Source organism: Pongo abelii, chromosome 13 (assembly GCF_028885655.2).
Source record: "Pongo abelii isolate AG06213 chromosome 13, NHGRI_mPonAbe1-v2.0_pri, whole genome shotgun sequence".
NCBI lineage: Eukaryota > Metazoa > Chordata > Mammalia > Primates > Hominidae > Pongo > Pongo abelii.
This window is the reverse complement of record NC_071998.2, coordinates 18,931,221-19,075,399: the sequence shown is the minus strand read 5'-3', so window position 1 is coordinate 19,075,399 and position 144,179 is coordinate 18,931,221. Positions and strand designations below refer to the sequence as shown.

Genomic DNA, 144,179 nt, shown 5'->3' with positions numbered 1-144,179 from the left:
GGTGAAAAAGATATGCAGGCTTGGAAGCCAATAAAACTATGACCAGGTGAGCATTAATGGCCGCATGAACACGGCCCGCTGAGCCCTGAGCATCAACAATGCCAGAATGGATGATGAGGCAAAGGCTGGCACTGCCATTCTCCCCTTGGTGTGCCATCACTGAACTTCTGAAACACATGAATGCTCTCTGCGGACCTCATGTCGGGTGCCTGGGGCTTCCTGCACTGTGCTTCCCACCTGCCTAGATTCTCAAAAATGTCCAGTCACCATGACCATCTCCCAGATTCCCACCGCACAGGTTCCCATCACATCACTCCAGACTCCTTAGACTCCTCCAAGAATCCCTGAGCATTGCTGTGTAACCTGAGTACCTGCCCAGGTTATTTCAGTCAATGGCTGGAACTTCCATGCTCAGTCCAACCCTACCATGATTTCTCTAGTGTTTTGTGCTGCCCTGGTTCCTGCAGGGACCCTGGTTGGCATCTGCGCAAGTTGGTTTTGTGTTGTCTCCTGGTTGGCTGCAGGTACATAGTTCTGGAGTTGGGATTATCTGGGTCTGGAAGGGCTGCGCCATCCTGGCCTGCATCTGAGTTCTGCTCTGTGGGGGATAACTACATTTTGTCCCAATATGCAGACTGAGTACCTGGGAGCCTAGACAAGGAACTGCTAGGAATTTTGTTTTTGCACAACATGTAACATGGACGGATTAAAGGCTTCAAGAAGAAATTAATCGGTAAGTGAATAGACAGCTGCACTAGAGGCAAGGCACTGTCCTGGAAGCTGCAGGGACCTTGCAGTGGAGCTGTGGTCCATTGCCTTCAAGTGCTCATGAGCTAGATGAGCAGCTGAGCCCTAAATGGGAAAAGCCAAATAACAACATGCCAGATAAACAGTAATAAGATTCTAAAGAGTGATGCTGTAGTGAGGAGCAATAAGCCCTCTACCAGCTGGATTTAACTTCAGATTTATGAATAACTGGTTTATTTGTAGGAGTAAACTTTCACAATGTGGCTGATGAATGACGGGGCTGGTTGGTGTGTTTATAGTGCCAGTTTTGTCAGTGTGGAAGTCCCTGATTTATTAGCGTTTTGTATAAAATCTGGAACACATTTCCCCAGTGAAAGGATGTAATAAATAGTTGTTAAGCATCAGAAACCTGCTTAATCCAACATATATCTGAAATACAGTAAATTTTCTACTTTATAGCCAGGAATTGAGGATGGTGAATCACAAATCACTTAGCGGCGGTCTTAGTTCCTGGAATAGAATACTTCCTCTGTCATATTCCCTGTCTTGGAACCACCTTCTCTCTTTCCCACCAAAAGAGAGATGTTCTTTTCTCTTCTCTCCCATATGTAGGCAGAAACAAGATGTCTTTCTTCTTGATTTTTCCCCACTAGCCAAAGTTTAAGCAGGAGTTTCTGCTCTTCTCCCCTGCCTGACATGCAAAAGAATCCATTGGACAGGTGGGGAAAGGCCAGGGCTTGGAATGGGGATTTTTGAGGGAGCTCATGGGAAGGTTGGGAGTGGAGGAATAGGGCTCACTTCAACATGGTAGGGTCAAAAAGATTGAAGGTGAAGAAGAAGAAAACGGGTGTATGATGAGTGAGGAAGCAGCCTCACAGGGCCCAACTTGAGATGAAAATAACCGAAAGAGATGTGGGCTGGAGTGATCTACGTTCATTCAACTACATTTCTGCAGGGATGTGCACAAGCACAGACACTGCACTACTGCAAGAGGGCTAACTCCAGGGCGGCGACTCCAAGTCATTCTCATTTACAGCAAAAATGATATCATGGGACAGTAGAATCCAAGCTCAGTTTTCCCTCTGTTTCTTTGGATTTACAGCCACAATTTTCCCTGGGATCAAATAGTCTTCTCAATGCCTGTCTAGAATCTGACTGTCCAGCAGTGTCCATCTTTGTGTGTAGCTTTGCACTCCCAAACACAGACAAAACCATAAATGTAGCCCACAGAAGGAGTCGTCCTGCTCCCCACCCACCCCTGCCCCGACATGTGTCTTAGCTTTTGGTGGTGGTATTTAAAAGTTAGCTATTTTCTCTGACTTGATATAGGCTGTATTTTATATCAAACTGGACAAACTTATTTGCCAGTGGATATATCACCTTCTCTACTCCCAATTTTCATGTGGGTTGCTTTGTATTTCACTACTTTTTGTTAACTTTTCTTACAACCCAGCTCCTTTCCCAATATTTACTAACCACTTAAATTTATTTTTTCCTGTGTCAGTGAGTCTGATAGGATCTAGGGCAAGGACACTCAATGCTGTCAATGATCTCTCCTGAGCTCTAGGAAAAGGTGAGCTGAGAGATTTTTTTTTTTTTTTTTTTTTGAGATGGAGTCTCACTCTGTCACCCAGGTTGGAGTGCAGTGGTGCGATCTTGGCTCACTGCAAGCTCCGCCTCCTGGGTTCACACCATTCTCCTACCTCAGCCTCCCGAGTAGCTGGGACTACAGGCGCCTGCCACCACGGCCGGCTAATTTTTTGTATTTTTTAGTAGAGACGGGGTTTCACTTTGTCCAGGATGGTCTCGATCTCCTGACCTTGTGATCCGCCCACCTCGGCCTCCCAAAGTGTGGGATTACAGGCATGAGCCACTGCGCCTGGCCTAGAGATGTTATCCTTAGGGAGAACTTAGCTCAAGCTGGTGCTGTGCATGTGGTGAAAGATGGCCCTGCTCCCAAGAGGTGCAGACTGAGATGGGGTGTGGGGCAGAGGCCAGGACAGACAGTGGTTCTCTTGCACCAGGGGACTTTCCACTTAGCCTAACAACTACCTTCTTCCAAAGCATCAAGCAATTGAGATTTTGCCTGCCCTCCCTCCCTCCCTCCATTCAAACAAACATGTATTGAGTAACAGAAGCAAAACATAGAATTGAAAAAATATATACAGCGTTTTGTTGGAAAATAAAATACCAGTTTTCTCCTTGAAATGTCAGGTAATCAAGAACTGTCTATAGATTAAACATTAATATAGCCAGTTCTCAAGAAAGGAAAAACCTGGGAATATGTTGAAAGTATTTCTCATGGAGGAGTTTGTCAATTTCCCAAGCAGATTGGCCAAAGATTACAGAAAATATACAGAGATGGCAGTGAAAGTAATATGTGAGAAAAATCTCCACTGGTAAACTGTAATTAGACATGGAATCATGAACGACTTTATATTTCTGAGGCATATATGGGACACTTCTTCTTGGCAAAAGCCGTCCTGCCCCTCAGTATTTCTAATAACAGTAGATAAAATGAAGTCTTTCCAAGACACATTGGCACTTCTGCATGGCTGGCATGATTGAACTGCAGAATCCATTTGTCACCTATGTGCTAACCATTTAGCTTCTTTTTTTATGGGAACTCAACTCAGTATCTGCCCATGTTTCCAGCCCTTATTGATCACTCTGGTTCAAAGAACGGGTCTTAATGGAAGATTCTATAGGAAAAAAATAGATAGTGAAACTCCACCTGACAGACCATCAATAAATCTTCCTTTAGATTAAGCTGAAAGCCAGCTGAAATAAGCCTTTTCAAAATCTTGCATTTTAAGAATAAGATCTTGGATTTTATTTTCGATGATCGTTGTAAAGGTAAGAGAAATGAAAAGTGAATGAATAAAAGAAGGAAAAGGAAGCAAGTTAAAGAGCAATTTTGAACAGTGAAGATTTTTTCCCCCAATTATTTTGTATAGGAAACTGTGAAGCACATATAAAAATCCACAGGAAGTTGGAAAGATTTTTTATTACTAGCCTTGAGGCAATTCACATGCTTTTTGCAAAGCTGTTATAAACTGACAAATATACAGATGGATGATATTGTAACACACACCTAGAGTGAAAATGGAGTGCAGAACAAAATGATCCACATCAGAAGGGAAAGAAGTTAATCAGAGAGGCTGAACATCTGCAAGACTTTTGAACAGCATCAGCTCTGATAAGAAATCAAGCCCTGACTTTTACATTAACATTCCTGAGGCTGATAGAATCTTTTCTCTATTACCTATCTGTTATGATTCTAGCCTTCATATCAGCACTGCTGAGTGATATTTAAGGCAAGCAGTATAGGTTCTATTGCTTCACTGATGACAATTTAAATGAATCTTCCTTAAATTTAACAAAATGCTAAATTATATTACTTGTTTTTTCATTTAACATGAGATCAATGATCAAGAAACAGAAACAAACGAAATGTCCATCTACAGAATAATGGACAAAGAAAATGTAGTCTATATGTACGTTACATTTAATGATATTAAACTCATGGATTCATATTTCCTTAGAATTCAAAATAATCTCCAGGAATTCCTTCCGACCAGTACAGTTCCATTTTGTTCATGTCAGAACTCAAATTGTTATTATGATTATTACTATTATTTCTGCATCCGGAATTCACACTAGAAACACTCAAATAATTGTAAGGTGACATTTTTTTCTAAAAGCCTCTCTGCACCTTTTCGGTTTAGCATACATGGCGGGAGTTAGCTTTGGGCCTGTCCTTGGGAGTATCCTCCCTCAATCCCCTCTGCCCGTGAATTCCTGCCCACTGATCCCGTGGCTTTGTTGAGGGTCTTGAAGGCCGAGCGCATGTGATAAGCTGGGCAGAGGCCCTAGAGAGAGCAATGAGTCACAGAGGTGGACGGAGCCAGCTCTGCTCCATGCTGCATGAGGGGCTTTGGCAAGTTGCATCATTTGTCTGAGTTTAGTTCTTTCATGTTTAAAATGGCAATAATGAAACTAAGTTTGCATAGTAGTTGTGAGAGATAAATTACATATTAGCAGCTCATTACTTTATACTACAATAAGGATGGTTTAGTTATGAGCATAAGAGTCAGCTGTGCTCAAGGTGGGCACTTCATCCAACTGAAGTGGAAACTTCATCAAGCTCCCAAGGGGACTGAGTCACATCTGGGATAATGTCTCTCTACAAAGGGAAGGGGTGAGCAGTGGCCATAGCTGGATCTTAAGTTTCAGACCTCACTTTAGCCAGTAATTATAAAATCATGTCATGTATTTAACTGTCTTTAGTCTCGGTTTCTGCATATTTCAAATGGTGCTGACCATGGCTGCCTTCTCTATTTTAAGACACTGTTATGAGGGAACAATGATCAGAAGTAAGTATTTTAATAAGTTAAAAGCCTTACTATGCATACAATGTTGTTATTATCAGTGTTCATAAATCATTTTGCAAATACTTAGTATTAGAGAAATGGATTTCTCTGTGTACCCTTTCCCTTACATTCCATCTAGTTGGAATGATCTCTTCTGTGCTCCTGTCCTACCTATGGCTGTTTCCATTCAAAATGTCTGGTCTTGTGTTTTCATTACTCGAGTATGATATGCCCAATAGAGTGTAAGCTTTGTGGGGTCAGGCAGCATACCTTGTTTACTCAACATCATTCCATCACTTCAGTGCCCAGAACAATAACTCATTCACAGTAAGTCTGGATTGAATGAGTGACAGTGGTTTTTCTAATAATGGTTACCATTTCTGAACAACTCATATACATGTCAATTACATTTATAAAAATGATGTGATGAATAGAATCATAGGGTGTTTGGGATAGTGGAGACCTTGCATATCATTGCATTTCTCACCACCGTTGCATAGGTGAAGTGCAAAGAGCCAGTAAGAAGAAATGGATCTCTGAGTGTCACATGGCTGGGAAATGACAAAGTAGGAGTTGAATTCAGATTACATCACTGTATTTCCAGTGTTATTTTCTCACCGAGAGCTCACAAAAATGCTTATAATTTTGCTAATATAATGTTAGATATTAATCAAGTACTTCTAAAAGTGAGAGCAAAATATGAAAACTATAGCAAAAATTCTTACATCTAACAAGGGAAAGGTTGTAATTTTAAAAAGTATGTCATCGATATAATAAAATGACTATTGTGGCCATGGGTATTTACTCAATTGTCTGGATTGACTCAAGTTTAATGATATCATGAATCTCTGAAAATGTTTAAAGATTGAGCTAATCTTCATTTTGAAACTGATGGCACCTACAGACATGTGGCTATTTTTATTAACAGTGTTGGCTGGGTGCCATGGCTCATGTATGTAATCCCAGCACTTTGGGAGGCCGAGGCTGGCAGATAGCCTGAGATCAAGAGTTCAAGACCAGCCTGGCCAACATGGTGAAACCCCAATCTCTACTAAACATACAAAAATTAGCCGGGTGTGGTGGTGGGCGCCTGTGGTCCCAGCTACTTGGGACGCTGAGGCAGGAGAATTGCTTGAACCCAGGAGGCAGCCAAGATTGCGCCACTGCACTCCAGCCTGAGTGACAGAGCGAGACTCTGTCTTAAAAACAAAAAACAAGAAACAGTGTCTTTCACAGAGCAGACATTTTTAATTTTAATTAAGTCCAACTTACCCATTTTTTAATTCATGGCCTGTGCTTTTGGTATTGTATCTAAGAACTCAAAGCTAACCCCAAGGACACTCAGATGTTCTCCAATTGTTTTTCTAGCTTTGTAGTTTTGTGTTTTACTTTAAGGTACATAATCCATTTTGAGTTAATTTTTGTGAAATTTTCCTTCCTGTTTATTTATTTGAATTTGATAAAATATCAAAATCAGCAGGGTAATGCTGACCTCATAGAATGAGTTAGGGAGTATTCCCTCTGCTTCTATTTTTGGGAAGAGATTGTAGAGAATTGGTATACGTTCTTCCTTAAATGTATTGTAGAATTCACCAGTGGCAAAATCTAGTCCTAGTTCTTTCTCTTTTCGTACGCCATTATTAGTTATTAATTCAATTTCTTAACATATATAGACCTATTCAGAGTATCTATTTCTAGTGTGTGAGTCTTGGTAGTTTGTATTTTTAAGGAACTCAGCCATTTTACCTAAGTTAACACATTTATGGGTATAGAGTTTTTGATAATATATATATTTAATATTTGGTCAGAAGTGGTAAGTCTTTCATTTCTGATGTTAGTAATTTGTGTCTTCTTTTTTCTTCGCTATCTTAGTGAGAGGTTTTATCAATTTTCTTTTTCTTTTCAAAGAACTAACTTTTGGTTTCACTGATCTTTATTATTATTTTATTATTACTATTTTTGAGACAGAGTCTCACTCTGTTGCCCAAGCTGGAGTGCAGTGGCACAATCTAGGCTCACTGCAACCTCCGCCTCCCAGGTTCAAGTGATTCTCCTGCCTCAGCCTCCCAAGTAGCTGAGATTACAGGCACACGCCACCATGGCCAGCTAATTTTTGTATTTTTAGTAGAGACAGGGTTTCACTATGTTGGCCAGGCTGGTCTTGAATGTGTGACCTCGTGATCCACCCACCTCGGCCTCACAAAGTGCTGGGATTACAGGCATGAGCCACCACACCCGACCTGATCTTTATTATTTTTCTGCTTTTTATTGATTTCGGCTCTAATTTTTATTATTTTCATTGTCCTGGTTGCTTCAGGCTTAAATTACTCTTCCTTCTCTAGTCCCTATAGTAGATGCTTAGATTAAGAAAAATGTTTTGGATCTTTCTTCTTTTCTGAACTATGCATTCAATGTATAATTTTTTTCTCTAAAAACTGCTTTTACTGGATCTCACAAATTGTGATAAGTTGTATATTTTCATTTATTCAAAATATTTTTTAATTTCTCTTGAGATTTCTTCTTTGACCTTTGTGTTATTTAGAAGTGTGCTATTTAATCGCCAAATATTTGAGGATTCCAGCTCTTTTTCTGTTATTGATTTCTAGTTTAATTTCATCATGGCCTGAGAAAATGCTTTGTATGATTTCTGGCCTCTTAAACTTGTTGAGGTCTATTTTATAGACAATGGTCTTGGTGAATGTCCCATGTAAACTTGAAAAGATTGTGTATTTTGCTGTTATTGAAGAGATTATTTTATAAATGTCAATTGGGTCAAATTTATTGATAATATTATTCAGGTCAACTATATTCTTATTGATTTTCTGTCTGCTGCATCTATCATTACGGAATGATGGGTGTTGAAAGCTTTAACTCTAATAGTGGACTTGCCTGTTTCTTCTTGCAGTTCTATCATGCTTTGACATATGTATTTTGTACTTTGTTGTGACGTGCATACATATTAAGTATTGTTATGCCTTCTTAGAGAATTGAATCATTTATCATTTTGCAATGTTCATCTTTAAACCTGATAATTTTCCTTTCTCTAAAGACTGCTTTGTCTGAAATTAGTACAGCTACTCCAGTTGTCTTTTGGTTAGTGTTATCATTGTATATCTTTCTCCACCTCTTTATTTTTACTTTACCTTAATATTTCACTTCCACTCTTCTCTTACTCCCATATTTCTGACCAGAAGTTCACTGTAATTGTTATCCTTGTACTTCTGTGAGTCAGGTGTTTTTCCTCTGGCATCTTTCAATATTTTCTCTTTGTTTTGGTTTTCTGAAGTTTGAACATGATATACCTAGGCATAGGTTTTTTTTTTTTTTTTTTTTTTAATCCTGCTTGGTATTCTCTAAGCTTCCCAGATCTGTGATTTGGTGTCTGTCGTTAATTTTGGAAAATGTTCTCTCTTTTTTCTCTGTTATTTTAATTATGCTAGGTTATACCATTTGGAATCTTCTCACGGTTGTTAAATATTATTTTCTGTTTGTGTTTTTCATTCTTTTCGTCTCTTCATTTTAGTTTGGTGAGTTTTTATTGACATGTCTTCAAGATTTCTGATCTATCCTTGGCCACATCTAGTCTATTGATGAGCCCATCAAAGGCAGCTTCACTTCTATTAGTGGTTATTTTATTTCTATAATTTCCTTTTAATTGTTTCTTAGATCTTCCATCTCTATGATTACATTACCCATCTTTTCTTGCATGTTGTCTACTTTTATCATCAGAGCCTATTATTTTAAATTCCCTGTCTAATAATTCCAAAACCTGTGTCATATCTAAGTCTGCTTCTGATGCTTGCTTTGTCTCTTCAGACTGTTTTTTCTTAACTTCTAGTAGCCCTATAATTTTTTGTTGAAAGCCACATTTGATATATCGGACAAAAGGAACCAAAGGAAAGAGGCCTGTAGTGTGAGGTTTTCTATTAATCTGGCTGAGAGCCTGCTGAGTTTAGTGCCTGCTATAGCTGTAGCTGAGGCTTCAGATTTCTCTGGTGTCCTTGTTTTTCTCTCCTATTGTCTTTAGTTTTTCCTAAGAATTGTGCTTTGTGGTCTTTTCAGCTGTTATCCACTATTATTGTAATGGAGTCCTGTTGATTAATAATAAGGTGTAGGGGAGAGAAAGTGAGGGAAAGTGTTTATAATCTGAGGATCAAATCTTAGTTTTATGTAACTCCTGACCGTGGATGTGATCTTCACAAGTTTTTTGTGTCCCCCACTCCAACCCCTCACCCTTGATGAGACAGGAAAGCTAAAGGGGGCTCAAGTGGGGGAAAGGCCCTTCTCCCTAGGTGAGATAAGGCTCTGGTGACATCTTTTCTCCTGGAGACTAGGCCTTTGTTATGGAAAATGCTCTGGACATATTTCAAAGCCACTACTTTTTCCCTCCCACTGACAGAGGCAGGAAGTGATGTTTCTTTGCTTTTTACTGTGAGAACCTGGTGGGGTTTCTGGAGGTAAAGCCCACAGAGGCAGTGAGGTCGTCTCAGTGTTGTAGCCTTCAGGGTTTTCTCCCCCACGCTCTGGTCCACAGTCAGCCAGCAGCAATTCATCACAATTACCGTTTTAGTATTCCTGCTAGTTTATGGCTCCAGTAGCCTCTGCTCCCGGGAAGCTGATCTCAGCTGTGATTTTGTCTGTCTGTCCAGATTCTGGGGTTATGGTCACTCTCTGTGACCTCAATTCTCTGATGAGTCCAAGAAAAGTAATTAATTTCTATTTTTTTCAGCTTTTTTCTTACTGTAAGGGCAGTAGTGACAACTTTTAAATTCCTTACATGTTGCAACTAAAACCAGAAGTCTCACTTTTTAAAAAAGGCTATATTGCTGGCAATTAATTGTAACACCTTCAAAAAAAACAAGTGTGCCATTTTATTTGGCCATGGACCCACTGCCATTAAAAACCAACATATTAGATAAGTAACTAGTTCTGACTGATATAATTTAATCCCCTTTTAGGAGCTTGCAGATTCTCTGCAGACACAGACCCATCTGAGAGATTCAATTCAATTTGCACATCTATTAGGCTGTTTCAAGCAACAAGAATTCTGAAGCTGCCAAAACCCCAATTTCAATCTCCCCACTGGACCTGCTTGGCATCTTTTCGTGGTGAGCCGTACACTGATGTGCTGTTTGGCAGACACTGTGCAAACAGCTGCCTGGCTGTCTCCAGAGAGGGGCTGGGCGGGGCTGGGGCCTTCATTCCAATGTGCTTCAGCCACAGAGCTGTCGGCCCTCTTGCCTAATGAAATAGTAACTAGCCCTTGCCCTGTCTCAGAATCTAACATTACCTGCTTCTAATATAGAAAGATGTGATCTTTTAAAATTGTTGTTGCTGTTTTTGGTCTATTTTATTTTTGAAAATACTGTTTCCATATATGAAGCCCTTGTCAAGTTCACTTTAGCTAATTGTCATTTTGATGTACGAAATTTGAAGACTTTCTGTCATTTAAGACAGAGCAGGGATCCCTCTTAGGGGTCTGCTGGGTCCCCCAAGCATGGAAATGAAGGAAAGTCTTGAGTTCCTTCAAGGGAAAGTTGAGGCACCCAGCTAGTCCTGAGGAGTAGATGAGGAACTTGGTAAGCAAGAAAGTAATAATGGCTTCGAACAATACCCAAGGAAGTTACAGCTACAAAATGTTTGGTCCCTTACAGAAACTAAGGAAAACATCTTAATCTGTGTCCCTGAGTTGTTTTTCAGAAACCTGGATCCCCACCAAATGAAAAAGGCCATCCATGGCTCTTGGACCTCAGATAAGATGGAACTGGGGACTGAACTCTGACTCTTCTTTGTTATAAATTTTTTCCCGAGGGGCCTGGTGGCCAGAGCTAACATTCTTTTCTACTGACCCCAGAGTTTTAGACAAAGCGTCACCTGTTAACCATCCACAGAGGAGAACATCTTTGGATCCACTTATGACCTGTGGCCCTCCCACCACCTGCTTGACAATGTCTTGGCTTTTGGGGTCCAAACCAATGTAGAGACTCCATGTATTGATTTACGACTTCGTCTGTAACTTCTGCCTCCCCGTCTTTAAAAGCTCTTATTTTAAGCCATTGGGGAGTTCAGTTCTTAAACATGACCTGCCCAATTCTCCTTGCTTGGCCCCTGCAATAAATGCCTCACTTTCACTTTTTAAAAAAATTTATTTATTTTTATTATTATTTATGTATTTATGTATTTATTTTTTTGAGACGGAGTCTGGCTCTGTCGCCCAGGCTGGAGTGCAGTGGTGCGATCTCGGCTCACTGCAAGCTCTGCCTCCCGGGTTCACGCCATTCTCCTTCCTTTCTCAGCCTCCCGAGTAGCTGGGAATACAGGCGCCCACCACCAAGTCCAGCTAATTTTTTTGTCTTTTTAGTAGATATGGGGTTTCACTGTATTAACCAGGATGGTCTCGATCTCCTGATGTTGTGATCTGGCTGTCTCGGCCTCCCGAAGTGCTGGGATTACAGGCATGAGCCACCGCACCCGGCCCTTTTTTTTTTTTTTTGAGATGGAGTCTTGCTCTGTAGCCAGGCTGGAGTGCAGTGGTGTGATCTCAGCTCACTGCAACCTCTGCCTCCCAGGTCCAAGTGATTCTCTTGCCTCAGCCTCCTGAGTAGCTGGGATTGCAGGCACCCGGCTAATTTTTGTATTTTTAGTGGAGGTGGGGTTTCACTATGTTGGCCTGGCTGGTCTCGAACTCCTGACATTGTGATCCGCCCACCTCGGCCTCCTAAAATGCTGGGATTATAGGCGTGAGCCGCCGTGCCCGGCCTAGCATACTTTATAAACTAGTCCCCAGACATTTCTAAATTACACGTAGTTACTTGAACAACATGTCCAGATTCTGCAGATACAGACGTTGTCTGAATCTGAGGTTCCTCATCTGCAAAAGGAAGACCCAGAGTAGGTGATTTTTCAGACATTTGCCAACGTGAAAATTTTCTAGTTAAAATTTTTTTTCATCACCATGCATGTGGAGAGGTAGGAGGTGTACTGAGATGGGGCGAAAACAAGTCAGCTAAGAATCACTGAAAACCATACTGGGTTCCCAGTGAAATATGGTTTGTTTCTGTGTCCCCGCCCAAATCTCATGCCGAATTGTAATCCCCACGTGTCAGAGGAGGGGCCTGGTGGGAGGTGATTGGGACATAGAGGCAGATTTCCCCCTTGCTGTTCTTGTGACAGTGAGTGAGTTCTCATGAGATCTGATGGTTTAAAAGTGTGGCACTTCCCCACCTTGCTCTCTCTCTCCTGCCACCATGTGAAGAAGGTCCTTGCTTGCTGTTCACCTTCCACCATGATGGTAAGTTTTCAGAGGCCTCCCTGCCACTCTTCTTGTTAAGCCCATGGAACTGTGAGTCAATTAAACCTCTTTTCTTCATCATTATCCGGTCTCAGGCAGTTCTTTATAGCAGTGTGTAAATGGACTAATACACAGTGGGTTGGAGGTCTTGTATGCTGCCAGACCCCACTTGGTGTCCACCTAGGAGTAATCTAGGAGTGCAGGGGAGGCCATGCCCCCTGGGGGAAGGTTTAGCTTGTGGGAGAGACAAACTGCTGGATGTGTTCTCTTTCTTTCCATCTCCTCACTGACTTCCGAGACTGGGCTTATTGGCATCTCAGGAAAAGGCCCCACACAGTCAAGAATCTGTTGGTTGCATTTTGGCGTGGGCAGCTCAGTATCGCCTCCTCCTTATGTGAATCTCCCTTCTTTCCACCTCACTGCCCTTGCCCCTAGCTTTTGCAGCCTGGATTGCACATTGTTACAAAAGAGTACCAATAAGCCTGTTCTTTAAGCTCTGCTTTCTGAGAAACCCTGGTTAAGACACTCTGTGAAACACTTTTTCTTATTGGATTCATAGTATATAAAAAGAGAAATGTTCTTAGAATCATTTTTGGAAATGCTGCTTCCTATAATGCTTTGAGTAGTTGATCTTCAACACTCCTTGGGCACCATTGGAGTTATTAGCTTAGAATGTTTGGAATATATCTTCATCCTTTCCTAATACAAAACTCCTGTGGGCAGCTAGAATGAATAGTTCCAAATGCATTCTAATCTGTTTCTCCCCCTCTCATTTCACACTACGTTAATTCAGGTCAGGATCCTCTCCTGGAGGAGAAGATATAAATTCTGACAGACTCTAAATAAAAGGGGGAGAAACCTTAGCTACAGAGGCTATCTGCTAGCAGGGCAAGAATGATAAACACAGGAGTAGCTGGAGAGTTTTCAGCTATTTTTTGTTTCACAACTAAATTTTCACAAAGTGGTTCAGGTTATAATTTTTCAATTTTGCCTCGCAGCTGTAAGACAGTCAAAGTGCAGAGTGGAGGTGTGGTGATGACAATTATGGAAATTGACAGACAGCCGGCCGGGCGCCGGGCTCACGCATGTAATCCCAGCAGTTTGGGAGGCTGAGGTGGGCGGATCATGAGGCCAGGAGATCAAGACCATCTTAGCTAACACGGTGAAACCCCGTCTCTACTAAAAATAAAAAAAAATTAGCCAGGTTTGGTGGCGGGCGTCTGTAGTCCCAGCTACTTGGGAGGCTGAGGCAGGAGAATGGCGTGAATCCGGGAGGCAGAGCTTGCATTGAGCCGAGATCGCGCCACTGCACTCCAGCCTGGGTGACAGAGTGAGACCCCGTCTCAAAAAAAAAAAAAAAAAAAAGGAAAAAAAAGAAATTGACAGACAGCCTGACCTTTTTCTCACTGTGAGGAAAATGAGATAAGATTTTGTATTACGCAGATTAGAAAAGCGGTGGTGAGTACTTCTACCTCCTTTGGTCAGTCACTACTATTTTCATGCCATTCAGGTAAAACAGAGTATTACTGAAACATTTAAAAATAAAAATTAATCCAGCATTTTAAAAGCACAATTAATCCTTGAGCTGTCCCTAGGCCCATGGAAATAAAAAACCGGTGGACGATTGGTTGGGCATCATCAGAGTGCACCTAATTCACTGGGAATTAGGTTGCAGACCCTGGAGGAGGAAGTAATAAGATGGTAGTTTTTGTTTGAGTTGGAAAAGATCTTGGTATATTCAAAGAAGGAATACACTTGTTATTGAAACATATGTAAGATGAAATCATGAGACCCAATAGATATTGTTTTAGTTTCTCTGATATTTCCAATGAAACATACAATTTTATAACTCAGGTGTCACATACTGCAAAACTCTGTCTAAAACCTCAGACTCAAGAGCATTGAAGAAATTGCTGCTTATTTAGAAAGATGAAAGGAAAATTGTCATGTTAAAGATATTAAATTAGAGTTTCTTATTCAATGAACAGCTATTTAGGCACTCACATTATGTCTGGTACTGGTCTAGAGAGAGGGTTTCTCTGCCGCAGGAGTATTTACACTTTGGGCTGCTCGGTACTGTGTTGTGGGGGGCTGTCCTGTTCCTAGGAGTTCTGCAGCATTCTTGGCCTCAACTAACTACGGGCCAGTAGCAACCTCCACCTCCAGGTGGGCAACAAAAAAAATCTCCAGACACTGCCAAATGCTCCCAGGGGGAAAATGCCCCTGGTTGAAAACCAATGGGCTAGGTGCAGTGCAGGATGCAGGATAATAATAACACTTGGAGACCGGGCATGGTGGCTCACACGTGTAATCCCAGCACTTTGGGAGGCTGAGGCGGGAGGATCACCAGGTCAGATCGAGACCATGCTGGCTACCATGGTGAAACCCATCTCTACTAAAAATGCAAAAAATTAGTAGCCGGGTGTGGGGGTGGGCACCTGTAGTCCCAGCTACTCGGGAGGCTGAGGCAGGAGAATGGCGTGAACCAGGGAGGCCGAGCTTGCAGTGAGCTGAGATCGCGGCACTGCACTCCAGCCTGGGCGACAGAGCAAGACTCGTCTCAAAAAAACAAACAAACAAAACACTTGGAGGCTGCCCTCCAGGCCAGTCTTATTGAGCAGAGACGATTAAGGGAAAGAAAAACAAAGACAAGGACAAATCATCTAGCATAGTATGTAAACTGCAAAACGTGTAGAGGTCAACTTTTAAACATCTTGTGGGTATGATGCTGTGGCTTAGAATTCCTTTTCTGCTCTTATTCACTCAGCAAACTTTTATCCAGTGCCTCCCATGTGACAGGTGCTGTTTTAGGTTTTGGTGATACCTTAGAGAACCAGACAAAGTTGCTGCCCTCATGGAGCTCATATTCTCTTTGGGGAGCTAAACAAGACAAGTTAGGACAATCCATAGATGTAGATACATAGTATAATGCCAGACTGTGGTAAGTGCTGTGAGGGAAGTTGAAGCTGGTAGTGAGATGGAGAGTAGCTGTTGACGATGGGTGTCAGAGAAGATTTCTCAGAAGAACTAGTATTTCAGAGGATGACTGAAGAAGTTATCCTCCTCTTCTCTCTGAGAAAAACCCATGCACTCCCACGTGAACCTCTTCAAGCGGGCTCTCGTGTTGCTCTGGCACAGCCCTCTTGTGCTTTCAGTGCTCCCTTGATTTCTGACATAACAAGGTAACTGTTCACCGACTACTTCTATTGCCCAAACCTGGAATTAACCATTTCCTCAAGGACTGGCATTATTATTATTAATGCGGTATAACTTACACAGGGTATAAGAAAGTACACTAATCTTACATGTACAATTCAGTGAACTTTTACATACTTGTACAGCATGCAACCACTTCTCATATAAAGATGTAGAACATTTCTAGCACCTAGAAAGTTCCCCAGGGGCCCATTGCATGTATTACCTCCTCCCCCATGCTGTATGCAGTGCTAATTACAATACTCTCCAGATCTGTGTTATTTTTCTCAACGTTATGCCTGTGAGAGTCATTCATATTCTTGTGAATGGCAGTGATCCATTATTTTTCATTGCTATATAGTATTCCATTCAAGTTTTGATTTGGGTTGTTTGCAGTTTTGGGCTCCTGTGAATAAAACTACTATAACAATTTTTAAACTGAGTTTACTGTCATAATGATGACATCAAGCCAATTGGGGTTTCCCTACTGGAATTAACTAATAACTCATAATTATTTCCTTAACTTTGTAGTTAAATGTTTAATTTCCTTAGCTTTGTATCTAAATGTTTAATTTCCTCAATGTTTCTCACTTTCTCTTAGGCTGGGCAAACTACATGCATTTTGCCTGCATAGAAAAAGATTACTTCTCTTCCAAATAACCTTGTTCAACCTACAAAAGCTTGCCGTTTTATTCATCAGTGAGAGGCAGTTAGTCAAGATTCTAGCTGCCATTTGTGACTCATCCACACCTGTGAAGTGAGTAGATAAGTGACATTACAATATAAATAAATTCAGACATCAAGGAAGGCAAATCGTGATTATTCCTCTAATAGAAAGTGACTCAAGGGTGCGTAGGAACATCTGGGACATTGATGTTCATTTCATGTGACTGTTAGAAGAGTGCCTCTATTCTGAGAATGTGACCCTGGTGTGGTGAAGTTTTCTGTGGAGCCTTTTGAAATTTACAGTCAGTGACGTGGAAGGTCCATCGAGGAGGAGTCTGACAAATGCTGTGCCAGTCGAGGTTCAGCACCATAGGTGCAGCCCAGGCGGAATACGGTGCTGGAGCTTTGAGTACAAGCTGAAACACCGCACACCACCTCCTCTCCCTACCATTCAGAACACTCTTTACAAAACTAAAAACCTGCCAAAAATAAAACAAAGAGAAATATAAATGCAAATATATTAAAAGGAATATTTCCCAGCTTCTGGAAAGAAAGCCAATGATCTCTCTTATAGGTGACATGGGATAGAGGATCCCACTCCAGATTCCCCCAGGTGCTCCATGAGACAGCACATACTCTGGTTTCCCATCATCTCAGCTCTGGGGCCTTAAGGCCTCCCCCTTACCTCTCCTCTGAGTTCCTGTGGAATCCACATTCCAGAGGTGGTCACCCCACAGCCTGGGGCCTCCCCAGGGAGCTCTCATTTGGGACTGCCCCAGCTCTGATGTGTCAGGAGAGGCATTTGCCTTTAGCCATTTAGTTCATTTGGGGGCATTTTCCTATAGGCTCCCTGTGTTCTCAGTTCTACATTCAAATCATTCTGGGTCTTTTGGTCCTTGTGATAAAACATGAAACAGCAGAAATAAACGTTTAACTATTAAAACACAGAGACCAATTCATTATTGTTGTGGAAGTACATGATGCTATATTAAAAACAATTTTGGAAATATAACTTATTTTACCTTCATTCCTACACTGTTCACTGGTCCACTGTCTTCCACAGGCCTCCACAAATGTCCCCTCCAGGAATATTCCATGGACCAGAGGCCCATTTTGGGTGAAGGGTGGTGAAACTCTTCCAACATAACTCCCAGGGCCCTTTTATTCTGGAGGGCAGAGGCAGGCCTTGCAGGACAAAGCAAGATGGTGAAGATTCCAGAACTTTTGTGTAGATAATTTAAGTTTTTTCAAATAATATAACTTTAAAGATCAGAAATCCAAGAGAATTAACTAATGAAAACCTCTATCCAGCAATAAGTTTGGTAAAGTGACTAGAAACAAGTTTGCACAAAAAATAAGAACTTGCATACCTGTATCAATAAAATCTTTATTTATTTATTTTTTATTTTTTGCAACAGAGTCTCGCTGTGTCCCCCAGGCTGCAGTGCAGTGGTGCAATCAAGGTTCACTGCAACCTCTGCCTCCCATGTTGAAGCAATTCTCCCTGCCTCAGCCTCCCGAGTAGCTGGAGTTACAGGTGCTCGCCAGCACGCCCTGCTAATTTTTGTATTTTTAGTAAAGACAGGGTTTTGCCATGTTGGCCAGGCTGGTCTCAAACTCCTGACCTCATGATCTGCCTGCCTCGGCCTCCCAAAGTGCTGGGATTACAGACGTGAGCCACCATGCCCGGCCTAAAATCTTAACTAAAAGATATAATGGAAACATAGATAACATAAATAATATTGCCAAAAAATACAAACAGGATTGGTAATCATGAAGACTATGTTAGACTAACACGAGACAGTGAAAAGTAAATGAAGCTTTGAATAATAGAGTAGGCATTCTGTATCTTTGATGGAAAAACTAAACATGGCAAAGACTGAATTTTTTTTTTTTTTTTGAGACATAGTCTTGCTCTGTCACCCAGGCTGGAGTGCAGTGGTGTGATTTCTGCTCATTGTAACCTCTGCCTCCTGGGCTCAAGCAGTTATCCTACCTCAACCTCCCAAGTAGCTGGGATCACAGGCATGCACCAACAAGCCTGGCTAATTTTTGTATTTTTAGTAGAGTCGAAGTTTCACCATGTTGGGTGAAGTTCAAGGCTGGTCTTGAACTTCTGACCTCAGGTGATCTGCCCACCTCAGCCTCCCAAAGTGATGGGATTACAGGTGTGCACCACCGTGCCTGGCCAGACTGAATTTCTTTAAAAAATAATGTGTAATTTAATTTTGATTCCAATAATAATTTCAATTGGACTTTATGTTTTTTTACTACTTAAAAAAATTGACTTGAAAATATCCTACCAGGTAAACAGCAAGCATAAATTGCACAGATAAGTTTGGAGGAAAAGTTTCCTGCAATTAAAATGTTATTGTTAAAATGGTATGATAAGGAACAAGGATAGATAGATAATTTATTAAAACAAGATAGAGAGTTTTAAAACAGACTAGGTAGGATATTTGATAAAAGAAGCTTCATGTATCAATGAGGGGAGAAGTGTATTATTCAGTGCAGCATTTCAGATATTGGCCTTTTAGAAAAAAATAAAATTTCTCACTGAGTCAGGCATATCAATAATAATATTCTCATCTTCAAAATGAAAGGGTTAAGAGATCTCCAAGGATTTCTTATTCTGTTAGTCTCTGAACTAAAAATTGTAAGAAGTAAGAGTTATGAATAGAGTAGGAAGAGAAAAATCAGTCAGAAGAGAGAAAAAAGCTGAAGTTCCAGCAAATGTGCACATACACACACACACACACAGAAACCCTGCAGGTGAAAGTGGATTTATCCATGCAGAAAGGGATGGAAAAAGCCAAATGAAATGGGCATTCAATGTGCTTGCCAAATGCCAAATTAGGGTAACATGTGGTTTATAAAGAGTAAACTCGAGCATTCAGCTTCCTTTTCTTTTCTTCTTGGTCCAATCTCTTTAGTTCTTCAAAGTCTCACCTTATGTTGCTACCTCGGTATAGAAAATGAGGGGTGGAGGAGAAAGATTGGACATAATTCAGATACTTTCAGTTCGTTTTTGGTGGGTATAAATATAAAATGCTTATTTTGTTGCATATCAAGCTGCTATTTAAGGCTTAAGGACAAAAAAAAGTCAAAATACTGAAAGTTGAAGAAATGGTGTTCAATTTCCTTGGAATCGGGGGCTCAAGCATTTCATCTTAGAGAATCTAGTTATTCACTCTGAATGAAAAAATGTTGATGCAGTTGAAATCACTTTATGCAGTGAAATGCAAATTATGAGTGAACAAATTATAGCCTGCTGCTTTTGTCTGGTTTTGGACTATACCTAGCACCATGCATAATTTGTAGAAAAGTGTCTGTATGGAGAAACCAGGGAAAACCATTTAGTCGTGTGCAAATCAGTTTCCCCAGAGGAAGGCAGTGAAAAGGAGAACACTGTTATCTCCTCACTAGCTTAATGCTGTTCCTGATGAAAATCACCTGAGGCCACATAAGAAACATGGTGTAGTAATTATGTGCACTCAAATAGCTTCCCATTGGAAAGAAATAATCCACACTGGTAACTGAATCAAGCAAAACAGGCATAAAATTAAGCAGATTCATTTTATTTCAACTGTAAATTTCAGCAACAGGGGAAGAAAGTGGATACTAGAATAAGTTAGAAGCAGCAATTGGTGGTTCTGAAGCATCAGGTAATTCGACTCAGGGTGACTATTCTGTCCATTTTTAATTTTTAATTTTTATGGGTAAATAGTCCATATGTTTATGGGGTACATGTGATGATTTGATACAGGCACACTATTAAGATAATTGGGGTAGTAATTATCTCAACCATTAATCATTTCTTTGTGGCAGGAATATTCCAATTCTACTCTTTTAGTTATATAAAAATATACACTAAATTATTGTTGACTATAGTCACCCTATTGCGCTATCACATACTAGATATTTTTTATTCTATCTCATTATGTTTTCCTACCCATTAACCAGCCCTACTTTTCCCTCTACTCCCTGTTACCCTTCTCAGCCTCTGGTAACCATCATTCTACTGTATATCTCCATGAGTTCAATTGCTTTAATTTTTAGCACCCACATATGGGTGAAACATTGCAAAATTTGTCTTTCTGTGCCTAGCTTATTTCACTTAACTTAATGTCCTCCAGTTCCATCCATGCTGTTGCAAATGACAGGATTTCATGTTTTTATGGATGAATAATATTTCCTTCTGTATATGCACCACACCTTAAAGAATTCATTTATCTGTAGTTAGACACGTAGGTTGATTCCAAATCTTGGCTATTGTGAACAGTGCTTCAATAAACGTGGGAGTGCAGATATCTCTTCAATATACTGATTCTTTTCTTTGGGGTATATACCTAACAGTGGGATCATATGGTGGTTCTATTTGTAGTTTTTTGAGAAAATTCCATACTTTTCTCCAAAGTGGCTGTACTAATTTACATTCCCACCAATAGTCCCAGCTATTCGGGAGGCTGAGGCAGGAGAATGGTGGGAACCCAGGAGGCAGAGCTTGCAGTGAGCTGAAATCACACCACTGCATTCCAGCCTGGGCGACAGAGCAAGACTCTGTCTCAAAAAAAAATGAGTTCACTGTAGATGTATGGGTTAATTTCTGATTCTCCATTCTGTTCCATTGGTCTATATGTCTTTCTTTTAGGCCAGTATCATGCTGTTTTGGTTACTATAGCTCTGTAGTATAATTTGAAGTCAGGTAATTTGATTCCTCCAGTTTTCTTCTTTTTGTTCAGGATGGCTTTGGCTATTCTGGGTCTTTTGTGGTTCCACGCAAATATTAGAATCATTTTTTTCTATTTCTGTGAAGAATGTTGTTGGTATTTTGATAGCCATTACATTGAATCTGTAGATTGCTTTGGGCAGTATGGATGTAACAATATTGATTCTTCCAACCCATAAACATAAAATATCTTTCCATTTCTTTGTGTACTCCTCAATTTCCTTCATCAGTGTTTTACAGTTTTTATTATAGAGATCTTTTACTTCTTTGGTTAAGTTTATTTCTATGTATTTTATTTTATTTGTAGCAATTATAAATTGGGTCACATTCTTGATTTCTTTTACAGATTGTTTGCTGTTGGCATATAGAAATGCTAAAGTTTTTTGTATACTGATTTTGTATCCTGCAACTTTACTGAATTTGTTAATCAGCTCTATATAATTTTTTGGTGGAGTCCTTAGGTTTTTCTAAATTATAAGATTATATCATCTGTGAACAAGAATAATTTGACTTTTCCTGTCCCAATCTGGATGCCGTTTATTTCTTTCTCTTGTCTAATTGTTCTATCTAGGACTTCCAGTGCTATGATGAATAACAGTAGTGAAAGTGGGCATCCTTGTCTTCTTCCAGATCTTAGAGGAAAAGCTTTCAGTTTTTTCCCATTCAGAATGTTACTAGCTGTAAGACTGTTGTATATGGCTTTATTATGTTTACATACATTCCTTCTTTACCAATCTTTTTGGGAGTATTTTTTATCATGAAGGGTGTAGATTTTTATTGAATTTTTTTTCAGAATTATTTGAAATTATCATATGGTTTTTGTTGATATGATGTATCATTCTGTTGATATGTTGTATCACACTGATTGATTTGCATATGGTGAACCATCCTTACATTCCTGGAATAAATTTCATTTGGTCATATTAAATTATTTTTTAAATTGTTGTTGAATTTGATTTACTAGTGTTTTGTTGAGGATTTTTGCATCAACATTAATCAGAGATATTGGCCTGTAGTTTTCATTTTCTGTTGTGTATTTGTCTGGCTTTGGCATAAAGGTAATACTGGCCTTGTAGAATGAGTTTGGAAGTATTCCCTCCTCTTCAACTTTTTGGAATAGTTTGAGTAGGATTGGTATTAGTTCTTCTTTAAATGTCTGGTAAAATTCAGCAGTAAAACTATCATCAGGTTCCAGGCTTTTCTTTTTTCATTTTAATCCATTTGCTGCTGCCAGAAAATTTAATTTCATTTTTAGTTAGTAGGCCACTGAGTAGTTTAGTGTGTAGACTTCATGTTTCCATGGTTCTTTAGTTTGTTTAATTGACTCAAAGTGGTAACCAATAAAAGTTTCCAAATTTAAAACCTTTCTTTTGTAAATGGATTTCTATGAAACTTGTAAGTACAAAATCTCAGAAAGATACAATTAAATTATACTACATGATATCTACATGTCACAGAATCATGATCAGAAGTTTTCACTCCTGCTCCCAAATAAAATGTTGGCCTGATTAGATATTTTCAAGTAAAATACTTGGCTGTTCTTGAATCTGTAAGAACATGAGTCTTTTAAATTACAGCATCTGAACAAAAAATTCAGGGAAAAACAAATAAATAGGCCCTTGACTATGGCCTGCCAGAATCCAGTTTGGAGATAAAAAGGACTTAATTTGGAGGCACAGATAACATTGTGCTATTAATTTCCTAGACTACTTGCCTAACTTTGATTTGTCTCATCCAAGAAATGACTGAGAAGGGAAAGTGTATAGTATTATCTAGTCTTTTGTTTAACTTTCACCTGTTTCTTCATGGAATTAAATGATAAAAGAGAAACAAAAATAGGTTCTTAAATTAAGCATCAAAACTAAAGACAGATATTTAAGACACATTTTAATGATTAATTGTGAAATCACCCTTCAAAAGATGGAAAAGAAATTTTGAAACAATTCTTGGCTTGGTCAGGAGGACAATTCATGTCTTCAGTTAAAACTATGATAATAGTGTTGTTACCAAAATGGTGGAATAGGGAGCCCTAGGCCTTGTTCCCCAATAGAGACAGCAACTTAACAACAATATATGGAACAAATTACCTTTTTTAGAACTCTAGAAACAACTTATGTTGCAGCACCCCAGGTAAATCCAAAGCCAAGAAGAGCTGTATTGAAGTGGATAAGAAAGTGTATTATATTTACTTGTGATACCCCCTTCACCTAGTGTGCACAGCACAGTATGCTCAAGAGAGAACTTGGAATATCAGAAACACACAGTGGGGAGGCAAGACGTAAAGAAGTAGAGTTTTTGCATGTGATTGAAGTTGTTACCAGTTTAAAATATATTGTTGAAACTTTAAGAAGTTTTGTGTGATCCCCATGGTAACCACAAAGAGAACAGCTTATGAATGTACACAAAAGAAAATGTGATCCTTTCAGTAACCACAAAGAAAATAGCTAATGAAAATACACAAAAGAAAATGAAAAAGAAATCAAGGCATATACTACCAAAAAGAAAATCAATGAAACAAAAAGGAAGGATGCCAGAGAGAAAGAGGTATAAAATAGCTACAAGGCATACAAAAACACAATGAATAAAATGTCAATAGCAGCTCTTCCATATTAGTAATATCTTCCATGTAAATAGACTAGTTTCCCCAATAAAAAGACAGGTTGGCTGAATGGATTAAAAAATTCTAGTATATGCTGTCTACAAGAGACTCACTTTAAATCTAAGAAGACATATAAGGTGACAGTAAAAGAATAGAAAAGATACTCCCTGCAAATTGTAACAAAAAGAGAGTATAGATGGCTACATTTATACCAGAAAAAAAATAGTCATTAAGTAAAAAATATCACAAGGTACAAAGAACAATATATAATAACCTGGTCCATTTACCAGGAAAATATAATAATTATAAATATATACACACCTAACGTCAGTGTTCTCAAATACGTGAAGCAGACATTGACAGGATTCAAGGGAGAAATAAACAGCATACAATAGTAGTAGGATTCAATACTCCGCTTTCAATAATGGGTAGAACAGCCAGCAGAAGATCAATAATGAGACAGAGGACATGAATAACATCATAGACCAAATGGACCAAACACACATCCATACAACATTTCACCCAACAATGGCAGAATACATATTCTTCTCAAGCACAGTTGGAACATTCTGCAAGAAAGACCACATATTAGACCATAAAACAAGTCTTAACAGTTTTAAGCAGATTGAAATAATATCAAGTATTTTTCCCAGTACAATAGAATGAAACTAGAAATCAATAGCAGAAGAAAAACTGGAAAATTCATGAATATGCAGAATTTAATCAACACACTCTTAAATAACCAATGAATCAAAGAAGGAATCACAAGGAAAATTGCAAAATAATTTGTAAAAAGGAAACAAAAATACAACACACTAAAACTTACAGAAGCAGCAAAAGCAATACTAAGAGAGAATTTTATAGTGGAATATGCCATTAAAAAAAGAAAGGTCTCTGGGCAGGGCGCAGTGTCTCATGCCTGTAATCGCACCACTTTGGGAGGCTGAGGTGGGCGGATCACAAGTTCAGGAGATTGAGACCATCCTGGCTAACACGGTGAAACCCCATCTGTACTAAAAATACAAAATATTAGCTCGGCATGGTGGCGGGTGCCTGGAGTTCCAACTACAGGAGGCTGAGGCAGGAGTATGGTGTGAACCTGGGAGGCAGAGCTTGCAGTGAGCTGAGATGGTGCCACTGCACTCCAGCCTGGGCAACAGAGCAAGACTCCGTCTCAAAAAAAAGAAAAAGAAAGGTCTCAAATCAACAAGTTAATTTTATACACAAAGGAACCAGTAAAAGAAGAACAAACTAAATCCAAAGTTAGCAGAAGGAAGAACATAAAGATTAGAGTAGGAATAAATGGAATAAAGAATAAATTTTACAAAAGTTAGATTTAAAAAATATCAACAAAATTGAAAATCCTTTAGCTAGATTAAGAAAAAGAGAGAATACTCAAATAACTAAAATCAGAAATGAATGCCTCATTCATTTTTTATCAGATATTATAACTGATACCACAGAAATAGAAAGGATTATAAGGGACTACTAAGAACAATTATAAGCCAATGAGCAACGAGGTAGGCAAACTAGAAGAAATGGGTGAATTCCTGGTAAGATACAACTTACCAAGATGGAATCATGAAGAAATAAAGAAATCCGAACAGATGTATAACTAGTAAGGAGAATAAATCAGTATTCAAAAATCTCCCAAAAAAAATGGACCAGACCCATATGATTTCACTGGGGAATCTACCAAACATTTAAAGAAAAATTAATAATTATCCTTAACCTCTTCCAAAAAAATCTCAGAGAGAAAACACTTCTAAACTTATTTTATAAGGGCAACATTACCCTGATACCAAACCTAGACAAAGATACAAGAAAACTATACATCATTATACTTGATGAATATTAATGAAAAATCCTCAACAAAATATTTGCAAACTGAATTTAACAGTACATTCAAAGAACTATATATTGTGACCAGGTTTTATTCCTCCTAATGCAAGGACAGTTCAATATATGAAAATCAGTGTAATACATTGCATTACCAGAATAACAGACAAAAAGCACACAATCATCTTAATTGATTCAGAAAAAGCATGTGACAAAATTGAACACCCTTTCATGACAAAATTACTCAAGAAACTAAGAATAGAAGAAAATTACCTCAACATAATAAATGTTATGTGTGGGTTTGAATAAGTATGTATGTATATGTATAGGTAGACACATATATGTTATGTAAATATAATATGTGTGCACACATACAGGGCTAACACCATACGCAATGATGAAAATCTGAAAACTTTCCCTAAGATCAAGAACAAGGCGGGGTGGTTCCAAGATGGCTGAATAGGAAGAGCTCCAGTCTAAGCTCCCAGCATAAGTGACACAGAAGATGGGAGATTTCTGCATTTCCAACTGAGGTACTGGCTTCATCTCACTGGGGGGGCAGGACAGTGGGTGCAGGACAGTGGGTGCAGCCCACTGAACATGAGCCAAAGCAGGGCAAGGCATTGCCTCACCTGGGAAGCGCAAGGGGTCAGGGAATTCCCTTTCCTAGCCAAGGGAAGCGGTGACAGACGACACCCAGAAAATCGGGTCACTCCCACCCTAATACTGCACTTTTCCAATGGTCTTAGCAAACAGCACACCAGGAGATTATATCCCGTGCCTGGCTCGGAGGGTCCCATGCCCACGGAGCCTCGCTTATTGCTAGCACAGCAGTCTGAAATTGAACTGCAAGGCAGCAGTGAGGCTGGGGGAGGGGCACCCGCCATTGCTGAGGCTTGAGTAGGTAAACAAAGTGGCTTGGAAGCTCGAACTGGGTGGAGCCCATCACAGCTCAAGGAGGCCTGCCTGCCTCTGTAGACTCCACCTCTGGGGACAGGGCATAGCCAAACAAAAGGCAGCAGAAACCTCTGTAGACTTAAATGTCCCTGTCTGACAGCTTTGAAGAGAGTAGTGGTTCTCCCAGCACGGAGTTTGAGATCTGAGAACGGACAGACTGCCTCCTCAAGTGGGTCCCTGACCCCTGAGTAGCCTAACTGGGTGGCACCATCCAGTAGGGGCAGACTGACACCTCACATGGCCAGGTACCCCGTTGAGACAAAGCTTCCAGAGGAGCGATCAGGCAGCAACATTTGCTGTTCAGCAATATTCGCTGTTCTGCAGCCTCCGCTGCTGATACCCAGGCAAACGGGCTGGAGTGGAACTCCAGCAAACTCCAACAGACCTGCAGCTGAGGGTCCTGACTCTTAGAAGGAAAACTAACAAACAGAAAGGACATCCACACCAAAACCCCATCTGTACGTCACCATCATCAAAGACCAAAGGTAGATAAAACCACAAAGATGGGGAAAAAACAGAGCAGAAAAGCTGAAAATTCTAAAAATCAGAGTGCCTCTCCCCCTCCAAAGGAACACAGCTCCTCGCCAGCAATGGAACAAAGCTGGACAGACAATGACTTTGACAAGAGAAGAAAGCTTCAGACAATCAAACTTCTCTGAGCTAAAGGAGGAAGTTCGAGCCCATCGCAAAGAAGCTAAAAACCTTGAAAACAGATTAGACGAATGGCTAACTAGAATAACCAGTGTAGAGAAGTCCTTAAATGACCTGATAGAGCTGAAAACTGTGGCACAAGAACTATGTGACAAACGCACAAGCTTCAGTAGCCAATTCGATCAGTGGTTGAAGATCAGATGAATGAAATGAAGTGAGAAGAGAAGTTATCTTCTCACTTTAGAGAAAAAAAGAGTAAAAAGAAATGAACAAAGCCTCCAAGAAATATGGGACTGTGTGAAAAGACCAAATCTATGTCTGATTGGTGTACCTGAAAGTGACAGGGAGAATGGAATCCAGTTGGAAAACACTTGCAGGATATTATCCAGGAGAACTTTCCCAAACTAGCAAGGCAGGCCAACATTCAAATTCAGGAAATACAGAGAATGCCACAAAGATACTCCTTGAGAAGAGCAACTCCAAGATACATAATTGTCAGATTCATCAAAGTTGAAATGAAGGAAAAAATTTTAAGGGCAGCCAGAGAGAAAGGTCAGGTTACCCACAAAGGGAAGCCCATCAGACTAACAGAGGATCTCTCAGCAGAAACTCTACAAGCCAGAAGAGAGTGGGGGCCAATATTCAACATTCTTAAAGAAAAGAATTTTCAACCCAGAATTTCATATCCAGCCAAACTAAGCTTCATAAGTGAAGGAGAAATAAAATGCTTTACAGACAAGCAAATGCTGAGAGATTTTTGTCACTACCAGGCCTGCCCTACAAGAGCTCTTGAAAGAAGCACTAAACATGGAAAGGAACAACCAGTACAAGCCACTGCAAAAATATGCCAGATTGTAAAGGCTATCGATGCTAGGAAGAAACTGCATCAACTAATGAACAAAACAACCAGCTAACATCATAATGACAGGATCAAATTCACACATAACAATATTAACATTAAATGTAAATGGGCTGAATGCTCCAATTAAAAGACACAGAGTGGCAAATTGGATAAAGAGTCAAGACCCATCAGTGTGCTGTATTCAGGAGACCCATCTCATGTGCAGAGACACACATAGGCTCAAAATAAAGGGATGGAGGAAGATCTACCAAGAAAATGGAAAACTAAAAAAGGCAGGGGTTGTGATCCTAGTCTCTGATAAAACAGACTTTAAACCAACAAAGATCAGAAGACACAAAGAAGGCCATTACATAATGGTAAAGGGACCAATTCAACAAGAAGAGCTAACTATCCTAAATATATATGCACCCAACACAAGAACACCCAGATTCATAAAGCAAGTCCTTAGAGACCTACAAAGAGACTTAGACTCCCACACAATAATAATGGGAGACATTAACACCCCACTGTCAACATTAGACAGATCAATGAGAGAGAAAGTTAACAAGGATATCCAGGAATTGAATGCAGCTCTGCACCAAGCAGACTAATAGACATCTACAGAACTCTCTACCCCAAATCAACAGAATATACACTCTTCTCAGCACCACATCACACTTATTCCAAAATTGACCACATAGCTGGAAGTAAAGCACTCCTCAGCAAATGTAAAATAACAGAAATTATAACAAACGGTCTCTCAGACCACAGTGCAATCAAACTAGAACTCAGGATTAAGAAACTCACTCAAAACCACTCAACTACGTGGAAAATGAAGAACCTGCTCCTGAATGACTACTGGGTACATAATGAAATGAAGGCAGAAATAAACATGTTCTTTGAAACCAACGAGAACAAAGACACAACATACCAGAATCTCTGGGACACATTTAAAGTAGTGTGCAGAGGGAAATGTATAGCACTAAATGCCCACAAGAGAAAACAGAAAAGATCTAAAATTGGCACTCTAACACCACAATTAAAAGAACTAGAGAAGCAAGAGCAAACACATTCAAAAGCTAGCAGAAGGCAAGAAATAACTAAGATCAGAGCAGAACTGAAGGAGATAGAGACACAAAAAACCCTTCAAAAAATCAATGAATCCAGTAGCTGGTTTTTCGAAATGATCCACAAAATTGATAGACTGCTAGCAAGGCTAATAAAGAAGAAAAGAGAGAAGCATTAGACACAATAAAAAATGATAAAGGGGATATCACCACCGATCCCACAGAAATACAATCTACCATCAGAGAATACTATAAACACCTCTATGCAAATAAACTAGAAAATCTAGAAGAAATGGATAAATTCCTGGACACATACACCCTCACAAGACTAAACCAGGAAGAAGTTGAATCCCTGAATAGACCAATAACAGGCTCTGAAATTGAGGCAATAATTAATATCCTACCAACCAAAAAATGTCCAGGACCAGATGGATTCACAGCAGAATTCTACCAGAGGGTACAAGGAGGAGCTGGTACCATTCCTTCTGAAACTATTCCAATCAATAGAAAAAGAGGGAATCCTTCCTAACTCATTTTATGAGGCCAGCATCATCCTGATAACAAAGCCTGGCAGAGACACAACAACAAAAAAAGAGCATTTTAGACCAATATCCCTGATGAACATTGATGCAGAAATCTTCAATAAAATACTGACAAACCGAACCCAGCAGCACATCAAAAAGCTTATCCACCATGATCAAGCGGGCTTCATCCCTGGGATGCAAGGCTAGTTCAACATATGCAAATTAATAAATGTAATCTAGCATATAAACAGAACCAAAGACCAAAAAACACATGATTATCTCAATAGATGCAGAAAAGGCCTTTGACAAAATTCAACAGCCCTTCATGCTAAAAACTCTCAATAAATTAGGTATTGATGGGATGTATCTCAAAATAGTAAGAGCTATTTATGACAAACACACAGCCAATATCATACTGAATGGGCAAAAACTGGAAGCATTCCCTTTGAAAACTGGCTCAAGACAGGGATGCCCTCTCTCACCACTCCTATTCAACATAGCGTTGGAAGTTCTGGCCAGGGTAATCAGGCAGGAGAAAGAAATAAAGGGTATTCAATTAGGAAAAGAGGAAGTCAAATTGTCCCTGTTTGCAGATGACATGATTGTATATTTAGAAAACCCCATCATCTCAGCCCAAAATCTCCTTAAGCTGATAAGCAACTTCAGCAAAGTCTCAGGATACAAAATCAATGTGCAAAAATCACAAGCATTCTTATACACCAATAACAGACAGGGAACCAAATCATGAGTGAACTCCCATTCACAATTGCTTCCAAAGAGAATAAAATACTAGGAATCCAACTTACAAGAGATGTGAAGGACCTCTTCAAGGAGAACTACAAACCACTGCTCAACGAAATAAAAGAGGACACAAACAAATGGAAGAACATTCCATGCTCATGGATAGGAAGAATCAATATCATGAAAATGGCCATACTGCCCAAGGTAATTTATAGATTCAATGTCATCCCCATCAAGCTACCAATGACTTTCTTCACAGAATTCAAAAAAACGACTTTAAAGTTCAAAGGAACCAAAAAAGGGCCCACATTGCCAAGACAATCCTAAGGCAAAAGAACAAAGCTGGAGGCAACACGCTACCTGACTTCAAACTATACTACAAGGCTATAGTAACCAAAACAGCATGATACTGTTACCGAAACAGAGATATAGACCAATGGACGAGAAGAGAGCCCTCAGAAATAATACTACACATCTACAACCATCTGATCTTTGACAAACCTGACAAAAACAAGAAATGGGGAAAGGATTCCCTATTTAACAAATAGTGCTGGGAAAACTGGCTAGCCATATGTAGAAAGCTGAAACTGGATCCCTTCCTTACACTTTATACAAAAATTAATTCAAGATGGATTAAAGACTTAAATGTTAGACCTAAAACCATAAAAACCCTAGGAGAAAACCTAGGCAATACCATTCAGGACATAGGCATGGGCAAAGACTTCGTGTCTAAAACATCAAAAGCAATGGCAACAAAAGCCAAAACTGACAAATAGGATCTAATTAAACTAAAGAGCTTCTGCACAGCAAAAGAAACTACCATGAGAGTGAACAGGCAACCTACAGAATGGGAGAAAATTTTTGCAATCTACTCATCTGACAAAGGGCTAATATCCAGAATCTACAAAGAACTCAAATAAATTTACAAGAAAAAAACAAACAACCCCATCAAAAAGTGGGCAAAGGATATGAACAGACACTTCTCAAAAGAAGACATTTATGCAGCCAACAGACACATGAAAAAATGCTCATCATCACTGGCCATCAGAGAAATGCAAATCAAAACCACAATGAGATACCATGGCACACCAGTTACAATGGCGATCATTAAAAAGTCAGAAAACAACAGGTGCTTGAGAGGATGTGGAGAAATAGGAACACTTTTACACTGTTGGTGGGACTGTAAACTAGATCAACCATTGTGGAAGACAGTGTGGCAATTCCTCAAGGATCTAGAACTAGAAATACCATTTGACCCAGCCATCCCATTACTGGGTATATACCCAAAGGATTATAAATCATGCTGCTATAAAGACACATGCACACGTATGTTTATTGTGGCACTATTCACAATAGCAAAGACTTGGAACCAACCAAAATGTCAATCAACGATAGACTGGATTAAGAAAATGTGGCACATATACACCATGGAATACTATGCGGCCATAAAAAAGGATGAGTTCATGTCCTTTGTGGGGACATGGATGAAGCTGGAAACCATCATTCTCAGCAAACTATCGCAAGGACAAAAAACCAAACACTGCATGTTCTCACTCACAGGTGGGAATTGAACAATGAGAACACTTGGACACAGGAGGGGGAATATCACACACCGGGGCCTGTTGTGGGGTGGGGGGAGGGGGGAGGGATAGCATTAGGAGATATACCTAATGCTAAATGACGAGTTAATGGGTGCAGCACACCAACATGGCACATGTATACATATGTATCAAACTTGCATTTTGTGCACATGTACTCTAGAACTTAAAGTATAATAATAATAATAAAAAGAATAAGGCAGGAATGTCCATACTGACCACTTCTTTTTTTTTTTTTTCCTTTTTTTGAGACGGAGTCTCGCTCTGTTCCCCAGGCTGGAGTGCAGGGGCACGATCTCGGCTCACTGCAAGCTCCACCTCCTGGGTTCAGCCATTCTCCTGCCTCAGCCTCCTGAGTAGCTGGGACTACAGGCGCCCGCCACCACGCCCGGCTAATTTTTTTTTTTGTCTTTTTTTAGTAGAGACGGAGTTTCACCATGTTAGCCAGAATGGTCTCGATCTCCTTACCTCATGATCCACCTGCCTCAGCCTCCCAAAGTGCTGGGATTACAGGCGTGAACCACCACGCCTGGCCCATACTGACCACTTCTATTCAACATAGTAGTGACAGTCTTAGCCTGGGAAATTAGATACGAGAAAGAAATAACAGGTATCCAAAATGGAAAACAAGAAGTAAAATGATCTCTGTTTACAGATGACATAATCTTATGTGTAGAAAGCACTAAAAACTGTTAGAACTAATAAATTCAACAAAATTTTATCATCCAAAGTGAACAAAAAGTAATTGCATATTTATACACTAACAGTCAGTAATCAAAAAACGCATTTAAGAAAACAATCCCATCAAGAACTTATAACAGCATAAACAATAGTAACAAGAAGAATAAGATACTTTGGAATAAACTTAACCAAGGATGGGAAAACCTTGCACACTGGAAGCTACGAAACAGGCTGGGTGCAGTGGCTTACACCTATAATCCCAGTACTTTGGGAGGCCAAGGTGGGTGGATTGCTTGAGTCCAGGAGTTCAAGACCAAGTTGGGCAGCATGGCAAAACGCTCTCTCTACTAAAAATACAAAAAATAGCCAGGCATGGTGGCACGTGCCTGTAGTCCCAGCTACTCAGGAGGCTGAGGTGGGAGAATCACCTGAGCTCAGGAGGTTGAGGCTGCAGTGAGCCGAGATCATGCCACTGCACTCCAGCCTGGGCAAACAGAGTGAGACCCTGTCTCAACAAAACAAAACAAAACACAGCAAAACACAAAAAACCTACAAGACATTGCTGAAAGAAATTAAAGAAGATGTAAATAAATAGAAAGACATACTGTACTCATGAACTGAAAGACTTAGTGTTAAGATATCCATGTATCCAAAGTGATTTACTGATTCAATGCAATTCTTATCAAAATGCAAATGACATTTTTGCAGAAATGGAATAAAACCATTCTATAATTTACATAGAATCTCAAGGGACCCTGCATAGCCAAAACAATCTTAAAAAAGAAGAATGAAGTTACAGTGTTCACACTTTTGATTTTAAAAATATTTTGAAGCTAGAGTAATTAAAGACAGTGTAACACTGGCATAAAGACACATATATAGACCAATGAAACAGAACAGGAAGTTCAGAATTAAACTCTCACATATATGATCTTCAACAAGGGTACCAAGACAAAACAATGGGGAAAGGACAGTCTCTTCAATAACTGGTGTTGTAAACACTAGATATCCACATGCAAAAGAATGAAGTTGAAACTTAACCTTATATCATATATAAAAATTAACTTAAAATTATTTAAAGACCTAGACATGAGACCTACAACTATAAAATGCCTAGGAGAAAAGTGTAAGAAAAGCTTCATGACACTGAATTTGGTAATGATTTCTTGAATATGATACCAAAAGAATAGGAAACAAAAGAAAAAGGTAGACAAATAGGACTACACCAAACTTAAAAATTTTTGCACATCAAAGAAGCAGTGACAAAGCAACCTGTGAAATGAGAGAAAATATTTGCAAATTATATCTAAAAGGGGTTAATATCCAGAATACTTGTCTATAGAGAACCACTACAAATCAACAACAAAAGACAATCTGTTAAAAAAATGGGCCAAGAACTTGAATAGACATTCCTCACAAGAAGAAGTACAAACATAAAAAAACATGTTCAGTGCCTTTAATCAAATTAAAACTACAATGAGTGATCTCCTGCCCATTAGGATGGTTACTACAAAAAAACAGCAAACAAAAAATATTGGAAGGAGGAGGAGAAACTGGAACCCTTGTGCACTGTTGGTAGGAATGAAAAAATGGTGCAGCTGCTATGGAAAAATGATCTGAGGTTCCCCAAATAATTAAAAATAGAACTACTATATGATCCAGGAATCTCACTTCTGGATATGTATGCAAAAGAACTAAAATAATTATGTCAAAGAGTTATCTGCATACCCGTGTTAATTGCAGCATTATTCACAAAAACCAAGAGTTGGAAGCAACCCAAATGTCTATTAAAAGATGAATAAAGAAAATGCGGACTATACATACAATGGAATGCTATTTGACCTTAACAAAGAAGAAAATTCTGTCACATGCTACGACATGAATGAACCTTGAGAATATTGTACTAAGTGAAATAAGCCAATCACAAAAAGACAAGTATTGTATGATTACATTTATATGCGGTTTCAAAAATAGACAAACTCACAGAAACAGAAACTAAAATGGTGATTGCCAGAGACTGGGGACATGGAGAAATGGGGAGATGTTGTTCAACTGGTTTAGTTTCAGGTTTGCAAGATTAAAAAGTTCTGGGAATTTGTTACACAACAATGTGCATACAGTGAACACTACTAAACTGTGCACTTAAAAAGTGGTTGAAATGGTAAATTTTATATGTGTTTTAAAATATATATATTTTTTAATTTTTAATATTTTTAAAATTTTTTTGAGACAGTCTCACTCTGTTGCCTGGGCTGGAGTGCAGTGGTGCGATCTCGGCTCACTGCAAGCTCTGCTGCCTGGGTTCACGCCATTCTCCTGCCTCAGCCTCCCGAGTAGCTGGGACTACAGGTGCCTGCCACCACGCCCAGCTAATTTTTTGTAGTTTTTAGTAGAGATGGGGTTTTTCACCGTGTTAGCCAGGCTGGTCTCGAACTCCTGACCTCAGGTGATCCGCCCACCTCGGCCTCCCAAAGTGCTGGGATTACCGCGTGAGCCACCACGCCTGGCCTGTATGTGTTTTTAAAATCACAATGAGAAATTAAAAAATAAATGAAAATAAGAAATGCTTAGCATATAAGAAAGTGAAGCATCGAAGCCCACGAAGATACAGTGAGTTTGCTTACTCCCAGCTTGTCTGGCACGGTCCAGATCTTACTGCCGATAGTCCTGCACCCTGAGTATAACCTCAGTCCCAGGCACACCACATGTTCGGACATTCTATATGAAAACCAGAGCATTTAAAGAAATGGTGTAAACAGAATAAAGGTATTTTGTTGAAAATAAAGTATAATGCTATCCTTACTTGGGAATCCCATTGCCTTTAAAGTGAAGCATATTACTGGGATGTAAACCTGTATTTTTCTCTCTTGGCTCTTTAACAGATTCTCCAGATCTGTCTTATTTATATTTCCTCCAAAATACTTTTGTGATTTCTATCTTTTCTTCTTTCTGAGCCACACTTCAGCTTCATTCCTTATGCACAGGAGAGCCTGTTCTTGGTTTCTTTTCTTCCAGGTTCTGACTTTTAATCTGCCCAAATTGTAACTGGGGCATTTATTGACAAAGAGAAATTTGAACATGTAACAGCCTTTTATTTTCTTCTAATTTTTAAGTGGTTTCTAATTAGGTAATTTCCTGAAAATTAAAGTTCTTAAAGTCTCTGATTTATTAGTTCATCATTCTTAAATTTTTAAGTTTTCTATCATTGTCTAGTAGAGTATGTCCAGTTGATAGGATATCTAAGGACATATTATCTCTCCATCAATTTATTTCTGTATTACACATACTTTCTCTCCATTCTCTTCTTCAGACCTTCTGCACCACCTCCCCCCAAAAGTTGTAACAAATAAAAATGTCTCCAGACATTGCTGAATGTCCCGAGGCGGCAAAATTTCCCTTGGTTGAGTACAGCTGATAGAAATAATGGCCAAATTTCAAGATTTTTTCCAAAGTGGTCTTCATATTCAATTCCCAAACGTGTACTTAACATTGTTCCTTCTGAAAAGAGTACTTTCCCCATTTTCTCTACCTGGAGAGAACTTCAGGAAGCTGAGACCGGCCAGACCACAGAGCTTGACCCAGGTTCCAAGACTGATGAATACCACGAGCAGAACAGTTAGGATAACCTCTTGTTTGGTTCATCCTTGTGACAACATAATTGGCCCTCTTAGGCATCAATTTTGGTGTCATCAGATTTGTGCAGTTTCCGGGACAGCCGACCTGGCCATGCTTCCTCCCGTATTGTGAACCGTCTCCTTTTGTTGCGGCTTTGAGGTCTGGTTAGGTGGTTATTATGGGCTTGCCGAATCCACTGCATCTTCGCCTCAACCCACTCTCCAACCCTCCTACCCCCACTAAGATTTCAAGTTCCTTAGGGAGGTAGATCTTTTTTTTTTTTTTTTTTTTTTGAGACAGAGTCTCCCTCTGGAGTGAGTGCAGTGGCGCGATCTTGGCTCACAGCAAGCTCCGCCTCCGGGTTCACGCCATTCTCCTGCCTCAGCCTCCGGAGTAGCTGGGACTACAGGCGCTCACCACCACGCCTGGCTAATTTTTTTTTTTGTATTTTTTTTTTTTTTTTTTTTGTAGAGATGGAGTTTCACCGTGTTAGCCACCATAGTCTCGATCTGTCAGGAGGTATATATTACTCTACTGTATTAATTGCTGATAATGTCTTCCATGGAGTAGGAACTGAATAAATACTTTTCAAATTGTAAAAAAGAAAGAGGGAATACCTCACCAACGTGTTAGAACGAATCAGAGTACCTTGTGGTCTGCCTTTCACACTTAACACTGTCTCTCAATCAGTAACACCACTAGTCACACTGACCTCAGGGACAGACTTGAGGTTCCAGAATGTGTTAGTGTGGATTAGTGTTATTTTACCGAGTGGTCCGTACTCTGTAGACTTTGGGGAACCCAGTCAAGTAAACCCCAGGTAAGCAGATTATTCCTAAGTGGGATAAGGAAGCATTGTCTAGGTCCCTGATTGTTATGGGCTTTGAATTTACCGGTGATCCTTCCGAGTCTTCAATGTATTTCTCAGCAAATATGAATAAAATGTATTGAATTTTACTCTCTCTTTGTACTGGTAATCTCTTCCTGAGAAGTAGTAAGGAAAGTTTTTGATATTCAAGGGCTCTTTCTTTCTCTTTGTGTCCATAGTTCCAGCCATGCGAGATTTCTGTGAAGGATTTAAACAAGAGAAAAAAAAAGAAGTAAGCAGCCTGCAAAGAAATGTTTAGAAAATTCCAAGTGGGTGAAGCTTGCGGGATTTGATGAGGTATCAAGAGCTCTGCAAAATGAATTCTTATACAACTTTTGGTATATGTTTTATAATTTCAAAATCAAAATGGGGTCAAAAAGTTTTTAAAGCATAATTTAAAAAAAATACCCTTGCTTAGGTGATAATGGAATATAAGTGAGCCTGGGGATGATGACATAGGCATCCTTGATTGCTCAGGCTATGGGAATAGCGGGTGATACTTGAAGTTTCCTTTTTTTACTGCTGTCTTCCAAATAAATTTTCTGTGCTTAGTAATTACTTGTTGAACAGTCAACCTGCAAATTTTACCATGAAACAACAGGATAGAGCAAAATAATGAGAACTGTAACAAATTTCATGTATTTTTATGGTTTTGTTGTGATAAATTTCACTAATCTAGCTCATGAAGAGCATTTCCTTTAAAAATTCACTTACCTGCATGATGTTCAGCCTGTAGCAACAATAGAGGGCATCTTTCATTTCCCTTATTCGAAATTAAACACCATAGCTTGCAGGTGTTTTTACTGTGATGTGAATACCATTAGGAAAAAGTTGCAACTATTATGCTTCTTAGAATTGTTTCACAAATGAGACCTTATTGGAACTATTGACCAAATATTAATGGATGACTGTATGTTTGATTTTTGTATTAAGGCAGATTTTACCAATCAAAAACACTGTTCTAGAGCCTAGAAATTATGATACTGATAAACTCTGAGTATTTTTGTTTTATTGAATAAAGCGAGCAAAATAAATTTTAGAAAAATGAAAGTGACAAACAGACAACTGTTATTATGCAAATCATTCATTTCTGGAGTAACATTAATTGCTTCTAGGATTATGAAAGAATAGGCTATTACCAAGTATGACTGATAAAACCTGAGTTTTTCTAACAGCCTAGGTAAATGGACAGAATACTAATAATAGATAACTCTTGAGCCCAAAGTAAACTATTAAAGATGTTAAGGCATAAAATATCCCACTTTAAAATTCTGCTTGTTAGAGTCAATATTTCCTACTTAAGGGTGTGCAATAGAGCTCCTCTCTCCTGAGGCTGGTAACTCTAAGCCACCTCCCATATCAAGATGTCTGTTGTATCTCACATGCCAGTTTGCATGTGAGGGTGATTTGCTTGTCTTGCTAACTTTGTTTTAGTTTTATTTTAGGTGACATCAAGACCATTCTATCATTGGGGTTACACATTTTTCATGTGCAAATTGGAAAGCACGATGAGATATCTCTCTTGCCTGTCATTATGATTTTTTTAAAAGTGAAAAATAGGCTGGGCGCTGTGGCTCACACCTGTAATCCCAGCACTTTGGGAGGCCGAGGCGGGCGGATCATGAGATCAGGAGATCAAGACCATCCTGGCTAACACGGTGAAACCCCGTCTCTACTAAAAAATACAAAAAATTAGCCAGGCGTGGTGGCAGCCGCCTGCAGTCCCAGCTACTCGGGAGGCTGAGGCAGGAGAATGGCATGAACCCAGAGGCGGAGCTTGCAGTGAGCCGAGATCGCGCCACTGCACTCCAGCCTGGGCGACAGAGCGAGACTCCATATCAAAAAAAAAAAAAAAGTGAAAAATAAAAATCCCGGTTTCTGGGGAATCAATCACTCATATAGTGCTGTTGTTAATATAAATATCTAAATCTTCACAGAGGAACAGAGGACAATATGACAATAAGCAGTACATTTTCAAGTGTCTTTTATACCCATTGAAAATTTGGTAGAAATTAGATATCTAGGAATTTCCCCTAACAGAGTAAATATACAGGCCCTGTGCGGTGGCTCACGCCTGTAATCCCAGCACTTTGGGAGACCGAGGCAGGCAGATCACGAGGTGAGGAGATCAAGACCATTCTGGCTAACATGGTGAAACCCCGTCTGTACTAAAAATACAAAAACAAAATTAGACGGGCGTGGTGGCAGGCGCCTGTAGTCCCAGCTACTCAGGAGACTGAGGCAGGAGAATGGCGTGAACTCGGGAGACAGAGCTTGCTGTGAGCCGAGATCGCGCCACTGCACTCCAGCCTGGGCGACAGAGCAAGACTACGTCTCAAAAAAGAAAAGAAAGTAAATATACAGAAATACCTGGCTATAAAACTGTCACAGCTTATTTATAATAACCTCAAACTGGAAGCAATCTAAATGTCCATCAAAAGGGGACTAGAATAATACTCAACCCTAAACAGAATATTGTGGAATATTTAATGACATGGGATGACTTCTATTTTAAGAACAAAACAGGCTGGCTCTGTGACTCAGGCTTATAATCCCAGCACTTTGGGAGGCTGAAGCAGGCGGATCATGAGGTCAGGAGATCGAGACCATCCTGGCTAACATGGTGAAACCCCGTCTCTACTAAAAATACAAAAATCAGCTGGGTGTGGTGGCCGGCGCCTGTAATCCCAGCTACTCGGGAGGCTGAGACAGGAGAATGGCGTGAACTTGGGAGGCGGAGCTTGCAGTGAGCCGAGATAGCGCCACTGCACTCCAGCTTGGGCGACAGAGCGAGACTCCGTCTCAAAAAAAAAAAAAAAAAAAAAAAAAAAGAACGAAACAAAAGATATCAAGTCCTTAGTCATTATAAAAATGATGCTTAATCATCTTCTTGGATCTTGCAGATGAATTGGTGAATAGTTTTGTGACAGACCTTTGGTTCAAGATCCATTCAAGGATATAAGACAATTGCATTGAATGGTTGAATAGGGAGATTTCTCAGGAGAATGTTGTTGGGTGCGGTTGAATATTTACTCTCCCACATCCCTGCCTGGCAGCAGGGCCTGTAAGGAGACTATTCTGTGAGCTTGTATCATCTCCCTGGATTCTAGGAGCAAATTAAGAAGCAAATGTCGGACCGCTGCCTGTGAAAACCACAGGTCCAAGACACTGAGAGGAACCAGGAACCACGGTAAGAAGAGAGGAAAGAGGTGTGGGTGCCTACACTTTTCATCATTTGCATGACAAGGGGGTCCCATGAGTCAAGTACAGTCTAGGAGGTAATTGAGGTGGAGCTGTGCTGAAGGGACCCTGACCAAGAGTTGAGGGGCACCAGCGGAGAGGCTGTGGGTTGTACCTCCAGGGGCAGATGCTGGAAGTGGTGCCTGAAAGGAGTCAGCAGGGAGAGTCACATTGCTTGTATCTTGAGACATAACTGGGTGTGCAAAATGGGAAATCACTATCGATCTCTCAATAGGAATCTTTCAGGGATCGAGCCGGTTGTGAACATTCTGTAACATCAGATTAAATAGGGCTTTTTCTGTTCTTCTTCTCTCTTTCATGCCTTTCTTCCCCCAGATAGACATACTCAGTGAGCTTCCTTCCCAGTTTGAAGCAGGTCTGAGGTGGGGAAGTAGAGAAAATCAAAGTTTTGACTATTGCATGGAAGTGGACATCCTAATTATTGAAATAATACTGTTGTGGCCACGGCTGATGTTTAGCTGACATGTACTGGTGTGGTTGCACTGGTTATTAAAATATTAAAATACTTTAATATTGGTTAGTAAACAGTCCTCATCCCAGGCCCCTTGAGGGCCTCCCCTTGGCTCTGGAAACCCTGTGGGCACTGCTATTCCTCCTTCCCACCCCCTCCACACACTTCCTATCCCTGGAGACCAGTGTCCCCGGAGGTGAGGCTGATGCTCCAGTGGGCTGTACCCAATGTCTCTGGTTTCGCAGCCCGGCTTCCTGGGATTGTCCTCATGTGATCCTTATGGGAACAGCAACTTCCTCAATTGTCACCTCTTTTAAATTTCACCCAAGAGAAATTATGAACTGGCTCAAGTTTTATACAAAGGACTCCCCCAAAATCGGCCTCAAAAGCACTTTTGTTAGGACATTTTTGAGAAAAAAATATATGATGCTTTATAACCATTTCTAGGGGATGGTAACATGGCTAACTTTTAAACTTTTATTTATTAGTTTTTTTTTTTAGACGGAATCTCGCTCTGTTGCCCAGGCTGGAGTGCAGTGGTGTGACCTCGGCTCACTGCAAGCTCTGCGGTTTACACCATTCTCCTGCCTCAGTCTCCCAAGTAGCTGGGACTACAGGTGCCTGCCATCACGCCCATCTAATTTTGGTTTTGTATTTTTAGTAGAGACGGGGTTTCACTGTGTTAGCCAGGATGGTCTCGATCTCCTGACCTCGTGATCCACCCGCCTCTGCCTCCCAAAGTGCTGGGATTACAGGCATGAGCCACCAAGCCTGGCCCTGACCAGTATTTCTTAAGTTTCATAAAAAAAATATATATATAGAGTACTCTTTTGACTATTACTGTTTTGAATGAGAGGAATAAAATAATACATGCAAATAAATGGGATTTTGTATTTTTCCTTCACATACCTTGACCTACGTTTAAAATGTAAGCCTCTCACCCTCCCGACAACTCCATATCCCCACCCCCTGCTCTGTGTGGTCAGAGTTGGTGCATCCCAGTGCCTTGAATAGGGTCTGACACATTTGCTGTTGGAATCACTTGAAACATTTCACTTAGCCAGGAACATAGTAAAGTATAAATGATGCTGAGGTATATCTCCCCAAGGAGGAGGACACAGAGCAAGTTCTCTGTGGGAGCAGGAGGAGGGACTGGCCCTGTGTACCCACTGCCTCCCCACGGCTTCCTCAACTTTTGTTTGATTTTTCCTCAATCAGGAACATGACATCACATTCATCCAGACCTTGAACCCATCTTATTATGTTTATTCCTAGGTATTTTCTTGTTTTTCTGACATTGCAAATAGAATCTTTTTCCTTATTTCAATTTTCTGGTTGATTATTTCCATCATAAAGGAAAGTTGCTCTGTAAAATTTACCTGTTTCTAGCCACGCGATAAAATTTTCTTATTAGTTTCAATGGTGACTGTATATACACACACACACACACACACACACAGACATATATATATATATATACTTTAAGTTCTGAGATACGTATGCAGAACGTGCAGGTTTGTTACATAGGTATACACGTGCCATGGTGGTTTGCTGCACCCATCACCCCATCATCAACATTAGGTATTTCTCCTAATGCTATCCCTCCCCTAGCCCCCCACCCCCACTGACAGGCCCTAGTGTGTGATGTTGCCCTCCCTGTGTCCATGTGTTCTCATTGTTCAACTCCCACTTAATGACTGAGAACATGGGGTGTTTCATTTTCTGTTCCTGTGTAAGTTTGCTGAGAATGATGGTTTCTAGCTTCATCCATGTCCCTGCAAAGGATGTGAACTCATCCTTTTTTATGACTGCATAGTATTCCATGGTGTATATATACCACATTTTCTTTATCCAGTCTGTCACTGATGGGCATTTGGGTTGGTTCCAAGTCTTTGCTATTGTGAACAGTGCTGCAATAAACATACATTTCCATATGTCTTTATAGTAAAATGATTTATAATCCTTTGGGTATATACCCAGTAATGGGATGGCTGGGTCAAATGGTATTTCTGCTTCTGGATCCTTGAGGAATCGCTACACTGTCTTCCACAATGGTTGAACTAATTCACACTTCTACCAACAGTGTAAAAGCATCCCTATTTTTCCACATCCTCTCCAGCATCTCTTGTTTCCTGACTTTTTAATGATTGCCATTCTAGCTGGCAATCTCATTATGGTTTTGGTATCTCATTGTGGTTTTGATTCACATTTCTCTAATGACCAGTGATGATGAGCTTTTTTTCATATGTTTTTTGGCCACATAAATGTCTTCTTTTGAGAAGTGTCTGTTCATATCCTTTGCCCACTTTTTGATGGGGTTGTTTGTTTTTTTACTTGTAAATTTGTTTAAGTTCCTTGTAGATTCTGGATATTAGCCCTTTGTCAGAAGGATAGATTGCAAAAATTTTCTCCCATTCTGTAGGTTGCCTGTTCAGTCTGATGACAGTTTCTTTTGCTCTGCAGAAGCTCTTTAGTTTAATTAAATCCCATTTGTCAATTTTGGCTTTTGTTGCCATTGCTTTTGGTGTTTTAGTCATGAAGTCTTTGCTCATGCCTATGTTGTGAATGGTATTGCCTAGGTTTTCTTCTAGGGTTTTTAGGGTTTTATGTCTTACATTTAAGTCTTTAATCCATCTTGAGTTAATTTTTGTAGAAGGTGTAAGGAAGGGGTCCAGTTTTGGTTTTCTGCATATGGCTAGCCAGTTTTCCCAACACCATTTATTAAATAGGGAATCCTTTCCCCATTGCTTGTTTTTGTCCAGTTTGTCAAAGATCAGATGGTTATAGATGTGTGACATTATTTCTGACTCTTCTGTTCTGTTCCATTGGTCTATATATCCATTTTGGTACCAGTAAATGGTGACTTTTTTTAAAAAGCAAACTCTTTTGAATTTTTTATGTTTATAATAAAGCAAATAATTTTGTCTTGCTTTTATAAAAAAATTGAGGTAAAATTCACATAACATAAAGTTAACCATTTTACAGTGAACTATTCGGTGGCACTGAGCATATTTACAATGTTATAGAAGTACCACCTCTGTTTAGTTTCAAAATATTTTCATCACTACAAAATAAAACCATGTAAGCAGTCAAATCCCACCTGTCCTCTCGTTCTGTCTCTGTCAACCACCAATCTGTTTTATGGGTTTACCTGTCCCGGATATTTCATATAAATGAAATTATACAATAACCCTGTATAATTTTTTGTGGGCCTGACTTCTTTCATTTAGCATAATGTTTTTGAGGTTCATTCATGTTATAACATTTATCAGTACTCCACTTCTTTTTATGGTTGCATAATATTCCACTATATGTGTATATCATAATTTGTTTATACATTCCTCTGTTGACGGACATCTGGGTTGTTTCCAACTTTTGGCTATTTTGAAGAGAGCTCTTTTGAAGATGTATGTACATGTATTTGTTTGAGAACTTGTTTTCATTTCTTTGGGGTATATACCTAGGAGTGAAATTGCTGGGTCATATAGTAATTCTGTGTTCAACTTTTTGACCACTGCCAAACTGCTTTCCACAAACATCATCATCACTAGCCATGTATGATTTACTCCACATCTTCATCAACACTTGGTGTTTAATTTTTTTTTTTAATTATAGCCATCCTGGTAGCGAAGTGGTATCTCATCGTGGTTTTGATTTGTATTGCTCTAATAACTAATAGTATTGAACATCTTTTCATGTGCTTCTTGGCCATTTGTAGGTCTTCTTTGCAGAAATACCTATATAATTTCTTTGACCATTTTATTTTAATTGGGTTGTTTGTCTTTCTATTGTTGAGTAGTTAAAGTTCTTTATATAGACACATCATTTAGAGATTTGCAATTTTTTTCTCCCATTCTGTAGGTTATTTTTAAACTTTCTTAATAATATCATTTGGTGTACAAAAGTTTTAAATTTTGATGGAGCCCAATTTATATATTTCTTAATTTGTTGTTCATGCTTTTCGGGTCATGTCTAAGAACATGTATGTACCTAATCTGTATCTGAGAACCTAATCTCAGATTCAAGATCAGGAAGATTTAAGCATAGGTTTTCTTCTAAGAGTTTTGTAGATTTAGCTCTTGCATTTAGGTCTTTGATACATTTTGAGTCAGTTTTTCTATATGGTATGAAATAAGGGTTCACCTTCATTCTTTTGCACATGGCTATTTGGTTGTCCAAGCACTATCTGTTGAAGAGACTATTCTTTCCCCATTGAATGGTCTTTGCACCCTGTCAAAAATTAATCACCACAAATGCATGGGCTTATTTCTGGAATCACAATTCTATTTTTCTCATCTATATGTTTATCCATAAGGATAAACAGGGCCACACTGTTTTGATTATTGTTAACTTTGTAATAAGTTTTGAAATTGGAAAGTGTGAGTCCTACAACTTTACTCTTCTTTTTCAATAATACTGTCTTAGCTGTTCGAGATCTTTTGCAATTCCTTACATATTTGATAATTAGCTTTTCCATTTCTGCAAAAAGACTATTCAAATTTTGACATAGATTGTATTGAAACTAGATCTGTTTAAGTATTGCCACTGTGGCAATATCAAGTCTTCCAATCCATGAACACAAGGCATATTTCCATTTATTTAGGTATTCTTTAATTTCTTTCAGCAATGGTTTGTAGTTTTCATTGTGTAATACTTTCACTTCCTTGATAACATTTAATTTGAGGTGTTTTTTTTTTTACCATTTTTATGCTATTATAAATGGAATTGTCTTAATTTAGTTTTTAAATTATTCACTGCACCTTTCTAAGAACACATGTGATTTTTGTGTTCAGCTTGTACCTTTGCTGAATTTGTTTATCAGCTGTAGTAGTGGTTTCTCTGGGATTTTCTATATCTAGGGTTATCAGTGAATAGAGATCTTTCGATGCTTCTTATTTATTTTTCATTTCTGATTTCTCTGGCTAGAACTTCCAGTACAATGTTAAATGAAAGTGGTAAAAGGGGTCCTCCTTGTTTTGTTCCTGATCTTAGGAGAAAGTTTTAGTCTTTAACCAGTGAATATGATTTTGACTATGGGTTTTTCATAAATGCCCTTATTTTATGTTAAGGAATTCCCCTTCAATTTGTAATTTTATATGAGGATTTTTTTTTCTTTTGAGACAAAGTCTAGCTTTGTCACCCAGGCTGGAGTGCAATGGCTCGATCTTGGCTTACTGCAACCTCCACGTCTCGGATTCAAGTGATTCTTCTGTCTCAGCCTCCTGAGTAGCTGGGACTACAGGCACCTGCCACCACGCCCGGCTAATTTTTTTTTTTTTTTTTTCATAGAGAGGGGGTTTCACCATGTTGACCAGCCTGGTCTCAGGAGGTCTAGAACCCCTGACCTCGTGATCCACCCACCTCAGGCTCCCAAAGTGCTGGGATTACAGGTGTGAGCCACTACGCCTGGCCTGAGGATTTTTATCATGAAAGTGTGGCAGATTTTGTTGAATGCATTTTCTGCAGTTGAGATGATCCTGAATTTCTCCTCGCCCCCACACACCTATATCCTATTAATGTCATATAATACATTGAGTTTCTAATGTTGGACCATCCTTGCTTTCCTGGGCTGAATTCCACTTAGATATGGTATAAAATCCTTTTAATATGCTGTTGGATTTCATTTGCTAGCATTTTGTTGTGGATTTTTGCATCTTTATTCATAAGGGATATTGGTCTGTAGCTTTCTTTTCTTAGAATATCTTTGCCTGGTTTTCATATCAGGGTAATGCTGTCCTTATAGAATAAGTTAGAAAGTGTTCCCTCCTCTTCAACTTTTTTGGAAAAGCTTGAGAAGGATAGATATTAATTGTTTTTCAATTTGTATTTTTATTTCAATAGTTTTGGAGGTACGGGTAGTTTTTGCTTACATGGATAAATTCTTTAGTGGTAATTTCTGAGATTTTGGTGTACCTGTCACCTGAGCAGTGTACACTGTACCCAACATGTGGTCTTTTATCACTTATGCCTCTCCCACTCTTCCCCTCTGAGTCCCCAAAGTCCATTATATAATTCTTATTCATTTGCATCCTCATATCTTAACTCCCACTTATAAGGGAGAACATATGATATTTGATTTTCCATTCTTGAGTTACTTCACTTAAAATAATGGCCCCCAACTCCACCCAAGTTGCTGCAAAAGACATTATTTTATTCCTTTTTATGTCTGAGTAGTATTCCATGGTGTATATATACTACGTTTTCTTTATTCACTCATTGGTTGATGGGCACTTAGGTTGATTCCATATCTTTGCAATTGCAAATTGTGCTGCTATCAATATGCATGTGTGTGCATGTATCTTTTTTCATATAGTGACTTATTTCCCTTTGGGTAGTTACCCAATAGCAGGATTGCTGGATCGAATGGTAGTTCTACTTTTGGTCCTTTAAAACTGTTTTCCAGCCTGGCACAGTGGCTCACGCCTGTAGTCCCAGCACTTTGGGAGGCCAAGGCAGGCAAATCATGAGGTCAGGAGATCAAGACCATCATGGCTAACACGGTGAAACCCTGTCTCTACTAAAAAATACAAAAAATTAGCTGGGCATGGTGGCGGGTGCCTGTAGTCCCAGCTACTCAGGAGGCTGAGGCAGGAGAATGGCGTTCACCCTGGGAGGTGGAGCTTGCAGTGAGCCAAGATGGTGCCACTGCAGTCTAGCCTGGGCAACAGAGTGAGACTCTGTCTCAACAAATAAATAAATAAATAAATAAAATTAAAAAACAAAAAAAAAAAACAAAAAACCTGTGTTTTCCACAGTGGAAAACTAGTTTTTCCATACTGTTTTCCATAGTGGTTGTACTAGTTTACATTCCTACCAGCAGTGTAGATGTGTTACCTTTCCACTACATCCATGCCAACATCTATTGTATTTTGACTTTTTAATTATGGCTATTCTTGCAAGAGAAAGGTGATATCTCATTGTGGTTTTAATTTGTATTTCCCTGATAATTAGTGATGTTGAGCATTTTTTTCACTTTGTTGGATGTTTGTATATCTTCTTTTGAGAATTGTCTATTCATGTCCTTTGCCCACTTTTTCATGGAATTATTATTATTTTTTACTGTTGATTTGTTTCAGTTCTTGTAGATTTTGGATATTAGTCCTTTGTCAAACGCATAATTTGCAAATACTTTCTTCCAATCTGTGGGTTGTCTGTTTACTCTGCTGATTATTTCTTTCACTTTGTAGAAGCTTTTTAGTTTAATTAGGTGCCATGTATTTATTTTTGTTTTTGTTGCATTGCTTTTGGGGTCATAGTTAAGAATTCTTTGCTTAAGCCAATGTCTAGAAGACTTTTTCTGATGTTATCTTCTAAAATTTTTATGGCTTCAGGTCTTAGATTTAAGTCTAAGTTTTCTTAGATATAAGCCATTTTGAGTTGACTTTTGTATAAGTGAGAGATGATGATTCAGTTTCATTCATAAAATTTTTATGGTTTCAGGTCTTAGATTTAAGTCTAAGTTTTCTTAGATTTAAGCCATTTTGAGTTGACTTTTGTATAAGTGAGAGATGAGGATTCAGTTTCATTCTTCTACGTGTGGCTTGCCAGTTTTCCCGGCACCACTTACTGAATAGAGTGTCCTTTCCCCAATTTATGTTTTTGTTTGTGTTGTTGAAGATCAGTTGGCTGTAAGTATGTTGGCTTTATTTATGTGTTCTCTGTTCTATTCCATTGGTCTATGTGCCTACTTTTATACCAGTACCATGCTGTTTTGGTGACTTTAGCCTTTTAGTATAATTTGAAGTTGGGTAATGTGATGCCTCCAGATTTGTTCTTTTTGCTTAGTATTGCTTTGGCTATGCAGGTTCTTTTTTGGTTCCATATGAATTTCAGGATTGCTTTTTCTGGTTCTATAAAGAATGATGATGGTATTTTGTTGGGAATTGCATTGAATCTGTAGATTGCTTTGGACAGTATGGTCATTTTCACAATATTTATTCTACCCATCCGTGAGTGTGGGATGTGTTTCCATTTGTTCATGTCATCTATGAATCTTTCAGTAGTGTTTTGTAGTTTTCCTTGTAGAGATCTTTCACCTCCTTGGTTAAATATATTCCTAAGTATTTTGTTTTACTTTTGCAGTTGTAAAAGGGGTTGAATTTTTTTTTTTTTTTTTGAGACAGAGTCTCATTCTGTCACCCAGGCTGGAGTGCAATGGCGCAATCTCAGCTCACTGCAACCTCTGCCTCCCAGGTTCAAGTGATTCTCCTGCCTTAGCCTCCTGAGTAGGTGGGATTACAGGTGCCCACCAATGTGCCCGGCTAATTTTTGTATTTTTAGTAAAGAGTGGGTTTTGCCATGTTGGCCAGGCTGGTTTCAAACTCATGACCTTAGGTGATCTACCCGCCTCAGCCTCCCAAAGTGCTGAGGATTGTGGACACGAGCCACTGTGCCTGGCTGAATTGAATTCTTAATTTGATTCTTAGCTTGGTCACTCTTGGTGTATAGCAATGTTACTGATTTATGTACATTTATTTTGTATCCTGAGACTTTATTGAATTCATTTGTTAGGTCTAGGAGCTTTTCAGATGAGTCTTTAAGGTTTTCTAGGTATAGAATTATATCATCAGTGAACAGCAACAGTTTGACTTCCTCTTTTCCAGTTTGGATGCCCTTTATTTCTTTCTCTTGTCTGATTGCTCTGGCCAGCACTTCCAGTACTATGTTAAGTAGAAGCAGTAAAAGTGGGCATCCTTGTCTTGTTCCTGTTCTCAGGGGGAATGCTTTCAGCTTTTCCCTATTCAGTATGATGTTGAGTATGGGTTTGTCATATATGGCTTTTATTACTTTAAGATATGTCCCTTCTATGCTTATTTCGTTGAAGGTTTTTATTATAAAGGAATGCTGGATTTATATATAATGATAAAAGGATTAGTCAAACAGGAAGATATTATGATCCTAAATTTATATGCACCTAACACTGGAGCTTCCAAATTTGTAAAACAATTACTACTAGACCTAAGAAATGAGATAAACAGCAGTACAAATATAGTGGGGGACTTCAATACTCCACTTACAGCACTAGACAGATCATCAAGACAGAAAGTCAACAAAGAAATAATGGACTTAAACTATACCCTAGAACAAATGGACTTAACAGATAATTGCAAAACATTCTTCCCAACAACTGCAGGATATACTTTTTTTTTCATCAGCACATGGAACATTCTCCAAGATAACCTATGATAGGTTACAAAACAAGTCTCAACAAATTTAACGAAATTGAAATCATATCAAGTATTTTCTCAGACCATAGTGGAATAAAACTGGAAAGCAACTCCAGAAAGAACACTTAAAATGATATAAATACATGATAATTACATAATCTGTTCTCGAATGATTTGGTGGTTAACAATGAAATCAAGATAGGAATTAAAAATTCTTTGAAATGAATGAGAACAATGGCACAACTTATCAAAACTTCTGGAATACAGCAAAACTGGTGCTAAGAGGAAAGTTTATAGCATTAAATGCCTACGTCAAAAGTCTGAAAGAGCACAAATAGAAAACCTAATGTCATACCTGAAGGAACTAGAGAAACAAGAACAAACTAAACTGAAACCCAGCAGAAGAAAAGAAATAACAAAGATGGAAGAGAACTAAATGAAACAAAAAATACAAAAGATAAATGAAATGAAAAGCTGGTTCTTTGAAAAGATAAACAAAGTTGATAACCATTAGTGAGATTAACCAAGAAGAGAAAAGATTCATATAAGCTCAAGTAGAAATGAAACTGGAGATAGTACAACCAATACCACAGAAATACACAAGGTCATTCAAGGCTACTATAAACACCTTTACATGCACAGACTAGAAAGTCTAGAGGAGATGGATAAACTCCTGGAAATATACAACCCTCCTAGACTAAATCAGGAAGAAATAGAAACCCTGAGCAGACCAATAACAAGCAGCAAGATTGATCAGTGATTAAAAAAAAAAAAAAACACTGCCAACAAAAAAAGAATCCAGAACCAGATGGATTAACAGCTGAAATCTATCAGACATTCAAAGAAGAACTGGTATCAATCCTACTGAAACTATTCCAAACGGTAGAGAAAGAGGGAATCCTCCATAAATCAGTCTATGAAGCCAGTATCACCCTAATACCAAAAGGAGATGACATAAGAAAACAAACTACAAATCAATATCCCTGAATATAGATGCAAAAATCCCCAACAAAATACTAGCTAACTGAATCCAACAGCATATGAAAAAGATAATGCATCATGATCAAGTGGGTTTTATATCAGGGATGCAAGGATGATTTAACATACACAAGTCAATAAATGTGATAAATCACATAAACAAAATTAAACAAAAACTATATGATTATATCATTAGGTGTGAATCCTTCTTTAAATGTTTGGTAGAATTAATCAGAGAAGCTATCTGGTCCTGAACTTTTTTGTTGGTGGTGGTAAGTTTTGATTACTGATTGAATTACTTTACTTGTTATAGGTCTATTCAGATTTTCTATTCTCGAGTCAATTTTGATAGATGTGTGTTTCTAGGAATTTACTGATTTCATCTAGGTTATCTAACTTGTTGGCATAAAATAGTTTGTAATTTTTTTTTTTTTTTGAGACGGAGTCTTGCTCTGTCACCCAGGCTGGAGTGCAGTGGCGCAATCTCGGCTCACTCCAGCCTCTGCCTCCCAAGTTCAAGCGATTCTCCTGCCTCAGCCTCCCAAGTAACTGGGATTACAGGCTCCTGCCACCACACCCGGCTAATTTTTGTATTTTCAGTAGAGGCGGGGTTTCACCATGTTGGCCAGGCTGGTCTCAATCTCCTGACCTCAGGTGATCCGCCCTTCTTGGCCTCCCAAAGTGCTGGGATTACAGGCATGAGTCACCATGACTGGCCTGAGCAGTGATTTGACTACATTCATAATTTGGGTATATCATGTTTTCACTTTCATTTGGCTCAAAATATTTTCTAATCTCCCTTGTAATTTTTTATTTGACCTATAGGCTGCTTAAGATTGTGTTAATTTCTACATATTTGTAAATTTTCCAGTTTTGCTTCTGTTATTGATTTTTAGTTTCATTCTGTATTTGTCAGAGAAGATAATTTACAATTTACATAACTTTATCTTTTTACATTTATTGAAACTTGTTTTATGGCCTACCCTGACACATGATCCACGTGCTTTGTGTATTTTGCAATTGTTCGGTGGAGTATTTTCTTTTTTTTTTCTTTTTGAGATGGAGTCTCGCTCTGTCGCCCAGGCTGGAGTGCAGTGGCGCAGATCTCGGCTCACTGCAAGCTCCGCCTCCCGGGTTCACGCCATTCTCCTGCCTCAGACTCCAAAGTAGCTGGGACTACAGGCGCCCGCCACCACGCCCGGCTAATTTTTTTTTTGTATTTTTTAGTGGAGACGGGGTTTCACTGTGTTAGCCAGGATGGTCTCAATGTCCTGACCTCGTGATCAGCCCGCCTCGGCCTCCCAAAGTGCTGGGATTACAGGCGTGAGCCACTGCGCCCGGCCTCGGTGGAGTATTTTCTATATGTCTGTTAGGTCTTGTTGATTTACAGTGTTTTTCAAGTCCTCTATTTCTTTATTGATCTTCTGTCTAGATGTTCTATCTGTTATTGAAAGTGAGTGTTTAAGTCCATTTAGTGTTTCTGTAACAGACTACCTGTGACTGGGTAATTTATAAAGAGAAGAGGTTTACTTGGCCCATGATTCTGGTGACTTCAAGGTTCAAGATTGAGCAGCTGCATCTAGTGAGGACCTCCCTCATGCTGCTTCCACTCATGGCAGAAAGTGGATGGGGTGTGGGCATGTGCAAAGAGATCATGTGGTGAAAAAGAAAGCGAGAGAGAGAGAGATCCACCCACTGACCCAAACACCTCCCAGTGGGCTCCCCCGTTTAGCACTGTTACATGGAGGATCAAGTTTCCACAGGAGCCTTGGCAAAGCCAAACCACATTCAAACGATATGAGGCATATAATTTGCCAAATGCAGTGGGGTATTGAAGTCTCCAACAATTATCGTAGTACTATCTGCTTCTTCCTTCAAGTCTATCGATGTTTGTTTCATGTATTTTGGAGTTCTGATTTTTGGTATCTATACAGTTATAAGTATTTTATATTCTTGATAAATTTACGAGTTATCAATATATAATGACCTTAATTCATTTCTTGTAACAATTTTTGACTTTGTTTATTTTTGCTTTGTGTAACTAGTATAAGTTTTTGTTTTGTAGCTACCATTAGGCTTACATAAAACCTCTTATAACAGACTATTTATACTTGGTAACAACTTCACTTTGATCACATAGAAAAAAGTCTCCACTTTTACTCCATCCCCTTGCCCCCATTTTATGTTTTGATGTCATAATTTATATTTTTAATTGTATATCCCTTAGCAAATTATTATAGCTATTGTTTTTAATATTTATTTAATCTTCATACTAAAGACACAGATGATTTACATACCATCACTGCAGTATTAGAATATTCTGAATTTGACTGTGTACTTACTTGTAGCAGTGAGTTTTATACTTTCTCATGTTTCCATGACAACAATGAGCATTCTTTTCTTTTCTTTCAGCCTGAAGAGCTTCCTTTAGGATTTCTTGTGAGACAAGTCAGCTTTTATTTGTCTGGAAAAGTCTTTATCTCACTTTTATTTGTGAAGAACAGCTTTGGCAGGTACAGTATTCTTAGTTGGCAGATTTTTTTTCTTTGGGGCTTTGAATATATCATCTTGCTCTCTCCTGCCATGTAAGGTTTTTGCTAAGAAATATGCTGCTAGCCTTATTGGAACTCTCATATATGTGATTTATTTCTATTCTCTTGCTGCTTTTAGGATTCTCTCTTTGTCTTTGATTTTTGATAGTTTGATTATAATACATTTTGTTATAGTCTTGTTTGGATAGAATCTGGTTGGAGACATTTGGTCCTTATACCTTGATATCATTCCCCAGGTTTAAGAATTTTTTAGTGATTATTTCTTTAAACAATCTTGTCCTAGGGGCTAGATGTGTGGGTGTTGGCCTGGAGGCTAGGAACATTAGGGTTGACCTCTGTCTGGGGGCTCCAGGTGCTGGCCTGAAACCTGAGTCTACAGAGGTCATCTTGGAGCCTGGGTCCATGGGGGCTAATCCAGTGCTGGAGTCTACCAGGAAGGGACTGGGCTGTGGGTCTGCTGTAATGTGTGGCTGCAGGGGAAAATCTGAAGAGTGGGTCTGTGGGTGCCTGTTTGGAGATGAGAGCTGTAGGGGTTGGCCTGGTTCTTGGGTAGGTCTGAATCCTCGGGCCATGGGGACCAGCCTGGTGCTGCAAGCAGTCCAGAGCCTTTGGCTCCCTGGCCCTGGGGTGGGCCTGGAGCCTGAGTCTGTGGGGGATAACCTGGAGTTGGGGTTAGTCCAAAGTCTGGGGCTACTGATCAGCTACGGTCGGGCTACTACCCCAACTGTCCTTTCTATCTCTTTAGTGCATCCTTTCTGTAATCTCCTACCTGGTTTCCTTAGTTCTTGTGAAGGTGGTTTTATGCATGGATAGTTGTTCCAATTGATGTTTCTGCAGGGGAACAAGAGCTAGAAAGTCCTACTCACCATCTTGCTTACAGCCTTCTGCCCCAAGGCTGCAGTACTCTTCAATCACATGTTTTATGTTACCTCTTTCTTTTCTCCAGCCATTTGGAAATAATTACCAAGAGCTACTTTTTTTGGCCAGGTATGCAATTTTTGTGAACCAATACTGTTCTAACTGATTCTAACTCAAGAGGCAAGAAAAGCCCAGATGCCCCTAATTGGATCCATGGTTGTACTGTGCTGTATTTCCAGGACTTGTGCAAAGTTTAATACTATTACTCATCAGTTTTGTTTTACCTCCTATTTTTCTCATTCTTTGCATGGATTTATGGAGGCACTTTCCTGACTTTTTCATTGTGGGCTGTGTTGTAGTCACCTTGGATCGATCTCTGGCCCTTTGGTCATTGTGTGCTTTGAGTCTACATGGTGAGTCCCAGTTTTATTTCATGCATGAGCTTCATTGACAGAAAATCATTATACTTTATTTGCTTGCTTCATGCTTGGAAGATATGGATTTGGCCTTCATATTTCTGACTGGATACTTTAAATGAGTCAGATGCATCTGCTTTAAATACGTATTGACTAAGGAGAAGTAAGGGAAGAATCTGTAAAACTCAACCCAAAATGAAGTCTTTCTTCTTGCTAGAGGCATATTATTTATTTGGGTAGATTGAGATTTTCCTCTACATGTTTAAGAAGTTAATCTCAATTTGGATGTGATTCGTAATAAGAATTTCAAATCTGTATTTCACTTGAGTTTCTTGCAGTGTAATTATGTTTGTTGTCTGTTTGGGAATACTAAAACAATCATTTTATTGTAGTATATTTAATACTTTTACCATATTTCTTCTTACTTAAACCAATACATATAAATAACAACCACGAGAATCTCAAGCATATTTGAAATATTTTAATATCATTATGAATGTAGAAAGATAAAATTAGAGTGCTCAAAAAATATTTAAAAATTCTAGTCCAATATCCTCATTTAGAGAAAGAAACCGAGGCCCAGAAATGTAAAAGCAAGCAAATAAAATTAGTGGTATGGCCAAAATTAGGTACTTTGTTCATGAAAATATTTAGTCATTTTTGAGGCGAGTTAGGACTGGCGGGGCACGGAGGGACACTGTTGTCATAAAACTATGAAGGACCTACCAAGGAAAAAATACCTCTAGGGGTCTCTGTTTATTGAGTTCTAAAAAAATACCCATACTATATTTGGTTGGCTAATACCATATAAATGGATTTTAATTGGTAAGTGTTTTGGGCATTTCTTTTTCTCTCTTCTTTCCCTTCCTTCTCCACACATCTATCCCAAGGCACAGGCATTTTATTTTGCATTTTGGACCTGCTATCTGTTTGACAGTGTCCTCTTTTGATTTATTTATTGTTGTTTGCAAAGAAGGGGAAATTTTGAAGCATGAACTTGCTGTGCTACCTTGATTTGGAGGTCTCCTGGCCCAGTGTGGAAAAAGTTAAAATCATCTGGCATATGTTTATATATATTTAAGTGTCTCAGTTGGCTTCATTTGTGCACTGAGGTCCCAAGATCCACTCAAACTCCCACTTACATACAGGAAAGAAAAACATCTGCTGCTTTGACTAAAAGTTCCTCCTGGCCTTCCCTGTGAAACTCAGGTGAAACCTCCAGCCAACAGAATTGTAACAGAGTCATTCTATTACACCGAGAAGCCTGTGAGCTCACAGTGGGAGGAAATACTGCAGCAGGATATGCAGTTGGGAGGATCTTCCCTCCCGCAAGAAAATACAAAAAAGTGGAATTAATCATCTTCATCTTTTCACAAAGTTTGCTAAGAAATTAAATTCAAATTAACACACTCATAGTTTTTGCCTACCATGTTCAAAACACTCTTGGTGCTTATTAGAGACGTGGTGTTTGAGAGGGCACAGTTACCATAAGGCAGCCACACCAGCAGGCTGAGTACTTACATTAATGATAAACCTATTATGCTCTTTCCCCATGAAAACAGATCTGGACCCTCACCTCCCCACCTACTGCTGTCACAGGCTCCTGGAATTTCCCTCTCTCACCCCTACCCTTCACCTCTTTTGTGAATGTTCCTCAATCTGACTCCATCTTCCATCAGTCTTCTCCTCTTCAAACCCTTTCTCTGTGCTCTCTGGAATTCCTGATCAGTATAGTTTCCATATAGACATCCTTTACTTAAACCTTCTCTCCCATTTCTTGCCTTAATTGAAAATTGGCCTCTCTCTAGTCATCATCCCCCCTCCAATTCCATAGGCCTCATTACGACTTCCAAATCAATTCTTCTTTTTCTACCTTTGAAAAGCCTGGTGCCTCTGATGTTTGTACCACTTACCAGTGGCACAATATTATCATATTACCCTCTTTGTGTTAGAACTTCCCAGAGAAACAGAGCCAATAGGACACACATGCACACACGCACACACCTGCACACACACACACAAATGTATTTATAATTAAATAAGAAATATATACATATGACAGCCGGGCGCGGTGGCTCACGCCTGTAATCCCAGCACTTTGGGAGGCCGAGGAGGGCAGATCACGAGGTGAGGAGATCGAGACCATCCTGGCTAACACGGTGAAACCCTGTCTCTACTAAAAATACAAAAAAATTAGCTGGACATGGTAATGGGCGCCTGTAGTCCCAGCTACTTGGGAGGCTGAGGCAGGAGAATGGCGTGAACCTGGGAGGCGGAGCTTGCAGTGAGCCGAGATCGCATCCCTGCACTCCATCCTGGGCTACAGAGCAAGACTCCATCTCAAAAAAAAAAAAAAAAAAGAAAGAAAGAAAGATATACATGTGACAAAGTCCTCTTTTCTATAATTTGTCTTGTGGCTGTAGTTAGTGTTTATAATTAGCTTCTTCCTTTACCAGTTCAGTATTTCTGTTTCCTCCAGTAAGCCCTCCAGCACTACATAGCTCTTTGCTTTATGTGGTGGCCCAAACCTTCATTCCTGAAGGGTCTAGGCCATGAGTGTTCCTGCCTGGATTGGTTTGTTGTAGTTTTCCATCAACCTTAACCACCAGGCATGATAATATTGAAAGGTGCCTCGAGGGACCTCCTGTGTTGCAGACATACTCTTCTTTATCTCCATTGTGGAATAGTAGTCCAATTTTCTCTTGGTAGTCAGGATTAATCACCCCAACCAGCACAATGACTCCCTTCTTTGCCAGTTGATTCAGAGGCATGAGTAACCCAAAGTGGCCAGGTGACATTCTTAACTTCCAGTTCAGTAGAATCATTCTTGCGTCTCCTAGTGGGAGCATTCATCCCTCTGTTACTATAACCTCTAGGTAGTTACTATACCCTCTATAGTAGAGCATAAGATTGTGAAAACAGGAAGTCAACATTTGCTACTGAGTTGCTAGGGATAATGGTGAGTGGTTTTCCAACACAACGAAGTCTTAGGCAGTATACCACTCCGAAATCGCTTGATCAGAGATTTCCAGCACTCACTGGGGGCAGTTCTGTAATTGTGGAGGCTGAGAATCTTCTGTCTTGTGTCTGTAAGACAGAGACCCAGGAAAGTTGGTGGTATAGTTCCAGTCTGAGTCCGAAAGCCTGAGAATCAGGAGCACTGATGGTGTAAGTCCGAGTTCAAGGACAGAAACCAAGCAATGTCCTGGATCAAGCAGTCAGGCGGGGAAAGAGAGAGGCAGGATTCTCACTTCCTCTGACATTTTTGTTCTATTCAAGTCCTCAGTGGATTGGATGGGGTCCACTCACATTGAGGAGGGCAATCTGCCTTACTCAGTACTCCAATTAAAAATTTAAAGAGATATATACTTCTTTTGAAAACACCCTCGCAGACATGCCCAGAAATGTTTAACCCACTATCTGGGCATCCTGTGGCCCAGTCAAGTTGACACATGATAGTAACCGTCACACTCATCCTCCTCCCTTCAATCTACTTTCTCACTGCCCCTCAGTGACTGGAGCCGTTAGCACCTCTCTGCTTCACCTCTCATCTCATCTCTCAAAGCCACGTTTAAAATGTTACTGTATACATTACATGTCTTTGTGAAAATCAGTATGCTGAGCTATGGAGAAAAAAAGTATATCAGAGAAGTGTGAAACAAAATGTGAAATTTAAAATTTAAAGCATTACATGAATTGTGGATTATCAAAATTCACTTAAAATATTTCCATAGGTAAAAGAGAATGCTTGATTATGTCACATTTAAATAATTACTGTTCTTTAGTTTTTATTTTAATGGGGACAATTTACATTAAGCACTTGTAAAGCAATTTCAAAATTTCTGTAGGTGAAAACAACAAAGGGGCTAGGCGCAGTGACTCATGCCTGTAATCCCAGCACTTTGGGAGGCCGAGGTGGGTAGATCATGAGGTCAGGAGTTTGAGACCAGCCTGGCCAACGTGGTGAAACTTCTCTACTAAAAATACAAAAATTAGCCGGGTGTGGTGGCGGGTGCCTGTAATCCCAGCTACTTGGAAGGCTGAGGCAGGAAAATTGCTTGAACCTGGGAAACAGAGGTTGCAGTGAGCTGAGATTGTGCCGCTGCACTCTAGCCTGGGTGACAGAGCAAGACTCCGTCTCAAAAAAAAAAAAGAAAAAAGAAAAAAAAAAGGATTATTTCTTATTCATGCTAGATGCCCAGTGAGGGTGAATGGGGAGCTCTGTTTCACACTGACACTCAGGAATCTAGGCTGACAACGGCTCCATCCTCTTGTCACTGCTTCTGGTGGAATTTGTGGCCTTTCTGGTAGCTGCAGCAGGAGAAAGAGAACAGAGAACCACACTGGGACTTTGACAGCATCGGCCTCACTTTTGCTCACATTTCATTGATCAGAACTAGTCATGAGGCCCTGCGTAATGTTAAGGGCTGGGAAATACAGGCTTGCCTATGCACAAGCATCACTACTGCCCAGCAGAGTCTTTTTTTTTTTTTTTTTAAGACAGAGTCTCGCTCTGTCACCCAGGCTGGAGTGCAGTGGTGCCATCTCAGCTCACTGCAAGCTACACCTCCTGAGTTCATGCCATTCTCCTGCCTAAGCCTCCCAAGTAGCCCGCCACCACACCCAGCTAATTTTGTTTTTGTATTTTTTGTAGTAGAGATGGGGTTTCACCGTGTTAGCCAGGATGATCTCCATCTCCTGACCTCATGACCTGCCTGCCTTGGCCTCCCAAAGTGCTGGGATTGCAGGTGTGAGCCACCACGCCCAGCCTACCCAGCACAGTCTTGTTAAACAGCTCTCATGTCCTGTGGAGTCCTATCATGACACATGGGAACATGTGTGTCATGATAGGACTCCACATACAGGAGTAAAGGAGAAACGTGAGTTGATCAGTGAAATGAAGATGAAGGACAGGGTGAACCTCAGAGCCTCAGGTTGAAGCTCGTCTGTGATATCAGCAAGCATGTGGAAAGAACACACTCTCCTGGTGGAGGCATATGTGGAGGCTTTGATGGGCAATCAGGAGGATTTAGGACAGCTGTGAGCAGTTCTGCTTTTTTTTTTTTTTTTTTTTTTCTGTTGAGACGGAGCCTCGTTCTGTCTCCCAGGCTGGAGTGCAGAGAGGCTGGATCTTGGCTCACTGCAAGCTCCGCTTCCTGGGTTCACGCCATTCTCCTGCCTCAGCCTCCCGAGTAGCTGGGACTACAGGCACCCGCCACCATACCCGGCTAATTTTTTGTATTTTTAGTAGAGACAGGATTTCACCGTGTTAGCCAGGATGGTCTGGATCTCCTGACCTCGTGATCCGCCCACCTCAGCCTCCCAAAGTGCTGGGATTACAGGCGTGAGCCATCGCACCCAGACTGTTGGGTCACATTTTGTAATACATTTGCTGAGGTCTATTTTGTGATCTGTGAGTACGCACTGTGGTGGTGGCAGTAAAACACGTCAATGGGGATTTTCCTGCAGAGCCCTTGATCTATGCGGGGTGTATCACAATTGCACAATAAATACTGAGGATTCATTTCATTGAGAAGAAAGAAAAATCTGATAAGAAATAAAGTGAACCGATAAATATTTTCTCTACGTATGTGTGGTAGACAGAATTCGCAATGTGACCCCATGATTTCACACCCGAATCCCCCCAGAGCCCATGAGAACAGGGAATCCCATGACTATGTTGTGTCATATGGCACAGTTCACTGTAGAGTAGGGAGACTATCTGGTGGGCCTAATGTCATCACACAATTTAGGAGAAGAGTGTTTTTTTTGACTGGTAGAAGAAGTCAGAGAGATTCAGAGTATGAGAATGACACAGTGTGTACTGCTGTTCAGAAACAGAGGGAGACAAGACAGCAGGAATGAGGGTGGCCTGAAGGGTACAAGGCAGGTCCTGGCTGGCAGCCAACAAGGAAACCAGGACCTCAGTCCTCCAATGTCAGGAACTTTATCCTGCCGATAGCAGGAGTAAACTTGGAAGAGGAGCCTGGGGTCTAGGGAAGAAAACATTAACTTAAATCTTTATTTCAGCCTTGTGAGACTGAGCAGGCAGTCCAGCCACCGCATCCTGGAATTCTTGCCATTATCATACCCGTATGTGAAATAATAAAACCATGTGTTAGCTTCTGTATTGAATAAACTGAATAAACTTCTCAACTTTGCTTTCCTTCTCCAGTTTCCTCTCCCCATCCCTGCAGTATCATTCTTCATGGAAGACATATTAAATGTCTCTTTAAAACAACATTGCTTTGAAATATAAAAAACAGCATATGTCAACTGTTTTTTTACGATAAGAAGTACTATAACCAGACATTTTTTTAAAAAAAGATATTATCCTGCTTAGCTCACAAAAACGTTTTGGTTATTTGGGCTGTTAAATTTTACGGGTCATGTTCAGTAAATCAATTAGGTTCTTAAGAAATCTCCTGAAGATTGTCAGGTTGAAGAGGTCATAACCCAGAAGGAAATAAGCCTGCACTCCTAAGACAATCAGTGCTTCTGATAAGAAAAGCGGCTGACAGATAAGGTGGGAAGATTGGCCTCATCTCATGGGGCAGCTCTGCTGTTCTTGCCCATTCTGATGTTTTTGGATAACAAGGAAAATGTATTCAATTTTTTGGCTCCCCCTTTTAAAAAAGCAGTGGAAGCTTGTAATCAAAGACAATCATGTTGGGGTTCAGTAGGAGTCACCCCATCACATTCATCACACTCATCAACCAAAGGGAGGAGGCCTCTTCCTGAGTTCCTGCTTGAGGAACATGGCTGGAAAAGTAGGGAGAATGGAAGCTGATGCCAAAAACAAAAACAGGAAAGAGAAAGAAATGCCTCTTTGGTGCATCAAAACACTCGATTCAATCTGTGCATGTAGGTGGGGAAAGCATTTGTCCATTTTTAATTTCTGTAGTTAATCCAGGAGCCTCAAGAATAGGCTTATGGTTTGGAGTGCCCTTGAATGGTGACAAGAGTATGTTTTATTTGCATGGCTCTCCCCACTTTACCAACTACTTTCTCATAGGAGTCGCTTGTTTCTCACCTATGAAATTGTTAGAGGGTTTTGTTAACTTTTCAGTCTTGAGATTAGAAGAGGCTTTAATGTGCTGGAAGCGCAACTGCACTTTTGATTCATGAATTTTTTTTTCTTTTTTTTTGAGACGGAGTCTCGCTCTGTCACCCAGGTTGGAGTGCAGTAGGGCGATCTCGGCTCACTGCAAGCTCCGTCTCCTGGGTTCAGCCATTCTCCTGCCTCAGCCTCCTGAGTAGCTGGAACTACAGGCGCCCGCCACCACGCCCGGCTAAATTTTTTTTTGTTTTTTTTTTAGTAGAGATGGGGTTTCACCATGTTAGCCAGGATGGTCTCCATCTCCTGACCTCGTGATCCACCCGCCTTGGCCTCCCAAAGTGCTGGGATTACAGGCATGAGCCACTGCACCCAGTCGATTCATGAATTTTCTATTCAGTTTCCAGCCTCTTCTGGAACACATTCAACAATGGAGAGCTCCCTTCCTTTTGTAACTCTGGAGAGTTCAAGTAATCCATTTATTGTTTGCTAGAAAATATAACCTTTTAAAAATATTTTCTTACTTTCTATTTTATTATTTATTTATTATCATTATTATTTGAGATGGAGTCTCGCTCTGTCACCAGGCTGGAGTGCAGTGGCACAATCTCGGCTCACTGCAACCTCTGCCTCCTAGGTTCAAGCAATTCTCCTGCCTCAGCCTCCCAAGTAGCTGGGACTACATGTGTGTGCCACCACGCCCAGCTAGTGTGTGTGTGTGTGTTTGGTAGAGACGGGGTTTCACCATGTTGGCCAGCATGGTCTCATTCTCTTGACCTCCTGATCCACCTGCCTTGGGCTCCCAAAGTGCTGGGATTACAGGTGTGAGCCACCGCACCCAGCCCATTTTAGCTTTTAACTGTCTGCAACAAAGACAGAAAATGACACCAACCTAAATCATTCCTGTGAGAGTTCAGGACCATCATCTCCCAAACTTTGGAGTGTCTGATTCCCTCTAGCCAATATGCAATGAGATTTCAGGCAAGTATTGTTTGAGGTTGACAGTAACTGTATCCAAAAGTTATCTTCCTAAACATATACAATCGTTTTAGAAATAAATGCCTACATTTTCTTTGATTACCTGGGCTAACTGATGAAATTGTCCTTTCTGCCTCACCTTACAAAGGTACTTTACAAAGTTTGGGATTAATGTTGCGATGGGAAATCAACCCATACTAGATGCAAAAAAGCAGAGCTCACTGCCTGAAAATGTGAGGTGTGAGGCTATTCAATGGTTGTAAAAAATAAAAATAAAAAATAAAAAAGATCAATGAAGGTGGACTTAGAAGGACCGGTGTCCAGGCAGCTCTGCTGTGGGAACTTTAGAATCAGGGTCATGGGAATGAGGAAGGAAAATGACTTGGGTATATTCCACAGAGTGGATCCTGTTTTCAGAAAATGCTTTCATTTATTTTTGCATTTGACAGTTTATACTCAAGAATAAAATAGTCACCTCAAGAGCGTTAGGGAAGCGGAAGCCTAGGAGAGCCAGAGTGACACCATTTTAACATCAACTCCATCTTTAAGTTAGCAAGGTACATTCCTTGCCAGTCATGACTCATGGTCCTGACATGTTTACAGCTAAGGAAAGAGCTTGGTAATGCCTGCAAGGACAAACTCCTACAATAACAGGCAGTCCAGATGTCCCAATGCCCATAACAATATATGCTTTCAAGATAATTATAGTTATGCTTTGATGTACTCATACACTAAAATGTCAAGGATCATTTTCTTTAAATCAATAGAATAATAAATTTTGTCATTCTGTCAGCCCACCTGCACATAGGCACAGCTTAGTTTATTCTTTACATAAAGAAGACGTCTATGTAAGAAAAACTTAAAACAAAGATGGGGCATTCCTGTTCTTGCTTTCTGAGGATACCTTACTCCATAACCTAGAGGCTTTCAATAAACTCTCCCCTCCCACTTTATTCTACAACTCACCTTGAATTCTTTCCTGTGTGAGATCCAAGAACACTCTCTTGGGGTTTGTATCAAGATCCCTTTTCTGGTAAAAAAGAGGATGCAAAAATTCAGCTACAACAAAAATAGACATGGATTATTCTTCCTAAAAAGATTCTACTTGTCTGTTGCCATTGGAGGAATGTATCCGATGTTGTCAAATGTCAAACAAGACTCAGAGGACCTAATCACTCATATTTTGGTAGCTGGTTCTCTTTGGAATACAGAATTTTAAAAGGCTTGAAGCAGTACTCTTGAGTAATGTGGAGAGTAGATAGATGATGGAGAGTAGATAGAATGATTTAGGTCTGTGCCATTTTCTTCTTTCTTGCAGAGAGTTAAAAGATAAAATGGAAAGTGGGAAAATATTTTCAAAATAATTACTCTGTTTATATTCACAATATAACCTTTTCACAATAATAATTCTTCTTCCTCTTCTTCTTCTTCTCCTTCTTCTTCCTCCTCTTCCTCCTCCTCTTCTTCTTCCTCCTCTTCCTCCTCCTCTTCTTCCTCTTCCTCTTCTTCTTCTTCCTCTTCTTCTTCTTCTTCCTTCTTCTTCTTCTTTCTTCTTCTTCCTTCTCCTTCTTCTTCTTCTTCTTCTTCTTTCTTCTTCTTCTTTTTCTTCTTTCTTCTTCTTCTTTCTTCTTCCTTCTTCTTTCTTTTTTCACGGAATCTTGCTCTGTCGCCAGGCTGGAGTGCAGTGGTGCAATCTAGGCTCACTGCAAGCTCCGCCTCCTGGGTTCTCGCCATTCTCCTGCCTCAGCCTCCCGAGTAGCTGGGACTACAGGCACCCACCACCACGCCCAGCTAATTTTAGTATTTTTAGTAGAGATGAGGTTTCACCATGTTGGCCAGGCTGGTCTCCATCTCTTGACCTCGCACTTCACCCACCTTGGCCTCCCAAAGTGCTGGGATTACAGGCATGAGCCACCGTGCCCAGCCAATAATTACTCTTTTTATATTCCAGGAGAAAAGTTGGGATCATGGATAAATGACTTGCCCCAACTCCGGACAATGAAGCAATGGCAACCTGTTAACACATCTTAATTTTGGGTATTTCTTAAAGTTTTATTTTTGTTTTCACCTTTCTACCCTCCTACTTTTCCCATGAGAATGGGTGTGGTTACTCATTTGCTTGCACAAATCTCATTCTTGTATCCAGTTATCACCGTCAGTACTCTCAGGTGGTCCTAGTTAACCAGCTTCTCCAGACGCAGCTGTTCACCTTTTGTCCGTTCAGCATCCAAGGTGAGTCTTCAGCACTGTCTGATGCTCCAGCAATTTATTCTGGCAGTGCTCTTATGAGATGGATAGTGGGAGCAGGACAGGCCAGATAGAGTCAGGGTCAGATGACCACCTGATGGGGAGGATCTTCATCCACAGACCGTTCTCAGTGTTTGGGGGATTCTTCCTCCTTTTTTATTCCTGTATTTAATCTGGGTTCAGTCATTAGGTGTTTCTTTCATAGAGGAATTTTAATGGTATAAGGGTAAGCTTTGTTTTAGGGTTCATGAAAGTGGCATATGTGCTGAGGAGGCCTAGGCAATCAGGGTTTTTAGGTCTTATTTTCATGGGGACCCAGTAATCATCCCCCAGCCAGGGCTGGAAATCCCCAGGCCAGGTTATATCATACTGCTGAGTGACACATAGTGTAGGTCCCATGAGATGTTTGAGTGCGCTTTATGGCCATCATTAATCTTACAGGTATGATATGTTTCTTATTGTACCATACAACAGTCATCCACACTTCTCATCCGCATTCTTGCAGCAATCGAATCTTCTCATACAACAGTGAGGTAAGATTACCATTCAGCCTTTGTTGTGATGACTGCCCACCTGCTACTTTAAGTTTAGCTGTGTGTGGTACTATGATTACTCTTCCTTTCAAGAACAGCATTTTCTTTCCTTTGGGATTAATGATTGCTTGTTTGGGGGGGCTATACTTTCTTTTTATACATTATTACTAATATTTAAACCAAATTTCTCTTAACCTGGGTTTTCTCTAAAAGCAGAGCCTAGTACAAAGGTATGTAGGCATTTTATTTTATTTGGGAAGTGACTGTAGGATACAGTAATATGAGGGCCTGGAGAACATGACAGAGAGAAGGAAAAGCCAATTAAAAAATACACAGGGTCAGGAGATCGAGACCATCCTGGCCAACATGGTGAAGCCCCATCTTTACTAAAAATACAAAAATCAGCCGGGTGTAGTGGCAGGTGCCTGTAATCCCAGCTACTTGGGAGGCTGAGGCAGGAGAATTGCTTGACCCCAGGAGGAGAAGATTACAGTGAGCCGAGATTGCGCCACTGCACTCCAGCCTGGCAACAGAGCAAGACTCTGTCTCAAAAAAAAAAAAAAATACATAGGGGTTCACCTCTGCAGATAGGGCTGAATACTGCTGGAACTGTTTGAGGAACTACGTGAAATGCATCCTCTTGATGGCTACTGTCCTCCAACAGAAGCAGGTTGTTTCTTTGGAGTTAATGCCTCTCAACTCCCAGGTTATGCAGGCCTGAGTGCTGTGTCCTGAGAAATTTCAGTAAAGCTCATTGCAGAAAGCATTCAGGGTAGTGCAGCCATGGCTGAAGTCAAAGGGGGTTGAGAGGACCTGAGATGGGACACATGTTGGGGGAAAGGCAGCTATCTAGAGCTGGGAGGGGGACCTGGTAATGTGACTCCTGGCAATGTCCTTTACACGGCCCTTTCTCTCAAGTGTACCTAATGTCATAAATTCCTGAACTTTGGGAGTGGGACCATTTCGTATAATTCACACCTCTTCTACACGTAATATAACTACTAAGTCAACGGCATATATCCATCTTTTTTTCCAGATCCCCAAGTTCCTGTTTTCTCTTCTTTCATCCTTATGGGTTTATTATGTTTTTTACAAAGACAACCCCCTTATTGTCATCTTAGTGGCATTTCAGGGGTAAGTCGAATGAAAGGCATGCTTCCTATCTACTCTCTTGAATCTACATATACTCTTTTGGGTTTTAAACCTTTTTAGAGAAAAAAACTTCAGTGGTATATGCCTCTTAAAAAAGATCTTACATGAATAGGCCAAAAAAACTCAGTTTTTGTCAAGCTAATTATTGAATTTTAACCAAACAAAACCAGCCAACTTGCTATATAATTATTTTAATAGGGCGTACACTGTATGCTTTTTGTTTCTGCACATTTTTACACTTGCAGATATTATACACGGAATTTTATATTCTTCCTGTTCAGTTAATATTCTGTTTATATCTTCTCTTTTCTACATGATTAAAAAAATGTTATTAGGCCGGGCGCAGTGGCTCACGCCTGTAATCCCAGCACTTTGGGAGGCCGAGGCAGGTGGATCACGAGGTCAGGAGACCGAGACCATCCTGGCTAACACGGTGAAACCCCATCTCTACTAAAAATACAAAAAATTAGCCGGGCGTGGTGGCGGGAGCCTGTAGTCCCAGCTACTCGGGAGGCTGAGGCAGGAGAATGGCGTGAACCCGGGAGGCGGAGCTTGCAGTGAGCTGAGATCGCGCCACTGCACTCCAGCCTGGGCGATAGAAGGAGACTCCGTCTCAAAAAACAAACAAACAAAAATTATTCTACACCCCTCTTCTATCCTATTTCCTGTTTTTACATCAGCTCTCCCCTCCTGCTTCTGAGTCTCCAGTGTCCTTTATACCACGCTGTACCTTTACCTACTCATATTAGCTTATAAGTGAGAATATGTGGTTTTGGTTTTCTATTCTGAGTTACTTCACATTTCAAATGGAATTGTTTTCTTAACTTCATTCACTTAGTGCTCACTGCAAGTGTATAGAAATACAATTAATTGTTTAATATTGATTTTTATCCCTCAAAATTGCTGAACTCATTTGTTAGGTCTAATCGTTTTCTGGGGTATTCTTTTGGATTATATGTATACAAAATTTGGGTAATCTGTAAGTAACTGATGTTACAATCTATTGTGCTCATTCAATACTTTTCCCTAAGCCCAATCACACATTAAACAAACACAGAGTTCCTTTTAGTTCCTGCCTAAGCACTGAGTTTTTATAATGAAAGGTGGGAAGATATGTTCTATAAGAAAAGGTTTTTTAAAAAAACAGTTTTATTGAGATATAATTTTACATTCCATAATATTCACCCATTTAAAGTATGTAATTTAATATTTTTTACTATATTCACAGTTTTATAAAGCCATTACCATTATTCAACTTTAGAATACTTTTATTTCCCTTAAAAGAAACCCCATCCCCATTAGCAGTCACTTGCTATTCTCCTCTCCTTCCCCACTTCACCAACTCCTCACCTCTCTACCCGAAGTAAGCACTAATCTACCTGCTTATTCTGGGCATTTAATAGAATGGAACCATGCAATATATGGTCTTTTGTGGCTGGCTTCTTTTACTTTGTATAATGCTTTCAAGTTTCATCTATGTGGTAGCCTATATCAATACTTCATTTATTTTTAAGACAGAATAATCTTTCATTGTATTTATGTACCACATTTTATTTATCCATTCATCAGGATAAATGGGCATTTTGGACATTGGGTTGTTTCCACTTCTGGCTGCTATGAACATTCATGGGCACTTTTTTTTTTTTTGAGAGAGTCTTGCTCTGTCGCCCAGGCTGGAATGCAGTGGCATGATCTCCGCTCACTGCAAACCTCTGCCTCCTGGGTTCAAGTGATTCTTCTGCCTCAGCCTCCCGAATAGCTGGGACTACAGGCACGTGCCACCATGCCTGGCTAATTTTTGTATTTTTAGTAGAGATGGGGTTTCACCATATTGGCCAGGCTGCTCTCAAACTCCTGACCTCATGATCTGCCCGTCTTGGCCTCCCAAAGTGCTAGGATTACAGGTGTGAGCCACCATGCCCGGCCTATGTACTCGTTTGTGTGTGTGTGAACATGTTTCACACCTAATGGTGGAATTATTGAATCGTATTGTAATTCTATCTTTAATTTTTTGAGGAATTGTCAGTTTTCCACAATGGCTGCATCATTTCACATATTTATCAACAGTGTATGAGGGTTTAAATGTCTTCAAATCCTTGCCAAAAGTTTTCACTGTCTGCCTTTTCGATTATAGCTGTCTTTGTAGACGTGATTTTGATTCACATTTCCGTAATGAATAGTGATGTTGAGCCAGTTTTCATATGTTTGTGGATATTTGTACATCTTCTTTGGAGAGATGCCTATTTAAATCCTTTGCCTATATTGTATTTGGATTATTTGCCTTGCTACTATTGAGAGTGGTATGATTCCTTTATATTCTGGATATAAGACCCTTATCAGATATATGGCATGCAAATAGTTTATTCATTTCTGCAAGTTTTGTCTTTTTTTGATGGTATTGTTTGTAGCACAAAACTTTTAAATTTTGGTGAAGTCAAATTTATTTTTTATTTCATTGCTCATGCTTTTGCTGTTGTACCTTAAAAATCTTTGCCTAAACCCAAGGTCAGAAAATTTCACTCCTCTATTTTCTTCTAAAAGTTTTACAGATTTTTATGCTTATACTTAGGTTTTTAATCTTTTTGAATAAACTTTTTGTGTATGGTGTGAGGTAGGGCATTGAGTTATCTAGCCACATTTGTTGAAAAGGCTCTTCTTTCTCCAATCACTTTTATTAGAACCCTTCTGAAAAATTCATTGGCTATAAATATAACAATTTATTTTTAGATTCTCAATTCTGTTCTACTGATCTATGTGTCTATTCTTATGGCCATACTACACTGTTTTTATTATTATAGATTTGTGTTATGTTTTAAAATCATTAAACGTGAATCCTTTAAATTTATTCTTTTTCAAAATTGTTTTGGGGATTCTTGGTCCCTGAATTTTCAGAACTTTTAAGATCAGTTTGTCAGTTTCTGAAAAAGAGCTAGCTAAGATTTTGATAGAGATTGTGTTGAATCTGTAGATCAGCTTACAAAGTATGGTCATTTAACAATATTAAGTCTTTGGGAGGCTGAGGCAGGAGAATCGCTTGAACTCGGGAGGCGGGGGAGGTTTCAGTGAGCCGAGATTGTGCCATTGCACTCCAGCCTGAGCAACAAGAGTGAAACTCTGCCTCAAAACAAACAAACAAACAACAACAACAACAACAAAAACAATATTAAGTCTAGGTAATATCTTTCCATTTATTTAGATCTTTAATTTCTTTTGAAACTGGTTTGTAGTTTTTAGAATACAAATCTTGCAATTCTTTTGTTAAATTATAGCTTAGTATTTTATTCTTTTTGATGTCATTTCAAATGGAATTGTGTATATATATATTTTTTACTTCAGTAGCTTTAGGGGTAGAAGTGGTTTTTGGATACATGGATGATTGTGTAGTGGTGAAGTCTGAGATTTTAGTACACCTGCCACCTGAGGAGTGTACATGGTACCCAATAAGCAGTTTTTTATCCCTTCTCCTTCTGAGTCTCCAATGTTCATCATACCATTCTGTATGCTTTTGCCTACCCATAGCTTAGCTTATAAGTGAGAACATATGGTATTTGGTTTTCCATTCCTGAATTACTTCACATGTCAAATGAAATTGTTTTCTTAATTTCATTCACTGAATGTTCATTGTTAATATATAAAAATAAAATTAATTTTTAATATTGATTTTTATCCTTCAAACTTGCTGAACTCAGTAGTTCTAATAGTTTTCTGGGGTGTTCTTTTGAATTATCTGTATACAAAACTTAGGTCATGTATAAGTAGAGATACTTTTACTTCTTCTTTTTCAATCTGGATATCTTTTGTTATTTTTGACTATCTTGGCTGGCCCATCCCTTGGAGGGGATTTTTATTGTACATTTTTTTATTAGCGAGATGTACCATATACATTTTCCTACAGTAATTTTGAACTAATTATTCTTATAGACATCTGTATATTTTCTACTTATTTTTAGATTTCTTTCTGACTTATGGGGAAATGAAGCACATGTTTATTAATTTCCATATTTTTCTAGATATTTTTGATGTTGTTTTTATTTTTCTCCAGATTAATGGCTTCCTTGTCAGAAAATATCTGTAGATTTTCCATCATTTGAAATTTGTTGAGATTTTATTTATGGCTCAGTGTATGCTTCTTTTTAAATAAGTGTTCTGTATGTGCTTGAAAATGATGTGTATTTTGGCAGCATTTGATTGAGTGACAGTTTTATGAGGTTCAAATCTTCTAAATCCTCTTAGTTTCTTCTATTAATTAGTGATAAAAATGTGTTAAAAATAAAAATAATCAGAGTAGAGGATTTTCTTTGTAGTTCTAGGGATGTTTTTATTTATGCGTGTTGAGGCTAGGTAATTAGATGTATATATATTATAATTGTTGTATCTTCCTAATAGTAACATGTCTATATTAGCTTTTATGGTTAATATTTTCCTGGTATGCCTTTTTACTTTTTAAATCATTAACCTTTCTGTATCCTAATGTTTTATATATATCTTGTGAAAACAGTAGCAAATTGGGTTTTGTGTTATAGTCAGTTCATTTTTACTTTAAAATAAATAGTTTAGTCAATTTATGTTTAAAACAGTTACTGATATATATAGGTGTGTATTTTCCATTATATCTGTGTTCGTAGTTTATCCGTGTTCCATTTCCTTTTATCTTAGGTTGTTTATATTTTCTTATCTAATTTCCCCCCTTATAATTTAGAAGTTGTATACTATTTTTATTTTTATTGTAATAATTATAACATAGATACTATATTAATATCCATATTGTTCAGAACAACAGAACCAACAGGACACACACACACAGTCTGAAAGCCAGCAGTCTTGAGACCCAAGAAGAATCCATTTTTCAGTTCAAGTCTGAAGGCAGTAAAAGACTCATATCCCAGCTCCAACAGTCAGGCATGAAAAAAAAGTTCAGCTTTTTTGTTCTGTTTAGGCCTTCAACTGATTGAATGAGGCCCATTCTCATTGGGGAGCACAATCTGCCTTACTCAGTCTACTGATTCAAATGTTAATTTAATCCAGAAATACTCTCACAGACACCTCCAGAATAATGTTTGGCCAAATGTCTGGGTACCATGTGACCCAATAAAGTTGAACACATAAAATTGAGCGCTACAGCACTTAATTGATCAGTGTCTCAGTTAATTTGTATCTAGACCTCATACCAAATGATAAAAGAGCATTAGAAGACTCTTTTACTTTATTTTCCTTCCTCTCTTTTTATTCTGCTGTTAATAAAATTTCATTTTTTATCTTAAACATTCTACAAGGTGATGCCTGTTTTTACATTTTTTATTGTGGTAAAATATGCATAACATACTTTTTATCATTGTAACCATTTGTGAGTATGCAGTTCAGTAGCATTAAATATATTTACAATGTTATAGAACTATTGTTCCTACTATCTACTCCAAAATTTTTTTTTTTTTTGAGACGGAGTCTCGCTCTGTCACCCGGGCTGGAGTGCAGTGGCACCATCCCGGCTCACTGCAAGCTCCACCTGCCAGGTTCACACCATTCTCCTGCCTCAGCCTCCGGAGTAGCTGGGACTACAGGCTCCCGCCACCACGCCCGGCTAATTTTTTGTATTTTTAGTAGAGACGGGGTTTCACCGTGTTAGCCAGGATGGTCTCGATCTCCTGACCTCGTGATCCGCCTGCCTCGGCCTCCCAAAGTGCTGGGATTACAGGCGTGAGCCACCGTGCTTGTCCCCTACACCAAAAATTTTTATTATCCTCAACATGAACTTTGTACTCATTAATCAATAAGTACCCATTTCCCCACTCCTTATCCTCTAGTAAGCTTGATTCTACTTTCTGTCTGTAAATTTGCGTACTCTAGGTACCTTATATACATGGCATTGTACGATATTTGTCCTGCTATATCTGCCTTATTAAACAAAGCATAATATTTTCAAGGTTCATTCATGTTGTAGCAAATATAAAAATTTTATTTCTTTTTATACCTGAATAGTATTCCATCACAATGCCACATATTCTTTATCTATTCATCTGTTGATGGACACTTGGATTGCTTCCACCTTTTGGATGTTAGGAATAATGCCGCTATGAACATTAGTACACAAATACCCGCTTTAGTCCTTGATTTCCATTGTTTTCTATACATACTTAGGAGAGGAATTGCTGAGTCGTTTGGTAGTCTTTAGATTAACTATTTGAGAAACTGCCAAATTATCTTACAAAGCAGTTGCACCCCATTTTACATTTCTACCCTTAATGCACAAGGGTTCCAATTTCTCCACATTCTCACGAGTATTTATTATTTTTCAATTATGATTATTATTATTAATTGTATAGCCATCTTTGTAGGTGTGACTTGGTATCTTGTTGTGGTTTTGATTTGTATTTTTCTATCTACTAATGATTTTGGACATCTCTTTATGTATTTATTGACTATTTGTAGGTCTTCTTTGGAGAAATGTTTATTCAAGTTGTCTGCCCATTTTTAAATGTTTGTTTGTTTGTTTTTTGTTGTTGAGTATTGCATTAGTCTGTTTTCACACTGCTATAAAGAACTACCCGAAACTGGGTAATTTATGAAGAAGGAGGTTTAATTGACTCACAGTTCTGCATGCTTAACAGGAAGCATGACTGAGAGGCCTCAGGAAACTTACAATCATGGCGGAAGGTGAAGGGGAAGCAAGGACTTTCTTCACATGGTGGTAGGAGAGAAAGAGAGAGTGAAGGGGGAAGTGCCACACACTTTCAAACAACCAGATCTTGTGAGAACTCACTCATTAGCATGAGAACAGCAAGAGGGAAGTCCACCGCCATGATTCAGTCACCTCCCACCAGGTCCTCCCGACATGTGAGGATTACAATTCAACATAAGATTTGGGTGGAGACACAGAGCCAAACCATATCAAGTATTAAGAGTTCTTCATATAGTCTGGATATTAATCCCTTATCAGAATGTCTGAGATATTCTGATCTAAGAGTTCTTCATATAGTCTGAATATTAATCCTTTATCAGAATATCTGAGATCAGAAGCAGCAATTAGCAGTCAGAGAATAGGTCTCTGATATTTGGAGGACAGGATACTATTTGGCCACCCTGCCTCTGCAAGCTGAATGGAAACTGCTATTGGAATGCATGCACAGCTACCTGCCATGTGACTGGAGGTAAGGGATGGATAGTTGCTACTGTGCTAAGAGCTGAAATTGACAAAATTAATGCAATTTACCATCCAACATTTCCCTGGAAGTTGCAAACCTTTGACAGACTCTAGAGTTCCAAAAGAGTTACATCAGGCTGGGTGCAGTGGCTCACGCCTGTAACCCCAACACTTTGGGAGGCCAAGGCAGGTGGATCACCAGGTCAGGAGATCAAGAACATCCTGGCTAACACCGTGAAACCCCGTCTCTACTAAAAAATACAAAAAATTAGCCAGGTGTGGTGGCAGGCACCTGTAGTCCCAGCTACTCGGGAGGCTGAGGCAAGAGAATGGCATGATCCCAGGAGGCGGAGCTTGCAGTGAGCCGAGGTCGTGCCACTGAATGCCAGCCTGGTTGACAGAGCGAAGACTCTGTCTCAAAAAAAAAAAAAAGAATTACATCAGACATATTCTATCAATGCAATTGTGTCTAGTTGGGGGAGACAGTTTCCTGGTGCTTCTTAATTTGCCATTCCAGAATTCTCTCTCTCTTTCTTTATTTGTTATATCTGTTAAAATTTATATTTGTTAATCACTTTGGTTTCTTCTTTTTAGTCAGTTTAGATAATTTGTGTGTTTTAAGAAATTTATGCATTTATTTTAGGTTATTTGTTTGGCATACAATTGCTCACAGTACTCTTAATTCTTTATTTCTATAACATCACTAGTATTGTCCCCATTCTCATGTCTAATATTTGTCATTTGCATGTTTTCCCTTTTCTTCTTAGTCTTTCTAGGTAAGTTTGTCAATTTGGTTGATCTTTACAAAAAACCAACTTTTGATTTTATTGCTTTTTCTCTATTGTTTTTCTATTCTCCATTTTGTTTTTCTCTGCTGTAATCTTTATTGTTTATTTCCTTCTAGATTTGAGTTTAATTTGTTCTTTATTTCCTCATTCTTTAAGGTGGAAAGTTAAGTTACTGATTTGGAATGTCCTTTTCAATATAGTTATTTATAGCTATAAATTTCCCTGTGAGCACAGCTTTCACTGCATCCCACAAGCTTTGATATGTTGTGTTTTCATTTTCATTCATCTCTTTTCTAATTTCATTTGCAATTTCTTTTTTGATCCATTGGTTGTTTAAGAATGTGTTGTTTAATTTCCACAGATTTTTGAATTTTCTAGTTTTCCTTCTTTAAAAATATTTTTAATAGTATACTCTATTTAGCTTAATATATTCTTAGTATTATCATACCATTCCAATACATCATCAATGAAAGAAATTAATATCGAGATATCTTACATTCTTTCTTTTGTACTAATGATACAGGAGGGGGGCAGGGCAGTGCTGGGTAGAGAAGGGTAAGGTCCCTGGCTAGGGCTCCACCCTCAGGCCCATGCCCATGGGCCTAGGTGAGGACAGATATTTCTGCTTTTGTTCCCATGTGTTGCATTTTTCAAGACCACCTTGGCCTGCCATGCCCTCATCCTGTGCTTATAAAACCCTGAGACCTTAGCGGGCAGAGACACGGAAGCTGGACATCAAGAGGAACACAAACCAGTGGAGGAACACTCAAATGGCTGGACATTGAGAGGAACACACAGGCAGAAGAACACTTTGGCAGACACCAGTGGAATGACGAAACGCTGAGGGGAATTCAGTCAGAGAGTCTGGCCACTGAGCGGCTCCACTCCAGGGGAAAACCACCTTCCCACTCCATCCCCCCTCTGGCTCCCCTCCATCTGCTGAGAGCTACTTCCACTCAATAAAACCTTGCACTCATTCTCCAAACCCACGTGTGATCTAATTTTTTTGGTACACCAAGGCAAGAACCCAGGATACAAAAAGCCCTCTGTCCTTGAAATAAGGCACAGCGTCTAATTGAGCTAATTAACACAAGCCACCTGCAGACCGCAAAACTGAAAGAGTTAACTGTAATATATGCCCATTGGGGCTTCAGAAGTTGTAAACACTCAACTCTAGAGGCTGCCATGGTGCCAGCACTTCCCATGACCTGCCTGTCTGCATGGTTCCCCTAGAGGTACGAGTAGCAGGGCACCAAAGAAGTGAGCCACACCCCCATCACACACCCTGCTGGGGGATAAGGAAACTTTTCCCATTACACTAAGTTTTTTAAATGCAGTGTCCATTTCATGTAATAGCACATCTCCATTTTTTTTTTGTTTGCTTTCTGTTATTGATATCTAACTTCATCCTGTTGTGGTCTGAGAAGATACCATTTGTATGGCAACTATCTTCTAAAATCTATTGAGATTTAATTTGTGGCCTAACATATGGTCTGTCTTGGAGAAATGTCTCATGTGCCTTTAAGAATTTGTTTGCTGTTGTTGTTGGGTAGAGTATTCTGTGTATGCCTCTTAGATCCACTTGGTTTATAGTGTTGTTCAAGTCCTCCATTTTCTTACATATCTTCTGTTTGTTATATATTTCTTATTGAATGTGTGGTGTTGAAGTCTCCAATTATTATTATTGTAGAATTGCATATTTATCTTTTCAGTTATGTCAACTTTTCTTTCATCTATTTTGAGGATCTGTTACTAGGTGTGTAAAATGCTATTGCTTTTCAATTGCCAACGTTCACTTAGATTAACTCCTATATTTATCAGTCTCAGTGCTTTAATTATTCTTGCATTCTGGAACATCCATCTGTTGTCACTTCCCTTCTTTTTATAAGAAATTCCTTTAGTGATGTAGAATAATATGATCATGGCAAAATTTTCCTAGTTTTGTTTATCTGAGAGTATATTTGCCATCCTTTTATTGAATCATTGATATTTTTATCTCTGTGTTTCTTTGTAGGAGTCTTTTAAACTTCTACTTGGAAATAATTATAGGTTTGCAGAAAATTTCACAGATAACAGTTTCCTCATACCCTTCACTCAATTCCCCTAATAGATGTATCTTACATAACTGTAGCACAATGTCAAAGTTTGGATTTTGACAATGGCATAATATGATTTGTATAGCTTTGTCATTTTATCATGTGTAGATTTGTGTAACCACCACAGCAATTAAAATACAGAAATACTCCATCATCACAGAGATCTCCCACACCACAGAGATCTCCCTCACCACAGAGATCTCCCTCACCACAGAGATCTCCCTCATGCAACCCCTTATTGTCACCTTCCTACCTCCATGATTCCTATCCCTTGAAAGCTCAAATTTCTTCTTCATTTGTGTACTTTTTTTGTGGGTTTTTTTATGAGAATCTTCTAAATTACACTATTTACATTTAATGTAATTATTGATATTTTAGACTTTAAGTCTCCTTTTTTTGTTTTGTGTCTATTCTTTGTTTCTTACATCTATGTTTTTCTTTCTCCTGTTTCACTGTGGGCTACTTCATTTTTTTTTTGAATTCCATTTTTTTGTTATCTCTAGTGTTGCTGGGTATATCTCTCTGTATAGCTTTTTGGGAGTCCTTTAGGTATTAAATTATACATACATAACAGCATATTCTGCTGGTATCAATATTTTACCAGTTTGGTTAAAGTATAGAAATTATATCCCCTTTTGTGTCTCTTTCCCTCCTCCATTTATAATATAATGGTCTTGGCTGGGCGCGGTGGCCCACGCCTGTATATCCCAACACTTTGGGAGGCCAAAGCGGGAAGATCACCAGGTCAGGAGATCAAGACCATCCTGGCTAACACGGTGAAACCCCGTCTCTACTAAAAAATACAAAAAATGAGCTGGGCGTGGTGGCGGGTGCCTTTAGTCCCAGCTACCCGGGAGGCTGAGGCAGGAGAATGGCATGAACCTGGAAGGCAGAGCTTGCAGTGAGCCAAGATTGTGCCACTGCACTCCAGCCTGGGTGACAGAGGGAGACTCTGTTTCAAAAAAAATAAATGATAATAATAATAATATAACGGTCTTAAATATTTTTTTCTACATACATCGAGAATCACATCAGATGTTATTATAATTTTTACTTCAATAGTCAAACATAATTTGGAAATTCAAGAGTAGAAGGAAAACCTGTATTTACCCAAAGCTTTGCTCTTTTATTGTTTTTTCTTTCCTCCTGATGTTCCACTTTATTCCTGAAGAATATTTGTGCTGGATATAGAATTCTAGACTGACAGTTATTTTCTTACAGCACTCCAGAAATGAGATTGACACACTGGCTATGTAGCCGTTTTGGGTTTTAGCTTGTGGATGGAAGTTTCTCTCTTTGAACTTTTCACCTCAGGCAGGTCCAGTACTACTACATTTTCCTCATAATAGCATCCCTAATTTCATAAAATAACTTATTTCTTAGTTTGTTTTCCATTTTTTGGTTAATAAAAGGAGTACCAAAGGATACAGATTTTTGTCTGTGTCAACTTTAGTTGTTTCTCATTTTGTATTATATAGTGTGGATCAGTTCAAGATGAATTTAAAGAAAGATATGATGATATATTCTTAATAATTTTTAAAAAGGTTATATACAAACTTATGCAGAATAAACTTATAGTAAATAATCTTATAAAAGGTATTTTGGAACTACTTTCAAAGCATATTTTAGTGGACTGATTAGTAGAATGCTCTCTCTTAAGTTTATAAAGCCCTGGAAATTCTTCTGTATGAGAAATGAAAACTCAACTAAGTTTTACAGATCTTCATTGATGCTTGACTTCTCTCAAAAAGGAAATGGTATAATAAAATGGAATGGGTTTATTTTGTACCAGCCATCATCTTAAAATCAGAAAGTAGTTAATTGTGAAACTGAAATATTGGTGAAACAGATGAGTTTCCATTTTTGATGATTTGCTCTATTGGCACGTATCATCTAAGAGTGGCTACATCCCAACAGTGGGAAAGTGCTAAGTAAAAACAATGATAAGAATGATCTAGTGATCTCACTTGAAAAAAGTGTAGTGGTCTCATCCTATAAAGTTTTGTATTTTTTTTTTTTTGAGATGGAGCCTCCCTCTCTAGCCCAGGCTGGAGTGCAGTGCCATCTCGGCTCACTGCAAGCTCCACTTCCCGGGTTCACACCATTCTCCTGCCTCAGCCTCCCGAGTAGCTGGGACTACAGATGCCCGCCACCAAGCCCGGCTAATTTTTTTTTTGTATGTTTAGTAGAGATGGGGTTTCACTGTGTTAGCCAGGATGGTCTCCATCTCCTGACCTGGTGATCTGCCTGCCTTGGCCTCCCAAATTGCTGGGATTACAGGTGTGAGCCACCATGCCCGGCCCTAAGAAGTATTTTTAAAACATCCTACTTTTCATTTCTGAAAAAAATTAAATAAAAAGCAGTTGACTTTAAACTCTTTAAAAAAACAGAAGAATCTGGGTATTTGTTTCTATTATTTGATATAAGGCAGAATCTTTTAGAAGGATTTAAACACTTTATTAAAGTCAGGAACGAACATGTAGGGAAAAACACAACAGTATTTTTGGAGGATTAGATTTTATTTCATCCACAGAATGAAGATACTGCTGTGGAAAACTGGCTGGTCAATATGAGCTCCACTGAACTTTTGTTTTTGTTAACAATGTACCTCAGTAAGTATTTATTTAATATATCCAACACATGCCCTTGAAGCTATTTATCCAAATGTCCAGTAACAGAGAACTCAGAAGATGGTTATATAACACAGAAGAGAATAATCAAATTTAGCTATGATGAGTATATCTGAAGAATGTTAAATTCTATGTTATAATTTTAAATGTTATCAGTGAGAATGGTGTAAATAAACTTTATAGAAAAGTGAATAAATACATGAAAAACATTTGTATCCTATATAACAATAAATTGCCATTTACAGCTCCTACAAGTCAGTACTAAAACTACAAATATTCATGTAGAAAAATATTCAAATGATATGAACATGAAAAAAATCAGAAAATGTCATTGAAAAATTTTTCTTTTTTATTTTATAAACTTGTTTTTAATATCTTTCCCTTATTTTTTTTTGCATTTTCATCCAGCTTCTTGGGTTGAATGCTCAGTTTATTTGTTTTTGATTTCTCTAGTTACATAATAAATGCACTTAAGACTATGTTTGGATGATTATCATAACACAAGTTTGACTAATTAGCAGCATTTATCTTAATTGCAAAGGTTAGAATAATCTAAGTGCAGGACAGTTTTCTGGGTGGCCTTGGACCAACCCAGTTCTCTCCCCTTTCTCTTTTGTAGTTCTCAAGAATAACTGTAGAATGTACTGGGAATGCAACATCCTGAGAGAAGAAAGGACTGGCTAGAATAGCCCAGGTCCTGTTCCAGTTCCCTTGGAAACTGAATGTCTTTCAATGCTTTGTCCAGGGGGTAACTTCACCTTGGAGTATAAAACCCAGGGTGGGCTGCTTCTGCGGGTCCCTAGCTGAGGTACAAGTGTGGCATGCACAGACAGGACTACACCTCCCCCGAGCAGCTTTCCCCAGCCTTGGAGGACTAGTTTGCCATGAATCCCAGGTGCTGTTGGCCCTTGCTGCCTATCTGTAAGTAATAAATCCACGTACATGACTTGTGTGTGTTTGTGTTCTATCTCAGCAGACTCAGCCAAGTTGGTAACCAGTGTCATACCAAGTATGTAACTGTATATACAAATGCACAGATATTTTGATATTTAACATTGCAGGATCTTTCTTTTAAATGAGTTCTTAATTGTGTATCCCAGATCCAAGCTCTTCTCCCGACAAGCCTCTGGCATAGCAGTGAGGTTTGCTCTGTAAGCTGGAAGGTTTGCCCTGGAAGCCTCAGCTGGACACTGTACCCAAGCTTGTTAGGTATCCACTGTTTCAGCAGTGCTGAGAAAGAAAAGACCTCAAGCCCTCAAGGAGATCTTTTCATAACATAGCACTGTCTGCTTTTTGCATAATTAAATCATTTCTTAACTTACCAATTGACAGAAAATCACTACCAATACCATTCTATTCAACTTACATATTCCACCAAACCAGACATGGTTGAACATCAACAGGGAGCCACCCAGAGTGATCTGAGGAAAATAACCAAAACCAAATCCAAAAGATCTTTACACTATTTAATTGTAACTGTGCTGAGTTAAATTATTAGAATAAGAAATTTTATAAAAGTTTATTTTAAAATTTTTATTTATTTATTTATTTATTGAGATGGAGTTTCACTCTTGTTGCCCAAGCTAGAATACAATGGCATGATCTTGGCTCAGTGCAACCTCTGCCTTCCGGGTTCAAGCGATTCTCCTGCCTCAGCCTCCCAGGTAGCTTGGATTACAGGCATGTGCCACCACACCCGGCTAATTTTTGTATTTTTAGTAGAGACGGGGTTTCGCCATGTTCACCAGGCTGGTCTCGAACTCCTGACCTCAGGTGATCCACCTGCCTGGGCTTTCTGAAGTGCTTGGATTACAGGTGTGAGCCACCACGCCTGGCCAACAGTTTATTTGAATCATGAGAATGTGTACTGGTTTTTATAAACTAGTTTCTTTCATCTCAGATTCCCTGAAATATTATGGGGTGTATAAATAACAGTAAAAATAGTAGAATAACAATTACTTCCCCAGGCTGCCAGCAGAAAACACCTGAAATAAGCTCCTTGTTTTTTACATATCATTTTTGAAAACGTTACAGGAAGAAAAGTTAAAATGATCCTATCACTAAAAAGTAGTTTAATTTTTCTTTGTAAATCTAGTGTGAGGAGAGTCCACTCAGGTATTAAGGTGTTGATATCCTGATTGTCCTTAACCTCCTCTTCCCTCTCCCCATTCTTAAGTGGTAAAGAGAATTTAAAGAAAAAATTAGGCCACTGAGAAGAAATAAGCTTGGCACCCCAGAGGGGCCAGTGTAGGTTTCAGGGTTTCAGGTCTATGTAAATTTCTCCAGATTTCTTCAGGTGACAAGGAGAGAGGGCTTTGCAGAGAGAGGTGGCCCCAGGATCTGTGCCCCATGCAGTATTAGACGGGCTTTGCCAGAGGAAGCCCAGAGAGGCTGGACGCTATGCCTGGAACAGAGTGGGAGTGTGTGGTCACTGGGGTGGTTCTGCCCCATCTCCTCGCAGAGTGCTCAGCTGCCCAGAGTGGAGCGCCCGAGGGAGACCGGTCAGCAATAGTGACCATCCCCCCCATGCTTGGCGCACCTGGTTCCTCTTGTCAGGCTGGGGAATGAGTGCTCAGAATGCCCAGTCATGGTTAGAAGTCTGCGGTGCTCGGCCAGGTGCGGTGACTCACACCTGTAATCCCAGCACTTTGGGAGGCCGAGGCGGGTGGATCACTAGGTCAGGAGATAGAGACCATCCTGGCTAATAAGGTGAAACCCCGTCTCTACTAAAAATACAAAAAAATCAGCCGGGAGAGGTGGCAGGCGCCTGTAGTCCCAGCTACTCGGGAGGCTGAGACAGGAGAATGGCATGAACCCGGGAGGCGGAGGTTGCAGTGAGCAGAGATCGTGCCACTGCACTCCAGCCTGGGCGACAGAGCGACACTCCGTCTCAAAAAAAAAAAAAAAGAAGAAGTCATCTGCGGTGCTCAAAGCAGGTTTATTCTCATTTAGAAGATAAAGAAATATGGGCCTTGTTACCCCAGGCAGCTGCTGAATTGGAATGGAGGCAGCAGGCGCTGAACATCTGCCCTGTTTCATCCTTGAGTGGATAGAAATGGCCTCTTATTCTGATGCTTTCCCTACACATTTGTGGTAACACAAGACTTTTAAAAACAAAGCAACTGACTCAGTTCCTCCAACCCTGAATCATGGCAGTTGATTTCATTTTTCTATACTTAAAAAATGTTTTCTGGCCAGGTGCGGTGTATCACGCCTGTAATCCCAACACTTTGGGAGGCTGAGGCGGGCGGATCACCTGAGGTCAGGTGTTCCTCAGACCAGCCTGGCCAACATGGTGAAACCCCGTCTCTACAAAAAAAAATATAAAAATTAGCCAGGTGTGGTAGCAGATGCCTGTAATCCCAGCTACTGGGGAGGCTGAGGCAGGAGAATTGCTTGACCCCAGGAGGCGGAGGTTGCAGTGAGCCATGGTCACACCTCTGCACTCCAGCCTGAGGGACAGGACAAGACTCCATCTCAAAAAAAATTTTTTTTTCTTTAAAACATGAATATAAATGAGTCAGACTCCAGTAAGAACCACAACGTGGCTTCCAAGACAGAATTACAGAAGCAAACAACTGCAAGTCATTTCTCAGTAAGGGAGACTGGTGGCTGCTGCCTGAGGGCCTGTGAATGGCTGTGGTATTTGAGGTCCTGCCCTGGTGTCTCCCTGCTGCTTCCTCCAGGCTGAAGTGGCGCTTCCACTAGAAAGGTGTCTGCAGCCTTGATAAAGCATTGCACCTTGGCACAGATCAGTGTGAGGACCCAAACAACTTAGTGTTGACAGTTTAAGCCAAAGCAAGCCCCGTTCTTTGCTGATAGTTTGCCTAGCAATTGCCTAAGAGGCAGTTGGAAAGAACTTATTGGGAATGTAGCTACAGACACTCTCCCTTCTGGCCTCCCTTGATCTCCTTTTATCCTTTTATGGTGACACCTAAGGAAAAAATGCAACTTCCATCTAATACAAGATGAAAAAAAATAGATGCGCCTAGATTCCTTCTAACTGAAGGAAATCATTCAGTGAATTATATACATTTCTCTCTCTATATATCTATATATATATATATTTGTACACACACATATATATAACCTATTCTCTATCATTTGTCTTTCTATCGTTTATCATATATGTGCAAATTTCAGTTTAACAATTGAGTTCATTAAGTGATACAATCAACTATATGCAACACATATAAAATCTTAAGATTGTATACATACGTATAGTGTTTCTTACACAATTGTTTATTGCACTGTTTCACCAATGTGACCATATCTAAAATTCTTGTAAAGGTTTAAATTGAAGTAATAATTTCAAATTTAAAATAACAGTGAGAATGGGGCTGTAACTTCTCTAATAAAAAATATGTAGCAGTCCATGTGTGACTATTAGTCAAAAGGTGCCACAGGCAGGGAATGGGGCACACTTCACTAGGCAGTGCGGCCTAAAGGCAGAAATATTTTGCAAATGGAACTGAAGCTGAACAATGTCATATTTGGCCTCTGATTTGTTGGCTGAGGCTTCACAGTATAATAAGCCTCCTTTGGATGAGGGTGGGCTAAGCCTGGAAGACTCCGATCCTACACATTCTACAAATGTGTGCAGAAAATATCTTCATTTGCTCTCAGCACAGAGCTGGTGCTGTAAGAGTGGAGGATGTGATGTGGGGAAGTGCAAGGGAAGCCCACTCCTTTGTGGTCCTGGTGTGGGGAGGGTGGCCCTCGCCCCATTCATGTTTCAGGTTCGGGGAAAGACTGGCCTCCTGAAGCAGCCCCCACACCAACTCAGGCTCAGCCAAGGCCCTTAGGTGGTGTAGCGCAGCCAACAAGTGAGATGCCCTGAGGTGCAGGGCTTGAGCTTCTCTTGGCTCCTGGACACATATGGGATCAAGAGGGGTCACCCTGGCAGAAATGAAGAGGCTGAAGAGTGGCCCACCTGGTCTAGATCCGAACTGGAGGTGCAGCCAGATATCAGATGTAGGGCCAGGGTGCACCTGAGTAGGGCTGCACCAGCCAGGAAGGCTGCTGAGTTTTTGGGCCAGAGTGAAATAAATCATGAGCAGCATCCAGCCTTGTCCTAGCAGAGAATGTCAGCAAGGCAAGAAGCAATGACATGGGGAGGTCCTTTGTCCCAGATGTGGCAACCCAGGATCCTGACTCTCCCCCTTGGCTTGAAGATCCCATGAGCCCCACTGCTTTCCCTGAAGATTTTCTGTGAAACACCCGGGGTGGGGGCGCCCTCACACCTCAGGGTCTTTGCAGATACCATGTCTTCTGCTCTGTAGGAATGTGTTCCCCACATAGCCTAGATAGCCAGGTGGCTGAGTCCATTACTGCATTCACATCTCTGCTCCCAGTCACCACCACATCAGTGTGGCTTCCCCGACCACCTCTTCTAAAATCATTCTCCCGGCACTACTTTCACTACAGCCCCTGGTCCCGTGTTTCTTTTTAACACCTATCACCATATGACACATGTATTTGTTTATTTTCTTTCTTCATCTCCCTACTAAAATATGAGCTGTGTGAGAACAAAGAATTTGACATTTTGTTTCCAATAGTGTCCCCAGTGCCTAGGAACAGAGTGGACACACACACACACACACACACACACACACACACACACACACACACACACATACACACACACACATACACACACACACATATACACACACACACACACATACACACACACACACACACACACATTTGCTATTGGTGAGCTATGATGCCTTTCTGATGCCCTCTTGACTAGTCACAGGGAGGCTGGGTAACCTAGAACATTGGCAGACTGGTTTTTTTCCTACAGGATACTGAGCGTTAACTGAGAAACCAGTTTAAATTATGAGTTTAATATTTTAAATCTTAATAGATAATTTTCCTTTATAATCAGCAAGGGCAGCTCTGCAAAAATTAAAAATAAATAAAAATTAAAAAATCAGTGTAGTAAATAAACAGTGGCGCTATGTTCTCTTTGCACACAAGAGCTGCTGTGTGTAAGATTCCGCAGGTGACCACTGAGTTCCTTCTGCTTTTGAGAGACCCTCCCAGCACGCAGTAAGTGCCAGCATACACTCACGTCTTTGAATTTCATGATTTGGGCTGGGGCTCGCTGGCCACATCATTGATCTAAAGTTCTCCAAGAACCCAGGGTAAGCATGCCACAGGGAGAAAGCATTCTTCTCACTTTAAATGCAAAGAACATATTTAAAGTAATTGCTAATGATTCAATATTTGCAATATACGTGTGGGCAGTTATGAAACTTTCTCTAACGCCTAGACAGATCTAAATGCCTTATCAATTTGGAGGCGCTGTTTCCTTCGTAGTTAACAATTTAAGGTGTTTTGCTGCGATTTCTGACTTGAATGTTCCTTTATTAGAGGACATTGTCCCACTAACGTACATTTCCTCTGGAGGCTAGGCTGATCAGTCTTCAGTCTAAGAGTTTTTCTTGACTACTGCTAATTAAGGATTTTTGTATGATGAATACATAATTCTAAAAAAATATGATTTCCTGATAAAAACTACATATGCTTGAAATAAAACTCCGAAGTCAAGTTGCACAGGCTTATCAAATAACTCTCTGAGCACAGAAATAGAGTAAAAGTTAAAACACGTCTCCATAAAATTATAAACACTGAATATCAACAAATCAAACTTGGCTTATTGAACTTGCTTTTCAAAAATTCAGATAAAAATGCATTTATACTAATCAAATTCCAATTTCTGCACTATATAGGCTAACTTTGTAATAATTATGTAAGAACCCTTATAATATAGATCTTTTTTCTTTAATAAAAAATCAACTTTGGGATTATTCTGTAAAAGCAGAAGGAGAATTTGGAAAAATTAAGTCTCCTAAGACCTCGCAGATGAACTCTAGCCAGAGCCCGAGGAGGACTTAGTGATGCCCTCTCACGCTTGGGGGCTGGCGGGAGGGCGGGAGTCAGTTCCCCTTGAGTTCCTGTGGAATCTTCAGTCTGTTCTGCTAGACTAATAGACCAAGCTTCTCAGACACCCAGACTGAAGGGGATAATGATCTAGCACCTCGGAGTGTAGACACACAGCCCTTCTCTCCAGGTTTACTGACAGCAGCTCCAGGGCCTCAAGTTCAGGCTCTCCTGCTTTTCTGCCCCTAAATACGAACTCAAAGAGACTGAAAAAGCAGAAGACCACGGGAAATTCTGCAAGGTTTCTGGCACCTTAGTGACTCACGGATGAAGCCATTGGGCCTTTCCAAAACTGTCATTTTTTGAGAAGACAAGCATGAGACATCCTCTGCACAGGGGAGGAAAGGGTCAGGGACACATACAGATAATTGGGAAAGTTTGATAAATCTGTAATTTTCTGTCTCGTGGGCATAAGATCCTTTTGGGGGTTTACTCACCACATGATACCTGTCACTAGGAAGTTTGTAGATTGCATCTCTGTTGAAAATCCTTTGTGTGTGTGTGTGTGTGTGTGTGTGTGTGTGTGCGTGAGCATAGCTGTATATGCAGAGAGCCATACATCATAGAATTTGGCCCTCCAGCCTCCTCTTCCCACCACAGAGTAATGTCTGTGGTGCCAGTGAGCCCATCAGGCCATGCCTCTGCTTGGCACGACTGCCCTCCATGGGAATCTGCCTCTTCCTTTAGGTTTTTTTTCTTATGGATATGTGTTCTTTTCAATAATTGAGATGAAATTGTGTAAACAGATTGGCGTTACGCATGTTTTTTCAGATGACATTATACAGTGAAAATATTCCCCATGTCATAAAGATTACTTGAAATATCATTTGCTCAGCTCCAGTATTTCATAACATGGATTCACCATTATTTATTTAATCTCTTACCTGTTCTTGAATGCTTAATTGGTTTTAACATTGCTCCATTTTCTTTGGATTTTTAAACAATGCCTTTTCCTGGGTGATGATAGCCACTGCAAAAGCTGGTTTCATAATTGTTGGATGTTTTTCATTCTTGGATCCTGGATATCAAATAAAATCTTTAGAGATAATATCTGAGCCTGCTATGGTTTACTGTCTTTTACAACTTTACCCTTATTTGGTGATTAAATAATGTGTGTGTTCTATCCCAGACACCTATTCTAAAATTGTCTATCAGTAAGATGGACTGCATTGCCTTTTCCTTCTCCATAGAGTATTGAATTTAATTGGGTTATAATTCCTGCTATCCAGTAGCTCACCAACAATGGAGCTGTCAGAGCTTACTCATATACTCCATGGGAAGTTTATGTGTCTGAGGCAAATGCTGGCAGGTGAAGCAGGCATTCCAAGAAACCAGGCCTGGGTGGAAAGGAGGCACTCCTGTGTGCAGAGTCTGGTGCTGCTGGGCCCACACACCTGGGAGCACTCCGTGGCTGCCCACACCCTGCTCCTTTCAAGAATTTGGGTTGTGTTTTCTTCTTTATTGACAATTAGTATAAGGGCAGTAGCTAAGAGTTTGGATTTTTTTTTTTTTGATGGAGTTTTGCTCTTGTTGCCCAGGCTGGATGGAGCATCATCTTGGCTCACTGGAACCTCCACCTCCTGGGTTCAAGCAATTCTCCTGCCTCAGCCTCCCGAGTAGCTGGGATAACAGGCATGTGCCACTACGCCTGGCTAATTTTGTATTTTTAGTGGAGACAAGGTTTCACCATGTTGGCCAGGATGGTCTCGAACTCCTGACTTCAGGTGATCCACCCACTTCGGCCTCCCAAAGTGCTGGGATTATAGGCATGAGCCACCACACCTGGCCAAACGTTTGAATTTTGATTCAGTCATGACTTTGCCACTTAATCTGAGTCTCCAGGTAGGTCATGTCCTGCAATTTTCTCATCTGCAGGCTGGGAATAATAACAGGCTATGTTCCAATAAGTTTTCATTGAAGGTTAAATAATATGACAGAGATCTGGCACATGTAAAGCCTCAATAAGTGGCAGCCATTTTTGTTTTTATTGCTTTCGTTATTCCTTGAGTTTCAGATACTGAAATTAACAATGCGTATTATCCACCTGTTCCTCTGCTGCTTGGATTCCAGACCAAATTTGCTACCTTTTTTGTAACTTCTAAGATTCACTTTGTACTCTTCTGTTTTTTTTATTTATTCAATAAGTATTTATTGTGAATCTACTATGTGCTAGTCACCAGTTTAATAATACTCTGTTCCCATCTCTTTGCCTGGTGCACATATAAGGAATTCTATGAAACTATAACCATACTGACAGATTTCTTGTATAGTCACAGATGATGATCCCACCGTTTTAAAAGTACACTTCAAAATGCTCGAAGAGTAAGCTTCAAATGTCTCACCACAGAAAATAATAAGTGACATTATGAATATTTAAATTGACTTGATTTAACATTCCATATCATGTACATAAATCAGAACTTCACTTTGTACCCAATACATGTGTACAATGATGATTTTTCAATTAAAAATAATATTAATTTAAAAGTTGCATGACAGTGGAAAAAATGTTTTGAAGGATAGAGGTTTGCTTATGATCACATGATTCTGAGCAAATTAATCTGAAGCTGTTTTTTTCACAATAAAACTTTATTATGTAGAGTTGTTATAGAAATTAAACAGCAATATAGAAATCAAAAAATTTTTGTTAGTTCCTTTTACTCCTCAGATCAGTATGGTTAGGGTGTTCGCAAACTCTGCGTACATTGTGCTGTGAGTTAGCCACTTTAGAAACAGAGGGAGACAGTGAGGCCGGTGGAGCTTGGGAGAACTAAATAGAGTCTGAGATGGAGAGATTGCATACACCAGTGTGTATTTGAAATAAAATGTAGTGAAAATTAGTAAGCGTGAAACTACCTAGCTTAGGCTGTTAAACAAAACATTTTAATAAAGAAAACTAAGTCATTTAGGTTTCCAGAGAATAGTAACTGTCACTAATAAAATTAATATTTATTTAGGAAAAGCTTGTATCAGTTTCTGCAATTGAATCAATCAACATCCAATGAGGAAACAGAAACCACATAGTAATTTGGAAAGGAAAATCAATATAAATAATATCAAATGTTACATGGAGTTAACAATAAAGGGATACCTGAAGAAAATATTTGGGCTCTGGGAGAGTCCCCAAGGAAGAAACAAACTTGAAAAGGGGCCGCACTCCCCAAGACTGGGCCTCCGACCTCATTGGAGGTGTGGTTGCAGCTCACCAGCTTGAGACAAGGTTCTCTGGGTTGCCCTGGGCAGAATCTGGCAGGAGGTGACATGGGGCTGGAACAGGCCAGCTGGGAGCTCCTGCTGGGGTGCAGGTGGGCAAGCAAGCACCACGTAAGGAGGGCACACAGGAGCACCCTCCAGGGAACATGCAGGCTGAGGATGAGGAAGGATGAATGTCAAAGTGAGGCAGCTTCGGGTCTAACTCTGAACTCAGAACTGTGGCCAAGGTTTGTTTTCTGGGTCAGTTCTGGATGAATAGCTTCATGGGATCCTGCCACATATCAAATTTAGCTACCCAACCATCTGAAATGAAACAGTAGAGGAAAAACAGGATAATGAAAATTCTTATTTAGCAATGTGTAAAGAACATGCAACTTAGCTCAGCATGTGTATCATGCTTTATTTGGGCCAGGGATTGCTAAGAATATTCATTTTTAAACATTTTTTGGCAGAGAAACGTTTCTGGCTCAGCAAATATAATTACAATAAGGTTTGAATTCCTGTTTGCCAGGATTGGAAAACGATCCAATTTCTAATGCTCTAATCAGTTGTCTATCCATTTTATCTGGGGAGCAGACCTCTATTAGCTATTCTATTAGTTAGCTATTCTCACAAATATGCTGCATAACAAACCACCCCCAAACTCAATGGATTATGGCAACAACTATTGATTTCTTGCTCGCACATCAGCAGGTTGCTTGGAGTTAAGCTGATTAAGTCAGGGCTGGGCTTGGCTCCAGGCTGCAGGTGGGTTTCAAGTTAGCTTCATGTAGCTGTTCCTGTGCCGTGCTGCTTAGCATGTGCTCTCCTTGGGGCAATGGCAGAAGCACAAGGGACGGGCATTTCATGAGCATTTCAAGCCCCTGCTCGGGTGAAGTCTGTTAATGCTCATTGGCCAAAGCAAGTCATATGGCCATATCCCCAACATCAATGGGGAGAGAAGTATGCTCCTGTCATGGATGTTAAAGAGAATAGAGTGAATCTTTGATAGACCATAATCCAGTCTCCCACAGCAAGGAGAGTATACAAACCACATCTTGAGTCTGGACTGGCCTGGGATTTTTCTGCCCCTTGACAGCAGCAGCTGCATTGCCCTTTGCCTAAGGGAGTCCACTCTGCTGCTTCCTGAGTGTCCTCATTCCTGGTCACTGCATGATTGTCCTTAAATGGTGTTGGCTATTTGGACATGGGCTAAATGCTATTCCCCATGCATGTTTGCTCACCTGTTCCATTTCTGTGTCTAGGCAGGTTGACTGAGACTGTGGCTTCTCTCTAAAGCTTCCATTGCGTCTTACTGAATTTCTTAGGAAGTAGTTGACACAATTGACTGCACTGATTTTCTGCAAGGTCCCCTAAATCATTTCAGAATGCAGGGGGATTGACTCCCAAGTGACAAAAGGGAAGAACTTAATGCACAGTGCACTAAGCAGCAAAGTAGTTTTGCCTCCTTGAGCCTATTCAAGGTTCTCTGTCACAGCTTGAATCAGCCAAGGTCAAATTTTCGTGTTCGTCATTTGTAAATGTAATAGACACAAAACCTGGAATTGTGTCTTTATTTGGAAATAGGGTCTTTGTAGATGTAATGAAGTTAAGATGAAGTCATATCGGATTAAGGTGGGCCCCAAATGAAATGACTGGTGTCCTTACAAGGAGAGGGAGATTTGGAGACACAGAAAGACAGAGAGACGTGGAGAGGGTGGAAGGCCATGCAATGATGAAGGGAGAGATTGGAGTGATGCAGCTGTGAGCTGAGAATTGCTGGCAACCACCTGAAGCCAGGAAGATGCAGGAAGGATTTCCCGCTGGAGCCTTCAGGGGGAGCATGGCCCTGCTGTCACCTGACTTCAGGCTTTGATCTTCTGGAATTGTAAGCCAATAAATTTCTGTTTACATGCCACCTAGTTTATGATAATATGTTGTGGCAACCCTGGGAAAACATAACACAACACCTCCGATGTCTATTTTAGTCAGAATTCTTTGGTTGCAATTAGCAAATACTAAGAAAAAAAGTGGATAGATCTTAGGTCATTTCAAACTGGCTTTAATGTGTGAAGTTAGGAACATGGGTGCTGTTGGGACTCTCTTATCTTTCATATATGATTCTCTCTTGTGCTGGCTTTATTCTCCCAGGTCAGCTTCTTCATAAGGCTGATGCCATAGCAGCTGAAGTGTTGAAGCTTTTTGATGAGAGAAAAAAGGCTTTTCTGTGTAATTCTAAGATTAAGTCCCAGGTAAGGGTTCTAGTTCGCCCCTGCTCATCTGGATGGACCACTGAGGTTTGGTGGACAGGCTGTATTGGTGGTCCACCTAGCATCGGTCCTCCGACTGTTGAACAATGGCAAAGGCTATGAAAGAGAAAGGGACAGGGAGTGTAACAAGAACAAGTGCTAACAGGATCATGGAAACTGTTCGGCCACTGCTGTTCATCCACCACCACACGGATGGACTGAAGCAAGAAACCAGAAATCAATGGAAAATATAACAAGAAAGGTTATTTAAAAATTGGTTTCAGAAGAGGGAGGTCGTGTGGGTTGAATAGTGTCCCTCCAAAGCTCCTGTTCAGCTGGAAGCTCAGCTTAGGACCTTATTGAGAAATAGGGTTTTTGCCAGAAAAATCAAGTTAAGATGAGCTCATCCTGGATCAGTGTGGGCCCTCCTCCTATCACTCCTGTCTTCATAGGAAGAGACACAGAGATACTAAGGGAAAAGCATGATGGACCACGGCTCAGAGACTGCACTCGTGCAGCTGTAGGCCAAGGATTGCTGGGAAGCACCGGGAGAGAGGCAGGGAACAGAGCCACCCTCCGAACCTCCAGGAAGAAGCCAGCACTGCCACAGCCTTGATTTTGGACTTCTGGCTCTAGAACTTGTGAGTTAATACATCTTTGTTGTCTGGAGCCTCCAGTTTGTGGTACTTTGGCGGCACCAGCATGCTAACACAGATGTGGGACTCAATCCTATCTTAAGTACTATTGAACTGCAAAATGAAAGCTTAGGAAACACAAGCGAGCTGAAATTATTTAATAAGAAGTGTAGTTATATGTATCAGTAGGGGAAAACATCCTTTGTTTTCTAAAAGAAAAATTAGATTTCTTATTGAAGCACGGAGAAGATTTGCCTACAATTCTCATTATGATTAAAGATACCAATTTATCATTGATAATACCAATTATAAAACAGAATTACATTAGGGGATGAGAGTGTGAATACCACCAGGACATTAAATAAAATATTTGAGGAATGAGGTAATTGTCCCAGACTTGTCGGATTCAATCAAGGGTTTTAAGGCTGCTCTATTCCATTTCCTTTCACCATAATATCATATATATACACTACCATAGGGAGAGACACAGCATAGCTTACATAATGAAATGACTTTACAGCTAATTTGATTCTGCATTTGAAAACCAAACAATTCTCAACATTTATGCTTGTTCATCTTCAGCACAGTTGTTCCGTGACTAAGTTACTTATGAGGAGGTCCGGAGTTCACATTTAGGACAAGTTCTACTAATTCTGGTTCACAGAAAACTTTCCAACCTCTGAGCTTTGTTTGTTTGTTGTTTACTTTGTGTTTGTTTTATCTTTAAAAATTGTAACTTTTATACTATCTTTCATACTATCATGAAACAAGCAGAGCCTTGATTTACATTTTGCATTATGCATGACTAACTCAATCTACTTTTGATAGTCCCCACTTTAGGAAGGTGAGGGTGCATAGTCCATACATCCCCACTCGCTCTTTCCCCTTGTAATGGTGACTTTTATGTGTTAACCTGAGAGGGCTAAGGAATGCCCACATAGCTGGTCAAACACTCTTTCTGGGTGTGTCTGTGAGTGTGATTTGGAAGAAATGAGCATTTGAATTGGTGGACTTGGTAAAGAAGATCACCCTCACAAATGTGGGCAGATATCATCCGAAACACTGAGGGCCCAAGTAGAACAAAAAGGCAGAGAAAGGGGAATCCCTTGTTGGTATTTGGCCTGGGACATCTCTCTTCTCCTGCCCTCTGACAGCAATGCTCTAATTCTCAGGCCTTTGGACTCAGATTTAATTGCACTGTGGGCTTTCCTGATTTTTCAGCTTTCAGATGGCAGATTATGGAACTTCGCAGCCTCCAGAATCCTGTGAACTGATTCCTATATATATACATATGTCCACATACAAATATTTGTGTATTTATCTCTGGGACCCGATATACATCTATATCTCCCCTATTGGGTCCCTTTCTTTAGAGAACCCTAATACACTCCTATATTGATGGTCTGACATCTGTCACACATAAGAGGAAATGCTCTTTTGGGATAATTATTCATACTGTACAAGTTAGAGAATCATTTATGTTTCTTAGATGTTTTGATATGTGTAGAGCTGCTTTATCAATTTGCAGCCCTGGTGGGGAGCCCAGAGCAGAGCCACGGGCTGGCAGAGCTGGGATCGGGGTGCAGATGGGCTTGCAGGAGCCTGGCTACTGGCACTGCTGCTGGGCCTCAGCAGCACCATGCCCTGTTCCCTCAAAGCCACATTGTCTTTTGCAGAGGTTGCCTCCAAAGAAGGTATTTTCTTATGAAGTTTTATGCCTTTGTAAAAATTGTTGTAAAATATACATGATAGAATTTACCATTATTATTTATTTATTTATTTTGAGACAGAGTCTCACTCTGTCCCCCAGGCTGGAGTGCAGTGGTGCAATCTCAGCTCACTGCAACCTCCACCTCCCGGGTTCACACCATTCTCCTGCCTCAGCCTCCCGAGTAGCTGGGACTACAGCCACACGCCACCACACCCAGCTAATTTTTGTATTTTTAGTAGAGACGGGGTTTCACCCTGTTGGCCAGGATGGTCTCCATCTCTTGACCTGGTGATCCACCCGCCTCGGCCTCCCAAAGTGCTGAGATTACAGGCGTGAGCCACCGCGCCTGCCCAGAAGTAATTTGTTTCTTTATCATTGAGGACCATCTCAACTGACAGGGCTGCAAGCTTTTGCTCATGTTCTGCTGCCTTGGAATCCAAGGGCAACTGCGGCCATGGTAGCCTTTTTTCATCAAAGTCGAACGGCATCTAGTCCACAGAGGTGAGGGCCTGCAAAATCCTACAGCACTCAGGACAGTCAGTCCCTTACTACAAAAATAAATTATCAGGTACAAAATATCAGTAATATTGAGGTAGAGAAATTGAGTTCTAAGTGAAATGGACAAACCTTTAATAATAGTGATCTGGCCTGAAACATTAATGTTTCTTTATTGTTTTAAACTTTCATTTGGTTGATTATAGGAGCAGCAAAGCTTCTGTTTTGCTATTTATTTCTGATGCTTTAATTGTTCAATATTCCCTGAAATCTTTACACTTTAATTCTTGCCAGATTTGTTGTAGCCAACCTTAACCATGGAATGACATATTTAGTCCCTCAACACTGTCACTTGAATGACACATGGCAATGGGTCGGCCACATCTTGGAGCAGCACCTGGAGACCAGGGCATTTCCTGTTGCAGACAGTTTCCTACTGACCTTTGCGGGAAAGAAGAAAGAAAACCCAGACTTGGATTTTTAAATCTTCAATTGTGAGTGAAATTTGCATCATTACTCTGTTATAGTTCCACTTACGATTTTTAGAATAAATAAAAACAACATAAAGTATTTTGAGAAACATAAAAAAATTACAGACATATACACAGATGCAGTGATGCAAATGTAAAGATGATAAAGTCCGATTGTCAGAAAAGTCCTAAGTGGAATTAAGGCAGGACACAAGCAAGATTCACTGGTCCCTGAACAGCAGGGAGCGGTAGAGGTGTCTGAATACCTTTGGGAGCCCATGTCCCCAGGGTGTGGGTGAGAGGCAGGCCCTTCATCCCCGGGTAGAGCTGAGCTTGTTCTTGTCACATTTGACCTCAGTCTTCTGATAAAGCCAGAACATACAATGTTTTTATCTGCCCATTCAGAATCATGTAAGTGCAGGGTTTTTTTTTTTTTACTAATTATGAGGGTGAGTGAGACTTTCACTGTAATGTTTGGTAAGTAATGAGGTGATTCAGTTTTATGTCCATCTTGATTTGAGGAAGAGAGAATGGTGAGAGAAGCATTGGGACAGGTTCATCTGGAACCACAGACACTTAAATGTAGACAAGCCTTTAATGATGCCTGGTCCTCACTTCCTCCCAAATGCAGGTATGTATTACATCTCTGTTGGCTGTTCCCCTAGAATCGGCTGTAGCTTTTCCAGTGGCCAGGAGCCCTGGCCCCCGTTACCATTGTGAGGCTGTCTTCCACTATTGGGCACTTTGAATGCTTAAAACTGGGCTTCTGGAGAAAGAGTGAGATTCACCTGGATCTGGTAGGCAAATGTCACAGTCTCTAACGACCTCCTAATTCCTGTCTTCTCTCTTTCCTTCCTTTTTTTTTTTTTTTTTTTTTTTTGAGACGGAGTCTCCCTCTGTCGCCCAGGCTGGAGTGCAGTGGCGCGATCTCAGCTCACTGCAAGCTCCGCCTCCCGGGTTCATGCCATTCTCCTGCCTCAGCCTCCCGAGTAGCTGGGATTACAGGTGCCCACCACCACGCTCAGCTAATTTTTTCATATTTTTAGTAGAGATGGGGTTTCACCACGTTAGCCAGGATGGTCTCGATCTCCTGACTTCGTGATCCACCCACCTCAGCCTCCCAAAGCTCTGGGATTACAGGCATGAACCACCACGCCCGGCCTGTCTTTCCTTCCTTTAATCTTTCCACACATGAAAAGGCATCAGTAGCCCCCACCATCCTGTATGTCACCTTGGACACCCTCAGTCTGCCTTTGTTAATGTCAGAGCCAGGAACTCAGGGAAAAAACTATTTTCTGAGATATGTTTTTATGCAGAGAGAACAGACTTTCCATGTATATTGCCTTTCCTGTAATATTGTCCGTTCAGGTAGCTGTGTGCCATATCCAGGTAGCTGCATGCCCTCTTCCCTGTTTTAGCACTGGTTGATACTGAGTTTTTGGTTAATTAGTAAATGTGTTAAAAAAATTTTTGAATTTTTTTTCAAAAATCAGCAAGCACAAATATGTACGTAGCATTTTGCAAGGATATGGGTATGGAAAGATAAAATGCCAGAACTTACAATTTAATTAGATATTAGTGCAAACGATCAATACACTGCAATGTGGTAATTGTGTAACATATTAATTGCACCATCCAAAATTCAATATGTTAAAAATGGAACTCTTCAGGTTATCATAGGAATGTTGTTTGACTCTTATGCCCAGGGCAGACTGTGAAGCATCCATTCCCCAAAATCCAGGGCAGTCAGGTAAGGGGCCTTCTTATCTCAGCCACTTCTCCACTTCCAGCCCAGACTCTTGCTGTATTAACCTCTGTTTCTCCAACACAGCAGACCCGGAGACTTTTTACCTCCTTTTTTTGTGACTCCTCACCACTCTACCACAAGTAGGGTTGCAAGATTTAGAAAATGAAAATTTAAGACACTCAGTTAAATTTGGATTTTAGAAAAATGACAAATACTGTTAATTAGTATAAGTGTGTCCCAAATATTGCATTGCATTTTATTGTTTTTTTTTTCTAGCAGCCGTACCCTCAAGAACTGCACCTTCCAACCACCCTTATATGAGCCTGCTCCAAAACCTTGCCAGCCAGCACCTCCAGGTTACGACTATTGACCTCCAACTCCCAGTTTCAGGTGAGAGGTGAGACCCAGTCCCGCCCTAGCATGTCATCTTCGTGGAATCCCAAAAGAGAAAATATATAGAGGACAGGATTTTTTTTTTTTTTTTTTTTTTTTGAGATGGAGTCTCGCTCTATCGCCCAGGCTGGAGTGCAGTGGCGCGATCTCGGCTCACTGCAAGCTCCACCTCCTGGGTTCACGCCATTCTCCTGCCTCAGTCTCCTGGGTAGCTGGGACTACAGGCGCCCGCCACCACGCTCGGCTAATTTTTTGTATTTTTGGTAGAGACGGGGTTTCACCGTGTTAGCCAGGATGGTCTCAATCTCCTGACCTTGTGATCCGCCCGCCTCGGCCTCCCAAAGTGCTGGGATTACAGGTGTGAACCACCGAGCCCGACCAAGGTACTGCCTTTTTAAAGCCCCCTCCCCTGCTTCACACCCAGCAATGTGCTTGCTTTAAGGGTGTCCTTGTTTTTGACAAACTCACAATCTCAGCCTCCACAGGTTTTGGGCGCCCCTGGTGGTTGCACTTTGCCAGTAGCCTATGGCAACCCACCAGGTTTGCTGATGCTGGACTGGCATTTACCTGTCAAAGTAATTTAAACCATAAGATTTACTCCCAAATAGGGGGGAAAAAACAGATAAAATGGGAGAAGGGCATAGTTGTGGGTTTGGACTAATCAGAACAAGATTCTAAATTTTTATAAAGAGAGGAGCGAACACTCAACCTGGAGTCTAACGTTCTTAATTTCTGTCCCAGATCTTTACTGGCTGGGTCTCTGCACACTTCTCAGTCTCCTAGAGTCTTCAGGTTACTCAATCAAAAAATATTCTAAACTAGTTGCTATAAGAGTGCTGAACACATTGGCTGGTTCACTCACACAATTGATTTGCCTGACAACTGTTCACTAAACTGTATCTTAACATAGTATGTGGATTTAACTGGTGGTGTTGCTGATGTGTCAAAATTTTGAGCGCGTTCCAGCTTTTCATTGTTGTTATTTTCCATCTTCCATTACTTTGAAGGGAACATGTTACAGGACACAAAGAAATATTAAACTTGCAAAGCATATGAATAATGGCAAATGTGATTATTATTTATTTATTTATAAAAATATAATAAACAGGTGGATTACTTCACGTTCTGCTTAAAGCTACTTTTTGCATTTGGACCATTTTGAGTAGCCCATATTCTGCCAAAAATTATAATTATAAAATTAGTGAATCACGCAGAAAACATTGGAACTAAATTATTGACATGGCTTTGAAAAGGTGATATCCAATTTTATATGCAAATTCCAGTTGTCTTCCATTACTCTTGGGATCTTTCAGCAGATTTTTGTTATCTGTGTAGAAGCTGTTATTGAATTTTCTTGCTTAGATTATATAATTTCTATTCAGAGAATTAAATTCCCCATTACACTGTATTTTGTTTCTCTACAGTATAAATGGAAAATTTTGTAACAGGGAATTTATTTATACATTTGTTTTGCACCTGTGGTATTTAAAATGTGGCAGGCATTTAGAGCTGTCATAAAGACCCAGGCTGAAAATGCTTTATTGCATATGATTATCCTTCTCTTACTACTTTTGAAAAGGAATGAAACACAGCCATTTTAATATTCATGTGTTCCATCCAAACAGAGGACTGAATAATAAAAGTGGATAACTTATATTTGCTTCCATTACAAATAGTTTGATCTTGCCATCTTCAGTCATTGTTTTCGGCTTGCATTATGATACTATCAAGTGGATCATAAAATATACTTCCTGAGTGCTACTTGTTAAACAAGTGTATGAAATGTGCTTGACCCTGCTCTGTGCAGTAGAGCATTTCAGACTAATCACAAACTACTGAGTGGAGGCAAAGCAGCAGCTCAGACTGCTTTCTCTGCAAAAACTCGAGATAAAATGTTGGCTAGAATATAATGTTTAGCTTCTCATGTTGTAACTAATGGTAGGCGTGGTGGAGTGGTTAAAATATAATGAATCCAGTAGCAATTGATTCCAGAAGTATTTGATACCCATCTAATATAACCCTGCTCAAAACATTTTGATGGGTCTCTAGGGTCTAATGAATAAACTTCCAACCTTAGTCTGGTCCTCGTTATCCGACTTATGCTGGTTTTGTTTGTTTGTTTGTTTGTTTTTCAGAGAGTTCTCCCAGTATCCTGGATCACACTGGTCTGAAAGCTGTCTGGTAGACAACGTTTGAGTCTTTCTGCCTTCATACTGTGGGTATACGGTTCTCCCAACTGAAAACCCGTTTATTTTCTTATCTGTCTACTCAAAGCCTAACCAACACCAAATGGCCTGGAATTGCCACATACCTGCCAGTTGCCTCTTTCCTCCTCCAGCCCTTGTGAATGTGAATTCACATCTCTGTTCTCTGTGTTCCTTGGCCACTTAGTACCATTCACAATATCTCTCATAGCTAGTTCTCTGCCTTAGGGCTGGCCGATGGGACTAAAATTACTTGTGGTAGGTATTATTTTTTTTCATATTTCTGTTCTTTTTTTTAAATTTTATTATTATTATACTTTATGTTTTAGGGTACAGGTGCACAATGTGCAGGTTAGTTACATGTGTATACATCTGCCATGCTGGTGTGCTGCACCCATTAACTCATCATTTAGCATTAGGTATATCTCCTAAAGCTATCCCTCTCCCCTCCCCCTACCCCCAACAGTCCCCAGAGTGTGAGGTTCCCCTTCCTGTGTCCATGTGTTCTCATTGTTCAATTCCCACCTATGAGTGAGAATATATGGTGTTTGGTTTTGTGTTCTTGCAATAGTTTACTGAGAATGATGATTTCCAGTTTCATCCATGTCCCTACAAAGGACATGAACTCATCATTTTTTATGGCTGCATAGTATTCCATGGTGTATATGTGCCACATTTTCTTAATCCAGTCTATCATTGTTGGACATTTGGGTTGGTTCCAAGTCTTTGCTATTGTGAATAGTGCCGCAATAAACATATGTGTGCATGTGTCTTTATAGCAGCATGATTTATACTCCTTTGGGTATATACCCAGTAATGGTATGGCTGTGTCAAATGGTATCTCTAGTTCTAGATCCCTGAGGAATCATATTTCTATTCTTATAGCACCTAGCATAGAACGAACAGCCTAGTAACTAGTGGGTATCCAATAACAACTTATGCAGGTAATTAGGCAAGAAAAAGAAATACAGCATATTAAAATTGGAAAGGTGGAAGTCAAATTGTCCCTGTTTGCTGGCAACATAATCTTATATATAGAAGAACTTAAACACTCTGCCAAAAATCCGTTAGATCTGATAAACAATTCAGTAAGGTTGCATTGTATGTATCAAAACATCGCTATGTAACCCATAGAGATGTACAATTATTTTATGTTGATCAAAAATAAAATAATAAAAGCTCTTAATAAAACAGTCATCTCTTTCAGAATTCATGGTTACCATTGCCTCTAGTATCATTTGTCAATTAAAAAATAAAATTTAAAAAGAATTTAAAAAGTTGAATGAAGTTTAAAAATGCATGCAGACCGGGTGCGGTGGCTCACGCCTGTAATCCCAGCACTTTGGGAGGCTGAGGTGGGCGGATCACGAGGTCAGGAGATCGCGACCATCCTGGCTAACATGGTGAAACCCCGTCTCAACTAAAAATACAAAAAAATTAGCCAGGCGTGGTCACAGGCGCCTGTAGTCCCAGCTACTCGGGAGGCTGAGGCAGGAGAATGGCATGAACCCGGGGGGCAGAGCTTACAGTGAGAGGAGATCGTGCCACTGCACTCTAGCCTGGGCAACAGAGCAAGACTCCGTCTCAAAAAAAAAAAGTATGCAAGTAGGGAAGGGTGGTGTGAGGGTAAGGGTGCAAGTGCAGCTTTAAAGATATTAGTAAGAGAAAAGAAGAGGGTGTATAGTGCATGCTGTGACATGGGATGACAGCTTGCCCTGAGAGAAGATGGATCTACATTTTTACTATATACTCTGTAATTGAACACTTCAGCTGATTTGGATTGCATTAAGCCACTTTATTATTTGAATGCTCACAATTTCCTTCTAATTTCAAACTTGTTTGTGGACCTGTAAAAAAAATTCTTTTTTTAAATGCATTTGTTTAATGACACAGGACACTTTTCGTTTATGCATGGTACACTGGTAGCCCAATCTGAAAGTACTGTTTTCTACACTAAACTTTTTTTTTTTTTTTTGAGCCAGAGTCTTGCTCTGTTGCCAAGCTGGAGTGCAGTGGCGCAATCTCAGCTCACTGCAACCTCCGCCTCCTTGGATTCAAGAGATTCTCCTGCCACAGCCTCCTGAGTAGCTGGGACTACACACCTGCACCACCACACCCAGCTAATTTTTGTAATTTTAGTAGAGACGGGGTTTCACCATGTTGGCCAGGATGGTCTCAATCTCTTGACCTCGTGACCCACCCGCCTCAGCCTCCCAAAGTGCTAGGATTACAGGCGTGAGCCACTGCACCTGGCCTCAACTATTTTTAAAAAGAAGTAACAGCATGCCTCTACTTATATAAAAGCAAACATATGTTTTGACGGTGGTGAAGTTGGCTCCTGTTAACCCAACTTCTAAGGAACTAAATTGGCCAAAAGAGGAAAAAAAATACTTATTTTATTAAATTTAAATTTAGTAAATGCTTATTTACTACATTGACTTGAGGATTTCAGACAAATAGCTTAGTTAGTGGTTAGATCAAGAGGCTTTATAGAAGAAAAGCTTAATGGTGCTTATTTATAAAATGAAAAAATTAGTAGTTCTCGGCCCTGCCTCATCTGTTTCTCAAATTTGTTGGTTATGAAAGATCTGACTGAAATCCACACCATCTGGCTTTTAGTGCAGGGATCCCAGCACAGGCCAGTTTAGCCATCTGCTTCTTTCTCTGACGCCGAATACAACAGAGCATTTTTTTTTGTTGTTGTTGTTTTTGTTTTTTGAGACAAAGTCTCGATATGTCGCCCAGGCTGGAGTGCAGTGGCGCGATCTCGGCTCCCTGCAAGCTCTGCCTCCTGAGTTCAGGCCATTCGCCTGCCTCAGCCTCCTGAGTAGCTGGGACTGCAGTCGCCCGCCATCACGCCCTGCTAATTTTTTGTATTTTTAGTAGAGACGGGGTTTCACCGTGTTAGCCAGGATGGTCTCGATCTCCTGAACTCGTGATCTACCCGTCTCAGCCTCCCAAAGTGCTTGGATCGCGCCCAGCCCAGAGCTGCATTTTCATACACCATTGAAATCAGTGAACCCTCACCGTGCGATGAGAATGCTGGAGGAAATTTTACGCTGAGTGAGGGAACAATCTGTTGAAAATAAAGGTCAGAAATGTGTAGTGTCCTATCGTGTCAGTGCCACAAAGAAGATGCGGAGTGCTGCCACGTGGTGGAACGGTGCCACATAAGTCAGAGCAGGGAGCGAGTGCAGAAGGACCCAGGTGACTGGAGAGATGATTGCAAATGCAACAGAAATTCTAGGGTTCATCGGATGCTGTGTCTATGCTTAAGAAACCAGCCACTCAGCTAAGAAAACAACAGTGAGAAATAACACCGCTACAGTGGATTTATTTCTCTGCTTAAATGACTGCCTTGCAGAAGAGCTGTGGTCTTTTGATATTTTTTGGCAAACAGCATTAAAAACAAGATATATGGAATCAACCAACAGATCATGTATCACTGTGCTTGTGCTGGTAAAACTCCGTGTACTTACTCCATGCCTACCGTAGTAGATTGAGAGATGGTCATCCAAAGATCTCAGATGTTAATCCCTGGGACTGGGAAGTGTTCCCTTGTTTGGCAAAAGAGTCTTTGTAGATGTGATTAAGCTGGGGATCTTGACATGAAGGGATGAACCTTCTTTATTCAGGTGGCCTTGAATTACGATCACAAGTGTCCTGATAACAGAGAGGCAAAGGGAGAAAGCACAGAAAGGAGAGGAGGAACTTAAGTGCCCGTGGAGGCAGAGACCGCAGTAATGCAGCCACAAGTTAGGGACGCCAACAGAAGATGGGAGGGGCAAAGAACCAGTCCTCCCCCATAGACTCCAGGAAAAGTGTGGTCTTGCCAACACATTGATTTTGGAATTCTGGCCTCTAGAACTATGAAAGTATAAATTCCTGTTACTTTAAGCAGCCCAGCTGTGACACTTTGTTAAGCAGCCACAGGGACTAATACCCCTACTATGTGCCACTCACTGTGCCAGTCCTGGGGAAGATTTAGGTTGGAAAAGTATGGCCTTTGCAGCATTTTTTCCCCCACCAGTGCTAAGACAATATGTTGAAGACTGGGAAAATGTTATAATGTATTCAAAATACCAGATGAGAGATTTCTGTGTACCTGTCACCATGCTTAGCTCCAGAGATGGGATATGAACAAAAGAGGCCCAATTCTCTTCCCTCTGTGCCGAACTTACTTTTTGTTAAGTACAAAATAGGGCTTAATGCTATGAAAATGAAGAGGAGTGACAACATTGATGTCAACCAGGAGGATCAGGGCAGATTTTAAATATGATGTGGCTGCAGCAAGAGTGTGTGTGCATGGGAACAGGCATTCCAAAGGAAGGAATCACTGCCAATAAAGCTGCAAAGTCTGCAGTGCCTTCGGGAAGCCTTGAAAAGATGCATGTGTCAGAGAGCAGGCATTCAGTCTTTAACACAGCCTTTCCACATCAGCCTCTAAAATTGTATTATGATGTTTCTTCATTTGGAAAAACTAGTTCTAAAGGTTGCATTTTGATGAGTTTGCAACATTCAATTTCATGGAATCCAAATCGAATGCCCTTTGGAAAAGGTGCCATATGTGAATGCACCCATAAAGTGCACGCATGCAGTGTTTGTTACATGGTAGGATCTCATGCAATTTTAAATGACTCTCATGTTAAAAAATGCTTCTATTGGCAGGGTGTGGTGGCTTACACTTGTAATCCCAGCACTTTGGGAGGCCAAGGCAAGTGGATCACCTGAGGTCAGGAGTTTGAGACCAGCCTGGCCAACATGATGAAATCCTGTCTCTACCAAAAATACAAAAATTAGCTGGGCATGGTGGTGGGCACCTGTAATCCCAGCTATTTGGGAGGCTGAGGCGAGAGAATGTCTTGAATCCAGTAGTCGGAGGTTGCAGTGAGCCAAGTTCGTGCCATTGTACTCCAGCCTGAGCAACAAGAGCAAAACTCCATCTCAAAGGAAAAAAAAAAATGCTTCTATCACTCTTAGCCTTGTTTTACTTCATACTCTGGTGGTGGGCAGGTTTGCTACCTTAAATACGTCCTAGAAGCTGAATCCAAATACTTTTTGAACAATTTTCTGACTTCCTTTAGAGAAATGTACTGTCAGAGTACTATGTATAATTATTTGAATACAGCTACCCTGAAGACTTATAAAAGTCTGGTTGTTCAGACAGTAGTTTATTTACAAATTCATGAAAATGACAAATGCAAGCAGCCAGCTCTGGGATGCCTCATCGTCCCTTGCAGAATTATTCAAATCGTGATGAAATAGGCTTTATTTTTATGGATTAAACAGAGAAGAATGTCTAATGAATTGTCTAGAAATTGAAATATGCACCTTTTATGAATAGGGACATTTCATAAGACCATTCTGTATTGTGAGTTAGGAATTCAGATCAGTTGAAGCATTAAAAAAGTCAAACCTTCTGCAGCTCATTAAAGCATAAACCTAATTTTTAGAATTTCTCTGACTAATATAGTAAGACCTCCACCTACTTAGAATAATATTAATACTTGGCCTCATTTACCTCCGAGAGGGGGATAGGCCCCTGACCAATCTTCCCGTTTCACAGAGGACAGACACTTCCCTTGAATCAGGTGGAGGTTTTCCAGTCATATTTGCAACACTGTTTAATGCTCAATTGCCCTATTTCTTTCCTCTGTGAAGTGAATACAATAACTTAAATGAAGGTTGTTTGAAACTCCTACTATTTGGTAGGAGTTTGCAACCTGGTTACTATGATCAGAGCTATAATTTTTTTGTTTATTATAATTAGGTTTTTTGCAGGACTAAAATTTTCCTTCTTTTAAAGTGCTGAAGAATTTCCAGGCTTGTCAGCACTAATACATATTCTAATTGCAAAAACAGACACGAATATCAGCCCAGGTGCATAGACCTCATAGTGTCAATCAAATCTCATCAGAAACTACTTGTGTTGCAGGAGGAAAGGGATCCTAAAATCTTTTTTTTTTTTTGAGGGAGAATTTGTATCAATTTGTATTCTTTATGTCCTTTCATATTGCCGTTTACCATAAATGAAAACCATGAGAGGCACTTTTAATAAAAATACACATCTGATTATGTTTTTATGAATATATAGAACATTAAATTTCAAAAGGCTTTGCTTGAGTCCCAAATGCAATTTCTAAAACATTAACTAGCCTACTCAGAATCAGGTAGAAATGGTGCAAATGAGCTCTTTTTATCATAGGCAGTATTTCTTGAATAAATTCTTTTTTGTTTCCGAAACTTCAAAAAAACTGTAATTTTATTTTCAACATTCATGAAGGATAAATCAAATCCTGTCAGTGAGTGAGTCCAATGGTTTCCATGAAAGGAGGATGTGGTCACTTTTGCGAAGAAGCCAACTGAGGGAGGCTTTTTCTTGGTTCAATCATTTAATGTAATGATACAGATGAAAGCACGTAAGTTAACCTTTCTTTATACCTGCTTCATAAAGTTTGAGACTGCTAAATTACCAAGATAGGACAGTGACATAAGATTATCTTCTTCATAGCATATATCACTATTTAAAATTATTTTATATATTTACTTATCTGTTATTTTCTGTCTTGCCCACTAGGATATATTGTCCATGAGATCTTGTCCTGTGAAGTCTTTCCTGGCACATAGTAAGTGCTCAATAATTGTTGCATAAAGGTGAATAAACAAATAAATGAAAGAACTTTTGCACATATTTGTATGTTATTTGTAACACATTTTGTAATTTGTCTGTTAATACTGCCTTCTCCCTTTTCTCTGACATCTTTACAAAGGAAGTTATCTAGGGCAAAATAAATTGCAATATAAACTGTCATTAATTTGGCACTAAGTCCTGTAAAACCTGTTTGCTTTTGTGTGTTTAGTCCATCAGCCAGCAGATCTTTAATGAAGAGAGCTGATTGCAGAGTTTTCTAATAACAGGTTTTTACTGTATAGTCAGACTCAGCCCTTTCTCCATGCTACATTTGCTGCTGAATATCTACATTACTGCCTTTAATAGGCAGTGCAAAGCCTTAATGAGATGATTTATTTTGAGGTGAGTTTTTAAAAATCCTGGGTATTTAGACTCTGGCTTATTTTTTGCGACTTAATTGGTAGGAGTGAGTAGACAGGTACTGCTAATGGTACTTTAAATGACTATCAGGATCTGAAGGGTGAATTTTATTAATTATTCAAATTGTAAATATTTCTTTGAGATTTTAAAATCATATTGAAAGTCAATGGTAGATTGAATCAATACACAAATTTACTTTACACATTTTTAATGTTCAAGTCTAATAAATAATGTCCAACTCTTTTGGCATTGTGTACATTTATAGAGACATGTCAATGTCTTCATGTCTTTTATTATTACTTATTAAAGTAAAGCTGATGGTGATATCAAAATGTCACCTATGTTTGTTTGTTTTCTCTTGGTATGCGTTTGAAGCCTTTCTGGCCAACATCCCTCAATGTACCTATTTAACCGCCCAGGTATTGCTTAGTCAGTTACAAATATCTGGCCTTTCTTTTCAGGCTTTATATTCTAAAATACTTTTCTAGTGAGAAGCAAAAAAAAAAAAACCAACAAAAAAACCTAACTAATTCACTGTGCTATTTAGTTGGCATAGAACAAACAACCAAATTACTTGGCATGGGGAACCTGGTTTATAAAAATGTAAAGTAGGTACTAGACATCATTTGAAAGTTTAGGCACATATAAATTTTGTCTTTAGATTATACAATATTTTTTCCATAGGTATATGGTATATACTGAACTTATTCACATGATTTATTCCTTGCTATAATAGTTTTCATCTAATTTGGCTAATTGGAGGAGGAGGAGAGTGCCTACTGTGAATGCCTACTGTGTTCTGTGTTCTAGGCTAGAAACTGCATTCATTATTGAACACTCATATCAACTTTATGTGAAGGTAGCATTATTTACTGAAGAAATTAAGGCTCAGGGAATTCCAATTTCTCCATAATCCATACTGAGTAGTCAAGCTGGGATAGCTAGTCTGCTATTTGTCTGATTCTAAAGTCAGTGTTCTTTTTTAACACAGTCAATTGGAACAACTCTCATTAACACAGAGATTTTTCTCTCCATCTTTTAAAGTTTTTACTCCACCACTGCTCACTATGAACTTATTATATTGGAGTGGATGCAAAATAAAGTGCCAGAAATGACTTGTAGAACATGGTCTCTTTGCTTTCCTCCTTATAATGAATAAGTGATGGGATTAAATGGATTCGGTGCTTTAGGGCCCAGAGGAAGTATCTGGGAATTTGTTAAGAAATAAACAGAAAGTAGAGAGTGATGTCAGTAAATTGATAGACTAGGAAGCCCCAGGCTTCATTCACTCACAGATAAACTGACTTGACAACAATAAGCCTTTTTGAGAACTCCAGAAACTAGTTAAGAAATCATTGCACCTCAGGCAAGCTCAAAGCCAGGAACAGCCACATTATAATGAGTAAGAGAGGTCATTTTATTTCAACCTTAGTAGCTCCCCCAAGCTGGCACAACACAGCAAAATCAGGAGAAAAAGGCCAGCTCATGCCTTTTCCTTTGAGAGGGAAAGAGAAGAGTAGAACATATGTTTAATGTTCTAGCTTTTCAGGGGGCTGCTCAGGGACTGGCTTCCCTCTCACCTGGCTTGAAGCAGTGATGAGGAACCAGCATGGTATGGATGTCTCGGGACTGCTGAGAAGAAAAGGTTGCTCAGCAGTTTGATGCGGCACCAGAGAGAACCTTATCACCATGGAAGAGCTGGTACAGCTTGGAGTGACTGGGAGAAAATGCCCAGCTCATGGCTACTCATTTGGAAGAAAGAGAAGAGTGGAACATGCATCTAGCAATTCAGTGTATTTTTTTTTTTTCAGGGGGCTGCCCTACAAACAGACTTCTGTCTTACCTGACTTGGAGCATTGACAGAACCTGCATGCTTCAGATGCCTATGGTCACAGAAAACAAAAGAGTATTCAGCAGCTTGCATATTACATCAGAGAATTTCTAGTACTGCAGACAGACATCAGTGTCAGCAAGAGATTAGAAGCTCCTGAAAAAGAAACTGCAAATCTGTCTAACTGGGAAATTAGACACATAAGCTCAGAAAAGATGTATCCCCAGAAAAGATTTTAGAGGACCCCAGAATCTCTAAACAGGCTGATTGGTGAAGCTCTTCCCTTGTATGAAGGCAGTTTATGAAGATTGGAAGAGGTGGCTGTATATTTAAATGCACACATCACAGCAAAAAATAACAAGACACATGGAAAAACATAGAAACATGACTCAATCAAAGGAATAAAATAAATCTCCAGAAAAAAAAAATCTTAAAAATGGATATTTGTGAATTACTTGACAAAGAATTCAAAATAATCATCTTAAAGAAGCTCAATGCATTACAAGAGAACACAGAAATATAACTAAACAAAAAGGAAGGCTGGGCATGGTGGCTCACACCTGTAATCCCATCACTTTGGGAGACTGAAGTGGGTGGATCACCTGAGGTCAGGAGTTCAAGACCAGCCTGACCAACATGATGAAACCCCATCTCTACTAAAAATACAAAAATTAGCTGGGCGTGGTGGCAGGTGCCTGTAGTCCTGGCTACTCAAGAGACAGAGGCAAGGGAATAGCTTGAACTCAGGAGGTGGAGGTTGGAGGTTGCAGTGAACTGAGATCACGCCATTACATCCCAGCCTAGGCAACAAGAGCAAAACTCCATCTCAAAAAGAAAAAGAAAAAAGAAAACGCAACAAGAGCAAAACTCCATCTCAAAAAGAAAAAAAAAAAAACAACAACAAGGCACAGTGGCTCACGCCTGTAATCCCAGCACTTTGGGAGGCTGAGGTGGGTCGATCGTGAGGTCAGGAGATCAAGACCATCCTGGCTAACACAGTGAAACCCTGTCTCTGCTAAAAAATACAAAAAATTAGCTGGACATTGTGGCGGGCGCCTGTAGTCCCAGCTACTCGGGAGGTTGAGGCAGGAGAATGGCGTGAACCCAGGAGGCGGAGTTTTCAGTGAGCCGAGATTATGCCACTGCATTCCAGCCTGGGTAACAGAGCCAGATTCCATCTCAAAATAACAAAAAACAAACAAACAAACAAAAAAACAACTGGAAAACAATGCATGAACTAACGTAGAATATCAACAGAGACAGAAACCAGAATAAAGGCCAAACAGAAGTTATGGAGCTGAATAATGCAGTAACAGAATTGAAATATTCACTATAAGCATTTAACAGCAGATGTGATCAATCAGAAGAAGGAATCAGTGAACTCAAAGACAGGTCATTTGAAGTTATTGAATTAGAGGATCAAATAGCAAAGAGAATGATGGAAAATAAAGAAAGTCTGTGGGATTTATGGGGTACCACTGAGTGGACCAATACAGGCATTATGAGAGTTCCAGAAGGAGAAGGGAACAAGAAAGGGAAGAGAGTTTATTTGAAGAAATAATGGCTTAAAACCACTCAACTAAGAAAGAAAATGGATATCCAAATTCAGGAATCACAAAGGACTCCAATTAAGTTGAACTCAGAGTCTCACACCAAGACACACAATAACCAACTGGTCAAAAGCAAAAGTCAAAGAGAGATTCTTGAAAACACCAAGAGAAAACAGACTCATCATGTACAAGGGAGTTTCCATAAGATTATCAGTGGATTTCTCACCAGAAACATTACAGGTCAGAAGGGAGTGGGATGATATATTCAAAGTATTGAAAGAAAAAAAAAAATCTTGCCTAGCAAAAATACTACATCTTGTAAAACTATCCTTCAAAAATAAACAGACCTTCCCAAATAAACGAAAGCTGAGGGACTTCATCACCACTAGATTAGGCTTAGAAGAATAGCTAAAGGGAGTTTCAACATGAAATGAAGAGATTAGCTAGCAACATGAAATCATATGAAAATATGAAGCTCTTTGCTGAAGGTAAATATTTAAGCAAACACAGAATCCTCTAATACTATGATGGTGGTGCATACATAATTTTTAATTCTGGTGCAGTTAAAAATATAAAAGCATGAAAATAACTATAACTATAAATCTATATACATTGATACATAAAGTTAAAAATGTAATTGATAGCACCGAGAACATAAAGTGTGTGTAGGGTAACATGTAAAGAAGTAAAGTTTTGTGTGTGATTGAAGTTAAGTTCATAATTATAAGTTCATGTAAGTTCATCAAGTTCACTATAAAATGTTTAATGTAATCTCTATGGTAACTACAAAGAAAATATCTTAATAAGATGCACAAAAAAGAGATGGAAATACAAACATGTCACTGAAAAAAATCACAAGAGAAGACAGCAGGAGATTGTAAGAGTAAGTTCTTTCCTATCAGTAATTACTTTAAATGTAGTTGAATTAAACACTCCAATCAAAAGACACAGAATGGCTGAATGGATTGAAAAAGAAACAAGATCCAACTGTATGCTGTCTACAAAGACTCACTTTAGCTGTAAGGACACACACAGACTGAATGTGACAAAATGGAAATAGATATTCCATACAAATGGTAACCAAAAGAGAGCAGAGGTTGTGATGTTTATATCAGATGAAATAGAATATAATTCTAAAACTTTTCACAAGGGACAAGGAAAAACAATACATGACAACAGGATCAATTAAATAAGATGCAATTATAAATATTCACCTAACATCAGAACACAGACATATATGAAGCAAACAATGGTAGAATTCAAAGGAGAAATAGACAGGAACACAATAATATTAGAAGATTTCAATGCCTTATTTTCAATAATGAATAGATCAACCAGACAGAGGATCAATATGAACACAGAGGACTTGAACAACACTATAGACCAATTAGACCTAACAGACACCTGCAGAACACTCCAAACAACAGCAGACCATACATTCTTCTCAAGTGCACATAGAACATACTCCATGTCCATGGAACAAATTTAAGGATATTGAAATCATACCAAGCAAGTATCTTTTCTGACAACAATGGAATGGAATGAAGCTAGAAATAAACAGCAGAAGGAAAATTGAACAATTCAAAAGTAGGTGGAAATTAAACAACACGCTCTTTTTTTTTTTTGAGACGGAGTCTCACTCTGTCGCCCAGGCTGGAGTGCAGTGGCACGATCTCGGCTCACTTCAAGCTCCGCCTCCCGGGTTCACACCATTATCCTGCCTCAGCCTCCCCAGTAGCTGGGACTACAGGTGCCCACCACCACGTCCAGCTAATTTTTTGTATTTTTTGTATTTTTCACCGTGTTAGCCAGGATGGTCTTGATCTCCTGACCTCATGATCCACCCGCCTCGGCCTCCCAAAGTGCTGGGTTTACAGGTGTGAGCCACTGTGCCCAGCCAAACAACACACCCTTAAACAACTGAAGTCAAAGGAGAAGTCACAAGGGAAATTATAAAATTATCTTGAGGATAATGAAAATAAATGCATAACATATCAAAACTTACAGGATGCAACAAAAGCAGTACTAAGAGGAAAGTTTATAGCAACAGATGCTTACATTAAAGAAGAAAGATCTCCAATTAACAACCTAGCTTTACACCTCAAGGACCTATAAAAAAGAAAAAAATTGGCCAGGCACTGTGCTATTTAATAAATGGTGCTGGGAAAACTGGCTAGCCATATGTAGAAAGCTGAAACTGGATCCCTTCCTTACACCTTATATAAAAATCAATTCAAGATGGATTAAAGACTTAAACGTTAGACCTAAAACCATAAAAACCCTAGAAGAAAAGCTAGGCATTACCATTCAGGACATAGGCATGGGCAAGGACTTCATGTCTAAAACACCAAAAGCAATGGCAACAAAAGCCAAAATTGACAAATGGGATCTCATTAAACTAAAGAGCTTCTGCACAGCAAAAGAAACTACCATCAGAGTGAACAGGCAACCTACAAAATGGGAGAAAATTTTCACAACCTACTCATCTGACAAAGGGCTAATATCCAGAATCTACAATGAACTCAAACAAATTTACGAGAAAAAAACAAACAACCCCATCAAAAAGTGGGCGAAGGACATGAACAGACACTTCTCAAAAGAAGACATTTATGCAGCCAAAAAACACATGAAAAAATGCTCACCATCACTGGCCATCAGAGAAATGCAAATCAAAACCACAATGAGATACCATCTCACACCAGTTAGAATGGCAATCATTAAAAAAGTCAGGAAACAGGTGCTGGAGAGGATGTGGAGAAATAGGAACACTTTTACACTGTTGGTGGGACTGTAAACTAGTTCAACCCTTGTGGAAGTCAGTGTGGCGATTCCTCAGGGATCTAGAACTAGAAATTCCATTTGACCCAGCCATACCATTACTGGGTATATACCCAAAGGACTATAAATCATGCTGCTATAAAGACACATGCACACGTATGTTTATTGCGGCATTATTCACAATAGCAAAGACTTGGAACCAACCCAAATGTCCAACAATGATAGACTGGATTAAGAAAATGTGGCACATATACACCATGGAATACTATGCAGCCATAAAAAATGATGAGCTCATGTCCTTTGTAGGGACATGGATGAAATTGGAAATCATCATTCTCAGTAAACTATCGCAAGAACAAAAAACCAAACACCTCATATTCTCACTCATAGGTGGGAATTGAACAGTGAGAACACATGGACACAGGAAGGGGAACATCGCACTCTGGGGACTGTTGTGGGGTGGGGGGAGTGGGGAGGGATAGCATTGGGAGATATACCTAATGCTAGATGACGAGTTAGTGGGTGCAGCGCACCAGCATGGCACATGTATACATATGTAACTAACCTGCACATTGGGCACATGTACCCTAAAACCTAAAGTATAATAATAATAAATAAATAAATAAATAAAAACCTTTCAATAAAGAAAATACCAGGGCCTGATATCTTCACTGGAGAATTTTACCAAATATTTAAAGAATTTTTAATCTTTCTCCAATTCTTCCAAAAAGTTGAAAGGAAGGGAATATTTCTGATTCGTTTTATGAGGCAAACATTATCCTGATATCCAAATCAGAGAAAGATACAAGGAAAGAAAACTACAAGCCAATATCTCTGATGAGTATTAATGGAAAAATACTTAAAAAAACTAGCAAGCCAAATTCAACTATATGTTAAAAGGATAATATGTGATGGCCAAACGGGATTTATTTCTGGAATGCAAGGATAATTTGCATATGAAAATCAATTAATGTAAGATATCACATTAACAACATTAAGGACAAAAAATATATGATCATCTCACTTGGTACAGAAAAAGAATTTAACATAATTAAACACACTTGCATCATAAAACACTCAACAAACTAGAAATAGAAAGAAATTATTTTAACATAGTAAAGGCCATATATGACAAGCCTACAGCTAATATATTCAGTGGTGAAAAACTGAATTCTTTCCCTTTTAAGATCAGGAGCCAGGCAAGAATGCCCACTCTTTAAAAAATTTTATAGATTTTTATTTTTTAAAAAGATTATTTATTTTTCAATTGACAAAAATTATATATATTCATGGTGTACAACATAATGTTTTGAAATATGTACTGATTGTGGAATGGCTAAATCAAACTAATTAACATATGCATTACCTCAAAAACTTATTTTTGGTGATGAGAACACTGAAAATTTACTTTCTTAGCAATTTTCAAGTATACAATACATTGTTATTAACTATACTCACCATGTTGTACAATATATCTCCTGTTTAACTGAAAAAAAATGGAATAACATCAAAATAAAATGCTTCTGCACAGTGAAAGAAACAATCAGAGAGTGAAGAGGCGCCCTACGGATTGGGAGAAAATATTTGCAAACCATGAAGATAAGAGGTTAATACACAGAGTACATAAAAAGCACACAATTTAATAGCCAGAAAACAAATAACCCAATTAAAAAACAGGAGCAAAGGACCGGCCAGGCGCGGTGGCTCATGCCTGTAATCCCAGAACTTTGGGAGGCTGATGACGGTGGATCCCGAGGTCAGGAGATCGAGACCATCTGGCTAACACGATGAAACCCCGTCTCTACTAAAAGTACAAAAAATTAGCCGGGCATGGTGGCAGGCGCCTGTAGTCCCAGCTGTTCGGGAGGCTGAGGCAGGAGAATGGCGTGAACCTGGGAGGTGGAGCTTGCAGTGAGCCGAGATCACGCCACTGCACTCCAGCCTGGGCAACAGAGCAAGACTCCAAAAAAAAAAAAATAGATATATATATAGATATATGTATATATCTATATATCTATATCTATATCTATATATGTAGGAGCGAAGGACCTAAACAGACATTTCTCAAAAAAAGACATATAAATGGCCTACAGGTATTTGAAAAAATGCTCAACATCACACTAACCATTAATGAAATGCAAATTAAAACTACATTGAGATACCACCTCGCATCAGTTAGAATGGCTATTATCAAAAAGATAAAAGGTAAGTGTTGGTGAGGATGCAGAAAAAAAGAATCCTGTTACGTTGGTGAGAATTTTAGTACAGAAATTATGGAGACCAGTATGAAGAATTCTCAAAAAATTAAAAATGGAAATACCATATAATTCAGCAGTCCGACTTTTTGGTATATAGCCAAAGGAACTGAAATCAGGATCTCAAAAAGGTGTATGCACACCCATGTTCAGTGCAGCATGTTATTCACAATAGCCAAGGGCTGGAATCAACCTAAGTGTCCATCATCAAATGAGAGAATAAAGCAAATGTATCATATATACACAATGGGAGTAGTAATTTAGTCTTGAAAAAAGAAGCAAATTCTGTCCAGTCAGGAAATCCTGTCATCTGCGATAATCTGGAGTACATTATACTAAGTGAAATAAACCAGACACAGAAAGACAAATACCACACGATCTCACTTATATGTAGAACTTAAAAATGTCAAACTCATAGAGATAGAGAATAGAATGGTGGTTTCCAGGGGTGGGGGCTGCAGGGATTGGGCAGATATTTGTCATATGATGCCCATTCTTGCCACTTCTATTCAACATAGTGTGGGAAGTCCTGTAAAGACCTAAATGTAAGACCTGAAAATACAAACCTTCTAAGAGAAAACATGGGGGAAAATCTCTATGGCATTGAACTTGGATATGATTTTATGGTAATTATACCAAATGCACAGGCAACAAAAGCAAAAATAGACAAATTGGACCATATCAAACTTAAAAATGTTCTGCATGTTAAAAGAAACAATCAACATAGTGAAAAGGTAACCTATGGAATGAGAGAAAATGTTTGCAAACCATACATCTGATAAGGGGTTAATAGCCAGACTATATAAAGAACTCCTACAATTCAACAACAAACAAGCAAACAACCCAATTAAATAATGGGCAAAGAACTTGAATAAACATTTCTCAAAAAAAGACATACAAAGAGCCAACAACCATATGAAAAGATGTTCAGCATTACTAACCATTCTGGAAGTGCAAGTGAATACTGCAAGGAGATAGCACCTCACACCTGTTAGGATGGCTACCGTCAGGAAAATAGAAAATAACAACTATTGACAAGGTTGTGAAGAAATTGGAACCCTTTTGCACTGTTAACAGGAATGTAACATGGTGTGGTCACTATGGGAAGCAGTATGATGAAGAATTTTCATAACTTTCAGCAGTTCACTTCTGAGTATACATTTTAAAGAACTGAAAATATTATCTGAAAGAGATATTTGCTCACCCATATTCATTGCAGCATTATTCCCAGTAGCCAAGAGGTGGAAGCAACCTAAATGCCCGTTGATTGTATGCCCATGGTATAAACATACAATGGAAAATTATTTAATCTTAAAAAAGAAAGAAATTCTTAAACATGGGACAACATGAATGAATGAACCTTGAGGACATTATGCTAAGTGAAATAAGCCAGTCACAAAAAAAGGCAAATACTGCGTGATTCCACCTCTATGAGGTATCTAAATCAGTCAAACTTTTAGAAACAAAAAGTGGAGCAGCGATTGCTGGGTGGAGAGGGAAAAGGGGAATTGTTTAGTAGGTACAGAGTTTCAGTTTTACAAGAGATGAAAAAGTTCTGGAGAGTAACTGCACAACAATATACATTAGTAGTTAAGACTACTGTACTGTACATTTAAAAATCATTAAGACAATACGTTTTGTCATGTGTTTTTCAATAAAAAATAAACAGAAGGTTACAGCACCATCTGTAAACTACAAGATCATCAGCATATGTTATGTGTTGAATTTTGCCCCCCCAAAGAGTTTGAAGTCCTAACCCTCATGATGTGTAAATATGACTTTCTTTGGAAATAGGATCTGTGCAGATGATCAAGTTAAGATGAGGTCATCAGAGTGATCTCTAATCCAATATGACTGTGTCCTCATAAGAAGGGGAAATTTGGGCCCAGAGACAGACACATATAGAGGGAATACAATGTGAAGAGATAGAGGAAAAACCATCTACAAGCCAAACAATGTCAAAGGCTCGGGGAGAGGCATGGAGCGGATTCTCCCTCAAAGCCTTCAGAAGGAACCAGCCCTCCGGCACTTTGAACTTCTGGTATCCAGCGTTGTGAGGAAATACAGTTTTGTTATTTAAGCCACCCATTTTGTGGTACTTTGTTAGCGAAGCCCCAGGAAACTAATACATCATGGGTTGGGGTTATTGGGCTTTAATAAATTACAGCCTCTTTCTTCAATGCCTGAGTTTGCAACCAAACAGCATAAGCCCAAACATGCTACAGACCACATCTTAGATAAAGGGTTAAACAACTACACATCTTCCCCTATAACTCCATTGTTGAGCATTCCTCACTGGGTCTCTTCATAATACTTTTCTTGTAGAGTATATCTATATGACTTTTTACCAGTTTTTAAACAGGTATGAAACAAAGTTAAGCTTTCACCTCAGGAACTGGGCTAATCTTACCCAAAGCTTTTAGAGCATTTTTAGAAATGAGAGTGTTTAGGGTGGATTGAATTACCATTTCTTTTGGTGGTGGTAGAAGCCTGCCATTTAATTGAAAAACTATATCTTAAATCACAAGTAAAGAAATTTGTGGCTTCCACTCTAGAGAAAAACTCCAGAGAAGAGCATAAATTATGAGCTAAAAGCTGGTATCGTTTAGAGAAGGCTCCAAAGATGTATTATGGCAACCCCAATCTGAGGAAGGAAGCTCTGCTCTTGCCTGTGATAATTTACTTTTGTCTGATTTCATGAATCATATCTTATGGAATGTGATTGGAAAATATATTTACATTACTATATTTGAAAAATGTGAGTGTACAAACTTAGTTCTCTCTAACCAGTTTCCTCATCGTTGCCAAAGACCCCATGCAGAGCAATCACACAGAAAAAGGCCGTTTGGATTCACCAGTGCAGCCGCTGTGGAGGGGCCTTTCATTGGTACTGAAAATGCTTGTTTTGTGATGAATAACCTTTGTTATTATTATACAGCATGTTATTAAAATTTTTAACATAATTCCCTCTAAACTAATAGTAATTCAGACAATGCAGCCACTGGCAGACAGCTTCATTAGTCAATCTTCTTTCTTATAAATGTGAGAATTAAGAACTGCTATTACTGTCATTCTGTCTGCTGCTCATTATTGTTGTAGACTCATGCACGAGACTAATCATATTCTCATTGAATGCATCATGCTTAGCTCCTGAACATGTGTGACAGTGACAAGAGCCCACCGAGAGACAGCGCAGGGTTGTTGGAATTCTATCTGTGTCTCCATATGCACATGCGTGTGCATTCCTTCTTATACTCAGGCACACACAGGCTATTTTCCAGGATTTTATTTTATTAATTCCTTAGGAATCTCAGAAAGTGAACTTGAGAGGCTGGGCGCGGTGGCTCATGCCTGTAATTCCAGTACTTGGGAGGCGGAGGCGGGCAGATGGCCTGAAGTCAGGTGTTTGAGACCAGTCTGGCCAACATGGTGAAACCCCGTCTCTACTAAAAATACAAAAAAAAAAAAATTAGCCAGGCATGGTGGTGGGCACCTGTAATCCCAGCTACTCAGGAAGTCGAGGCAGAGGAATTGCTTGAACCAGGGAGGTGGAGGTTGCAGTGAGCCAAGATCACACCACTGCACTAAAAAAAAAAAAAATGAACTTGAGAAAGCAAGATGGTACCCTCTGAGGCTTTCCCTGTACAGTGTACATGTGTCCTCTCCAAGGAAAAATACCCCAAGGACAAAAATAATATAATAGGATTGTTTTTTGTGAGTATAAACATCTGATTTCTCTGTAGAGAGAGAAAAAAAAAACATTTAGAAATCATCAAAATGTTTTGAGGCCTCTAAGGTACTTTCTGTGACTTCACAAAGACTATTATTGAATTCACTTTAAACAAAGCATTAAAAAAAATAATGTTTGCTCTTTCTCCAAAGGGAGATAAAGGTAATTTTTATGGAGGAACCCTTTTCCCCATTGGATTACTAGACTATATCCTCAGTAAAAAAAATGAAAAGTGTCCACACCTGGTTGATGGTTAAACAAATGAAGATTAAGAGAAAACTAAAATGTCTAGAAGCATTTAACACTGTGAAATTCTATGATAGATGCTTGGACATTTGGAGAATGGAAACATTATATAAAATATGTGTATAGGTTGGGCGTGGTAGCTCACACCTGTAATCCCAGCACTTTGAGAGGCTGAGGCGGGAGGATCACTTGAGCCCAGGAGTTTGAGACCAGCCTGGGCAGCATAGCGAGACCCCCATATCCACAGAAACTAAAAAAAAAAAATAATAACTGGATGCGGTGCATGCCTGTAGTTCCAGCTCTGTGGGAGGCTGAGGTGGGAGGATCACTTGAGCCTGGAAGGTTGAGGCTGCTGTGAGCAGTGATCTCACTACTGTACTTCAGCCTGGGCGACAGTGTGAGACCTTGTCTCAAACAAACAAACAAATGTTTCCTCAAAAAATATTCAGCAACCCTCTGTTTCCGAAAGGAAAGAAACTCCTTGGAGCTGTGTTTACTTAGTGTGGTACATGGTACACTTTTCTTATGATATAGATTTCTGGCTTGTCCCGGAAAACTGGAGTGTGGTGACTGTGGGAGGGCTCCAGGTCATTCTTATGCACCGACATCTGAAAGCCACCATCTCAGAGACCAAGTCATCCACTATGTGGCCCCAAGTCATCTTTCCAATTTGTCTGAAAGTCTTGCCAAAGGGGTCCTCAACTTTGGTGCATATCACAATTACCTGGCCTCCACCTCCAGAGATTTGAACTCAGTAATTCTTAGGTAAATCCATGAAACGTGGGTTTTGATTAAATTAAATTATGGATCTGTAGATAATTCTGCTGTACACAGAGTTTGAGAATCACCCTGCTTGCCTAACAGTCAGCAGATATGAGTTCTGCATTCTGGCCTTGGCTCTGCCCCTTCCCTTCCTGGTCCTGGACACATCACTGAACTGCTCAGAGTGTTCATTCCTTCCTGTATAAAAGCAACATGGGTGGACCTGCACTGGCTACCTCACAAGTTATATGATGTATGCGAAACCACTTAGTTAAATGCAGGATGTGATGTATTTTAGGGTGTTCAAGTCACTGAGTATTATCTACAAGTTAGGCACTGTCTTCAGTACCAGAAATGAAATAAGAAGCCTGCACTTGGGAAGTTTGTTATGACTCCGAAGGCAGTCAGAAGGTTGCTATTCCCTGGTAATGTTAATCTATTCTTGGTCTTGTAGGTTACACAGGCTGTTGCTGACTGTTGACACATATCATCGGCTAAGAGCAGTGGCTGGCTTTGCAACAGCTCCACCTTCCCTGAATACTCTCCTTCAGCGTCTCTGCCGTCTAGGCCAAGTTTGTGTACTTAGCTCCATGACAGCATCAAGATACAAACAACAAGAACTGATGGATTTCAGTCCATCCTCTGGGGCTCATGCCTGTGGGATACATCTTGTCTTTGCTGTCTTCCCCTCTACATCCATGTCTCCTTCCTAACTGTCCATGCTGTGTACTTCAAACTGCAGCATCAGACATGATGACAACATCCTGCAGAGATTGCTTTAAGCAGCTCCCACAGTTACAACAACATCACGGCCCTATAGCAAATATCATAACAATTTTTCCACACCTATATTCACAAACATCAAATCTTTTATTGGTTCTGTTTCTCAATTGAATCATGACTGATACAATATGAGAAGCAGTATATTATTATTTATAGGTAAGATGTCATTAATTAAAGATGCATGGGTCAGGCATGGTGGCTCATCCCTGTAACCCAAGCACTTTGAGATACCAAGGTAGGAGGATCCCTTGAGGCCAGGAATTTGAGACCAGCCTGGGTAACATAGTGAGACTCTGTCTCTATGAAATAAAATGTTTTTAAGGTGCATGGGAACCACTAAAATATTTTTAAAAGAAGCATAAATGATTAAAAAAACAAAATGGAGATTAAATGGAATCGTTAAAAATAATTCAAAATCAGAAAAAGAACAAAGAACAAATATAACAAATAGAAACAAGATATGAGAGAGTAAATTAAAATCCAACTGTACCAGTAGCTGTATTTAATTTAAATGACCTAAACATACCAACTAAAACACACAGATTATCAAATTAGATAAAAAAGCAAGAATCAACTATAATCTGTCTATAATAATAAATTCACCTTAAATATAAAAGTATACAGATTAAAAGTAAAAGGATGAAAAATATACAGTATACGCCATGAGAACAGTTGCTCTATTAGCATTAGATAAAAGGAAATTCCAGAACAAAGAATATCTTCAGAAATAAAAAGCCACCACATATAGTGTAAAAGGGCCAATTCATCATGAAGAAATAAAAAGACTAAATGTGTATGCACCTAACAACAGAGCTTTAAAATGCATAAAGCAAAACTGATGGAACAGAAAGAAAAAATAGACAAACCTACACTTAGAGACTGCAGCATTCCTCTCTCAGTAATAGAACAGATGCACAGAAAATCAGTAAAATATGTAGTCTAGAACTACATTGTTAAGCAACTTGACAAATTTGGTATTTATTGAATGCTCTATTCAGCAATAGCAGAATACACATTCTTTTCAAGGGCTCATGGGACATTTACCAAGATACTGGGACATAAAACAAACCTCAAACAAATTTGAAATCATATGAAGAATGTTCTGTTACTATAGTGGAATCAAACTGGAAATCAATAGCAAAAAGATGTCTGAAAAATCCCCCAAATATTTGGAAATGAAATGACTCACTTCTGTACAACCCATAGGCAAAAAAGAAAGTCACAAGGGAAATTAAAATATGTTTTGAATGAAAATGAAACATCACATATAAGAATTTGGGAGATGCGGGTAAAGCAGTGCATAGGGGGAAATTTATATCATTAAATGTTTACACTTGACAAGAAGAAAGGCCTCGAGTTAATGGTCTGGTTTCACAGTAAGGACCTGGTGGGGGGCCGGCGGGGCTGAGCGGGAAGGAACAAATAAAATACCATAGCAAAGAAAAAGGAATGCAATAATTAAGATCAGAAATTAATGACTTTGAAAAGAGCAACACAATAGAGAAAAATTAAAAAAAGAACCGAGTTGATTCAGTGTGCCCCTATTCTTTCTAGTTAGACAAAAAGAAAACTTTTGTTTCAATAATTATACTTAAATTTTTATTGGATTTTTGGGGGGTGATTTTTTATGTACTTTAGGATGACAAATAGAAACACAAGCAGTGCCTAAGTAGGTTCATAATTTTAATTTCACTTATCTGTAATTTTACCAATGCTTACTTATCAATGTCTTTAAAGGTACAATTTTATGGAAAATTTTACCTACAGTCTGAACATATTTTCTGGTCTTTAAAATGAAGTTAGTATGCTGTATACCATCAGTATATAAACTTGAAACACTTATAGAACAAACATATCAGAGATCAATAAATCCTTTTGGGTCACTACAAACTACCCCATTGGCAGTGTATATTTATTTTGTCTGTTGAGTAACAAACAGGTAAGTTTTAGAGTTAACAAAAGATTAGTAGTACAAAACAGAGCTGTCTAGTAATAATCTTCAGAGCTAGAACACCCACATGTATTTATAAAGTCACATTTTTGGGGGATGACCAGAGGTAACCTCAGTGAAAAAAAGTTAATTCTGTTGTAAATTCAGTTCTGATAGTCCCATTTGATGACCTTTTGTCTTAAACAATTTCTAACTGGCTCATATCATAACTATGCTAACCCTCTTGAAAAGGCTCATTTTAAGGATCTCTAACAGCATATTATTAACTGACAAGTCTTCCAGAAGGCAGACATCCTAAGCTTAACATTAACTCTAGTCCAATGTTTTTGCTTGCCTGCATGTATTTTCTTTGGCATTAAAAAAAAAAGTTGGTCTGGTGCAGTGGCTCACGCCTGTAATCCCAACATTTTGGGAGGCTGACGGGGGCAGATCACTTAAGGTCAGGAATTCGAGACCAGCCTGGCCAATATGACAAAACCCTGTCTCTATTAAAAATACAAAAATTAGTGGGACGTGGTGACGTGGGCCTGTAATCCCAGCTACTCGGGAGGCTGAGGCGGAAGAATTGCTTGAGCCCAGGAGGCAGAGGTTGCAGTGAGCTGAGATCACGCCACTGCACTCCAGCCTGGCGACAGAGCGAGACTCCGTCTAAAAATATATATATATAAACAAAAATAAAAATAAAAGAAGTTTTCACTCGATACTCTTCTAGAGCTGGCAATACATTGGCTCAGTTGCAAACATGCTCGTTATTCCCTTCATCTTAGCCTTATGAGAGAGCAGCTAGTGATGTGCCAAAAAACTGTAGATGTGATAGGTAGGAGGGGATATCACTTAGTCCAAGTCCTCTGGTCTCCAGGTAGGCAAGGTCCTTTGCAGATGCCCTGGTGTTAGCGGTGGTTCCCAGCCTTGGCAATGCGTTAGTAACACCTGGGCTGCCTTTGAAACGGCCAACCTATTATCCCCAGTGATTGATTTAATTGTTCTTGGGTTAAAATCATCCCTAAATATATATACATATATTTTTTTTTAGATGGACACCTACTCTGTTGCCCAGGCTGGAATGCAGTGGCGCGATCTCAGCTCACTGCAACCCCCACCTCCCGGGTTCAAGCGATTCTCCTGTTTCGGCCTCCAGAGTAGCTGGGATTACAGGTGCCCACCACCATGACCGGCTAATTTTTGTATTTTTAGTAGAGACGGGGTTTCACCGTGTTGGCCAGACTGGTCTCAAACTCTGACTTCAGGCAATCCGCTCGCCTCAGCCTCCCAAAGTGCTGGGATTACAGGTGTGAGCCACTGCGCCTGGCCATCGCTACATTTTTTTAAAGCAGCCAAGGGAAGTATTATATACCAAAGCTAAGGACCACTGAGCTGAAGTACTAAGTTTTCAGATGAGGAAGCCCCAATCTCCTTTCTCACTCATGTGGGTTTACAGTATTAACTACATTTTAAATGTCAGAAGTTTCAAAAGCACAAAATAAATGTTATAAATAGAGTTAAAATAGGGCAGCAGTGATTCCGATTTGTGTTATATATATTGCAAGGTTTCACATCTTAAAAATGTGAACTTTTGTGGATGATTCAAAGCACGTGTGTTGTTCTTTCTGTGTAAAGAACATGTGTGTATTAACTCATCTTCAGTGGGTATTAACTTTGTGCTTTTTTAAAAATGAGGATTTAAAAAAAACAAACATTAATGTTCTCTTGCTTGTTTCTGAGTCATGGCAGTAGACAGTATATCATATACTAGTCAGGTTTGCCCAGAAAATAGAAAGCATTCTAAATAATTCAAGCAGAAAGGGATTATATTCGTGGTTATGTGTTTATTGATAGGACTGAAGTGGGAAAGCTAGGGAAGGCTGCCACTCTTGTTCAGGGTGGCCCCTGTTACTGTGGTCCAAGAAGCTGCTGCTGCTGCCCAGGAGAGAATATTGCAGGGAATCACAGTGGACTCCAGCTACCTTGCATCAGAACTGCGGAGACAGGTGACACAGGCAATACCCAGAGGCTGCTGAAGACAGCAATTTTGTTCATTGCTGTGGGAGGAGGGAGAATAGCGTTGTGTGTGCTTTTACATCTCAGGCAAGTCTATCTCACTGACATTGAGAGAAGTCAGGTTGCACTGAGAACCCTAGAGGCAGGGAAGTCTGGGAAAGGCAGGCACCAGCTCTCTAGACTGCATGACAGGTGCAAGTGCACGGATGAGAATGAGAATGAATCCTCATTGTCAAGCAGAATTAAACCAAACTAAAACACCTTATAAAGCAAAAAGATGATGAAGAGATGGGCCATAGGACATTTTGTGTGAAGTTATCTGGATTCTGTGAAAATGGAACCAATGTTTTCTGATCCACTGAGCTACCTGGATTAACAGGGATATTCATAACATTTATGTTTTCTTACATTCATATATGTTTTTATAGAGGTCATTTATCATCCTGAGTATGTAAAGGAAGATGTTGCCTCTGATACTGGTGTGGCATGTGCAAGACTATTTTTGTGAATTTCAGTCTGGTGACTGCTTTTGGTGGGAAGAGGTCTTTCAGCAAACAAAATTCACCAGTCCTAAGAGCGCCTTGAATGCTGGAGATAAAAATATTTCTTTGACCATAACTCTGCTGTTGCTATTTGCTTCAGATTTGTGGCCTAGCATCTGAGATTAGGTCCAAGCTTTAATACTGATTGGCTGTTTCCCCTCGAACCCTGTGGGTTTATTTATCATCATTTTCCACCCATGTGTCAGCTGAAAAAACAAAAAAATTAAGCAATTAGCAATCCCAACCACTTGTCACTTAAACCAGATAATTTATTACCTAAGTCAAAAAGACACATATCAGTAGAGATGAGCTACAGTGATTATTAGCTTCATATTGTCCTACCTTGCCTGCATGTCTGCACTTGTGACCTGCTGCTCTCTTTCTTCTGAATGGAGACAAGAAAGGGACCATCAGATGCTGGGGTTCTGCTGGTAGACAGTGAGCAGAGCTATATAGTGCTTTAGCTTGTCTCCTTTTACTCTTGCTGCAGCATGGAAGGCTGCAATAATACTATTAGTTTCTAAATGCTTGCCAGTGAAGATGGAGTGCTCAAATCATCTAATGGTTGGATTTAAGACAGCGAGAAGGAGAAGGCTTGTTGCCATTTCCAATTTTGTCTGGTTCTTTAAGATGGCATGAGAGGGAAATAATTAATCTTGGATATATTTTAGCAAAACGAAACACCCATGTTCCTAATCTTTGGTAAAATACTTTACCAACTTAGGGCCGGGTGCAGTGGCTCACGATTGTAATCCCAGCACTTTGGGAGGCCGAGGTGGGTAGATCACGAGGTCAGGAGATCGAGACCATCCTGGCTAACACACTGAAACCCCGTCTGCACTAAAAATACAAAAAATTAGCTGGGCATGGTGGCGGGTGCCTATAGTCCCAGCTACTCAGGAGGCTGAGGGAGGAGAATGGCGTGAACCCAGGAGGCAGAGCTTGCGGTGAGCCGAGATTGTGCCACTGCACTCCAGCCTCGGCAACAGAGCGAGACTCCGTCTAAAAAACAAAAAACAAAACAAAAAACAAACAAACAAACAAACAAACAAAAACTTAACCAATTTAGTTTTTCCTTGAGGACTAGGTGATTTTCCTGGTCAGAAAGACAGGACTAAGGTGCCAGCGTGGGAATTTTGAATGACTCATGCAAAGCTGTGTTACAGGTAGAAAGATGTCAGTGCCAAGTGTTTTAAATAGGCATTTTGGACCATTAGAATGTCATGGTTTGCTTATCATGGCTTTTTTTACGTCTGAATACATTCTCATCAGCTATGCTTCATTTGTTATAAAAGGAACTCTAGAATCAAGTGTTGCCATTCTTCTTGGTTTCAGAAGGAAGATAATCTCTTGAGCTCACAGGCTCACAAACACATCTCACTGAAAGTAATTGCCTTCACATCAGTTAGGAGAAGGCACATGCTGAGTTTGCCTCCCCACTGCCTTTCAAGATTTATGAGTGCCTTATCAATGGATATCATGGGCAACAGATGCACCTTATAACGATGACTTTAAAAAATAAACTAAAATTGTTATGCCTTGGCTCCTGGCCAAAGAAACAGGATCTAAGTCTGATTGATGGTACAAGCTGGCTTTCTATCATTTAACAGTAAATGGCTTTGCTCTTTTATTATGTTTTGCTTGAGTAAAAAAAAAGATAAATAGAATTATGAACTTGATGAAAGACTAAGTCCTGCAGTGATACACATTGAAAGATGCAAAACTAACAGTCACTGATTAGCTGGTAAACTTGCTGGTGTGGATCATGGAATGACTGTAAGCATCATCTCATGAGCCCATCATGAAGCTGACCTCACAGAGGCAGTGGCACTGCAGGAGACCTCCAACAAAGCAGAAATGGCAAAAGAGTTCCCAGAGAAATAACGCCTGCCAGGGTCCCAAGATAGGAACTAGAAAGAAGTCAGAGCTGTGCACTGGTGAAATACAAGCGCTTAATAACCCCCATCCTTACTCATATCTGCATATGCACAGCACTGTATGAAAAGTAGATGTGGCCGATTGCTTGTTATAGACCAGTGTTCACCCTCTTCTGTTTCCTTTGGTCATGGAACCTCTAAGTTTTAACTAGGCATAGAGCCACTCAGTTAAAGATTGCATTTCCCACATCCCTTATCATTAGGTGCAGCCATGTGACTAGATTCTGGCAATGGGATATGAACAGAAATGGTGAATGCAGAGCTGCTCCAAGATGACTGACTAGACGCAGCCAGGAGGAACATCTCCCACTGAGCGGCTGGGAAATTGGGAAGACTGGCACGCTTCTAGCAGATCTTCAGAGGGAAGGTATAGAATAGAGTGGATGGAGGGAAGACGCAGGTGCTGGGCTGAAGGGGGAGGAAGTTGGGAACCCTGCATGGGGCTACTGCACACCAGGACTCCTTCCTGGCTTCCAGTGACTCTTGTGAAAGGGGTGAGTTTAATAGGCAAACTGCTCTCACCATGGGCCTCTGGAATTGCAGCAGGAGGAGACCCCTTGAGCACCATGGACACTTGAGTTGGCAGGGAGAGCAGCTTGGAGAAGTGTTAGTGGCAGAACCCCAGACTGTGCAGAGCCCAGAGGGTTTGGTGTGGGAAATTCTGTAGTGGAGCATCTCCAGGGATACCCAGCCCCCTAGGCTCAGCTTGCTCCCATAGGAAACTTCAGCCCTGTGAGATCTGTGGGACCTTAACTCTGCAGGCCAGTCTTGCCCATCGGACTAGGCTAGCCTGAGCTGAGAACCCCATGGTTCTGCTAGCCTTCCCTGGGGCCTATCCTGGCCATGCCTGCTTGCAGTGCAGGCCCCAGGTACCTCCTGGGGGATTGAACCATATGTCCTGTGCTGGTGGACTACAATTAACTGGCAGAGTGCTCTAGCAGAGTGATTCCTGTGAATACACACCATCTGCAAACTCCCTCAACTGCAGCCTTTCCTGTGTTGCTTTGCCTGCAGGCACTAGTCCATGGCCAACCCAAACATTGCTTTGCCGGTTCGTGTGTGTGTGGGCAGACCTTGCCTTCCCTTCCCCACCACTGTACCTGTGCACATACACCTGGCCATGCCACTGCTGTTGGCATTAATGCATTCTGCCCACTCCCACTTCCCCACTGCAACATTGCTATTGTCACTGGAGATTGGTGGGCATGGAGCCTATGAGCTTTCCCTCCACCAGCACCCTGCCCCTGTGCCAACACTGCTGCCAGTGCAAAACTGGACATGGAGAACAGCAAACTCACCCCTGCCCTGAGTGGCACTGCCACCTGTGTGAATGTGCACAGAGGGCAATACAGTCCTGTGCCCACCAGTGCCCTACTGCCATGCTAACACCACCACCAGTGTGGATACACACACAATTATTGGCAGGGGCCTTCTATCTCCAAGCCATGGTGCCACCACTGCTCCACATGGAGGCCAACATCCCAGCAACTGCTAGCACTCTGCCACAGCTGGTGAACACAGACTCCACCACACTGCCACTGCCACTGCTGCTGGCACATGCAAATGAGGCTGGATCCCACTGTCACCACCCTATGAAGTGCTTTGGCTAGTATCACTTATTGGAGTGTTGTGATCTGTGGTCTGGGAGCACCTCAGACTCTCAAAAACAGCAGTTTCCCCTTGAGGAGCCAAAGAGCAAAGCCAGGCCTAATCCCAGCCCCCAGAGTCAGAGTAGGCAGTCCAGGAGTCCTGAGCTGAGCCTTGGCCCTCTAAAATATTCCAGAAATGAAGCTAGTTGACTGAACCCACCTTAAACCACAATCGAACCCCAAGGTCATCAAATAGGATAAAAGAAAGAAAACCCATCCAAGGTCAGCAACCTCAAAGACTGAAGGAACATCAGTACACAAAGATGAGAAAGAACCAGTGCAAAAACTCTGGCAACTCAAAAAGTCAAGGTGTCTTCATTCCACCAAACAACCACCCTAGTTTTCAAGTAAAAGTTCTTAACCAGGCTGAGATAGCTGAAATGACAGAAATACGATTCAGGATATGGATATGAATGAAGATCATCAAGATTCAGGAATACAATGAAACCCAATCTAAGGAAGATAAGAATCACACACACAAAAGCTGATACAGGAGCTGACAGACAAAATAGCCAGTATAGAGAAGAAGATGACCAACTTGATAAAGATGAAAAACACACTAAAAGAATTTCATAATGCAATCACAAGTATTAATGGCAGAATAGACCAAGCTTAGAAAATAATTGCAGAGCTTAAAGACTGGCTTTCTGAAATAAGGCAGTCAGATAAGAATGAAGAAAAAAGAATAAAAAAGAGCAAACAAAACCTCTGGAGAAATATGGGATGATGTAAATAGACCAAATCTACTGCTCATTGGCATCCCTGAAAGAGATGGGGAGAATGGAAGTGACTTGGAAAACATATTCCAGGATATCATCCATGAGAACTTCCTAAACCTAGAGAGGCCAACATTAAAATTCAGGAAATGCAGAGAACCACTGCAAGATACTTCAAAAGAAGATCATCTCCAAGACACATAATCATCAGATTCTCCAAGCTTGAAATGAAAGAAGAAATGTTAAAGGCAGCTAGGGAGAAAGGACAGGTCACCTACAAAGGGAAGTCCAGGAGATAACAGGGAATCTCTCAACAGAAACTAGAAGCTAGAAGAGATTGGGGGACTATATTCAGCATTCTTAAAGAAAAGAAATTCCAACCAAGAATTTCATATTTGGCCAAACTAAGCTTCGTAAACAAAGGAGAACCAAGATCCTTTTCAGACAAGCAAACGATGAGGGAATTTGTTACCACCAGATCTTCCTTACAGAAATTCCTGAAAAAAGCAATAAATACAAAAAGGAAATATCATCACCAGCCACTACAAAAACACACATAAGTACACAGACCAGTGACTCTTTAAAGCAACCACACAAAGAAGTCTGCATAAGAACCAGCTAATGACATGACAGAATCAAATTCACACATACCAATGTTAAACTTAAATGTAAATGCGCTAAATGCCCCATTAAGAGATGCAATGTGGCAAGCTGGATAAAGAAGCAAGACTCAATGGTATGCTGTCTTCAAGAGACCTATCTCACATGCAATGACACTGATAGACTCAAAATAGAGGAATGGAGGAAAATCTACCAAGCAAATGGAAAACAGAAAAAGCAGGAGTAAAAATCCTACTTTCAGGAAAAACGACTTTAAACCAACAAAGATCAAAAAAGACAAAAAAGGGCATTACATAATGGTAAATGGTTCAATTCAACAAGAAGACCTAACTATCCTAAACATATATGCACCCAACTAAGGAGCATCCACATTCATGAAGCATGTTCTCAGAGATGTTCAAAGAGACTTAGAATACCACACAGTAATAATGGGAGAAGGAAACACTCCACTGACAGTATTAGATCATTGAGGCAGAAAATTAACAAAGATATTCAGGACCTGAACTAACACAGAACCAAATGGACTTGATAGACATACACAAAAGTCTCCACTCAAGAATAATAGAATATACATTCTTATCACCACATGGCACGTATTCTAAAATTGACCACACAATTGAACACAAAACACTCCTCAGCAAACGCAAAAGAATCAGAATCATATTAACCAGTCTCTCAGACCACAGTGCATTAAAAATAGAATTCATGACTGAGAAAATTACTCAAAACCATACAATTATATGGCAATTAAGCAACCTGCTCCTGAATGACTTTTGGGTATATAGTAAAATTAAGGAAGAAATCAAGAAGTTCTTTGAAACTAATGAGAACTGAGATACAACATACCAGAATCTCTGGGACACAGCTAAGGCAGTGTTAACAGGGAAATTTATAGCGCTAAACACTTATATCAAAACGTTAGAAAGATCTCAAATTAACAACCTAACATCACAACTAAAATAACTAGAGAAGCAAGAGCAAACCAACCCCAAAACTAGAAGAAGACAAGAAATAACCAAAATCAGAGCTGAACTGAAGAATGAGACACAAAAAAAACATTCAAAAGATCAATGAAGCCAGGAGCTGGTTTTTTGAAAAAAGTAAATAAAATAGATAGAGTGCTAGCCAGACTAATAAAGAAGAAAAGAGAGAGACCCAAATAAACACATTTAGAAACAACAAAGCGGATGTTATCACTGGCCCCACAGAAATACAAATTACCATCAGAGACTACTATGACCGCCTCTGTGCACACAAACTAGAAAATCCAGAAGAAATTGATAAATTTCTTGACACATACATCCTCCCCAAGACTGAACCAGGAAGAAATTGTATCCTTGAGCAGATCAATAATGAACTTTGAAACTGAGTCAGTAATAAATAACCTACCAACCAAAAACAGCCTGGGACCAGACAGATTCACAGCTGAATTCTACCAGATATACAAAGAACTGGTACGATTTCTACTGAAACTATTCCAAAAAATTGAGGAGGAGGGACTCCTTTCCAATTCATTCTATGAGGCCAGCATCATGCTGATACTAAAACCTGGCAAAGCCACAACAAAAAAGAAAACTTCAGGCCAGTATTCTTGATGAACTTTGATACAAAAATTATCCACAAAATACTAGCAAACCAAATCGAGCACCACATTAAAAAGCTAATCCACCATGATCGAGTAGGCTTTATCCCTGAGATGCAAGGCAGATTCAACATACACAGATCAATAAATGCGATTCGTCACATAAACAGAACTAAAGACAAAAACCATGATTGTCTCAACAGATACAGAAAGGGCTTTCAAATAAAATTTAATATGCTTTCATGTTAAGAACTCTCAGTAAATTAGATATTGAAGGAACATACCTCAAAATGATAAGAGCCATCTAAGACAAACCCACACAGACAACATCATACTGAATGGGCAAAAGCTGGAAGTATTCCCCTTGAAAACTTGTACAAGACAAGCATGCCATCTCTCACCATTCCTATTCAACATAGTATTGGAAGTCCTGGCCAGGGCAATTAGGCAAGATAAAGTAATAAAGGGTATCCAATAGGAAAAGAGGAGGTCAAGCTATCCCTGTTTGCAGATGACATGATTCAGTATCTAGAAAACCCCATAGTTTTTGCCACAAAGCTCCTTAATCTGATAAACAACTTCAGCAATGTTTCAGGATACAAAATCAATGTACAAAAATCACTAGCATTCTTATAAACCAACATCAGCCACGCTGAGAGCCACTTACACACTGTTGGTGGCAGTGTAAGTTCTTTTAACCAGTGTGGAAAGCAGTGTGGTGATACCTCAAAGGGCTAAAAACAGAACAACCATCTAACCCAGCAATCCCATTCCTGGGTATATACCAAAGTGAATATAATTCATTATATCATAAAAACCCATGCACACATATGTTCTTTGCAGCACTATTCACAATAGCAAACACATGGAATCAACCTAAATACCCATCAGTGATAGACTGGATAAAGAAAACATGGTACATAAGCATCATGGAATACTATGCAACTATAAAAAAGAATGTGATCACATTCTTTGCAGGTACATGGATGGGGCTGGAGGCCATTATCCTTAGCAAACTAACACAGGAACAGAAAACCAAATCCACATGTTCTCACTTAAAAGTGGGAGCTAAATGATGAGAACTCATGGACACATAGTGGGGAACAGACACTGGGTCATACTTGAGGCTGGAGGGTGGGAGGAGGGAGAGAATCAGGAAAAACAACTATTGGGTACTAGGCTCAGTACCTGAGCGATGAAACAATCTGTACACCAATACACCATGACATGCCAAACCCTATATACCAAACCTACACATGTACCCCTGAACCTAAAATAAAAGTTAAAAGGCTGGGTGTGGTGGCTCACGCCTGTAATCCCAGCACTTTCGGAGGCCCAGGCGGGTGGATCACAAGGTCAGGAGATCGAGACCATCTTGGTTAACATGGTGAAACCCCGTCTCTATTAAAATACAAAAAGAAATTAGCTGGGTGTAGTGGCAGGCGCCTGTAGTCCCAGCTACTAGAGAGGCTTGAGGCAGGAGAATGGCATGAACCTGGGAGGCGGAGCTTGCAGTGAGCCGAGATCGTGCCACTGCACTCCAGCCCGGGAGACAGAGCGAGACTCCATCTCAAAAAAGAAAAAAAGAGATACTGAGGCTTAATGATTTCCTCAGGGCCACATTAATAAAAATTGTCAGAGTTGGGCTTCCACATCAGACATCTAATTTCGCTTACCTCGTATGGCATCCCAAGTCAGTCAATACATATTTGCATCTAGTTGGTGATTCTCACAGGAGTGCACAGTTACTCCTGACTCAAGACTGGTCCTTCCTGTAAGTGGAAAGATTTTCCCCATTTGGAGAGAGTGGCATCTGGAATAAGGGAGGGAGAGCTCACTACCTAAGGCCGACTTAATGCTGTGTTAGGTGTTGTGGGTTTACAAAAGTACAGAGATAAGAAAAATCAACTAAATTTCAATGCCTGATTTCCCACATGTGTGTTGGTTCCTTTTCCTTTTGTGTATTTTAATTCCACTTTGCTGCTTATTAAATCCACAATTCTGTATGTATCTTGAGTTTAGAGGGAATGTTTTATTCATTGCCCAGTGTCTGAAACATAGTACAAGCATAGTAACTTCATCAAATTTTTAAAAGTTATAATCCAAATCTATATTAACCACAACAATCCCATTGATATTTTGATGAATTATATAATTAGAATTTCTTGTTGGGATAGCCATTTCTTCTTCCAGGGCAAATAATACTAAAAAGAAAAATCATGTGCATATTATTAATTATGATTTCACATGAATTAAGAATTCTTCTTTATTATTTATGTAGCCATTTTTTACCCTGCAGGAATGACAATAATCCTTTCCCATTATTGATAACATAAGAATAATAATAGTGTTATGCTTATTTTTTCTATTTTTCCTCTAGACTCAGTCATCCTATTAACTCAAGTCATTTGATCTAATGGAGTAAGTTAATTCATATTTTGACTGTGAGTTTCCACTAACAAAGGAAAAAATTCTTGGAAGTCTCTTAAGAAGTCCATTTCTTTGTTAAAAGCAATAATGTAGTTTGTTCACTGCTGTGTGGAGGTGAGACTGTGAGACAGTCTAATAATACAAAAGTCTAGGAAGTGCAGCTTTCTCTTCTACTTTTGAAAATTACCCTGTTTCAGGATGCTTTGTCTCACTACCTTTTGTTTTTGAGAGTATTCAACGTATGACTAATCAGAAGATTAAAGGTATTTTGCCTAAATGAATTTTTCTACAAAACAGGGCAAGAATTAGAAAAGCCTGCAGTAGTGTAAGTAAGCTGACAGAGGTGAAAGCTTTTCTAAATTAAAAAATTTGATAAAATTGCTACTGTTCAGTTATTTATATATTGAGATTGCAAATATGTAAATTGGTTGAGTGAGAAGATAAATTAAGGGGAAAAACAAGCTAATGGGAAGGACCGACCACTACAAACAGCATTAGCAGTGCCAGTGTTCCAAAGGCGTGCTCTCAGGAAATTTTTCACCTAGAGAAAATATCAATTATGCTCCTACCATTCTGATTATAGACAGCAGTTATTATTTTATATATTTCTGCTGGATAATACATCTAAAAGCTATGAATTTGAATATAATATATATAATCCTTGTTTTATAAGGATATGAAAAATTATCTTTTATAGAATGCATCAAATCCAAGGAAGAAGATAATGTGGCATATTCAGAAGTCTTTTCATGGCATTTCCTAGAAATCTGAGAACTAAAGTCACTATGAAGACTCTTCTGTAGAAGAGATCACTACAGACATCAGTTTCTACTAAACAGTGAAAAGTCAGAAGCATTATATATTAAGTAGAATGGGAATTAAACGGCTGTGTTCACATTTATAATGCATTTGAAAAGCGAGACTAGACTACAATGCTTTGTAGTAATAATAGATTCAGTGATTTCACTTGAGACATAGCAAATTAAATCTCAGAATTGTTTCTGAATGGATTGCAGAGTTCCAACCTCTACTATGAAAAGAGGAAGCCCCGCAGCTCTACTACAATTTGCCTGACAAGGCTGAGGCCCCCAGCTTGAGTGATCAAAAGAAGATAAGTCATTCTTGCCCTAATAAGCATAGCTGCTGTTAACCACGGGAGGAGTTTTAAAGTCTCTCATAGGAAGAGCCTAGTTGTCCAAGCTGTAGTTTTGAGAGAGGCCAAATGCTCATCAGTTCATCTTGTGTGTGTGAATATTAGTTGCAAAGGTTGAAACAGAATTATGCCATATATTCTAAAACAGATGTCAATAATATCCTGTGTACTACTTTATCCTAGGCATTTTGGGGAACATCAAAATGCCTAGGATAAAGGCATTTTTGGGGGCCATCAAAAAAGCATTGGCTTATCAAAAATTGGAGGAGACAGTGTTATAAGAAGCACCTGAGACAGTAAGTGTAAATCGTGTGGCCCTGACCGTAAATAGAATCGGAGCCTGCAGCATGGACTGGCATGATCAGAGGTTTGGAGCTGGAACCATGAAAAGCCCCTATTAGGTCCTGCCTTCCACCCACCACACCATCCAGGCCAACAGATGCTCACTGTCCACAGGCTTAACTGATGATTCCTGTCACCTGATTTTCCAGGATGAGCAGGGTCACTGAAGTATCTAAGGTGAATATCCCCTAGAGGACTAGAGGAGGGTGACTTTGGAGTAGAGTGTGTGGAACAAGAGAAATAGGTGGTGAAATCTGTGGGGACATCAGTGGGAGTCTTTGGTCTGTGGTCTAATAAGTAAACCTGAGATCGAGGTCAGGATCTGAAATACCTGGGTATACCTCATGGATTTGTATATAGCATCTGCATCATGTCCAGCATTGGATATGATCATATTTCCTGTAGGTTACATTTCACAAAGGTTTGTTAGTTCTGTGTAGGCAAATATAAAGAGGTATTTAAAGAGGTATTTGTTAGTTCTGTCTAGGCAAATATAAAGAGGTATTTAAAATTCTGTCCCTCTTGGCCAACATGGTGAAACCCCGTCTCTACTGAAAATACAAAAATTAGCAGGGCATGTTGGTGCATGCTTGTAATCCCAGCTACTTGGGAGGCTGAGGTGGAGAATCACTTGAACCTGGGAGGTGGAGGTTGCAGTGAGCCAAGATCGCACCACAGCACTCCAACCTGGGCAACAGGGAGAGACTCCATCTCAAAACAAACAAACAAAGAAACAAAATTCTATGAGGTGTCTTTTGTAGCAACTGGAATGAAACTAGAGTTCATTATCTTAAGTGAAACAAGCCAGGGAAGAAAGTCAAATATCACATGTTCTCACCCATAAATGGGTACTAAATAACCTGTATAGATGGATGTAGAGAGTGGGATGACAGACAGTGGAGGCTTGGAAGACTGAGGGTGTGGGAAAGGAGTGGATGATGAGAAATTAGTTGATGGGTACAATGTGCATTATTTTGGTTGATGGATACCCTAAAAGCCCTGACTTGACCACTACATAATCTATGCAGGTAACAAAATTGCAGATGTGCCCCATAAATTTGTGCAACAAATAAAATAAAATCTGTGAGAATTTGAAAATAGCCTATGATCATTTCCAAGGAGCAGAAACAACTACACGATGCTGTGGAAGGACTAATACATTTGTTCAAAAACAAAAGCATCTAGTCAGTCATTAATTCTAGATGGCCCATGAATGCATAAATTGTGCAAAGATCTACATAGATAATCAAGGCAACCAAGTTCTACACAAGGTGAAAAGGTTCTGAAAAGACGAGAAGCCTTCTAGGCCACCAGTTGGTCACCTTGCCACCACAACAATGGCCCATTGGATAGGAGACAATGCAATAGAGGGGAGAAAAGAACAGAAGATTGAGAGGAGAAAGGACGCAGGTTTTGTTGCTGTTGTTTTTGTTGTTAATGTTTCCTCTTGCTTCCATGTACCGCTTGTCTTTTACAATCAGTTTATAACTTCGGGGCCCTGGGACTGTTTTTATTGAAACATGACTTAGAAACTGTAAAGCTGTTTTAGGCATTGCTGGGAACCGCTGAAATAGATAAGAAATTGTTATACTCGGCAAAGTTGAAAACAAATAACTATTAGCAAGCTGCCCAACTCTACCAAACTCACAGTGATACTAAATCAATAGAAGGATGCTGATTTATGAGCAGTGAAGTCATTCTCCTCGGAGACCCTGAAGTATACGGACATTGCAGTCTTCAAGCATAACCCCCTCCCAAATTCTATGCTATTTAAAAAACTTTTTAAGAGACTACCATGCTACAGTTCAAATCTGAGCAATTAAATCAAATTGTGCATTTTTACCTTAGAATCAATGGAAATCTGTTGTGTATACTGGAAATAAAGGAAACAGCTATACAGGTTATATTCAGACCTTGGGGGGAAAATTATAGCACCTCTCTAGTCACAGCAGTCCATCAAAATACCTCTGTTTACTCAGGGCATGATGACAAGCAAAATTTAATTGAATAAATTTGAATGAAAATCACTGTGGTAGACAAAATAATGGCCCCCGAAAGATGCCCACGCCCTTAAGCCCTGGGATCTATGAGTGTTACCTGACATGGCCAAGGGGAAGTAAGGTTGCAGGTGGAGTAAATGTAGCTAATCACTAACGTTAAAATAGGTCAATGAGCTTGGGTACCCAGGTGCATCCAATGTAATCACTAGGGTCCTGAAAAGTGGAAGAGTCAGGGTGAGTTGACGTTAGAAAGACTCAGTTGGCCATTGCTGGCTTTGAAGATGGCAGAGGGCCACGAGCCATGGAAATGTGAGCAGCTTCTAGAATCTGGAAAAGTCAGGAAGACAAGATTCTCCCCTGGAGTCTCCAGAAAGAAATGCAGCTCCTCCAACACTTTGACTGCAGCCTAGTGATACCTACTTTAGTCTGGTAACTTGCAGAATGTAAGATAATACATTTTTGTTTAAGGCATTAAGTTTGTGGTAATTTATCAGCAGCAGTAGGAAACTAATACAACCACTAAGAGAAAATTTTTCTTAGTGTAGGAAAATTAGAATAGAGGTTATTCTCAGGAATTGCAACCTGAGCTCTTAATCTTTCTGACATTTTATACATATGAATAGAACTTTAAAACTAGCTAATGTGTATTTTAAGAATGAACAATTGATGCACCATTATTAGCACATATCTATATTTTCTCCTATTTGAGAACAGATTTTCAAAAAGCAATATGATGATTCACATGGCATACTGTGTGTGGATTTATTGACTATCCCTGTAGAACAGCACTCTAATACATCACTAAAACACAGAAAAGTTACAATACAAGCAAACATTATAGCAGTATAAGAGAAGTGGCTTTTTGTCACACTTAGCCTAGTCTCAGATTAGATAACAGAGGAAAACAATAATTATTCCAAATTCAAATTGTGCCAGGATGTATCTGTAGCATATGTCCTTGAAAACAGCAAAGGGTATATAATTTGATATTAGGAAACAGGACAAGCTCTGGAATTCTTAAGAATGAAATGGAAATTGTAATTCCTACGGCACTTGATGGCCACAAGGACCTAATTGTATATGCATATGTATTGTACATATACAATTGTATATGTAAATAGCCTCACACTGTGATACATGGTAGGTGCTCACTAATTAATAGATACCAGTATTAAAAGTCAATATCTTCTCTCCTCTTAATGGTTCTAGAGTATGGTAAATTGTAGCTGGACAGCCTTGGGTTTGGCTAGAGTAGAAAGTTACCTTCATGGTGTCTAATATTTTCTCTTCCATTCCAAATTATTGTAGTATGTGTGTGTGTATGTGTGTGATTTTGTTTTTGTTGTTTTTTCTTATTTTGTTTTACCAAGGTAGCAAAACAGTAGACATGCCACTCTTGCCTGTACCTCAGGGCCTTTGTACTTGGTGTTTCTTCAGCTGAGAATACTTTTCCTCCAGATTTCACATGATGACCTGTCTGTCACTTTATTTGGATTTCTGTCTCCACTTAATACTATCTGATGTTATTTTTTAAATTTCGCTTCTCCAGAGAAAATGAACCAATAAGGATGTGTCTCTGTGTGTGTCTGTGTGTGTGTGCATGTGTGTGTAAAATGAGATTTATTACAAGGCATTGGCTCATGAACTCATGAAGGCTAAGTCCCACAATCTGCTGTCTACAAGCTGGAGACCCAGGAAAGCCAGTGGTTAATTTAGTCCTAGTCCAAAGGCCTGAAAAACAGGGGTGTGGGATGGTAAGTCCCAGTCTGAGGGCAGTGGAAGGACAATGTCTGAGCTTAAGCAATCAGGCAGCAAGAGAATTCAGGCTTCCTCGACCTTTTTGTTCACTTTCAGCCCTGAGTGGGTTAGAAGATGTCCACTCACTATTGGGGAGGCCATCTGCTTTACTCAGTCTACCAATTTAAATACAAATATCTTTCGGAAACACCCTCACAGACACAGCCAGAAATAATGTTTAACCAGATATCTGAGCATCCTGTGGCCCAGTCAGGTTAATATATAAAATTGTCACAATTTTGTACATATTTATTTATTTCTTGCCTGACTCCTTCACTTGAATGGAAACATCATCGATGCAGGGACTTTTGCTTGTTCACTGTTTGATGTCAGCACCTAGGACAGGACCTGGGACTTCGTGCATTCTCAGCAAATGTGATGAAAGAATAAATGTCGGGGCTAAAGCCTCATTTTCTTTTCTTTTTTTTTTTCTTTTTTTGAGATGGAATCTCTCTCTGTCACCCAGGCTGGAGTGCAGCGGTGTGATCTCGGCTCACTGCAACCTCTACCTCCTGGGTTCATGCCATTCTCCTGCCTCAGCCTTCTCAGTAGCTGGGACTACAGGCACCCGCCACCACACCCAGCTAATTTTTAGTTTTTTAGTAGAGAAGGGTTTCACCGTGTTAGCCAGGATGGTCTCGATCTTCTGATCTCGTGATCTGCCTGCCTTGGCCTCTCAAAAGAAGTGCTCTTACAATCTATGTTAATTCATCTTGCTTTATCCGGTGTTCAGAACTGAACTTTGAGTTGAGGTATACCTAAAGCATTCTTTCTGAGCATCAGATGACTTGATGTGGTTATAGTACAAATTGGCACCAAAGGGCACAGCCCAGTAAGTCACAGGCTGTTGCCTTCTAACTCAGTATCATAGTTATGGAGACTTCTGTTGGGGTTTTAGGGTTAATGGAATGAAACAGATGTAGGAGAACCTATCACCTCTGATAGTATTGCTGGATGAAAGAATGAGGTTGGAATGCTAGGTTGTGATGGTTAATTTTATGTATCAACTTGGCTGGGCCAAGGGATGACCAGATAAACTAGTAGGACATTATTTTTGGGTGCATCTATGAGGGTGTTTCTGGAAGATATTAACATTTAGGTAGACTGAGTCAAGATCACCTTCAGCAATATGTGTGGGCACCATCCAATCTGTTGAGATCCTGAAGAGAACAAAAAGATGGAGGAAGGAAAACTCTGCTCTCTCCCTGAGCCAAGACACCAGCTCCTGCTCTCACCTGCACCTTCTCCTGCCCTCAGACATTGGTGCTACTGGTTCTCCAGCCTCTGACTCAGATGGAGACTTACATCATTGACTCCCCAGGTTATGAGAGTTTTGAGTCTGGACTACAACCAGACCATCAGTTTTCCTGGGCCTCCAGCTTACAGAAAGCAGATGGTGAGACTTCTCAAACTCCATAAGCATGTGAGCTAATTTCTCATAAATATCTTACTATACATCTCTGTTGTCAACCTAAAAAAAGACACTAGAGAAAATTTATTTCTATGATATATTGAGTTTACTCAGGGGTAAGAATCAATTATTATAACTGGAATGCATGGCATGGTAAACCACTAATGCATCTGCGAGGGAAGGGCAAAGGGAAGCTTTCATTAGCAAAAACAGAGAGTTTTATAGAAGTAGCTTAGAAATAGAATTCATTGGTTCCAGAGAGCTGTTGTCAGTTCACTGGTGGAGATGTCATTACTGGGTGAGTGTTCTGAGGAAGCTTTCATTAGCAAAAACAGAGAGTTTTATAGAAGTAGCTTAGAAATAGAATTCATTGGTTCCAGAGAGCTGTTGTCAGTTCACTGGTGGAGACGTCATTACTGGGCAAGTGTTCTGAGACATCTTATCTGAATTACTGCAGTACTAAAGAATATCTAGTGATAAACCTTGTCAAAGCAGGAGATGCATGAAGGATGCAAAAAGGTTTCTTGTGGGGCTTTTAGAAAGTCCCTGAAAGCAGTTTTTATCTCCCATATGTGAGCATGAGCCACCTCTCCTTCATACTGTCCTGACCCTATTTTATCCAGGTCTGACAAAAGTGATTTTATCCTGGTATCTGCAACTTCTGACTAAAACATAAGACAAATACTTCTTTCTACTTATTCGGCACGTCCTAGTTTTGGGATAGTTGGTCCAAGAAACAGCCTTGGTTTACAGAACAGACCCTCTGAAGGCAGCCAGCTTCGAGAGAGGATGCTGCCTTGCTTGCTGGCTAACAGGGAGGGTGACCAAACATGTATGAGGTGTTTCATTCATAAATCCTTAACTGCACTGACTCAAGGTATGTCAACAGATGGATGCCAGATCCTTGTTATTGATTAATCAGAGAATTCACTCCTATTGGAGGGAAAGGGATGGCCAGTGTTACACTAGGGAAGTATCCACATGGAAAACAGGAGGACAGGGAAAGAAAGTTTGCTCTAACATCTTCTGAGTCCTTCAAAGTGCTTTTCATCTGTGATTTTGTTTACTCCTCTTACTAAGAAGAGTAAATATTTAACATGAGCAGGAAGTCTGAGACCCAGGGCTAGGAGGATTATTTAGTGTCACATACAGAATAGGGCTCAATAGATCCATATGTAAGAACAACAATGATCTCTCATGGGGAACCAATGGAAAAGTTAAAGTAACTTGCACCTATTTATGGAAAGCTGACATTAACACTCAAATGCTAATTAGAGAAAAATGTGACCAAAATGTTAACCCAAATCTGTTGAAATGAAAAATATATGTGTTACTTTCATTCCAGATTACTTAGTACATCCATGTGATTTATTTTTGGTAGGAAAGTCTTTTAAATGTCATTATATATAAGATCATTTTCAAATCCCAAATACTTACTAAATTCCATGCTCACTAATACATTTTCTAATAAGCATTCTTAACTCATTAGGATGGAATAACTGTTTTTTCTTAGATTTCAACTGACATAGAGGACAGAAACCACTGGAACAAAACTAATGGAATTTTTTCTCCAGATCCAGGTTACCACATCTGTACCTCTGTCTTGGAGTTTGAGAAATAATCAGAACATGCTGTTTTCCTATCTCATGGAAACTCCTTTAAGCTGCAGGCTTGGATATGGGTAGACAAAGGCATAAAGTGTTATGATGGACATTGGAGACTCAGAAGCAGGAAGGGTGGGAGAGGGATGTGGGACTTAAAAAACTACATATTGGGTACGATTAACACTACTCAGGTGACCAGGGCACTAAAATCTCAGACTTCACCCACTATACCTTTCATCCATGCAGCCAAAATCCACTTGTACCCCTAAAGCTATTGAAATAATAATAATTTTAAACAGACACAAGCTTGGGAACAGCATAATGATGGCATTCCCCCGACCCCCTATAACACCACGACATACACTTTGATCACTTTTTTAAAAAGCATTTTAAACAATGGTTAAGTCCTGCTGGGTCAATCTACTAAATAAGGCATCAGTGACAAAAAAATTCACATATAGCTGGAAAGTTTGCTGTGAACCCAATCACTCTAAATTCACAAAATGTTGAGTTTTTGCAGTAAAGCATTGGAGAAGTGTGAAGGCATTTATTTAGACAATAATTTTGTGGATCTTTATCAGGCAATTAGCCTGTATGGGCCTAATTGGGTTCTTAATGGGTTCTTATTTCCAAAGAAAAGTTTAACTTCCAGGTGCATTTCTTGACCTATAACTATCTTTTTACAAATAAAATTATCTCACTATTAAGGGATGAATTTTTTCCTACCCCAAAATTCATTTGTTGAAACTCTTACCTGCAGTACCCTAGACTATGGCTGTATTTGGTGATAAGGGCTTTGAAGTGGTAATTCAGTTAAAATGAGGTCATCTGGTGAGCCTTAATCCAATTGGACTGGTATCCTACTAAGAAAAGATTAGGATACAGACATGCCAAGAGGGAAGCCCGTGTGAAGACACAGGGAGAAGACGGCACCTGCCAGCCAAGGAAAGAGGCCTCAGGAGAAGCCATCCTTGCTGAAATCATGGTCTCAGACTTCTGGCCTCCAGAATCATGTGAGAATAAATTCCTGATGTTTAAGTCACTCAGTCTCTGGTACTTTGTTAAGGCAGCCCAACAGACTAACACAGCTACTTTAATAAAGAAGATTTTCGGCCGGGTGCGGTGGCTCAAGCCTGTAATCCCAGCACTTTGGGAGGCCGAGGCGGGTGGATCATGAGGACAGGCGATTGAGACCATCCTGGCTAACACAGTGAAACCCCATCTCTACTAAAAATAGAAAAAATTAGCCAGGTGTGGTGGTGGGCACCTGTAGTCCCAGCTACTTGGGAGGCTGACCAGGAGAATGGTGTGAACCCAGGAGGTGGAGGTTGCAGTGAGCCGAAATTGCATGACTGCACTCCAGCCTGGGTGACAGAGCAAGACTCTGTCTCAAAAAAAAAAAAAAAAAATTAGCTGGGCATGGTGGTGTGTACCTGTAATCCCAGCTACTCAGGAGACTGAGGCAGGGAAATCACTTGAACCCAGGAAGCAGAGGTTGCAGTGATATGTGATCTCACCACTGCACTTCAGCCTGGGCTACAGAGTGAGACTCTGTCTCAAAAAAGAAAAGAAAAGAAAAGAAAAAGAGAAGAAAAGAAAGAAAGAAAGTGTTTCCCCTTGAGGCATATCACACATGGATTCAGTTCCCCAACTCTTGTTAAGCTGCCACAGGGCTTTGCCTGGGCATGTCCCTGCCTGTTCCTGTCTTCTGCCCTTCTGGGCCCTCCTGCTCTCCTTTGGTTATGCAGCTTTGAAATTACTCCAAACATTTACATAGTTTGCTACCTGAATGATACATGTGTGAAGGTTGATTGTACAAATTGGGTTATTCTTTTTTTGTCTGTTTGTTTCTAGATGCCCTGAGATCAGTTTCTAGCTTTTTCTTTTTTAAATTTTACTTTAACTTCTCGTATACATGTGCAGAACATGCAGGTTTGTTACATGTGCCATGGTGGTTTGCTGCGCCTATCAACCCATCATCTAGGTTTTAAGCCCTGCATGCATTAGGTATTTGTCCTAATGCTCTCCCTCCCCTTGCTTCCCACCCCTGATAGGCCCTGGTGTGTGATGTTCCCCTCCCTGTGTCCATGTGTTCTCATTGTTCAACTCTCACTTATGAGTGAAAGCAT

General features: G+C 39.8%; 2 long non-coding RNA genes across 2 annotated transcripts; both read left to right on the top strand.

The window, feature by feature from the left end:
• Window positions 1-35,579: 35,579 nt before the first annotated feature.
• On the top strand, window positions 35,580-80,230 carry LOC129047781 (uncharacterized). Its single transcript, XR_010136487.1, has 5 exons — window positions 35,580-36,273; window positions 36,586-36,633; window positions 37,162-37,279; window positions 53,252-53,352; window positions 79,904-80,230. It is a non-coding gene; the product is annotated as an uncharacterized LOC129047781 (long non-coding RNA).
• A 16,677-nt stretch (window positions 80,231-96,907) lies between these two features.
• On the top strand, window positions 96,908-122,207 carry LOC134759747 (uncharacterized). The gene is made up of 4 exons (XR_010136457.1): window positions 96,908-97,124; window positions 99,263-99,342; window positions 105,909-105,957; window positions 119,989-122,207. It is a non-coding gene; the product is annotated as an uncharacterized LOC134759747 (long non-coding RNA).
• The last annotated feature ends 21,972 nt before the right edge of the window (window positions 122,208-144,179 follow it).